Below are 121,531 nucleotides of genomic sequence, written 5' to 3' on the forward strand. Positions count from 1 at the left end.
CGCCACTGCTGCTCTTAATCCTGTTGGAGGCACTTTTTGGAGTGCCTCGAATGGATTAATTGGATTTACATTGATTTCTATGGGAAATGGTGCCTTGGTTTTCGTCGATTTCAGTTTTCGATGATTCCTTTCGGACGAAATAGACAAAAACCAAGGTACCACTGTACTAGAGTCCTGTGTTGCCCACTCACTGAACTGGGAACGTCTCTGTGGAACTGCCAGCCTCTTAACATCAATGGTTGCTGCTTTCTTAGCATTTGTAGAGCATGTGGATTGTCAAGCAAAGAGATGGAGGGGGCCTTTTGTACAGAGAGCAGGTTCAACCTCTCAGAATTGGTTCTTTAAAGGAGTAAATTAGTATATATAAAATACCACTCAATCCAGACTTGGTTAAGGCCTTAAATGTGAATAAGCCCTCCCACTCTTAGCTCAGTCTAATCCTAATTAAAATGATTTATGTAATAAAACATAAAGTTTTAATGACACCATATTGTAAGTGTCCAGAAATTAGCCTTGGTGTACGCAGTTATAACAGATGCATTGAAATCCAAGTTCTGTTCATAAAAATTACATTTATTAATTCTTCATAGCCTGGTTTTCTCTTTTTAAACCTTTCAAACACCAGCTGGAATCCAGAGCCCTGCATCCATATGGAATATTTCCTGTTATCGAAATCCCCCTGGCTAATCTAAAAAGCAGGGAAAGATCTGGTTGTATCAGTAAGGCTGCATCGTTGGAACAGTCAACATCACAGAAAGGGTGAGAGCAGTTTTCATTTCAACTTCATTTCAGGTATTTCTTGAGGGTTGCAGGGAGCCACATTTGCAAACTACAGTTTTAAGAGCACCAGTATTTTGTCATCATCTTTACGTCTCACTAAGCACAGTTACAATTAATACAGAAAGTCATGTTACATTGTACATGATGATTAATCAATTCAGGTTTAAAAAGTTTAATACACTAATGCTAGCACAGTTGAATCACATGTATTCACAGTGGGTCTGTAAGCTACCACAGCATTCTGTGGTACAGAACAAGTATAGAACAGTCCGTTTGTGGTCCCTGCTGGAAAAGCTCTTTCCAGAACCAAGTTTATATATAGCTAAATACAACCCTCACTCCAACAATGTGACACACAGCACAGTGGTTACAGTATCAGGCTGGTGAAATCAAACCCCAGTCCTAACAGAACTGGCAGATAAATAGGGTTCCCAACTGCCCAGAAACAATGGGCAATCATCCAACGATTGATTCATCTGCTTGCCAACACTCAACTGGGAAGAAAGCCAGGGGAAGAAAGGGGGCACAATCAGAATCCCCTGCATGATGACATCACTTACAGTTTATGCAGAAGAACCAACATCACACAGAGGGACGCTTCTTGTACTCTCCCCCAAAACTCTAAGGAAACCATAGTTTTTTCACGAGTGCCAGCACATCTACATAAACTGGAAGTGATGTCATCATATAGGTGGTACCAATTGTGGCCCCACAACCCTCCTGCTTAAACCTCCCACTAGTTGCCAAGAGGGACCTAGCAACCTTACAGACAAAACATTGATGAATTGATTAACTCTAGTCACTCTAAAGACAGACTGAGCACCAGTTTTGCTGACCATTTTCTTTTTCTTGACTCTGCGCTTTTGAGAACTATCCTTACATTAAAAGGGAGTCATCAAGGTTATTTTAAAGAACATTCATCATATCTACTTTGGTTTACATTCTACTTGGACCATGACAAATCTATTGCACTACAGAGTGGTCTACACTTTGGCAAGTTAAAATAATCAAACAATACTTGATGATTTGCATAAAGAATATCAAGAGCAACCCACATAAGACACTTGGGTAATTAACTATGATTACTCAAAATTACATTTGGACAATAAAAATGTAGTCTAAAAATACAAATTGAGATTTTTCTTTAAAAAAGAGTAAATATATTTACATTAAGTTTCACATTGTAATTACTGCAATATGCTGGATGAGCAACACTGGCAGAATTTAGATACACCTTTATGCTATTTAAAAATGTTATTTTATTACTTTGACATTCACAGATGCCCTAATTACAAAAAAAGTTGCTTTCAAAACTTGTGAAGCAGCAAAATTAGTATTTCAGTAAAAGCACCTAATCCACATTGTAAATGGCATTTGGAAAGATACAACAGGACGACAAACACAAACAGAGCTTGTAAAAGGAATTGGAAGACAATGCCCAGTATTTCTCAACTGCTTTTAGGAAGGCACATAAAACACACCAAGGAAAATGGAGCATACGCCACCACGGGAATGGAAGATAAACAATTCTCAAAAAACAATTCCATTATATAGTAGGCCAACAGGATGTAAAGGATGTACAGAGCAAAATTCCTCAATGAAAAATGCAAAGGTTCCCATATATGGAGTGCCAAAGTTCAGATTCATATTAACGTGGCACAAATGTGTGCAGTTGTAAAGTTAAAAAAAAAGAAATAAGGGCTTTCTTCAGTTATCTGTGATCCAAAACAACTGCATTTAGCTTTATGAAAATGTACACATTTAAGCAAACACTCCTCCCCCTTGTTATGACTTGCGACTATCATAATCAGTGACCATCCGTTTGATGTGCGATAGTTTGCTCTTCAGCATCTTGCAGTGCACCTTTCGATTCTTATAGTCGGCTGACTAGAGAAAAAAATGTAATGAAAGGTTACTAAAAAGAGGGGGAAGAAAACATCTTCATAACTGAGAATGCTAGATTAAGTAACACAGAATGGCTCTTATGTTAGTCAAAAGGATCCATATCAGTATTTATGCAAAAGAAACACAAATGACCTGTAGAGCCAGAGCTAGGATTTTGCAAGTGTCTGTCACAACTCAGTTTTAAAAGGGTTAACTGTTTGTATGTGAACAACTTGCTGAAATCACTGTTTATGACCAGAGCTACTGATTGGCTATTGGTCAGTCAGATAGCCATTGCTTACATGTTAGTGAGCACATACATCTGAAGTTATAAAGTTAACTCTGTTTCTTTGTTTGAGCAGACAGAGAGGAGACATGAGGTAGACGTCATCATGTGAGACAGCAGAGAAGTACCAAGATGAAACCAAACGTACAGTAATGTAGATGTGTAACAGAAAATAAAGGATTTCTTATTTTATCTCCATGTAACCTTACAGTTAGTTAACTCATTTACAACTGTTCTTGTTTTTATACAGAATATTCTGTTTTACACACACACACCCATATACACACCCAACACTTCCCTTTCCATAAAAGTTGTCACTGTCAAGGTAACAAGCCTCAATGCAATTTTAAAGCCCTTTCACCTCTTAAACAGAAGAAACTGCTGTGGTAAAATATACAATGCAGAGCTGTATGCTTGGATTACTATTTCAGCAAGTGTGTTGCAGCAAGAGCACTTAACACACCAAATATAGGCCAAGGCATTATATAGAGGTGTTCAAAGGCTGTCCTGTCTATTAATCACCAAATGTGCCAACAAAAACAGGCTTTCAAATTTCAAATATTGGGAGACAGTGTAAGTGAAACTTCATAAATAATATTATTCTTCATCCAGGCCTTTAAAAAATGTAGTGACTCAGAAGACACTGATGAGAAAAGTTAATACATCTCATTCGGGCATGGAATTATTGAGGATGTACCTGCTAGACTATTCGATTTTGATGTCACATTTTACTGCTTTGGCATAGTACATAATCTCTGGAGGCATTAAGAGCAGAATTTCAGAGACATTGACATTTTGAGTCATTTACTGGACTAAAAGATAAGGGAGGGGAGAGAGGGAGACATTTTTCCAGCCTGTTGCTGGGTCTCCAGAATATCCAATAGCAGAAGATTTCATAAGTTTTACTTTTTACATTTCCACCCCAACAATATAAAGAAAAGTTAATCATAGTTTTTAACCATTCAACTGCAGTATTTTAGTCTCAAAACTACCATTCTAGGAAGGTTTGACTGAGTAATAGTAGCTTGCCCCAGACTATCCGTTTGATTTGGGAGCTAAGCAGAAACATGACACTGTTTCCCACATACAGTCTTAACACTTAACCACTAATGCCCTAACATTTAGTGGAGATTTATCCTTAAAACATTTGGCGAATTACATGTGCCATTAACAACTAGTATTGAACTAATTCTGCCTCAAGGGGCAAAGCCCATTCCAATTAAAAGACTCCTAAGGCATTTCAAAGGTATTAACCATCTTGGCTAGTCACAGTCAGATTTTTCTGAATGGATTAGTCAAAAGTAAAACCTGAGGTAAATATTGTTAAACACTGGCCTACAAATCTTGTGGGGATTACTTTAATACACCTTAGACAATTTTATCTCGATCATAATGTCTACACATAAAGAAGGCTGAATATGACCTGATAGAGTAGAAGCTTTAAAAATGTTATGAAGTCAGGACTATAATGTAATTGTGGGATACTGAAGTAACTGCTATATTTCTAAAAAGCAGAAACTCTTTAAAATTATAAGCTTGTGTTCAATAGAGACAAGGATTATTACTATACACTCTGTCCTGAGAATAAGTCAATTTAATACAACTGGATTGACTTCTAAGTATGTATAACAGTTGTATAAAGTTAGGCAACTCAAATTGACACTGCAGATCTGTGAAAATGAAGTAATTAAATTATGCCTATTCTAGGTTGGCACACTACTGGCACAGGAGAAATCCCTGTTTAAATTTACATTTCAAGCAAGAATTTGGCAAACTTACTGCTTTGATTTCCTTCAATCTGTTGTATTCTTCAGCAGCAGTCTGACAGGGGGAAAAAGGCTCAAATTAGACAAACACACCTGCCAAAACCTAATATAATATGAGGAAGTTAAATCATTGAAGCAGAAAAATCATAGAGGCTTTTTATTAATATTTTTGAAGCAGAAAAATGAAGCAGAAATATATATAATACTATATATAAAATATATAATTTATAATATATTTTAAGAAGAAAAACAGTAGTGTACACATGAAAGAAGCCTGTCCTGTTTTCACATGAATAAGGATTAGACATGTTATCAAAGGTGAAGAGAGTTCAGTGGCAGTGCACATATTTTCCCAATAGATAGTTCACTTCCGGGCACCTCCAGTTAAAAATAATTTTGTGTTAATAAGCTTGAGAAATATCTTTGCCTGAGCAAGTACCACTGCCTCACTGCCAGCTATGTAAACCAAAAGAGAGTAGATGGGATTTGATGGAAGACAAGCAGTACTGAAACAGAAATAAAGGTCTTGATCCAAGCTGAAATGAGTAACTGGAAGGTTCAGTGCTTGACTGTTGATGTGGGCAGAACATCCACAGGCTAATGAATCTGCCTGTGGGAGTGGCATTGGTGTGAAGACAGATTATGCTCCTTACTATTGCTCTTAATATTATACTTTGTGGGTTTTTCTCATATGTAACTGCTATGTATGGTTCTCTTCAGATTGCTTGAAGATACAATAAATAACTGTAGATTGTGCTATTCCCACCCTGTCCTCTCCCCCTCCCTCCAAACCCTGTTCACCATCCAGCCCACAAACTCAGGGGAACTTGGGGGCTCCAGGAAAGTCTCCTGGAGCCAGGATTCCACATCACTAAGAACTGTAGAAAAAGTCTCCTACCTACTATATTATCAGCATAGAATTTGGAAAGCTCATTCTTAGAAGATCTGATGACTCAACCATACATGGTAAGAAAGAGCTCTGAAATTTTGGAGTTACACACCCAGAGCTTCCTCAACCGAGATCATAAACAGCAACAAACTCTGTCCTCATTGTTAACTCCCACTCAACCATCTTATTGAGCATACTAGATAAGGAAATTCCTTCATTAATTATGTCACTTCCTTCATAACTGCAGGTGCTTAAATCTTTGGTGGCACAAGGAATTTCCAACTGCTTTCAGGCTACAGCGTAGGTTTGTTTGTCCTATCAAAGTGCAGCATCTTTTCTTCATTAATACAGAACTTCTCACAACCACATAACCTAAAAGATAGAGGTGGGATCCAGCAGGTTCTCACAGGTTCCTGAGAGTAGGTTACTAATTATTTGTGTGTGCCAAGAGGGGGTTACTACTTGGTGATTTTGCCACGTGATTTTTGCCTTAGTTACGCCCAGGGACGTAGGTATAGATTTTTATGGGGGTGGGGCCACACCCCTACCCGCCCCTAGGGCATGGCCACGCCTCCCCAAGCCCCGCCCCTCGCCTAGCGCTTATAAAAGCAGCTCTCCGAGGTCGGGGATGGCAGATTCTCCTGCCCTGCCCTGCCCCTCCCCTCTGGGCAGAGGCATAGAGGGAAAATGGAGACTGGTGTAAAATCTGAGTACTCCCCCCCGCCCCCGGGCAGCTGCTGTGATGCTGGAATCCACCCCTAAACAGCATCACTTTCAATGGTGTTTAAACTAGAGAGCCCAAATTCTCCTTTTAAATCCACCTTAAAGGGAGAATCTGGGGTCCCTGAGGTTAACACAACGTTGAAGTGATGCTGTTTTGGGGGGTGGGATTAGTCCCCCCCACCCTGAAACAGCATCACTTTCAATGTGGCGTAGTGGTTAAGAGCAGGTGCATTCTAATCTGGAGGAACCGGGTTTGATTCCCTGCTCTGCCACTTGAGCTGTGGAGGCTTATCTGGGGAATTCAGATTAGCCTGTGCACTCCCACACACGCCAGCTGGGTGACTTTGGGCTAGTCACAGCTTTTTGGAGCTCTCTCAGCCCCACCCATCTCACAGGGTGTTTGTTGTGAGGGAGCAAGGGCAAGGAGATTTTAAGCCCCTTTGAGTCTCCTACAGGAGAGAAAGGGAGGATATAAATCCAGACTCGTCTTCTTCTTCTAAACTGAGGACCTCAGATTCTCCCTTTAAATCCATGCCGAAGGGGGTGGATTTAAAAGGAGAATCTGCAACTTATCCCTGAAATCCCTAATATGTAACTTATCCCTGAAATCTGCCTCCATCCCTGAAGACTGGAAGATGGCCAATGTCACACCAATCTTTAAGAAAGGGTCTAGGGGAGACCCGGGAAATTACAGGCCAGTCAGTTTGACATCTGTTCCTGGTAAATTAGTAGAATCTATCATTAAAGATGAAATTATTAAACATGTAGAAAAGCAAGACCTGCTGAGGAAGAGTCAGCATGGCTTTTGTAGAGGCAAATCCTGTCTTACAAACTTACTAGAGTTCTTTGAGGGTGTAAACAGACATGTGGATGAGGGGGAACCGGTGGACATTGTCTACTTGGATTTCCAAAAGGCTTTTGACAAAGTTCCTCACCAGAGACTGTTGAGAAAACTCAGCAATGAAGGAATAAGAGGGGAAGTCCTCCTATGGATTAAAAACTGGTTGAGGAACAGGAAACAAAGAGTGGGTGTAAATGGGAAATTCTCACAATGGAGAGATGTAGGGAGTGGTGTCCTCCTAGGATCCTCAGTATTGGGACCAGTGCTCTTTTAACCTATTCATAAAATGACCTGGAAGTAGGGGTGCAGGTAGCGTGGTGGCCAAGTTTGCAGATGATACCAAATTATGCAGGGTGGTGGAGAACCACAAGAAGGATTGCTTGAAGAGCTCCAAGCGGACCTTTGATAAATTAGGTGAGTGGGCTCAGAAATGGCAAATGCAGTTCAATGTAGCAAAATGTAAAGTGATGATGCACACAGGGGCAAAAAAATCCAAACTTCACATACACGCTTACAGGGGGTCAGTGCTATCAGTCACAAGACCAGGAAAGGGATTTGAAGGCCTTAGTTGATAGTTCCATGGGGATGTCAACTCAATGCATGGCAGCTTTCGTGAAAAGGCAAACTCTAGTGCTGGGGATACAATTAGGGAAAGGAGTTAATATTTAATAAAACTGCAAAGATTGTCATGCCCTTATATCACACTGCGGGTGCTGCACTCCACACTTGAGTAACTGTGTTCAGTTCTGGTCAGCCACATCTCAAAAAAAAAAGGATATCTAAGAGATAGAAAAGTGCAGAGAAGGGCAACGAGGATGATTGAGGGGACTGGAGCACCTTCCCTAAGTGAGGAGAGGCTGCAGTGTTTGGGACCTCTTTAGTTTGGAGAGGAGAGGCGCCTGAGGGGGGGGATATGATTGAAGTCTATAAAATTATGCATGGGGTAGAAATGATGACAGAGAGAAATTTTTCTCTCTTTCTCACAATACTAGAACCAGGGGGCATTCATTGAAAATGCTGGGGGGAAGAATTAGGACTAATAAAAGGAAACACTTCTTCACACAACATGTCATTGGTGTTTGGAATATGCTGCCACAGGAGGTGGTGATGGCCACTAACCTGGATAGCTTTAAAAAGGGCTTGGACAGATTTATGGAGAAGAAGTCGATCTATGGCTACCAATCTTGATCCTCCTTGATCTCAGATTGCAAATGCCTTAGCAGACCAGGTGCTCAGGAGCAGCAGCAGCAGCAGGCCATTGCTTTCACATCCTGCATGTGAGTTCCCAAAGGCACCTGGTGGGCCACTGTGAGTAGCAGAATGCTGGACTAGATGGACTCTGGTCTGATCCAGCAGGCTAGTTCTTATGTTAATCTGGGGAAATTTGGGGGGTGCCTGCTGCCAGGGGTGCAATTATTAAGCTAGAAGCACCAAACTTTCAGGGTATCTTTAGGAGTCTCTCCAAATGATACCACCCAGGTTTGGTGAAGTTTGGTTCAGGGGGTCCAAAGTTATGGACTCTCAAAGGTGTAGCCCCCATCTCCTATTCGCTCCCATTGGAAACAATGGGGGATGGGGGAACCTCCTTTGGGAGTCCATAGCTTTGGACCCCCTAGACCAAACTTCACAAAACCTAGGTGGTATCAATAAGAGACTCTCCTAATAGTACATCCCAGGTTTGGTGAAGTTTGGTTCAGGATGTCCAAAGTTATGGACCTTCAAAGATGTAGCCTTCATCTTCTATTAGCTCCCATTGGAAACAATGGAGGATGGGGCACCCCCTTTGGGAGTCCATAACTTTGGATCCCCTGAACCAAACGTCACCAAACCTGGGTAGTATCATCAGGAGAGGCCCCCAAACAATCCCTGAAAGTTTGGTGCTGTTAGCCCAAACAATGCGCCCCCTGCAGGCAAAAAACTGAAAAAGCACTAAAATGTTTTTAAAACGCACGAACGGAGGGGCAGAGCTTCGGACATGAACGGGGGGGTTCAAACCCGAGAACCCCCCCTTACCTACATCCATGGTTACGCCCCTCCTCTCAGCAGTAGCGCGCAGAACTTAAATCAGTCTAGCAGGAGGTGCACCGGCGTGCGTGGCAGCCTGCGCCTGCGTGCATTCGTTTCCTGCCGAAGGACTGGCTCAGCAGCTGCGTCCTTACCACAGCCCCGCCCAGGAATGCCCCGCCCCCAGAATGCCCGGCAACACCCCCGTCGTGCCCCACCCAGCCCCACTGGCGCTACGCCACTGTTTGAATCCCACCACCATGGGAACCTGTTACTAAAATTTTTGGATCCCACCAATGCTAAGAGACAGTTATGGTTAGAGAAGTTATTGCAATTAAGATGCTATATTTCTAGTTATTAGTTTCAACAACAACAACAAAAAGTACCTTCCGACCCTCAGTCCTTGTTTTAAATGTTTTAAAGAGATGCCTATACAAGAAGGATCACCTCAATCATAACCATTTCCCTCTTATACCAATTCATTTTGCATTTACATATAGCCAGTTCTCTCAACATGTTAAGTGGTCTTCCTAGTCCAAGTCAGGCTATTGGTCTATTTGACATAATTTATTTTGGGATGTTATCAGCAGATGGCCAGATCTTCTCTCCTTTGCTAAAAGTTTTTTAATTGGAGATGCTGGAGTTTGAATCCAGGACTTTCTGTATGAAAAACAGAAACAAAAGGCCTTTTTTGCAGGAAGAAGCCTGGTTTTAAAAAGCAGATGAATAAAACTAACACATCTTCTTAAAACCAGGATTTAATACCACCACACAGCCAAACAATAATCAGTAAGAAGAATTATTTCTGTCAATTCAAGATTCCTCAGATTTATGGTGAAATAGTTTAAATCAACAGAACTACCTTATATTCCTCACTGTCTTCACTGTAGTCATCTAATTCTTTATCAAGACGAGAAAGTTCTTTACTTATTTGATCAAGCTCTGCTTGCAAACGCTTATATTCTTGCAGCCCTGCATCAAAGTCTTGCTTGTATGTTTGTCTCTGATTGTCTGATGATATAGCAGGATATTCCCTGGGTAAAGCAAAATGTAAAATGTAACTTATACATGTTCTTTAGCTTAAAGGTTTCAAGAAATAAATTACAATAAATAAAATAATCTGAGGCAACAACTTCTGCTGAGGTGACTTTCACTTCACATTAATCCATTCTCTTACTCCTATACATCTCTGAGGCCATATTAGGATTTGAGTCCATTTCTAGTCTAGTCTTTTCAATTTTGCTACCTGTGTCTTTGGGGAGTTCTCCACTTTACATAATACTAGGCTGTTAACATCATCAAACCACCTTCTCATTGTAAGTCTAGTACAGACAGCCCGCCCCCTCTCTCAGTTCAGCACAGAATCTTCACAGTCACTCTCCAGTGACCACCAATCACTTCACTCTCTCATCCCCCTTTTCACCCCCTTCCTTCTACAACTTACCTCTCATTTTGAAGAAACCCACATACATTTTAAATCATTACACACACATTAGAACATTTTAAATCATTACACACACATTAGAAATACTAGTATGAGTTTGGTTTCAGGTCTGTAAATAAAAAAGAATAAAAAGATACTGGAAAAACTGCTCAGCAATCTAATTATGGATGTGCATGGTGTCCTGCACTTAAAATAACTGCCATTGATAACATTAGATCCGTGGCCACTGAAGATTAGATCAAGCCAACATGGACATTGAACTCCCCCAACACTATAAGTTTGGGAAACCTCAATGCCCACCTGGCAGACCTCCAGGAGCCTTGGCAGGCTTTCAGTCAGTGCGCTAGATGACCAGTACACCAACAAGACAGCCAGTCTGTCCTCCAAGTCCCAAAGGAGGCCTAAATACTCTATACCAGTGATTGGTGGGACAGGGGTCACTCGAAAGGGGATCTAGTGTCATCCATGGCAACGCTAGTCTCTCCCTTCTGAACATCAAGGCCTCACTCACCAAGGAGGCCACAGTCTGGATTTGATCTTTGGGGCAGGTGTGGATGTGGTCCTATCCACTATAGATAGAATGCCATGGTCCAACCACTTCGCTCTTAAGGTCTTGATGGAAATCGATATGCCTCACTGTTTAGATGATGGGCATATTTGGGCCAGCCTATAGAGACTTATGGACCTCACTGGGGTCTTGCGGGAGTCACCACCTGCTGGCAACTCTCAGAAAGAGCTGATAGGGAGCTGGGAAACCAAGTTCTCTGAAGTGATCAAGATCGTTGCACTATGGCAGGGGTAGGGAACCTGCGGCTCTCCAGATGTTCAGGAACTACAATTCCCATCAGCCTCTGTCAGCATGGCCAATTGGCCATGCTGGTGAACTGATGAAACTCTGAACATCTGACTCCCATTCTATATCATGGCTCCTCTCTGGTCCCTCGGGTCCAAATCGGCCCCTTGGTATACTGAGGAGCTAAGGAGGACTAAACAGGAACTGAGATGAGTGGAGCGAGTGTGGCAGCGTATTCGCAACGAGGAATCGAGATGCTCATTTAGGATGCTTATGAAAGCCTACGAAGGACTACCACTGAGAGCTCACAGCCAGCACAATTGTTTAGGGTAATTCGGACACTTATGACCTTGAATACAGGTCCCAGATCTCAGGAACTGGCATTTAGCTGTGAGGCTTTTGTGAACTTTTTTGCATAAAAAAATTCATCTCTCCACCATGACCTTCCTGCCACAATTAATACAATAAATGAACCAGAGGCCCCTTGCCTGTCATCTGGTCCTTGTTTAGACCAATTCAGACTGCTTGACCAAACTGATGTTGACAGGATTCTGGCTGCTACTCAATGCACTACTTGTCCCCTTGACCCGTGGCCATCCTGGCTGATGAAGGTCAATGATGAAGTGCTACAGGACCCCCTGTTGAAAATTATCAACTTTTCCTTTGAGCAAGGAGTATTTCCAGGGTGGTTAAAAAAGGCAGTAGCCCACCCACTCTTTAAAAGACCATCTTTAGATCCTTTGGAGCTGGCCAATTACTGCCCAGTTTGAATGTATTGTTCCTGGGTAAGGTAATTAAGAGAGCAGTTGCGAAACAGCTACAGAGTTTCCTAGATGATGCAAAGGTGTTGGATCCCTTCCAGTCCAGTTTCTGTGTTGGTCATGGGACAGAGATATCTCCCCTGAGCCTCCTGTGGGAGAAACAATATGTCTCGCCATCTGGGGTTTTTAGCTGGATTGTTTTAAATGGTTTTTTGATTGTTTTTATTGGTTGTTATTTATAGGAATTTTATGGATATTTTAGGCTTTATGGCATTGTATGCGCCTAAGTACTTGTGTGGTAGGGCTGGGTATGAAACTAACGAATCAAAAACAAAACAAACGTGAGTGAGTAAGTAAGTAAAGGAAGCGTAAAACCCTAGATCACTGGTATTTTTTTAGAAGTTCATTTCCCCAACAACATGGCTCAGGGCAATAAAGGGACTTTCTCAGAAAAAAAAAATCTTCTGACAAAAAATCACTCCAGTCAGACCACAGTTGCAAAGTTTTTTACACCCTCTAGGAGTGCAGACCTGGGCATTATAAGGCCCTCATGCTGAGGCATTATCTGGCCCTCTGGCCAGATGACCCTGACCCGACCCCTGCCTTGCTGGGGAGCACAGGCGTTTTTGCCTAGGGACAGTACCTCTTGTCCCCGGTATCCATTTTGGTCGCGTGAAGCCAAAAGCGATCCCCGCACGCATGCTGATTCAGTAGCGACCTTAGCAAGGCCTGCACTGAGCAGCGACTGTTGCCGAGTGCCTGTTGTAGCCCGCCCTGCGGTGGCCTGGAGTGTCAGGGGAGAAATCCGCTCCCAGAGGCAGGACTGGGGAGGCTCATACACTCCCTCTGACCCAGTGTGCCTTATTCTCCCTTACTCACAAAGCCTTCTCAGCAGACTGGCTCCCATAGGCACAGGAGAAGGGGAAGCTGAGCTGGATCCCAGCAGCAACAGAACTGATGATGATGCTGGCATTTGTTTGAAGTAAACCTTCAGATGGGGTGATTTGCGAGAGATTTTTTTGCTTAAGTTAATTCCCCTTGCACTGGCTTGGAGCTGTTTCTCAGGCCAGCCTACCTCACAGGGTTGGTGTAAGGACAAAATTAGGAAAAGAGAGTTGGTGGGGAGAGCCATGTATGTTTTGCTGGGGTGGGGTGATCTGTGAAGATATTGCTGACATTTGTTTGGTAAATCTTCTGATGGGGGGTGATTTGTGAGAGATTTACATGCTTAAAAGTTAATTTTCCCTTGAACTGGCTTGGAGCTGTTTCTGATTTGCTGGGGAGTGAGGCGCCTTTGAAAGCCCCGCAGAAGCTGGTTGCCTTGGCTGCCGGCTTCTGCGAGAGAACTCACCAGCGCTACCTTTACTGAAGGCGAGGTGTCTTTGAAAGCCCCGCAGAAGCCGGTTGCCTTGAAACGCGACTGCGAGGCTTTCAAAACCTAACCCACAACTGCTGAGGAACGCTGAAAGCCACAGAAGCTGGTTGCCTTGGCTGCGGCTTCTGCGGAGAACTTTCAAAGCCGCCCCTGGCTTGCTTTTGAGTGGCCTTTAGCTCATGAAGCTGGTTGCCTTGGCTGCCAGCTTCTGCGGGGCTTTCAAAAGCGCCTACGCTGCTGAGGCCGGTGTCTTTTAAGCCCGCGAAGCCGGTTGCCTTGGCTGCTGGCTTCTGTGGGCTTTCAAAACCACCTCGCCCCCCCTGCGTTTTGGCCCGGCCCTCCACAATATTTTCTGTTTCTTATGCGGCCCCATGGAAAAAATAATTGCCCACCCCTGGCTTATGGTGTTTTGATTTCTTGTTGCAAGCATCCATACTAGCCAGTAACATCAGAGAAACTAGATACAGACTGAAACTAGAAACATCAGAGAAACTAGATACTAGCCAGGACCATCAGATAAACTAGATACAGATTGAACAAATTAACAGTGCATTCACAGCTCTGCCTTGTTCAATGGGTTTATATTTGTGTATATTTGATCATGTGAAAAAAGACTTGTATTTTGGTTTAAATATGACAGAAGGGGTAACAGTGCTTCCTCATCACCAAAACACTAGGTACCAAGGGGAAATCTGAGTGTCTTTTAGATGTTTATGCCAATGAGAAACTGAGCATGAGGTCAATAGGGACTAGATTCCAATGCTTATCCTTGCTGGTCTCTTCTTATTCCTCTCACACAGACATTCACATCCTGGCAATCCACAACCAACCCAGCCTGAACCAGGATTGTTCAAAATGATTTTACAAGTCAGACCACACATTACTGTGTGCCAACACCCAGCCTTAGGGAGATGACCATACCTGTCCCAGTTCTCTTCCAGTTCATCACAGGATTCCCCTCCAGTGGTATAATCTGCATCATAATTGTCAGTGTTGATTCTTTTCTGTCTTCCTGATTTTCTTTTTTGTGCTGGATCCTTAGTTGCCTTATTGTAACAGTTAGTATTGGCATACTGAGACTGTTTTGTTAAGGGATCGACAGTTCCAAGCATCCTATTGCAAGATTAGAATAATTAGTTTACAGTTTGAATAAAAAAATCAACAGCACACTAAAGAATTATTAAGTGATAGACTAGAGTCTCTTAAGGCGTTAGTGCCAAATTCCTTCTCTGAAAGGGATGTATCCAAAGGAAAAGATTTGTATCCCTCAAACATTCAGAAAGATATTAACACATAGGAGTGGTGGTAAGGGATTGGACAAAATGAAGAAATTACAACCCAGAAGAAACACAGTGGCAGGAGTGGCAGGCATTGACACAAGCCTCTCATTTTGGAATCGTTAGGCAATTGTTTATATTGAAAAGCTATTCAGTCAATTCAATTCAGTCAAGTGACCTTTAATTGCATTAAAACAGTTTTGATTCGCTACTGACAACAAGCAAATCAAAGTGACCCAGCTTAATGAATTGTTGCAAAGATGAATTAAATAAAGATTTGAGAAGTATTTGCATATTAGAAATACTGGAACAGAGAGTCAGTAGTCAATAGTGGAGGAATCCCACATCCCTGACTGTACTGGCATCTACAAATCTGACACATAATATGTTGGAGCACATAAGAGTGCAGTTCTATAATACAGCCATCTAAGGCTTAGAACTGGATGGCCCAGGCTAGGTCTCATCAAATCTCCAAAGCCAAGCAGGGGCAGCCCTGGTTAGGACTTGGGTGAAAGACCACCAAGGAGGTCCGGGATTGTTATGCAGAGGCAAGCAATGGAAATCTACCTCTGTTCATCACTTGCCTTGAAAACGCCACAGTGTGCTCAGGAGCAGCAGCAGCAGCAAAAGGCAATTGCTTTCACATCCTGCATGTGAGCTCCCAAAGTGGTGGGCCACTGTGAGTAGCAGAGTGCTGGACTAAATGGACTCTGGTCTGATCCAGCAGGCTCTTTCTTATGTTCTTATGTTGCTAAAAGTTTGCTATGATTTGATGGTAATTTCCACCTCCAATGTTTAGGAACAACTTTAGTATATGTGAGCCCTGAATATACAAAGGATTAGATCCTATGGCTGCATTCTGGTCTCCTGCTGAGCAAGAATCTTTCTACAAACATAAGAAACTCTTCCACCCCCACAAGACTCCCTTTGACAGAGGAAAGCATTTCCATTGTTTGAAAGTTTGAAACCCAAGTTACTGATAAATGTTTCCATTATTAATATTGCTAACAAAGAAAAAGCTTGGCAGAGGTCCAGGGCAAAGCTGCACCCACTGGCATATCTGCCTGTTCTGGCTGGGAAGCAAAATTAAATTTGTGCTAGAAGTTGTCTCAGTTGTCGCAGGGAGAATAGAAAGTGAAAGTGAAGCTTGAGGAACTATGCCCATACAATAAATCTTGAGACAACGCACATTTGCCCCCTTAGCACAGCAGATGCCTTGTGTGTAATCTGCCTTGAGTTCCTGTGAGAAAGGCAGACTATAAAGAACATAACCAAATAAATAATAAAATTAGATATTGGAAAACTAAGAATGAAAGGTTAACTGGCTTACTAAACCACTGAGCCAGACAACTGTTGCAATGACAGAAACCTGAAATGCATAACTGAAGCATATTATGGGTTGGATTCAGACCAAGTTTTCCAACAACAGCATATAGTTTTCCTACCTCTCCTGTTTCACAGCAGCCAGCTGATTTCCACATAACACTGCTTCAGTCTGTCTGGCACTCCAGTTCCCCCCCTCACGAGGCCTAAATCACAATGAAAATAGCAATCAACACAAAGGTTGACTGTTAGGCCTGATCACAGTTTCTGTTTAACCAAGAATCTGAAACTATCCTTGCTTCAGATCCTAGGACAAGCAGAAATCTGGCTGCTACTTTGCCATAGGTAACAGTTATGTCAACAATAGCGTTACAGTTTATGTTATATCCTAAACAGAAGGCAAGGCATCAAAATAAGAAGGCAGAACAGTTTAGTAAATCAGGGTGTGTGTGTTTTGTGTGTGTGTAGGGCTGCAGTAATGACTTTCATTTTTCACTGTTCTTGCACACTCCAAGTCCTGGAATGGACTTGGGCAGTCTAAAACACTGGCCCGGATGAAAGAAACAGAGTTATTACAAACACCACAGTAGTGATGGAACAAATGCATGATCTGAAAAGGAAGGACAATATTATCCCAAAGTCTAATCACAATCAATCAACTTCTCATAGTGGCTGCCAGAATCGAACAATTAATAATATTTCAAAAAATTACTAGCCTTCTGATACAGCCCAAGAGAAAAAACAACAGGAAGCATTTACTTACAGAGTAGACCTGTCATTACTTTCAGGATAGATACGATGTGCAGGACTATCAGAAGCTGAGTAAGCCATTGAACTAGCAACTCTGTCGGGGTAGTCAGTTACAGGTATGGGTAATGAAGGTTCCACATTTACATTTTTCACCTAGAAAACAGACAACAATATTTTAAAAAGAGCAGCAGCTTCTGGGCTGGCAGGAATTGGCAGTAGCTTCCAAAGGTAGTTACAGGGAATTTAAACCCCTTGGTCAGTTGTTTAACTTTGCAGATTTTTCTGCCTGATTTTTCTGCAAAAAAAAAAACCCTGCTGGGGGTCAGTGTGCCCCATATTTGCTGATTTAGATATCCACAGGCAAGGGGAATACTTCAATAATTAGATATATAGATACCAAGAATGCAACCATTTACCATTTTTGCACAGTGAATATTTATTTGGTACATTTTTATCTTTCCTGCAAGGTTTTCGAGACATTATACATTGTTCTCCTCTCCATTTACCCTCACGAACTAGCATGTCAGGTTAGCCTGAGATAGAATGGCCAGTTCATGGTAGCTCAGTAAGTAATTCGAACAAGAGTCCTACACTCTAGACCAGGGGTAGGGAACCTGCGGCTCTCCAGATGTTCAGGAACTACAATTCCCATCAGCCCCTACCAGCATGGCCAATTGGCCATGCTGACAGAGGCTGATGGGAATTGTAGTTCCTGAACATCTGGAGAGCCGCAGGTTCCCTACCCCTGCTCTAGACATTTAGCATACTGGCTCTTCTCAACATTTTGTCTCAGTCTTCCCCCATATGAAGAGGCCTGAGAACAGAATGCCATCACAGACCTCTTCATATGCAGTCACAGCCAAAGATGTGCCAGATACACATCATAAGTCTTATTGAATTAACTTTTGCATTTATCAATTCCGTGTCTTGTACCCAGATAGGAAGAACTCTCTCAGACTACTCCCCCCCAGCCCCCCTCAACAGGCACTAATTTTAAAAAATACAGTTTATTTCATTCTGGTGTTTAACTGCATCTGCTGCCGTAAAAGGGCACACGCTATTGAGCATAATTAAAAACAGCTGAACAGCATTTAACTACTGAAATAAAAACAAACTCTGTGGTCCATCAGCAAAGACATCACAACTGTATAATTGGCCAATTAAAAGCTTACACAAACTAAAGCACAAGCCAAATCAGTCAATGAAAATGCCCTCAAACACAGTCATGTTTTCATCATGTTTTATTTTTCAGCAAAAGGCCAGGAAAACAACAAGTCAAATCAGTCCAGTAAATACACACCACAGGGGAAGCACAACCACACAAACAATCCCATCTCTTCACTAACAGGAGCTAACAAGTGGGATACAGAGATGAACTTCCTCATTCTATATGTTTAGAAAGGAATATGTAGGAGTTGATTGGGCCAAATTGTTTAGGGCTTTGAACTGGGCTCATAGTACAAATAAATGAAGAACCATATCAAAAATCCAAGAATTTGGTATAACTATCATAACAAAGGATTGCTTTGTTTACAAATGACTCCTAATCTTCAGTGTTACGGGTTATAGCCTTGACTTCATAATTGTGTCTCTTCCTGCAAAACTTCTCAGATAAGAAAAAAGAAAAGCATAACTGGTTTTTCAAGCTTTACGTTATTATTTACAGAAGTAGTTTCCACGGGAGACAAAGGATAAGAGTTTTTTAAAAAATTCTGTCACAGTTTACTTTATGTTGCACTAGTGTGTCTTAAATATCTTCAGATGTTAGGTATACAGTTGCTGATAGCTTACATCTCTCCATAATCTTTGTGCAACTTGTTAATGTAGGTTCTCAGTACACAGCAACGGAAACTGATACTACCCTGTTTCCCCGAATATAAGACATCCTCAAAAAATCAGACATAGTAGAGGTTTTGCTGAAGTGCAAAATATAAGGCATCCCCCGAAAGTAAGACATAGCAAAGTTTTTGTTTGGAAGTATGCCCGACGAACAGAACATAGAAAAATAAGACATCCCCTGAAAATAAGACGTAGCGCAGCTTTGGGAGCAAAAATTAATATAAGACACTGTCTTATATTCGGGGAAACACGGTACAATAAAGCATGTCACTTTTAGGCCTCCAGCAGCTTGACTAATTCCAGAGGGTTAGTTGTGTTAGTATGTGGCAGCAACATAAAATAGGAACCCAGTAGCACCATCAATATTAACAATTAATATCCCAGTGTGAGCTTTTGTGATAAACTCACTGCATCAGATACCATATAATCAGTATTATACCGACCCATCCGGAGCCTCTTGGGGATGGGGTGGTATAAAAATCTAAATAAAAAATAAAAATACCAAGCAACGATTGAGGAATTATGTAACTTCTAGGCTGAAGAAATTGAAATTGTTAAAAGATTTTCTATTCCTTGGTTCAGTCACAATACTAGAACCAGGGGGCATTCATTGAAAATGCTGGGGGGAAGAATTAGAACTAATAAAAGGAAACACTTCTTCACGCAACGTGTGATTGGTGTTTGGAATATGCTGCCACAGGAGGTGGTGATGGCCACTAACCTGGATAGCTTTAAAAGGGGCTTGGAAGTAGAATTTATGGAGGAGAAGTCGATTTATGGCTACCAATCTTGATCCTCTTTGATCTGAGATTGCAAATGCCTTAACAGTCCAGGTGCTCGGGAGCAACAGCCACAGAAGGCCATTGCTTTCACATCCTACATGTGAACTCCCAAAGGCACCTGGTGGGCCACTGCGAGTAGCAGAGAGCTGGACTAGATGGACTCTGGTCTGATCCAGCTGGCTTGTTCTTATGTTCTTATGTTCTTAGTCTTCAACCAAAAGGAAGATAAAGATTGGAAAGGGCAGCAGTGAATGAGCTAGAAAAGTTTCTTAAGCATAAGGATCCGTCACAGGCAACCAACATCAAGATAATTCATGCCAAATATTCCCAATTGCTATGTATGGATGTGGAAGTTGGACAATGCAAATGCTGACAGGAAGAAAGGTAATTCATTTGAAATATGGCCTTGGGTGGCAGTTTTATGGATTCTGTGGACTACCAAAAAAGTAAATAAGTGGGTTGCAGAACAAATAAAGCCTGGATTCTTCCTAGAAATTCAGATAACCAAACTACGGTTATCATACTGTGATCACATTATGAGAAGACAAGACTCACTGGGAAAGACAATAATGCTAAGTTGAAGACAGCCTGAAAAGAGGACACCCAGACTATTCCTTAAAATGCAAGCAGCACCATTCTCGGGGGGGGGGGGGGGGCCCACTAGTGTGCCATAAGAAAAGGCTGATGCATACTTCAAAAATAATTATGTCAGCTTCCTGGTTTCTTACACCATTTTGCCAGCAACTGGTGTAATTCTTGAATTTGTATTTTGAAAGCAGCCTAATTTAGATGCCATCTTATGATGGTGTATTATTGTATAAAGTACTTTATTTTGTCTGTGTGAATCTACTGCCTATCACCATGCCAGATTAACTGGATAGTGTTAAAGGAAGATACCGTTCCATTCTTTAGGATCTGATAAAGAATATGAATTTTTAAAATCTGAATGCAAGAATGCTGTACACCTCCATTTCCTCCTGTGCTAACACTGACCTAGGCATCAGGTAATGGGAAAGGGCTGTGTGTGTAGTGAGAGATGTTGAAAGAGTGAAGGGAAAAGGGGGATGCAATTGCACTGTCCCCAAAGAAGAAAAAAAGGGGGAGGAGTTTGGATGTATACCCCACCTTTCTTTCCTGTAAGGAGACTCATGGTGACTTACAAGCTTCTTTCCCTTCTTCTCCCCACAACAGACACCTTGTGAGGTAGGTGGGGCTGAGAGAGTTCTGAAGAACTGTGACTAGCCCAAGGTCACCCAGCAGGAATGTAGGAGTGCAGAAACACATCTGGTTCACCAGATAAGCCTCAGCCACTCAGGGGGAGGAGTGGGGAATCAAACCCGGTTCTCCAGATTAGAATCCACCTGCCTTAACCACTACACAATGCTGGAGTTTCGAGGTGCCACAACTTTCCATCTCAATTTTTCCAGCAGAATGAACTACTTTGCTCTTATTTTGCAGATTCCAATTAGTTAACAAAACTGAATAAAGCACAGTATTAACTTGTTTTCTCAGTCATATTCTTGTCAGCCTCACCACACCCCTTTCTCTTTTTTTTGCTCTCTTTCTTCTTTCTTGCTAGCTTTAAGTCCTGACAGCTATCGCTTGCCTGAATACACTAAACTTGTGTTCTACAAATTAATTTAAGCTAAAAAAGCAGTAGATTTCCCCTGTGTCAGGAACCTGCATAACTTTACCACATGTGTGTATAGCAGCTAGTGTTGGGCTAGGATCTTGGAAAACTTCGAATGCCTGCTTTGCTGGGTAACCTTGGATAAAATGGAGAAGAACAATGTATGCCTCGCTGGTTCTCCATTAGTGAGAAAGATATGTATAAATGAATAATAAATAAAATAGATAAACATTCACAAAATGTGAAGTTTGTCTCAGAGTAGGATTTTTGGAGTGCTGGCATATAATGGAGGAGCTTCACTACAGGCAAAAATATATGGTGAATACTTAGGGCTAAGTAAGTGTATTGTACAAACTATTCTGGATAGTTAAGACTGTGGGCGCTTCCTAAAGCAAAAAAAAAATAGGCTGGTTCACGCACAGGTCTGGCATTTTCATCCAATTAGACACACTGAAAAGCTTCCCCATGGGCAAAAATACGTGGTGAATACTTAGGGCTAAGTAAATGTATTAACAAGACTGCATTTAGAATCAGATGCTGCCATTAGATTATGACTGAGCAGTAACATGATTTGCTCCTATGCTTGTGTGAACCACATGCTCGTCCACCTCCCCTCCCTGTAGTGCATAGAGCTTGAATTAACACATCCCACCTTCCTTGAGCTCCTGTTCAATGTTGTCTTAATGAAAGCACATTAGTGAACAGGAGTTTATTTCCTCTGTAGAAGCCAATAGTCTACAGACAGATTTAACCCCCAGATTAGAATACACAGTGTATTCAATCAATCTCTGTGTGCTAGAGTCTATACCAGTGATGGCGAACCTCTGGCACCCGTGGCAGTCAGAGCCCTCTCTGTGGGCACGCACGAACAGAGTGCCCTCTCACACACACACACATCTAGGCTGGCCTGAGTCGCTGGGCTCGATTATTAGCATTAAACCTAAGACCTAGTTTTGGGGAAGTAGTGTAGGTAACCCTGTTAAGCACTGTTAAACTAAAGTGTGATCCTTTACCTGAGAGTAAGCTCGGTTACTGGAAATGGGGCTTGCTTCTGAGTAAACCCTCCTAGGGTCGTGATTCACCCATTGGAAGAGTTGCACGGTTGCTTCAAAGCAAAGCCATTGACTACCACCAAACTTACTCCTGAGTAATGCACACCTTGAAGCCAACCGTTTTTTCTAAACAAAAACCTCAGTATTCAGGTTAAATTACCATGTTGGCACTTTGCAATAAATAAGTGGGTTTTGAGTTGCAATTTGGGCACTCGGTCTCGAAAAGGTTCACCATCGCTGGTCTATACCAAACTGAGGTTAAACTAAAGCTTGTTATAATGACAAATGTTATTCCTTTTTTGTTCATTCTTCATTCTTGGAGGTGCAAGCTGTCTTGGCAAATAACACTTTTAGGTCTATTCCGTACACCATGTAATAAACCTCATCTCCCTAACCTGACTACTGTGCAATATATGATTCAGCAAAAATAACTCTTTATTACAGTCTGTAGGAAGAGTTGATACAGGCAGTTTCAAGGACATTCAGAAAGCAACATAAATCCTCTGCCCTCAGCCTGACTCAAAAATTACTTTAATCGTCCACATGTTGTAACAAGCTGAGCTTAGCAAGTACTCTTTAAATTGGCTCTTTCAAGGCTGCATATGGATATATCTTTATAAGTTACAATGGGTTTACTTTGAGTACACCTGAAAGTACTCTAAGATGTAAGAATAAAAACACAGATCATATGAAAATTACAAACTCTCTGTAGTGTAAACAGCAGAAATGTCTCTCAAAGAATTAACAAATGCGTTTCCTCACTTAAAGCCAGCATAGGCATCAAAAGTTAGATATGTTTCTACACCAGGTGCATACTTCAGGACAGCCACTGAGGCATAACCAAACAGCCACTGATACAGTTTCTTCACCAGGATTTTTTGTTTGTTTGAACAAGAGGCCCTGACTTGCTCCTTTCCTACCTGAGTGAAACATGAGTAAACAATTTCATTAGCCAGCAATGAACACGCCCCGAAACTGTCTCACCGAAACATTTACCTCATATCGTCTAAAGCACTGTATGAAGTAGTCAAGAGTCTCTTTATGCCAAGCCATCAGATAAAGGTCAAAACAGCTAACATCACATGAGAATCATTTTAAAAGTCCAGTGTATATTGGATACTATGTATACACTACACAAGGTCACAAAAACATAAACAGATATTGAAGTTAGGTAGTTAAACAGGCATCTTCAGCTTAAATAAGGTAGGCAGCTTTTTACTTGAGGGCAAGATTTGTAAATGCTCATCTTTACATTAGCACAGTTACCTCAAAAGAAATTGCTTAAGATTGGAATGTGAAAACTAAAAATAAATCCCCCAAAGTATTTTAAGTTTCACAAACAGCAACATAAGGGATAATTCATTCAGATGCTCTCCCTATAGCTAGAGCTTCTCTCTCTCTATCTCTGCCTAGACTGCAATGCTCATGGTGACCATCTGATCTTGCTTTCTTGGAGAGCAAATTGAAACTCAACTATGACAACCTATTTACCAAAAACATGATGCAATACAAGCCATAACAAGTGCACCTGCCCTGGCTCCTAGAATCAGTTACCCCAACAAATTCTACATCAACAGATACTCTGAAGGAAGTGGTTTTCAAGCAGGGACGTAGGTATAGATTTTTTTATGGGGGGATTCGGGGTTGGGGCCACATCCCCACCCACCCCTAGGGCATGGCCACGCCTCCACAAGCCCCACCCCTGGCTCAGCTGTAAGGGAGGAAGGGCAAGGAGATTGTAAGCTCCTTTGAGTCTTCTACAGGAGAGAAAGGGGGGATATAAATCCAAACTCTTCTTCTTCTTCTAAACTGAAGACCTCAGATTCTCCCTTTAAAACCATGCCGAAGGGGGTGGATTTAAAAGGAGAATCTGGGGAATTTTGGGGGGTGCCTGCAGTCAGGGTGCAATTGTTAAGCTAGCAGCACCAAAATTGTAGGGTATCTTTAGGAGACTCTCCTAATGATACCACCCAGATTTGGTGAAGTTTGGTTCAGGTGGTCCAAAGTTATGGACCCTCAAATGTGTAGCCCCCATCTTCTATTAGCTCCCATTGGAAACAATGGTGGATGGGGGCACCCCCTTTGTGAGTCCATAACCTTTCAGGACCCTGAACCTGAAACTCTCACCAAACTGGAGGTAGATATCATCAGAGAGAAGTCCCTCAGAACAATCCCCACAGAGAGAAGTTTGAGATTGCTGCCTAATGCGCTGAAACAGTGCGCCCCCTGCAGGCCAAAAACTAAAAAAACACTAAAAATGTTTTAAAAACCCACAAACAGGTGGGCGGAGCTTCGGACATGAGTGGGAGGGTTTGAACCCGAGAACCCCCCCCCTTACCCACGTCCTTGTTTTCAAGCATTACACAGGATCTGTACCAAAGAAAAAGTCCAATTTTGTAGAAATTACAGATTAATTATACCACAACATATGGCAAAGGTTCCAAAAACAAATTAACTCACCCATTCTTCTACATTGGGAGCTTCTTCATAATCTTTTGTATGATCCCATAGGATATTTATTTTACCATGGGTTCTTATCTTATTCCGTGTCTTCACCGCAAAGAATATTATTATGATTAAAGCTACAACAATCAGGAATCCTAAGACAATTGCGATAGCCTAGGAAAAGAACAGATACTAATGTTTTACTCCATTTTAAATTCACCAAGACACAGATAATATTCTTAAATAGGTTTACTCTAAACTAAAAATACAAGAGAAGGCAATGAATGTATCTCAAGAATTAGAACTGAGATCTTATTTCAGCCACAGTAGCTTTGCTAGCTGCCTCCTAGATGCAGTTCTCACTAACAGTAATGCTTCACAAAATTGTTGAAAAGATTAAGGGGCCACTAGATCTTTATTTAATTTTTTTAAATTCATAAAGTATTTATATACAAAGTACTGTAGGCTTCAACCAGCACCTCAGTACAGGTATAAATGTCTCCAGCATAGACAATTTCCTCAAGTCATCCCAAAACTTGTCAGTTTGAATTTCAAGAAATCAAGTGCTGAGAGAGATAACACATTAAAAGCTGAGCATGAGTTGTTCTCCTAATAATTAAGCAACTGTATTTAACTCCCAGTGTCAATTAGCCATTAACTGAACTCAACTACTTCAGAAAATAAGGCACCCTACGGCAACTTACATATGTTTTACTGGCAAAAGTCAACACCTGTAGACCATTCAGAAAACAATGAGATTTTTGAACTTTGCTTACTCTGAAAGAAGTTTATCAGTGCAAACAGCAATTTAAAAATAGTCCTGAAACATCTCCAGGAAAGCCAGTACCTATGTAACTACAGATGTCTTGCTTGCTTAGTTCCTTTCCTTTGATCACTGAAATAGTCCTACAGACAAGGCCAGTCTATTTCAGACCTATGTTGCACATCATTTAAAGAGCAGAACCAATAAAGGGGCCATTTTCATCACATTCTCCTTGGCAAATTTCCCCCTTCCAAGACAAATGTCCCAAATTCTTAGGCAATTTACAATGCAAAGTTAAGCAGATCTACAGCCTTTTAAGTTAATAGACTTATAAAGGTGTTAATAGCTTCAGATGGCACAGTAATATAAAAGGCAAATGAGACTTATTTATGAATAAATATGCTTAAAATGGGAAGAGAATATGTGTGCCTGTTAAAGCTCACAGAGAATTTAAGCATGGCTTCCTATGCTTCACCCTTAACTTGTTCAAAGAGTAGGCACTTGGAGTCACCAAAACATAGTTACAGTAGTTTAGCATTTTTACAGGATTCCCGGACTTTTACAACAACTGTGTCAGTCTTACCATTAAGACTTATCCATTAAGCCCTACCCCAGATATAGTTTTAAGATATGGCCAAGTTAATTCAGTGCAAGTAATTCAGTCAATGTCCATAACAGATAAATCAGGTTATTCAGGGAAAGATCTGGGGGGCTGGGCTTGATGGTCCTTGGGGTCTCTTCAATCTCTATGATTGTAACTGACAAGCACCTAACACAAAAGCTAGAAGTACTGGGAATCCAGCTTCTTCATAGGAAGCATTTTAGAAGCTCAAATAGAAGGTTAATTAGACCAGACAAATGGGAGCAGAAGAATTCTGATTGGTAAAGAGATCCAGCCATCTGCTCTTTTTAAGTACAAGTTTCCATCTCATAATTTAATATATCTAAAAATGGTGATAATTTTCTAGAGTACAACTCATGGAAGTGAAATTCAAGACCTCTCCATCTTGTTCATTTTTCCAGTCAAATAGGAGAGTGCTGCAAAAGCTTTAAAAGGGCTACTAGAAGATGTCAGCCAAATAATTGTTTGGTTACAATAATAGCTTTAGTTTTCTAGGATAGTTATCTGACAGTAGCCAATCCAGGGTTCAAATACAACTAGAATCAGTAGCGTAGCGCCAAGGGAACAGGGGGGCGCAATGCATCGAGCACGCGCCCCTGTGGGGGTGTGAAAAGGGCACTCTGGGGGTGGGGCGTTCTGGGACAGGGTAGGGGCGTCGGGCGCATATGTGCCCCAGACGCAGTTCCCCAACATTTCGCCCCAACTAGAGGTTTCACTTTCGGAAAAGCTTCAACAATTAAGTAAAGTGTATACATACCTCCTGAGGTTCCACCACACAATAGTGATACAAATATTGATTCACAAAGAGTGCAGCACTTGTAGGAGCATAATATTGGCTACACAGGGCATAAATTTGATTGTAGAACATCGATCCTGAAGCTTGTGCAGTTGGGTTGACTGCCATGACATATACTATGGTAGCAATGAACATCAAGAACAGCAAGACAGCACTTCCTATGATGATTATGAGATAATACTTCGTTGACTTGGCTATACTATTCTTGGTAACACTTGTGACAAAAACCACCAGTCCAGCAATAAAGCAGATAGCTGACATTGCAAGTATAAAGCCTTTTGCTGCCCGAGGTTCGATATAATTTCCTCCAAGGCCATAAGCACTGCCTCCATAACCATAACTTCCATAGGCATAACCATAGCCACCTCCAAAACCAGATCCTCCGTAGCTAGGATATGCCATACCAGTCCCCAGAGAACTTCCATACATGTCTAGGTCCCAAGCTAGTGTGGAAGCAACACAAGCAAAGACACCAACACACATCACTATTATGAGAATTGACATGATCTTGATGATTCCCGGAGGGGACGTCCATTTGTAGAAGCGTTGCACTTCTTCTTCTGGATAGTAGGAATATGCTGGCTGGGAGAACATGGGCTGGGAATGGAATTCACCACCGTATGTATTATTACTTGGTGCATATTGTGAAGGTTTGCTACAAAGACAAAAGCATTACCATCAGCTACGAACAGCTGTTCACCTCTTATGGAATTATCATAAAATACAAAGGTCATTTCTGTAGATTCTTTCAAAAACAATGCTTTAAAATTTGCTATGAAATCTATATTTAGTTTCAGCAGGTAGCTGTGTTAGTCTGAAGTAGAAGAGCTAGATTCGAATCCAGTAGCACTGTACAGACCGAAAAGGTTTTCAGGGTACGAGCTGTTAGGAATCAAAGCTCTGGCGAAGGGGTCTCTAAGGTGCACTGAATTCAAATCTACCTGATTTATGGTATGTGAATGTTAACATCAGTGGTGGGGTTCAAATAATTTAACAACTGGTTCCTGTGATGGGATTCAAATAATTTAACAACTGGTTGTACACAAGCACCATTTTAACAACCGGTTCTGCCGAAGTAATGCGAACCTGGTGAATCCCAGGTTAACATCAACATGCGAACCTCGTGAATCACTGGTTAACATCAACATACAGCAAGGAACTGAAAGATCAGCACTAGTTACAATACTAGCTGGGTTGGCCGGAGTCTTGATGTACACATCAGTTATCTTAGTGACCCTAAAGCTTCCTTGCCTCTGATAGGACCCAAGGGGAAAGTCAGTGTATACAACAGCCTTTTCTTGAAAGAAATCCAGATGGGCAGACACGTTGGACTGTAGCAACAGAATAAAACATAAGTCTCATGGCATCTTAAAGGCCAACAAATTTTATTCCTTCATAAAGTTTTGCTAGTCAGAGCTCACTTGATTAAATGCATAAGGCATCTATCAGGTTGATTTAGATACACAACAGAAGGGCAATGATGGACTCTTCCTTTACTCTGAATTGTAAAATGCTTTGGAAAGCTATCTAGCTAAAATGCAAGGTACGCATGTGTGTATAAACAACAAGGGAGAAATTTATCTCTTGAGGTAAACAGATTTCACATCAAGGCATCTCTAGAACAAGAAATAAAAGTGATTTTCCCTTTGAATGCATAGCACAGAGACAAAGACTTCCCACCACTACTGTAATGAATTTTAAAAGGGAAAGCTACACAACTGTGCCTTCATAAGTACATACATATTTCCCCATGGACCTCATTGTGTGATGCTAAATCTTGCAGTCATTCCAGAAGTTCTTACAAGACAATTCATTTTAAAAAATGCATATTATATCCTAACCTTCAATCTTTTGGCAAGGTGTTGCATTTTAAAAATGAAGAGCACAAATACTATTCAAAGGAATAACACAAAATTTATTGGGATGGATCCAAAGTTTCAATTCTCCTAACAGCGGGGCATTTCTGGACACACAGAACATGCTTTTTCTGCCAGGGCAAGGCTTCTTGCAATGGAGGACAGACTCCTTCTATAAAAGGATGACTCCACCATTAGCAGAACAAAAACCTTAGCTCCAACCCTAAGGATAGTATTTCAGCATACGCGAATATCCTTGAGAAAACAGTTTTAAGATAATAAGCTTTGCAGCTTCCTTCATGCTTATCAATATTTCACAGAGAGTATCAAAGACAAGACCGTCCAGATGTTCTAGGAGGTGGGAACACCACAGAATAGGTCACAGAAAAAGACAGAAGCAATGCATGTCTTCCAAAAGCAAAGGAGAAGCTGACCCTCGGAAGCGCTAAATAGTGGAGCAAAATAATCAACATCACTGTGCCTTGAATCTCAAAGACCAAATCATCTATACCAAATACAGAGGACTGGTTCCAAAGGTCCACTAATTTCAAAGTCTTCTCCTGGTGCAAGAAGCCACTCTATCAGAAAAGGTACGTTCTATCAAAAGAAGGCTTCTTGCTCTGAAGGATGCCTGTATCCACCATGAATACTATGTGTTTGTAGATCCAGAAGGATATATCTTCTTTGCAATCAGCAAACAAGTCCACATTTAAGAACGGGTGGTTTAAGCAACATGCTATCTATATCAAATGGGAGAGCAACACATTGCACGTATAGTAATGCACAAATACAAAACTGTGTTGAGGCTAGCAAATCAATTGGGAAACATTTCCTCATATGGTATAATTAAAATGCATGTTCTTTATGAGGAAATGTTTCCCAATTGATTTGCCTGCCTCAACACAGTTTTGTATTTGTGCATTACTATACGTGCAATATGTTGCTCTCCCATTTGATATAGATGGTATGTTGCTTAAGATTTTGATCAGTGTATGGTATAATTAAAATGCATGTTCTTTATGAGGAAGTGTTTCCCAATTGATTTGCCAGCCTCAACGTGGTTTTGTTTTTGTGTATCCAGCAAAATAACAGCAGAGATATCCATACAATTTATACTGTTGGCAAAGCTGCACAAATTCATATCTCTAACAGTGTGCACAACTTATCTGCAATAGTTTGAACTAACAAGAAAAAAAGAAAAGTAGATATTTACAATTCGTCGGGTCGATAAGGCGGCGGACTTTCAAAAGGTCTGGACGACATAGCGGAAGCTCTGAAACATTAAATGGAAAGATTTATGTCTATGATGAAAAATAAAAATAATAACCATTAGTTCCATAAGCATAGCCATGTTAGTTTGCTTCAGCAAAACAGACCAAGAGGCCAGTGGCAACTTCAAAACTAACAAAATGTATTTTAGCAGAATCTTTGAGTCACAGCTCAATTTATCAGATGCATCAACAAAATATTATTCTGTAATAAATGTCATAAAATATTACTTAGTCTCTGATCTAATAAGTAAACATCAGTATTTATATACCAATTGAAAAATCTAGTTTAAAAAACCATATTGTGAACTCTTAGCCTGATTAGAGACATTGGACTACAGAGCCCTGTATTATCAGAGACACTGAAGATAAAAGATCACTTCTTTGTACTTTATAGAGAGCTCACTAAATTAAGTATGTACCAAAATCTCACCCTAAAGATTTCCATGATAAGCTTTCTTGTAAAACTATTGAAACCAACCTGGTCTCATACTCCTTCAACCTAATTCAGCCTTTTTTAAAAGACAAGGCAGCAGAAGCAACGTGAGGCATACCCCTCCCCTGTGAGGCACCCATTCTAATTGAGACAACAGATCTGTGTATGCATTCTTCTGGGCACATAAATCAGGGGTTACTCATGTTCCACAAATATTCCCAAATGCACTAATTTTGTGCAGTATTGTTTTGCATTAGAAAATTTTTCTCCTTCTCTTTGTCATCACTCAACAGAATTGAAGGACTCCCAAATTTCCACTTTTTAAACATATACAATTTTAGCATTCATACAGGTGTGAACTCAAAAGTACAATGACTGCACACATACACAAGCAACTCCTGAATCTCATATGTTGTAAACCTATTTTAGGCCTTTGTAAGGATCTTCTCAAACGATTTTATATATTCATATACTGGGATAATTTGGAACTGTTAAAGGTAACAGGATGACCAGTTGTGTTCCAGCAGTTGTGATAGTCGTGATATTTGTGAGGTAAACTGAAGTGCCATCCTAATTGCTTTCTGACAGCCTAGTTTACCATGCCTGCAGCCAACCACAGCCCTCCAAAGCACTATATAAACCCCAGCCAAGATGCTCATAATTAAGATAGAGCACTTGGCATGAGACTATCTCTTTATGACCTCGTGGGGAGGAGGTGCTTTGGTAATCGAAATCTATATTTCAGGAGAGTGGGGAAGGTCCTTGCCTGACACAGCTTGTGAATGGCAAGTCGATCGCTTCTTGAAACAGCCACCACTGGAGGAACAGGAAAGCTAAGAACATTTCTGAGGGGTAGGGTGCATGCCAGATGATGGCAATAAACATGGCTGTTTTCATTGGTAACTGCAAACACAGGTCTTCATGAGCCACAGAGTTATTACCACCATTCTAGGAATTTCCCTATCTCTAAAGTAAAAACTGTCCCTCCCCATTTTTCTCTCACCACTAAAAGGACTGGCAACTGAGGGTGGGAAGATGCCCACTGTCACTAGGAAAACGGCAACAGGTGAGTAAGTTTGGTAGCATGAGAAGTAGAATGCTTGCAGAAAGGGGGGGGGGTGAAGGGGCACCAGGAAAGGCACATGGATACACCACAATGCCTCTGTAAGAAGCCCTGGGTATTAACAGCTGCCCCACCTTGGGATAAGCTGATGCCAGTCATGCCCTCTGTTTACTCCCTTGTTGTGTGTTGGCTTTCTTAGTCTGATTGTCATGGGAGTATCAGCAACATATTACTCCAAAATTGGTGGCTTGCAGAGGGGTTACTGTGAGCTCCAGTACAATTGTTTTCTACACCTTGTTGTAGTTGTCTGTCACATATTCTCTTTCTGCAGCCAGTAATCCCAACAGCATGCTAACATCAGGTTCTGAGGATCTGACTGTCCATTATAGGCAGCTAAAATATACAAACTAATTGCAACCCCTGTATTCTAAACAAAGTTGCTCTTTTAGTAATTTGCTGAACATGAATATGGTGACAAGTAACCCCTTGAACAAAACTCATATTGTTAATTGAAACATATTTGCGATAGTCTTGCAATACAAAGATTAAAATGAACAATCAGAGAGAAAAAAATGTAGTTGCATCACACCATTCACAGTAGCTGTGGTTTCAATGCATTCTACCAGGCCACGCTTACCTATGCGTTCATGCATTTGACCAGGCCATGCTTACCTATGCTATTGTTTAGTTCTATAGCAGGTCTACTGATAAAACTTGTTCCCAGACTTTGAGGAAACCTTGCTTCTAGGATCTCCTTTCCAATCTCAGCCATTCTTGGCCCTTAAGGCAAACTTCCAGTCTTCTACAGCTTTCTACTGTATAATTTACAACATATAGTACCTGCAGGACTCCTCCAACACACTAGAAGTTCTGAATCACTGTACTCAGCAATCAGAACCATTAAGTTCTCAAATGGTTTTCAACACTGAATTAGGATCCTTAACATAAAAGTCTTAGCATAAAAAGGGTCATTAATACTAAAAACAGATGAAAAAAACCAAGTGACTCAAAGACAGCTCATAATCACAGTGTCTCAATCAGAGATCTCTTGTAAAGGCCTTTTCCTCATCATTGATGTATTGGGTTGGAACCAGGCCTGATTCTATAAATGAAGTGATCCACAGAAATGAAGTGATCCACAGAATATTATGGCGGCTAGCACTACTCCTTGAAATAAGAATTCGGCCAGAATTTCTAAATGCCTTTTGCAAGGCAAGCAAAATGGGGACCAAATTTGTGTGAGAGAAAGTAATCTTGAAGGAAGCCCTATAGAGATACATAGATTTGAGGCACCAAAGACGTAAGGGGAATTATGTCTTCCAAGGACAGCAGTGTGTAGGGAGAGGGGTAAACTACCACCACCACTGACTGGAGCAGAGAAGGAGGCTACTCACAGATCAAGACAGAAGCATTCTAGAGACTGTAAATATAGTCAGTTGTATTGTCGAAGGCCAAACAGCCCGGAAAACCCACCACAGTCAGTTGCTTCCAGTGGTGGGATTCAAATAATTTAACAACTGGTTGTTTACAAGCACCATTTTAACAACCGGTTCTGCTGAAGTGGTGCGAACCTGATGAATCCCACCACTGGTTGCTTCCTATTGATTAATGCAGCTTAAGCAACTGCATCCTTGGGTAAGCGACACTAAAATGTGTGCTTGTAAAGTAATATCAGACAAAGTGACATAGTGGCAGAACAATTTTACAGGAGGCTGGCACTTTTTTCTAAAATCTTCAAGTACTAAAGACTACCGCTTATCCACCAGATACTAAAGATCCTCTCAGATCAGTAACCAGAAGCAGAGCTCTGGTTACAACCAGTCTCTCAAAGATCACAACCCAAAGAGAGAGAGAAAAACATTTTCCAAAATTATCAAAAGAAACCGAATGAGAAAAGCCCAATTATTTACTAAAGAACGGGCTCCCCATTTGCGTTGGATTTAGCAGTCAGCAAATCCAGGCCATCGACGCTGAAAACACTTCTAATTGAAAACTCTTCTAATTGTTTAAGATAAATCAGAGTTCGAGGAATAGTTGTTTCAAAAGCAAGTCAAACCTCGTCCAATACCGATTCACTCGGGATATATGGAAGCCAAAAAGAGTTGCTTCCTTCCTTCCTTCGTCCGGCCAGCGGACCACGCGCGACGGCACTCAATTACAACCCGCCTCCGAGAATAATAACTAAACAAATTCGTTTCAACCAGCTTGAAACTTAAGCGGCTGAAACGCAACCCGCAGGCAGCCCGACTGGGCTTGGGCATCGCGAAGGGAAGGGAAGGGAAGCCAGCCCGGGAAGTCTCCCTCGCGACGAAACCTACCTTTCGACAGGTGCGAGAGTTCTCTCCCAACCTCCTCAGTCGCTCTTAAAGAACTGCCCTCGCCAAGGCGCACACGCCACACCCAGGCAGAGGGCATGCGCACTGCCTCGCTCGCATACCTGGGGGAGAGGAGGGGGTGGGAGAGGCGACTGTGCGCCCAGACCCACCCAGGCTGTCCATGGGAGCTTGGAATGCGCGGAGGAGTGGGAGGCGCAACGCGCGCCCCTCCAGTGAATGCAGCGCGCCTCCCGCCAGCCCCAGGCCTGGGTGGACCCCAGCGGGGCACTCCCTCTCGCTGCCTCTCCGCCTGTGTGACCCGCTCACCTGAAACTCGCCCGGAGGGAGCAAACTGGTTGTACTGGCCCTTTCCCCAGGGCGAGAGCGCGCGCTTAAAGCGGCAAGGACCTGTTTGGAGGAGCCGGAGAGCCCCGCTGGCTCTGGCCACGCTTCACCAGTTCAATGCAACTGTAAACAAGGACGGTAGATAATTTATTTTTTCCAAAATAACGCAGGCACCGTCGAGCCTCAAAGCTTTTTCCACCGAGTCAGGGCGCTTTTCAAGCAGGTGTACATCGGTGGGACAACCTACGAGTTTACTCTTCAAGCATCTAATCGCGAACCGCTCTGACTCACGAACACTTGGGTAACTTTTGTTTCTGGAAGCTACTGCTGGGTTTTTGTTTTCCCTTACGTGCTGTAGACTGACATGGCTGACTATCCTTCTGGAAGGATGAGATGTTCTTCAAGTCAAGAATCCATGTGGGGGGACAGGGGTGATGTTTTCCCCACTGGATTTTTTCAGTCGGTTCTCTACAACTTTGAATTTCCTGAATGAGGGCATCTTTCTTCAATATAAAAATGCATATTTACACTGCTATTAAAAAAACATATTAATATAATGAATGTTAATACTAAATGTTAATGAAACAACACTTCTGTCCTAAAATATGAGTTGAAAAGCAGAACATGGATTTGAATCAGGGCATGAACTCTCAATTATTCCCTACCACAAACATCTAGGATTGCCAGGTCTCCCCAGCCACTGGCAGGAGATGTGGGGTAGGGTAGCCAGATTCAGGTTAGGAAACTTCTGGAGGTTTGGGGGTGGAGTCTGGGGACCTCTGAGGGAGTACAGTGCCCTAGATTACAGCCTCCAAAGCATCAGTTTTCTGGAGATGAGTTGTAATTCCAGGGAATCCCCAGGTCCCACCTGGAAGCTGACACCCCTATGGAACACATAACATTATCAGAGAAGGCAGCATCTCAGAACATGTGCAGAGAGTCTTCTATTACTCCTGACTGGCCTCCGCCTTGGCATCTGAAATTGTTAATCATCATCAATTGTTTTGACTGCCAGCTTAGTATAAGGTGCTCTGTTGAATAAACCAGGAGAATGAAGTATTTTCCATTGATCCTCGCACTACTAGGATCCGTCCACTGGTCTGCCAAACCCTCCAGATCTTGTCTGTGATTAGTCAAAGCTCACCAGGATTCATCTGCATGATCTCCAAAAACAAGTCTGGCTTCTGACGGGTCAAACCTGCACCCAGGTTTTTGTTTCAATTGCCAACTAGCCACCCTGTCAGCTCATGTTTCAGAAAACTAATTGAAAGCGCTTGGACTTGTGAATAAAATGCTTTTGTCCTGACACTGTTACAATTCCATACAACCTTCCAAATGTGGTTGTGATTTGCCTCACCACATTAATGTCTCCCAATGTCTCAGGGACAGGACACGCCATTTAAGCAAGCACAGTAAGCACTGCTACACCCCTCCCTAAAGTTGCTTTTTGCTTGTCCGGCGTAACTCATTTGCCAAAGAAAAATTCTTCCTAGTTTCCATTCCTGTGTAGAGGCTGTGCAGGGGTTTTTTTGCAACCACTTGAAATAATGCTACGTATTAATCATTGCATGGATTGCTGACATGTTGCTGTTACCTATAGGCCAATTGACAGGTCCAGGCACAAACCTAGGACAGCTGTGCATAGACATTAACTCAGCCATATTTATGCTGTACAGGGCCTTGAAACAGAGGTGCATCCTAAGCACAATTGCATCCTTTTTAATCAGTAGGGTTTAATTGGTGTAACTTTGCTGAGGATAGAACTACAAGTCACTTATGCAGTAGTCCATGGGAGTAAGCCATATCATATGTACCTATTGTTAGTCTCTAGAAGGGTGGGGGGAAAGTTTGGGGGCAGAAATTACATCACATGTTCAGCTGAAAGCCAGGATATGACATAAGCACACCCTGGTTATCCCCAAAATACTTGTTTTGGAATTTGGGGAATGACCAGAGCATTACCGAACACCCTTACATCGTATCTGGGTTTTGGACAGATTGTGGTAGCCTGCTACATCATTTCCACTCCTTGCCCTGCCCAGCTTCCAGGGATGCATCCCTACTCAGTACCCATTTGGCAAAGGTTAGTGAAAACCTTACCACTGAAGCGTGGAGCTTTCTGGCCCAAGTAGCCTTCCTAGCAGAAGAGCCACCAAAGGATACTTCCACATTTGGCTGGGCAGAGTGATAGGATACAATCCAGTAAATTATTTGCCTGTGTGGGCCTCCCACAAAGTTGACAGGGAGCAGTGTAGGATCAAACCAGACTGCAAGGCTAGCTTCCTGATTTTAGCACACCAACAAAACTTGTTCTTTGTGGGTCACTTCTCACGTGACAGCACAAGCCAAGGGTGTGGATGGATTGCTGACATGATAAACTTGACAGAAGATTGACATAATTATCAATGAGATTGAGAAGAGATAGAAGGAGCGGAAGTGTTTAGATATAATTATCAGTTAAAATGCTCCTATGTAATGAATAGATTGAATATCTTCCACCTTTAGAAAACACCAATGAATATCAAAATTCTTTTGTGACCATGGAGCTAACAGTGTGTTGATGAGTCAGTCACTTCAATGAATGGGTGCAGAGGGCTAAACTGAACCCAAATAGCAATTTTTACACCAAGATTTTATCTACCACTTTAACTGAGGTAGTCCAAATGCTTACATTTTTAGAATGGTTCTTATGATAACTGTGCTAAAGACCGAAACATGTCAAATAGAATAGATTGTACTGTAATGGATAAATAGGTGCCATTAGGAAATAATCCAGAATATTTTGTTAATAATTGATACACATGCAGTGGCAGACAGTGGGTAATGAAGGTGATAATTAAAATGAAAATTTAATTTTATTTATATATTTGTACCCCACCATTACGTATAAATATATTCATTAGATTTTGGGTGCTGTGTGGTTTCCGGGCTGTATGGCCGTGTTCTAGCAGCATTCTCTCCTGACGTTTTGCCTGCATCTGTGGCTGGCATCTTCAGAGGATTAAGATGATCCTCTGAAGATGCCAGCCACAGATGCAGGCGAAACATCAGGAGAGAATGCTGCTAGAACACGGCCATACAGCCCGGAAACCACACAGCACCCAAGTGATTCCGGCCGTGAAAGCCTTCGACAATACATTCATTAGATTATTTATAACACCACACTAAAACCAAAATTTAAAGTAAAACTATAAAAAGTATAACCAACAGGTTAAGTCCTTAAACACAAAACCAAAAGGGCCTTTAAATTCACAGCTTCAAAACAACTGACTTGCTTAAACCAGCAGCACAGGGTTCTGGGAATCCAGTTCTGCAGTCAGTTTTTCTTCGGATTTTGCCCTGAATTTTTCCAAGAACAATTCTGATGAGATCTGTCTAGGACTGCTCACTAAGAAGCACTAGAATAAAAATTAGTGTTAAAAGTTTTAAAAACATTTTAACAGATATTTTAAAACTACAAGAAATTACAAATATTACATTCTTGAACATTAGAAAAAGTCGGATAACATCTCAATATTGTCTTCCTTGTTTTCACATATTAAACTTGTAACCATGTGTCTGTTCCTCTACTTTGTGTCTTAATGTTTGTGTTTTAATGTTATGTTCAAAATGTAATATAAATGAATTTAAAATAAAATAGGCACTTACGTAGTTAAAAGGTGCACCTCAAAAGGTACACAGAGCACATTCAAAAGGTACACAGAGCTGTGAAATCTTTTTTTTAATGGGTTCAAACAGCGGTGATACAGTACTACATACATGCATCTATTCATTATAAAATGCTTCCAGTGCAATCCAAAATAAAGTTACTGGTACTTCAGTCGAAGTCCATTGACTTAAATCGGCTTAGACTGGAGTACTCTGTTCTGGATTGCACTGGTATTCTATTTAAGTGTACGTGCAGCCAAGTAGAATTTCAAAATCAAAACATCTAATTCAAATAGAAGTATGTTGGGGAAGGAGCCAGCACTTTTGTTTAGACTGCACTTACCTCATACTGAGCACAGAAAAACAAAGCAAAATACAGGGATAAAAACATTCTTCTTTCGTAGTAAGCTGGTTCACTGATTTTGACAATACTGAGACAATATTCTTGGCAACATTTAGTATCAGATGCAATTTCTGTTTATCTAGTTGTTTACATTAAATTATTAATGTTTGAATAACATGGGTCCTTGTCTAGATGTAGATGTAAGTTTCCCAGTTTTCTTTCTACCAACCCCTGCCATTTTAACAGCAGCTGGGGCGGGGGCGGCGGGGTGTTTACTGCTAAAAACAACACTTGCAGGATACTGCAGCTCAAGGTACTATAAAAATACAGAGCAAATCAGAACCTTTTTTCCCCATTTTCATACACTGACACTTGTTCAGTAGTTGTGACACGTGTCACAATTTTTCTCTTAAATATGAAAGATCCAGATTTGAACACAACTTTGTGTCCTCTGGCTTCAAAGGTCCATTATCTGCCGGAATGCCACATTTTCCTGCTCTTTAACAGCAGCTACTGCGAAGGCAGTGAGCAAGTTAAGATTTCTCCATTTTCTCCCTACAAAATATAAACTGATGCTGCTTGATGCCAGTGGTTGTTAAAAACACAGGAATTACAAAAAAGTTGGTGCTTTACTTTTGGGTATCCTGAACAGCTTGTACTTTTAACTCTCTGCTTGTTCCTCTGTCCAACTAATTTTCCAGTAATTTCTTTTTCTACTGGAACCATGTGAGGTTTTAATTCTCGCAAAACTGATCTGTTACTTTCTGAATAACTGAGAGCATCCATGAAAATGCCAAGTACCAGTTCAATTATCCTAGATTCTTAATGGATTTCATCTGCTTAGCAATAAGAGAGATAATGGGAGAGGGCATAGGGGGAGTTTGGATCCCACTGTACATGTGCAACTTTAATGGAGCATCATGGACACTACACAGCAAGCTTGGATCCAGCTACATAATAATTGTTTCTGCCATCAGCTGGAGTATTTCTTACATGATACAATTAGGCTGCTGCAGATCTGTCCGATAATTTCTGTTTGTGAATGTATATATGTATGAAGGAATCCCTTTCTTGCTTCAGAAGAGAATTTGGCAAAATCCCATTCCTTGAAAGGCTAGCAAATTTTCTTGTTTCAGAATCCTTGGTAGATTAATTGATCAGATGGCATACAGGTGGGGTAACACATTTCTCTCAGACTGAAAGGGTTATGCTATGGGCAGCTGTGAATTTGTTGATGGCCCTTTTTTGTCATATAATTATTTTAACTTGATCCCTTAAGGTAAAAGCCTTTGCTTTAGTTTCACATTTCACCAGTTGGTTGCTGGTTGTGACTGGTTAGCTCATAAGGCCTTGCTTATGAGCTAATAAAGTTCTGTTCTGTTTTGGTACTGATTGCTGTGGAGTTATTACAGAAAGATGCTATTGCTAAGAATACACAAAAGCAAAATAAGGGAAACTGCAGGTGGGATATACAAATTATTGGAAATTAATAAAAACACACTTTCTGGCTAGCTTAAAATAAGAAGATATCTGTAGTGATTACTCTTACACTTAAAGGCAGATCAGATCATTCATATAGAACTGACAAAAATGGGTTCTGATTACAAACTCTCCCTTCCATCCCAAATGTCAAGAATATTCTGGCAAGGAGGGTTAATCAGACTTTGATCTTGGGCCAATCAGAAAGTGTGGTGAGGTGTCCAAATGTTCCCTGGGGAAAAAAAGGCATTTTCCAAAGGATCATCCTTTTTTTTTTACTCAGACCTTTAAGAGATAAGTACAGAGCAGCTGTTAAAGGTGTCAATGGTGATTTATGCATTAGTGAGCTGCCTTGCATTAAGTGCACATTTCCTCCAAGCTGGATTCTCGATTATGCACTCATTTTGGCCACTTCAGAAGGCTCAGTGATCTCAGATCAGAGAAGCTCCACAATTTCCAAAACTGGGCAAAGTGTGATATTTCCGTCCCTTTACAGGGAAGGCAAAGGGGATTAGGGTGCATTACATTTCCTTTGGGTTTTCCAGATCTTCCCTGCATTCTCCTGCCTGCACAACAGCTCTTCTGGCCAGGATCGAAAGGGCTGTTTTGTTTTGCTTTTTAATTTTTGTGCTGCTGTAGAGCAATAGACCCATTACATTGAAATAGTCTATTGCATTATTGGTCTAAATTGACATGTTCTATTGCATTATTGATAGATCCAAGGCGACACTCCCCCCCCCCCCAAAAAAAAAGGTGGCAGGCAACCTCTCCAGAGGGAGGTTGCATAGAAATAAAAAGTAAACAAGCAAAATGGCTTATTGGATCAGCATGGCTGGGATGCTTCACAACAGGAGATTTGCCCTGCAAACAGAATACTGCAGGAAAACCACCTGGCCAAATAAACTGCTGCACCACAACCAGTAAGTGCACAAAAGGCCAATGTTAGACTGGAGCAAACTTTCCTTTGATTCTCCCTTGGGGTGACAGTTGACAGGCCATTGTGTGTCAACTAGGGTTGCCAAGTCTCCTCTGACCACCAATGGAGGATAAGAGGTAAGGTCTCCAGATAGGAGTGTAATGAGGGTGGGGCAAGTCAGGGCTCTTGCCCTGGGTGCCCGTTGCCTGGGGGCACACTGGCTACCACCCCCACTACCCCTGCCATGGCAGAAGACTGCTCTAATTCTCTTTAACCTAGTTCCAGGAAAGCAGCCAGGAAGAGATGGGGGTGGGCACAAGGCCAGGGAAGGGCACCCTCTCTGGTCTTGTCACTGCTCCCATTCTCTTCCTGGTCCCGACCACTTGCCCGGAACTGTCAAAGATAATTACATTTAAAGCAACCTCCAGGCTTCTCCTTCGGCAGTGGCGGGGTGGTGGTGGCTAGAAAAGTAGGCCAATTCTCCCCACCCCCACAATCGCTGCACCACCAAAGAATAAGAAACCCAAATGTTGCTTTAAGTTTAATTCTCTTTAACCTAGTGCCAGGCGAGCGGCCCAGAGGAGACTGGGCCGTTAGGCAGCCAGGCTGTTTGTGTTCCCCCGCTTCTCTGAGGCAGCTATGGCTTTGGGTGCAGGCCCACTGGAAGCTTCCCCTCATTCTCTTCTGCTTCCCCATATGGCTCCACCTCTGCCTGAAGCTGGGTATGCAGATGGAGAGAGAGACTGCTTCATGTGTCTTACAGGCCTTGTGTCTGATGAAGCAGAAGGAGATAAATTGTTAGGTTACCAATAGAGAGAAAAATGGTAATGACAAAAGACAAAAGTATAGGAGGGGGAACAAGGGCAAAAAGATTTATGTCACCATCTGGGTAGCTGCCTGGTGAAGGCAGCAGGAAGGTTCTGGCCAGGGAAGCATAAACACAGTTCCCAGAAGAGTCCAGATGGTCCGAAGTCAAAAACATGTACAAGGCAATCAGAGTCCAGGCAGAGTCCGAAAGAATGGTTCATGAGAACAGTCTGAAGGTTAGGGTCTGAGGCAAGGTCCAAGAGCAAGGGTCCCAAGTGCAGAAGCAGGTCTGGGGCAGAGTAACAGCAAGACCAACAACAGGTTTTGCTTCTGTAGAGGACAAACAGCTGTTAGCAATTGCCCTGTATGTCCTGCTGGAGGCAAGCAGCTGCAATCAGTTGAGTCGCTACCATCAATTCTGTGGGTGACTTACATCAACTGAGCATCCAATCTGGTGGACTTCCTGCATTTTACTAACTCTGAACTGGCACCTCTGTTCCATCGGAGGAGGGGAGATGAGGGGGCTGCATGCTGCTGGTGCTAGTGAAGTCCTCAGAGCTGCTTCAGGATCACTGCTAGCCAAGCAAGGCAGTCCTGGGATGAGACACTCGGTGCTGTCAGAGACTTCCGGGTATGTCTGTGGCACAGGTTCAGAATGCCAGTCACCCATTGTTGGGGCTGTGGGGCTTGTCCTGTTGCCCTCGCTGTCAGCTGGCTCCTCCTCACAGCTCTCGAATGCGGTGTGCTCCTTATCACTGCTGTCGCTCCCAGTCTCAGGGTGGTGCGGAGGCAGACCATGAGTTTCGAACAATAAAATAAAAGCAAGGTGGTGTCAAAGAGAGATGACACAGAAAGGATATCTGTGTCAAAAACTTTGATCACATCCTAGACCAATTTAAATTAGCAAAAGCAAGGAATATGAAGATATAAAAAGATAGGGAGTTTTACTTGTATTTTTGAGCTAATGTTTTTGTCTAGTTTTCTAAAAGGTAGCTGTTGGATTGGGCGGCGGGGTGTGTGTGCAATTTCACTGCTTGCCCCAAGTCCCATTTTTCTGTACATACACCCCTATTTCCAGATCCAGTCTAGCAAACTCTAGGAGATTTGGAGCTGGAGCCTAGAAATGTCAGGGACCTCAGTGAGATATAATACCATAGAGTCCAGCCTCCAAATCATCCATTTTCTCCAGGAGAACTGATCTCAAATCTGCAGATGAGCTGTAACTCCAGGGGATCCCTAGGACCCATCTGTAAACTGGCATCCATAGTGTCAAGTCTATAAGACAGAGTACCCATACTGAGTCAACAAAACTCCATTCTGAGTCAGCCTTCAGACTGAGTCTACAGCCACCCATTGTACTTAGCTCACTAACACAGTAATAACAATTCATTTGAATAGATGAGACACAGAGACTTTTATGAAGATGCCTTTGTAGTAGAACAAATGCTGCAAGAATAAGTGTGATTTCCTGGAGAATATTCTTGCTATTTCTTAAAGACAGCTGTATTTTTATTGCCAGTGTTTCAAAAGCTATTTGTTAATACTTTTTATTGAATGAAATCAAAGATGACAGATAGAGGGGTAAGTTGGGCTAAAGGCTAAGTTGTTGACATGGAGAAGAGAGGTCAATTGTTTTTACCACACCTTTTTCATGGTTCAGTCTTCTGATCAGCCTCCATTCATTTTCCCTGCTCATCATTTTAGCTGTTCTTCAGTAGTTGTTAGGGTGGGGTGGGGAGTATTTCCAAGTTAGAGCCAGGCATTACACCTATTTCCAACTTCTCGGCATGATTGTTCTAGTCTAGAGAGTGTTGCCATCATGCCCATAAACACTCTAAGAGTGGTTCTCAATCTTCCTAATGCCGCGACAACAGTTCCTCATGTTGTGGTGACCCCCAACCCTAACATTTATCCATTTTACAGACGGAGAACACTGATGCAGAGAACCTTGGGCGACCCCTGTGAAAGGGTCATTCGACCCCCAAAGGGGTCACGACCCACAGGTTGAGAACCGCTGAGAAAACCATACACAATGCAAATGTCTAGTGCCATATTGATTCTGTCACCTCTGCAATTTTTACACCTTTCTCAGTCCTGTTAATCTTAGACAACAATCATATGCTTTTAATGGTGTTGCCTTAATAAATATTTTACAAATGCCATTTCTGCTCAGACAAAAATATTTATTTATCAATGTATTTATTTATATGTTTATTTATTACTAGACTCAAGTCTAGTCATTTTACAAAGTCAATTATATGCATTTATATTCACACCCTTATTTCTTCACAATTTGCTAATAGCACCCTTTCATAAATATTTATGAAATAAATATTTCGGTCAGCTACAAGTGAGAGACAAGTGCAATATGTATGCTTCCACCAAGCCAAAAACTTGAAGTAAGCTGGGACATGAAGACCAAACACTCCCACCAACAAATGTGCAGCTATTAGAATAGGCTCTATCATGCTTCATATAGGGATTATCCATTCATCTTGGTTTTACATGTTATCTTTGTATGCGTATATGTGTGTATATGAGCATGCGCGCGCACACACACACACACCACTTAATTATAAAAGACATCAACTCTATCTACTTGAGAGAATTAACTACCTGAACCAGAAGTACAGTTATTCAAAGACCTATTTGCAGCTTAGGGAACTGTATACATTCAATTTGGAAAGTATTTTGAGATGAGAATGTTGGTAGAGTGGATATGGATATTGGATGATTACCTATTATTTTATATTAAATTACTCCGTAAACTTCTGCTTGCTTTTGACTAAAACCATCTGAACGTGCTTTATCTCAATGAGAGAGTTTTGTAGGGAAATAACGACCATCCTCCACAGGGATGATAATTAGGGACAATCTCCCTTTAGAATCTTGCACTAGAATTATATATGCTTCTTTCTTTACAGTGTTATGACTGAGAATATTTCCTAAGTGAATACATAAAAGTGTACATTTGGCAGTCAGACGATTATGTCATCCTTCCCATGGTTCATATGTAAAAAAAAACCCAAAAGAAGTAATTGAAGAGGATGATGCATCCTTATAATTATACAGGGATCAGTTCAGCAGAGGTAAAAGTTGCAACACATATTCAGTCATTCAACAGGTGAGAAAGATGAAAGAAACGCCTGAAGTGCAGGTAAAAAGTTTCAAAAATGTGTTCCAAGGCATACTTTTGTTTCTCTTCCTCCAAGGAGCTCAGGGTGTTCATAAAAACTAGCAAGTCAAGAATAAGAGCGGCTCAGAAGGATTAAATGTTGCCACATGCTGGAAGCCAAGCAAAGGTACTTGGTGCCCCAGGTTATAAACTTCAAGTCAGTGCCATGGGGGGCAAAACCAGAAGTCTTGTGCCCCTGAATTTAGTGTAGATGTTAAAATACAAACATTTTGGAACAGCTGTCCCCTTCTAACTTTGCATGCAGCTCAGAATAGGATCAGCCTGCTACATAAACATATGTTTATTATATTAGTAACAGCTTGCAACATACTAAAATGATGTCTTATGCTATGTTGAATATTTACCCCTCGGTCACAGGCAGCCCAATCTGGTGTGTGTGTGTATGCTAAAGTGGCTCCTGAAACCGGTGTGGAGCTGTGCCAGTGCGTTTGCCCACAGAAAAGCCAGCCACCTGAAGAACTGCACCAGCCTAAAGGGGACTTTGCCTCGCGGGGGGGGGGGGTGTTGGGATGTTCCTAGGGATGGAGCCAACCTTAGTTGGCTTCCATTGGGCTTTTGAGCCAGGAATGCCCCCTGGCACAGGCCTCTGAGTTACGCCACCTGTCCATTTTGCCCTGTGGAGGGTTTTCAGGCAGCAGGGGATTGTCCAGCGTTTGCTGCCTTCCTCCACCTCCTGGAAGATGTTTGAATTGGGCTGTAAAAGTCCCATGAACATTCCCAATGAGGATTTTTTAAAACAAGTCACTGTTGAACAGCAGAATCCTTCACACCCACACCATTATACACATATTATAAAGGAAAAAATGGCAGGTGGACCAAGCTCAATTCTGTTCTGCCAGAAGACTGTAAAGGTAGTTTTTTTATTTTTCTGCATTTTGTGCAATATACTCATTAGTTATAAAATGTTATTTTGTATATTTTCTTTATTTAAATTTCTCTTTCAAGCCAACTAATTAGAATCTCCTAAACATTAAAACTATACCACCATGAATAGCATATATCATCAGTTAGATGCACAAAGTATTCTACTGATACTAATTTAGTTTTATGCTTATGTAATACCATTTTCTGCATGTTTAACAGCATTTAATACTATATGCTTGAAGACTGCAATAATTCCTAGTCTCATGACTGTATTTATACTGTGCATTCTACCTTTACTTACAGCCAACCTTTCTCACCGAGAGTCCAGCAGAATAAAATAATAAATACAATATACTATGTGTTATTAGTTTATTCATTTTTATTCTTAACGTTTTCAGTGGTCATAATGAATGGATCAATAGAAGTGATCTGGCTGTTCTAGATTCTAGAATGTATAACTTATTCAATATTAAACTGAAAGTAAAAAAGAAAAAGAAACTTTCAGTTATCAAAAAACTGTAAAATACCACAACAAGTCAAAACTGATTGCCCCAGGCTACAAGACTCTCTTTAAAATGTTTGTGTGCAAAATTATGATGCAGTGTAGACAGGCACATACTGTTCATCAACAAGACTTTCCCTAAAGAAGCATAAATTTCAGGGGATTTCTAATTAGGCACCTGAGTTCTGCAGCAGCAGTCAACACACAGAAACAGTTTTTTTGCTTGAAGATCTGCCGTTGAAGTACAAAGCAAGATATTTGCTGGGGTGGGGGTGGGGGAAACTATCATTCAACCCATCTTCCCCATCAGAGATTACAGTATTACCAGAACTGATAGCATTGCAATCTATTTAGTGGTGCATATAGTACAGAACAGATATCTCCTTCTGTAGCATCACTATATGTGCGCAAGATCAGAAAATAATACTCTTGAAGATAAATGTCTCTCCAATTCTCAGGCAGACTGGTAACAACAGGATGGCAATTTCCCCCACTAAATTTAAACAGAACACATCTGCAGCATCCAAGGTACAGCACAATAGTGATCTAGTAGTTTCAAAACACCATGCTAAATATGCAGCTGTTGTGAAGGAATGAAGGCATTTTATAAAATTCAGTAACGTAAAAATAGTTGGACATTTAATCAGCCAGCTTCTTTACTATTCTAGATTGTAATGTGTATACAGAAGAACCCTTCTTTTTGAAAATCCCACGGACAAGAATTTCCTTCCTCCATTATAGACTGTAATGCATATATAGGCACAAGCTTCTTTTTGTCAATCTCATGTACAAAATTTCCTTTCTTCATTATTCCAGGAGTTTCTAGCACTCAGCATTGCACACTCAGGTTTTTCCCCACTTCATTGAAAAGTGTCTACAGACCCAAATGAACAATAACTCTTCATTTTCACTTTGCCTGATTTGGTAAATCCAGGTATTGTTTTCTTCAAAGGATGAAGACTTTCACATCTCTCCAAAAATATAATGAGCCTTATCAAAGCTGGCAGCACAATCTTTTCGATGGCTAAGCATGCACAGTTATGTGTACTCAGCAATGTCCAGTCAACATGTGCATTTACAGAGAAGGGTGTGGAGCTGATATATAGATTGTTCATATTAAATTCATTATTTCAACTATAATTATACAAAACAATTCACAATAGTATATCCAAATATGGAAATGAAAATATTTAAAGCAATAAGAGAAGGAAGGGATAAGAACTAAATTTATCCATATAAGATTGAAAGAGCATCATGATAAAAAGTACAAAAATACATAAAAGTAGTAAGAAAATCTTATTTACACTACATTCAATATAACAATGGAAAGGTAGTCAATAGAAGACTTAGAGCCCCATCCAAAGCAGGGGCCCCAAATTCGCTGTGGGAACGGCGCACCAGCTATGTTGGCAGATTCGCCCTCCCTGGGGCACTTACCCTGGCAGAAGAACGATTTTGCTGGCACACAGCTTCCACTGCACGCCCCTGGTGCTGGGCCACAGCACCAACTGTGGCGCCAGTGTTCCAGTACCTGCCCTGCCTCCATTGGTGCAGTGGGGGTTGTCGGGGAGTGTGGTTGGGGGAGGGGCCGACTTCAACTCTCTCCCAGCTATTTGCCACTGTATGCCGGCAGTGTCCAGTGCAGACTGAAGCCACTGAAAATGGTGGCTTAAGTCTGAACAGCCCCAAAGAGGCTGCTTGGTGGCAGGGAGGCTTTTGCATTTTTGCAGCCTCCTAATGCTGCCAGGAAGCCCTTTTGGGAGAGGCGTGGTGGTGTAGCTGCAGCACTACAGCTGGGCACCTGGCTTGTGGATGGAGCTGCCCAGCAGAAGATTGTGACCAATAAGTACTTGAGCTCACAGAACAAAAATATGTACAGCAGTGGCAATAAATAATTTTTTTTAAGACAGAAACCTGTGCTTGTCAAGTTATGGTCCCACTAGCTATTCCAATTCATAATTTTGTCATATTCCTGAATTTTTTGTTTTATGTGTGAAAGCTTGTTCTTTAAGTATTCACAACGTTCTTTTTTCTCCAGAAAGGTAGGATCCTGCAAAACAAAATAAATCAATATTGTTTTGTGCTGGACTGTAGAACCTCAAGTTGCTAGTTATACAAGGGTGGGAAAATGAATGAGATTATTTGTTATTTTGTTTTACTAGGGATCTTTAGCTTTCATTATCCATCCTGAGTCTTTGGAGTGGGAAGACAAGTGGAAATGATAAATCTAAACACAAGGATAATGAAAATTAAGACCTAGGCAAGCCTTTTCCTCTTGCCTTAAGAGAGGTTTCCTTTTTCAACATTTGGTTATGACATAAGATTTTATACAGTCAAGATATCAGTTGCACGATGAACTCTTTTGCTTCAAAAAGCATTCATGCGTAAGAGTAATGAAATCAAATTCATACTGAATCAAATCTAAACAGCCTTTTTAAAAGGTAGAAACACTAGGGTGGATGCTAGGCCCATCCCCCAACTCTGAGAGTTGGAAGCCCTCCCGCAGCCTATGGAGCTTTCTTTAAGTGGCTCTTCCTTAGGTGGAAAAGTCAAGCAAGTTGGAGGAAGGCCCCTTAGGGCTCAAAGATGGTTGGATCCACCCTGCTCACTAGAGATGTAAAATGGAAGTGAAATGCAAAGTAAACACTAATACAAGGTGGAGGAGACCTATAATTAGGATCACCTGCAGGATCTGTGACTGGGATCTCCTATAGCAGAGTCAGAAGCAGCCATGTGCATGTACAGTGTATGCATGTTAAATTGGATCCATGGTGCTGGTTTCTTAACTGTTTCTCTAAGCACACCACTCTAGACTTTTCATCAAAGAATGGGTGCTTCACAATGTACAAATTAGTTTTGTGAATGCTGGTTAATTTTTATTATGCATTGGAATGAAAAAGTCATAAGACATATCCTTTTGCTTTTTATGATCTATTGTAAACACCATCCTTTTCTTTTTTTCACTTCTTTCCTTCCTTTTGTTTTATCAAATTATGATGTTGCAAAATGTATGTAATAATTATAATAAAAAACTGAAATGGAAAGGAGAAAACCCAAAAACAATCTGAGTACTCCAGATAAATTATACTGTCCTTTGCCTCGCAATCAATACATTACAGGCCAGATATTTCTTGATATGGTCGCCAACTTTGATATGCCCTATTCAAATGGATGTAAATATTAACCTTTTTAAAGTCAGTACATTTTAAAAGTGTTTATATATTGTTGAGTGGTATTATATAAACCAATAGGTATTTTGCAACACTCACGTTCTTTTTCTTTTGATACTCTTGCAATACTTTTGAAATTCTATCATGTTCCTGTAAAGAAAAAAACAAGCATTTTAAAATGTATCTCTATTTCTCTGTAGTCTGATTTCTGTCTCCTAAAACCTTATTTTGACTGTACTACTACAGTTCGGAATATTAGAAGAGTAGAAGAAGAAGAGTTTTGATTTATACCCTGCCTTTCTTTCCTGTAAGGAGATTCAAGACAGCTTACAAACTACTTTTCCTTCCTCTCCCCACAACAGACACCTTGTGAGACACCTTCTGAGAGAACTGTGATTAGCCCAGGGTCATCCAGCAGGAGTGGACAAACAAATCTGATTCTCCAGATAAGACTCCACCACTCATGTGGAGGTATGGGACTCAAACCTGGTTCTCTAGATTAGAGTCCACCTGCACTTAACACCATGCTGGCTCCTAAAAGAGTCACTGAGTTGTCAGACAAAGGATGGCAGGGTCTAGGCAGCTGCAAAGTTCTATTACAGTCTGCCAGGCTCTACCATATCAAATTGAATAAAGGCGTATGATTATCACTAGCTCCAGTAATGTCCATTCGGGGCAACTGTTTGTCAACTACCACATATTTTTCTGCTTCTACCCTGAAAAGCAGTGGTCTCTTGGTCAATAGGATGGGATACCCAATAAACAGGGCTTAAAATGCAGAAATCTGAAAAGAAGCAGAAACTTAAGACAGTGCTGAAATAAAGCATAAGTCGTTTAAATATGACATGTTAAATGATGAGGAAATTACATAGTAGGAGCACAGATGTAGTAATACACTTCTCTGGTTCTCAAGAAACACCCCCCAAAAGACCAAATTTGTTTATAAACAAAATGCTTGTTCATTTTGGTACTTACGAGGGTGTTTCCGGGTTGCTGAGGAAGCTTCCTCATCAGCGCATCTAGCTCATCAAATTTCTTTAAGACTGCATGAACCTCAGCAGACAGTTCTTTATATTCAGCAAACTGATCATTAAAGACAGCTTTATAGCGGTCTCTTTCCTCATCTCTACGAATTATTGGGTATTTTCTGTAATCAATATAATAATGACAAGTCATAATTTTAACTGTGAACAAGATGCAAAGATACGCTGTTTTTATGAAAATATCTTGTTTAGGATAAAACGGAAAATTGCTAAGTAGAGGAATATGCATCAATAAGGATTCAGTCCCTGTACCATTTTTACCATCTTCAGCAAAAAATAACAAGGCTCATTTGGTCATCTGAAACATTTTCCAGATTTCCCCTTTGTCGTTTTTATTCTGTCCTCCTTCCAATTTTAATCCCAAAATAGCCCTTCGAGGTAGGTGAGATTAAAACAGAAAAGGAAACTTAATGGTGCAAGGTGACCAAGAAGCTTCAGAAATAAGTGGGAATCTAAATAAGGTCTCCCAATCCTAGTCCAACACTATCCCCTGCTTCATACTGGCTCTCAATCAATTGAAGTCATTTATGCACCATATACATTTTAGTTTGGATCTTCTTACAGCATGAATGGTTTTGATCTGAGCTAACGAGCACAGGTTTTAGAACACAGTGATGGACAATATCTGGTTAATTTCAGCCAATTCTGCTGTTCTTTTGCACTTCTCTGATACCAGCTGATTCAGTCAGAAAGGGTATATTTTCGTGATAAATACAAATATCCATATAGCAACTTGCCTTCTACGGTACTGAACTTCTAAAACAAACTCACTATAAAAAGCAAACAAAACATTCTTTTAAACTGATAACTACCGGTATATTAACTTTGCAAACTAAAACTATTCACCCTAAATTATAAGTGTGTGTCAATATAACTTAGTGACAAATTAATCAATATGAGACATCAGTATCTTAGTATACTTCTAAGATGGAAAGAGCATGGAAAATATCCCACTCTCAGAGTAAACTTCATAAGGAATGTTAAAGAGGCACTCACGCTAAGTAATCTGGCATCACTATAGGCTTGGGAATATGTCCTGCTGGTATATGGCCATTGAGCAGTTCAGGTTCAATTTCCAAAGGTTTATTTTTCTTTTGATATTTTACTTGTTTGGGACTATCACCTTCATCTTCATTCTAAATAAAAACAATATCAAGATTAGTTATAACACATGTTTTTAAAAATTAAAAGAGCTTTGCCCGGCATAGTGAATGGCAGACATTCACTTATAATTTCCAGATCACGGATCTCCAAAATCAACCTTTTAAGACAAGAATGGATTAAATATACAATTCCAAGATGGTGAAATTACCAACTTCAGCCTTATGCAAGAATACCAACTTTGTCTATTAACAGTATATTAATCTTCCACAATTTAGGTGGCTGTTGACTATTTGCTGTTTCATGTCAATACATAAGAGACATGCAGAGCGGCTTCTACCAATTACAAAATAGTGCTTGACAAATCACCATTAGAAATGTATGGATGGAAAAGGGAAGACACTATTTAACTCCCCCTCCCCAACACACATTTTATACATTCTCATTTCCTTGAGCAGGTTGATTTTGCCATCTTTTATGGAGCATTTTCAGTCCTCATCAAGCCACTGGGGGAGTGTTTAGATGCCTATCTGAGGATTCCCAAAGCATGTAGACACCCTCACACTGTTTGTAGGAGACCCTATGCTGGTCTCATTATCCACACAGGTCAGCCACTTTACTAAAATGATTGGCATACTTAATACTTCTGCAGTAATGATAATTTGATGGTATGCAAGACACAGAAGCAATGGAATCTTTGTACAGATGATACAGTCTAAGCAGAATACAAGCAAAAGCTTTTTTGAAAGAGTAACAATCACAGTGGTGGAAGAGATCGGGGGTTAGATCCTGCAGAAGACTTTAGGAGTAAAATTGGCAGAGCAGAGCCTTCTTTCAACATGCCAATATGCACCTTGAAGGTCTTCTCTGAGAGTCAGAAGACCATTCTGAACAAATCAGATCACAGCATGGAGAAGTGCAGTAAGCAGGGGAGATTGGGTGAAATCACTCCATGTCTTCAACAAGCTTTCCTGCTGAATCTATCCCCATGAGGGTAAATGCAGAATTTTTTCAGTTGACACTTGAATTATGGATCCCATAATGGACCCTCAAAAAACATTCTCTGTACACACATTTAAGGAATATCCAATGGCTACACTACAGGATTATCAGGTTGCTGCCAAAGCCTGAGCAATAACTTTTACAATGCTAAAGTTAAACAATTTACACCTGCAAAGATGACAAAGTCCAACATATAAAGCTAAACTGGATGACACCACTCTCTTTTATGTAAGAGTTCTTCTGGAGATAAAAAAGAAAAGGGGAAAAATACACATTCCAGAATAACTTTTAACAACTTTCTGCATATACTGCTCATCATACCAGAATGAGGCACATGTGCTACAGTTCACTGGGGTAGATCAAACCATCCTCTAAGTATCCCTTCTCAAACCGAAGAGCTACTTAAGTTGGAGGAAGGCTCCTTATACTGGAGGAAGACTTCAAACTTGAGTAAAAAGGAAAGGCTGGGGCATAAATATTTTAATAAATAAATGAGTAAACTTTGCTCAGTGGAACAGTGGGATTTGAAAATTGGCTACCAGATGAAAGCAGACAATGAGTTGTGGAACAGAATTCAATAAATCCATTTGCCTGTTCAACATGCCTCTCCACCATCTCAGCCCTGTGCATGCACCCCGGCTTGTTCTAGATGCCCAGTGCAAAGAACCCCTTCCCACTAGGACATTTGCTGGAAATGTCTGTAAATTTTGCATTTTTATATTTGCATATATATTTATAAATATATATAGAACAAAACACACATGTTATTCTTACCATTCTTTTTGGTTGAAAAGATTGTGTCTTCATCTAATAAAAACAAAAGATCAACACTAAGCATTTAAAGTGCAAAAGTAAAAGTCCTTGAAATGCAATATACATGTGATTGCAATTCTAAAAAGCCAGCTCACTATTTGAATTGAATTAATAAGATGAGAAATACAATAACTACTAGTACTGATTAATAAAGCTTTGGAATAACCACCCCTCAGAGGTTTGCCAGACTCCTACCCTTTGTCGGGTGCCTGCCCTTTATGGGTTTAGGTGCTTGGCAAAGACTCTCCTCTTCACCCAGTCATCTGGTTAGCCTTCCTGGGTGCTCACTCTATGATGTGATGCTGCTGGGGGCTGGGGGGTGAGGATTATGTGAGGATTCAACTGTTGTATGTTGTAGTGTTTTAAAGGAATGGTTTTATGTATCGGGATATTTTAATGTCGCAGCTGCCTAGAATAAATTTAATAAATAAATAGATAGATAAATAAATAAATCCTGATATGTGCATAACATAAATCTGAATTTTAGTGTTGGATCCTAAAGAGTCTTTCAAAATCCTGAAAACCTCTTTCACTTTTTAAAAAGTAGTATAGCATTTTAGATGTTACAGTACTGTTCAACAAAACCTTGAACTTGCATATTCCCGTACCAAAGAATCTACAGTAATTTTACAAATATTTATGGCAGCGAACAACAATTGCTAGGGTATGCCAAGGCAATCCAGCAGGGATTAGCCCTGGAAAGTGGCTTCATCCCCTCATCTGATGGAGGGCCAATGCTTTCATCTTTCCCCAGAAGAAGTTCAGTGGGAGCTCCATCAATAGGGCCAATGAGCAAGAGGCGAAGAGGCAGGGCACCAAGCCAATTGTCTCTGCCCTGTTGGGTCCCTACTGCCTCTTCAGCATGTCTGACCACACTGCCCTCCTGAAAAGGGTGGGGTTCAGCACAGACACCCCCCGCCGCCCACTAGGGTTTAATGGTCCATCCACATGTATGATCTAGATGGCATTGCCGCAGCCCTGATTTGCTACTCACACATGACAACAGTTACTACTGCTAGAAGCTGAATAATGATGTGGCACAAAACTTAAGACTTACCATACATAATTAGAAAGAAAAACAGCAAGTTAAAAATGATATCACATAATGAAGGAAAGTTCAGTCACAACAGAATAAGACTAGCTCAATCAAACATTTCAATTTAACAGAAACCCTTTGTAATGTAAATGCAAGTAAGGATCAAACATATTGACATCTACCAAAACAATATATCATCATAGTTGCATTGGGCCTGCAAGATAACTCTGGAATTAAGTCTGTTACATAAAGAGAAAACCCCCATATTTGGTTGACAGCACAGAAATGTGTGTCCACTAAATGGAAGAGAATATATGATGCTCACTTAACTACAGTAATCACTACAAGTATACTAGGCAACACCTACAATCAGGAGTATAAATAATCAAACACCAGCAAATACACCAATGTTATTTGATATTATATATGGAACTGAAATCATATGATATGAGTTTATTATTTGGAGAGAGAGATCCAAGACAAGAAATGAATGAATGGCACTTCAGTAATTTTCAAACTGACAAATGAGATGCCCTCCAAAAGATGACTTACCTCTTGTTCCAAAAATTCCCTGTGCCTTCGTGCACTTTCGTGCCTCCACAATTTTAGGCAAATAATTGCACCAATAAGATAAATAATTGTTGTTACAAACAAGAAGATCATTCCTGCTGTCTGTCCTCCTTCTATACGGCAAAATGATGCACTCAATGGTGAGTTAAATAATGGGTAGTAGCATAGTCCTCCTCTATTAGCATCATTTACGTAGACTATAGCAGCTGACATGTACAAAATGAACAAAGCAACATTGATCCCAAATTCAGTTAAAGGCCACCAGTGGGAATCTAGGAGAATGGTCCTATAGTACATTGACATGCCAAGTGCCAGAAGGATAATAGTCACAATCCAAGCAAGTCCTGCTACCACAAGAACAAAGGGTGTTTTAGGTCCACTGTAATAGTAGCCTCCATACATGCTGCTTGACCCATAGCTATATGGTTGCGAATAGCCATATGCATTGTACCATTCATTGTCTTTGTGAATATAAGCTGTGACACAGGCAAACACACCTGCCCCTAAAAGTAGTTCAACAATACCCAGGATCCTAAGCAGCCCTGCCCATGATTTCATGTAAGAGTATCTCTGATTATAAGCTTCTACTTTCTCACTGTAAGCCAGAGCCGTTTGAGTTTGCTGCTCCAAAGACCCATAAGGATCAGGTGGAATCATGGCTTCAGCTTCTTTGCGTGAATTGTAGGTTCCTCCTGATCCTCCATATGGATCTTGGTAAGAGCTGGGAACTGAAGTTTGTTCTGATCGCTTCGGAGTAAGAGTAGGTGATGAGGGTGGAGAGCATTCAACACCATCAGAAATTGCAGATACTGGTTTATTCCATTCAAGATCATTTTTCTTCCCTTTGAAGAAGTTCTTCCATGAGTCTGGAACAAATTTTCTTACTGGCTTGAGATCAGAGACCTCAGCTGGTTCTTCACTGTCACTGGGATAAAATTCAGGCCCAAAGGGTGGTTGTAATGGTAGAGGAGGTGGTGGAAAGGACGCACCATTCAGTATTTCCTCATTATCCTGAAAATCAGTTTCAGCATTGTCTTGTGAAAGAGAATCAATGTGCACTTCATCATAATGAACAGATCTACCAGGCTGCCTTGGTCTGTGTTCTGCTGGTGCGTTCCTTGAAGACATTTGAAACCTCTCCCCCTGTTTCAGAAATTAAAATAAAGTGTAAGATATAAAAAACTACTTTCCTTGTTTTGTTTCTGCCAAATGGTGGGCGAGTGGGGTGGGGGAACAACTTCCAAGTGTACTTGCCATGAAGAAAAACAAGGTTTCTGTCCCAAGCTTAAAAAATTTAAATCCTTTTTTCAAATTTGTACAGTCCAATTTTTTTTTTACAGGACTCTCGGAGCTCACCAAAGCTTAACCACTAAACCAATGAAAGAATTTTGTCCGGGACATTAAAAAGCAACAACAAATAGAGTCAAGCGTTTAAAGCCTTCTCCTCACTAACCAGTAATTTTCAGTTTGTCCTCACATATTCCCAGGATCGGAGATTGATGTTTCCCAGTCGTCACAGTTCTTCCTTTCGACACTGGTCAGTATTCAGACATGAAAAGAAAAGCGAGCCTCCAAACACATGGATTAAGAGACTGCGAACAAACCATGCCCACTTCCTCATCACCCTGACCTTTTCCCCCATCCAAGTTGGGAACTTTGGCTCAAACCCACTTCTCTGCTAAGAAAAAGAAACTCCAAAATACCTCACGGAAACTTGGGGTCGCAGCCTACAAATCTCGGGCCTTTTGAAGGCGGAGTGCCAAGATTTCCCCTTCCTTGGCTTTCTTCCCGCTTCTCTTCCCCTCGCCCGGCCAGGCACCTCCCTCAGGAAGCGGAGACAGGGAGCCACACCTCGCCTGCTCCGGGGCCGCTCCCACCTGAAGGGGGCACGATTCACCCTCCGCCAGGTCAAAGGCTGGATCAGGCCGAAGCCTTCCTGTCCGTCAGTCCCAGCTCAGCTCAGGAAATGGGGAGGGCTAAACAAAAGCCAAAACAAAAAAACAAAAAAACAAATCCCTGGAATGGCGGCAGGAAAAGGGCTCCACGGCGCAGAGGCAGTCCCCCAGACGCGACTCTTTGCTGCCTGCGGCAAATGTCTCTTTCCATCTCGCCCATCCGCCCATTACAGGTAGAGACTCACCTGTCGGACCGCCCCCTCCAGGTGAAGACGTCACTGCTCTCGCTCGAGACTTTCCCCGCTGAAAGTTCCTCCACCCCACCTTGGAAATTTATGAGCGTAATTTTTTTTCAACCGTACTGGTGCTGCAGGCAGTTTACTAACTATGGCGATGTCAGTGTAAACAACAGTTGGAAACTGAATAGTTGTAACGAAGGGTTAGGAATGGCACGCTGGAAATTTTAAGAATTTCAGGTGTGGTGTTGAAGGCCAGTACCTGCTAAGACAAAAGAGAGCCTAAAATGGTGTCGAGAAAGGCTCATACCCAGATCACACACCTGATGGAAGACCACAGGGTCAGCTGAAGGAAGCTGCCTTGCGCTCCATATCACAGGTGTCACAAGAGTTGGGCAGGTGAGACAAAGTCAGGCACTAGCCAGCCTAGTACTGTGGTCAAAGTTTCAGATTAGGATCTGGAAAACCCAAGTCCGAATCCCCACTCATGCCATGGAAGTTTGCTGGTGGCCTTGGACCAGTCACACACTTCAGCCAAACCTACCTCACAGGGCTGTTGTGAGAATAAAATAGAGAATATAAGCAGCTTTAGGTCCCCATTGGGGAGAAAGGCAGATTTTAAATACATAAGTAAATAAAAATACTAATGTGCCCATGCTTCTCACAAGATGAAGCTAGACAACACAATTCCTCTATACCTCAGAGAGAAGTCCGACTGTGTTGTGCCTATGCTATTTGTTTTGCAAGGGCTGACTTGGATAAACCTATGAGGAATAACATGGACCTGGCAGCAGCTGGCTTGGTGAGGAAGAGCATGCACATGTGGCTTCGCTGTGCTGGCCTAGTCATCACTTATGAGCACAGGGATGATGCAGCTGGCTTGGCCCTGCAAAGTCTGGGTGTGGTGCCACCAGCGTGGATAATTGTGCACCTTTCTGTTCAGCTGGCTCTGTGGCTCTATCAGATAGGCTGTTTTGGCCACCCAATCCTTGCTGGGGGTATGCATGCAGTTTTTAAAAAGTAGGACAATTTCATCACATGTTCCTAGAAAAACCATTGGCCTCCCTAAATCCACACTGCTTCTGATAGGAATACTGTATGGTTCAGAACATTATTAGGGCAAGTTTTGTTTTAGTGACATGATTATCTCTTACAGCAAGAGTTTGGTGCAGATGTTTAAAATATCGATTACCTCTTTTCATGTTAATCATCTAATAAGCTGGAGTTAAAGCTTTAGAATTCTGTATAGCTGATCTGTTAGAAGCATTTATATCTTATTATTTGCAAACAATTAGATACCATTCAAAGACTTACGGTACTTTAATTCTTCTGGATAAATTAGCAAAACATTAAAAAAGACTAATTATGTAAAATGCTGTACATGTTTTTGTTTATAAACAACTGTAAATGCATACAGTACTATTTATTAACAAATTGAACACATAGGTGTCTATTTACATCTTAAATAATACACAATCCAGAAATTAAATTATTTGTTACTTCACATAAGGGTTATATGAAATCGTAACAGAACTATTGACAATATTTCCCAAATACCTGCTGGACAGAAATCCAGTGCCAAACTTATTTCTTGAACTAAATTTAACATAGTTAGGGCTTTCCATAATTGACTCAAATAAAATCACAGAAGTGCAACAACCCGATAGATGCCATAGTGTGACTATATGAAGAATAAATAGGAAATCATAGCAAAGCAGTAATGGCTTGCTAAAGTAATATTAACTTTTCAAGAGTTTTCACAGACTTTTTGTAGATGAGAATTCTTATAAAATATTCAGCTAAAGTTATAATAGTATTGGTGTTGCCATTTTGCATTGTTCAGTCACTATCATATTCCTCTATGTTTAGCTCATCGTCCTCCATGATGGCTTGTACTGTCACAGGCTGAGGTTGGCTGCATGACAGTTCACTTCCAAGACCCTGACTGGCAGAAGGAAGACATTCATCTTTCCCATTCCTTTCACTAATATTGTCTTTTTCCAGTTGGATCATTGTATTTCTGGACTGCATCCCAGCAAAATCACTTTCATCATCACTGTCCAAGACTTGAATGGCAGAATCTTTATCAGTAAGAATTTCAAGCTTTAGCCTATGAAACAGCAACAACAATATATTGAAGAAACATAATATCTTTTGTGTACAGACAGGCAGCCCAGTCCAAAAGGGGGGGACGGTAGATCCACAGTGGCTAGGGACAGCACAACTATGGCATAGGTGGCACTGTCTCCTAATGGGTTTTAGGCAGCACAGGGAACTCAAGAAAACTTCCCCTATTGCTGCCCAATGGGCTACACCACACTAAACTGTGGAATAAGTCCCTGGGCAGGAAGGACATTCACACGCTGAAAGCCCTGTGGAACATGACTATGGTTGGCTGCACTCCCAGGAACGCCCCCAAATTGTCCCCATTCACGCCGGCTCCTGCGGTAGAGGGGCACCAATGCACACAGCAGCTTCCGGATTTGAGTGTCATATAGTTGTGCAGCGCCCCGCCACCAGCATATTTGCCCCTTGTGCTAGCAGAGTAGGAACCTGTGTTGATGCAAACCTGCACCATTTCCAGGGTCTATTCGCTCGTAGAATTTCTAAGGCAACAATAAGATACACTATTCAAATATATCAGTTCTTCCTCCTCAACGTTTACAATAGGCAAAAACTTAATTCTTCATCATTTAGTGTTCTGACAACTTTTATTATGATGGGTCTAGGAAACGTGATTTTTTTTAATGAACAGAAAAAACCGAGAGCTATAGCTGGGTGCTGAGCAACATTCACCCTTCTCACCCCAATTTTGATAACACATAATTGGTTACTAACTTCCCTGTCTTTGCTCTCTCATTGATTTCTAGGGTTAGAATAGTAGAACGCTGTTTCTAAAATTGGGAGGAAGGGGCAGGTATGTCTTTCCTAAGTGTTAGGTAAGGCGCTATGGAGAAAAGGAAACAAATACTATATACCTAATTCTCTGCAGAGAATATAACTAAGATTTAGCAGTACAGTGCATTTGTGCATGTAATGGAAGTGTATTGCAATCCTACTGGACCTGTTGAAGACCTATCCAGCTTAACGAGGAGATAAATGATACAGACCATCTAGAAAGCTTGGAAGGGGTTGAGAAAGACCCATGATATCTTGTACACTGCAGAAAGACAAAGTCTACAGTTTTTATGCTGAACTGCAATTTGACACAGTGAGATAGCTAAATGTTATTGATAGCTACCTTCAGCCTTCAAATGTGTTTTTGGCTAAATAAGAGTTTACACTTGTTCAGTGAACCCAATATTTATGCAAAATACACAGCAACCTTAATATGAGTGGTCATATTGAGTTTTATGAAAGCATATTCTGATAGTAAAGACAGACAGCTGCAGTTTTGCGAGACAGGCTTAACTGTTCTTTTTTCTTTTCGTAGAACTTTTTGAGATGGTTACCTTTCAAAGTATTTCTTTAAAGGAAGCCTTCCAACATCTTGAATAAAAGTAATCTGAGCTGAGAAAGGAAACACAAAAATTGTTCTTGAGTGTCATTTTATATCTATTTTGCTTAGAGCAAGACACACATCTTACTGGGACATGTCTCTGAAGATGCAAGCAAAATGTTAGGAGCAAAAACTACCAGACCATGGCCATACCACCCAGAAAACCAACAACAGGCAATTGATTCTGGCTGCGAAAACCTCTGATAATACAAGTCACGCTTTTGCTATGTTTTTCATTCTAATTTAATGCAAAAAATTTGAGTGTATATAGAAAGGAAATGATGCATAACTCATGCTAGTATATATAGGCCACAGGAATATCCTTAGAATTGAAGAATATGTAGTGTTTCATTTTTAAATCAGAGGGTTGACAAAGTAGCACATCTTTCTCAAAAATCACAAAATAAAATGTAGTTTCTTCTACATAAAATATAGTGAGGTTATTCATAAGAAGCACTGATGGTACAAGTGCTCCTAATAATGCAATACTTGTAGGAGCCACATTGTTGGTTTGGGCAAAGGTGTAAATGCACAGTTAAGGTATGTAAATAAATATTAATAGATTTGTTACGATATGTTGATTGCATAATATCAATAATAAAAGAGTAGGATGATAGGGATTTTTTTCTCTTTAGGCAAAGGATTTAATATGTTAAACAAGAAAAAGGATAGACAAGATTTAGCACTTAAGCAAGCATGTTTTTGTAATACATTCATCCTGTGGGTGTACTGCCTTGAGCTCAAAGGAACCCTGTGATCTAGATTGAGAAGCAGCAGTTTTCCCCCAGGCCAACTGGGAATTAACTTGGGTTTGCCACATTCACAACTGATCTCAAGACTGTAAAGTACAAAGCATTTTACAGTCACAAATCTTCTTGGTAGCATGTTAACTATTTTTCTGGCCATTCTTTCTCTCTTGCTAGCACCAGCATTACTACTGAGATCATATGAGTAGCATAGTTGCACAAAGGTCTACAACATACTGGGTACTTCTGTGAACATTACAGGTGTCATGAAATAGTCCTCAAAACAGTATAAGTTTTGGCCTATTTGAAAAGATTCTTTCTTAAATGTAAAAACAAATTCCTGAAAGAGTACTTTTTGGCTCAAAAAGGTTTTTCCTGTAAGCAATATTCAAACTTCCTTCCATTCCACCACTCCACCACCACCACCACCACCCCCCACCATCAATTTAGGAATAACTGCTGCAAAATCGGGCTTAGGGTACACTAGCCACTGCCATTCAGTATACGGGTATGCAGTGGCAGAAAGTTAACTTTGAAGCAATACTGCAACGCATCACAAGTAGGTATGCTGGCACAAGTGTTCAGGAGAGTAGGCATTTTTGACTTTGCCATGAATATCAGACTCAATGGTTTGGTTCAAATGTAATGGCAAACTGCCATTTGCTGCCATGTGAATAAACATCCTCTCACCCGTGTTCTGCCTCCTCCCGATACACCACCAGCTAATTAGGAACTTCACAGCAAGGCATAGTTTGCTTTTACATCCAAGTCAAACTATGGTTTGCAGTTTGCCTACAGACCAAGTTTAATTTACATCTTGGATATTCCAGTTTTGCAGGGAACACAAAAAGCATGGTTTAGGAACTTGCTGCAAAAAACACCATGTGTTAACAGAGATGGGAGGGAACAGTATTTTATTTTGCTTGATGAATGTGCAAGCTCAAGGAATCACCAATCCTATTTAGGCAGCAGCACGACAGTTTGCCATTATAGATAAATCGTGTTAGTATTAACACTGGAATTTAAAAAAATGTTACCACTTTAGCTTTTATTTATTTCATTTCCAATCATATTCAGGACAGAAGTTTAACATTTTAAGCGTACCTTGGTTTCTCATTGGATTTGTCAGAAGGGCAAGATAAGGTAATAGCTGGGTCTGAAGGCACAATGGTGGTAAGCAGAAACTTGAGAAGAGGGATTTTGCAGCAATGCAGTTTTCATGATACTAATAAGGAGAAGGAACAAACAAGTATTGTATTCAAAATGTTTATTCATTCATAAAACACAATCTGAATTCGAAAAAGCCCTGGCCCTGGCTCATACCAGCTGGACATTCTTTCATAGATGATATCATAGGAAGACAGAATAGATAAATTCAAATGCTGGAGTGTTCCTTCTGGAATAGATGCTGCTGATGTGGTAGTTTAAAAATATATTACTTCTTGGATGTACTATGATACTGTGGGGATTACTCCTCCAGAATATTTTCTTTTGCTTGATGAGACAAGACAATCCTTACTGAGAACAATCTGATTTAGTAATTAAATTATCACATATATTTCACACATCTGATCAAAGTGGCACTGCACAATTTGATTCTTTTTTAAATAATAGTATTGGGACACATCTCAATTTGAATACTTACAAGCACATCTTCTCAAGTTACAAAATAATTACCTTCTTATTAATTAGGAACCACTGTGGTTTATGAAGGGGTCGAAAGCCCATCCCTCCTTTGTTGTGGGCAAAAGCTCTAGATCTGTTTGAATGCATAATGCCTCTTGTGACCACAGATGTACCGTACTCCTGGAGTATAGGTCGTGCCTATCGGACATAGTTACATTTAATAGTTAAAAACAAGATCAACCTAAAGAGATTCAAATGCATGACACAGTGTATTAGCACTTGTAGCATTACTATGCACTACACCTGTAAATGTAGTTTATAAAAGTGTGTCAGTAATGTATTTTATAGAAGTATGCCAATAAAGGTATTTCAAGTTCAAGTATTTTATAGATACAAAATTTCAATATCTTTTTCAATTCATTGAAGTGCAGAAAAAAAACACAGTGGAAGTAAGGATTTTGGTTTGTTTTTCACTTAAACTTTTGTAGATACACAATACCAGCAAGATCTCAAAACTTACATTCAAAACTACCACAAATAACATTTCTTGTCCATAGCAGTGACAAAATCTGAATATTTAGGCACAATGTGACAAGAAGCAAAGAAAGCAGCAATAGCATATGAATGGAATAGCCTGGAAAGGCGTACCTGAAGTGAGGTGTGAACACACAAAAGCTTTTCTCATAGGTACTGCTGGAATCCTGTTTTGCATGACTTCTCAGGACATATCACTCACATGCTCTGTACAAATCAATTTCTAGACCCACCAGTTTTAGAATCCTACATTGCAAGCCTTTACCTTGCGGCAGGATCATTGCCAGTCTCTAAAATATGAGCCAAAACCTGACAGCTGACTACATCAATCATATACTTTTTACCAATATCTGAATACTAGAGTGTAATATTACAAGCACCATGTTTATTTTGACAAAGGAAAGCTATGAAATAATTCCTTCACTTAATTGATCTATATTAATAACAACATGTATATACACATTGTGACACCTTGGATTTATTATAACATATAAAGCAGCCTTTTAAATTAAAATCCATTTGTAGCGTTGTCTATGAGCAAATTTGAAAGCAATATTTACCATATGAAACTCCTTTTATTGTGCTGAAAATGAACGTGGAAACCAGCCTATAGTCAGACAGGACCTAAAATGATTCAGGAGGTACTTTCTAACACTCAATGTGTTAGAAGAGCAAATATTGATGTTATATAAAAACACCACGCAAGAATAAGAAAACAAGAATAAGAAAACAATATCAAGGCATTCTATGAATTAGAAGCGACTCACACCTATTGTAAAAAGCAAAAGATGTTCATTTTCAGCTCCATGAGATTTACTTTTGAGTGTTCATAAATTAAGAGTATAACGAACTGAATTAAAATCTTTAAAGACTTACATCCCAGTTACTGCAAAGCAAGTCAGCAGTACTCAGATATTCACTAGCTCTCACAAGATCCTCCATATCAGAGAAAAAGTCTACATAGTTTTGATGAAGGTATAAATTAAATAAGTCCCCAGGCATGTGTGATTTTTCTATGACATCCTAATAAAAAAAATACACAGAATTAGTGTAGCATGTCACTGCGGGGGGACTTCATTGTTTCATCTCACACACCCAGGCACTACCGTAATAGTAACAGGCTTTTACCTCAGGTTGAACAAGCAAAGGGCTTCGCTCGTGTTTTGATAAATGAACTGGTAGGAAAGGAAAGCCCGACTCCATTATTTGCTCCCCTATAAAAGAGCAACACATTATGGTTCAATATAAACAGCTTGGCCTCAACGTTATTAAATGTCTGAAGGATGTCTAGTTTGCTTATGGAAGGAGAGACAGCGGACAGAGGTAGGGGATCTGCCTGCAACTGGTTTTGCAGGAAGTTTTTACACAATTCCATTTTCAAGTATTTTTAACTGCTTACCAGCTTTAGAGATGGGACTTTTACATTTCTTTAATTTGGGAGAAGTGGATCATTACATATTCCCTTGTCACTAAATACGATGCAACTAAATATGATGCAACTAAATACGATGCAACTAAATTCCCTTGTCACTAAATACGATGCAAACAATGTGGAAATCAGAAATGACTCATTTCACTGCTGTGCAATGAATTAATCCCCCCAACTCCATAAAATGGCCAGGATAAAACTAGACAGAAAATTTGGGTTTTATGAGAGGAGCTGAAGAAATTGATATTTATCTGGGAGTCCTGACCTTGATAGCTCAGGCTGCTAGCCCAATCTCATCAGAAGCTAAGCAGGGTCAGCCCTAGTTACTATTTGGATGAGACACAACTAAGGAAGTTCAGGAGTGCTATACAGAGGTACGCAATAGCAAACAGCCTGGGTTAGTCTCTTGCCTTGATAACCCCTACAGGGGTCACTGTAAACTGACTTGACGGCCCTTTCCACCATTCCTCTGGAAATAACAGAAAAACAAAACAGAACTACTCAATGACAGACAAGCAGCTAGATTTGAATGTTAGGGTCCAACAAGATTTTGGGGATAACCCTTTCAAGAGTCAAAGCTCTCTTCTTCAGATATAAACTGGAATGGAGAACTCTGAATCCTACCAGTAGTCAGAGTTTCTCCATTCCAGCTCTTATATGACAAAAGGAGCTTTCACTCTCGAAAGCTCATACCCCCAAAATCTTGTCTGTCTCTAATAAGGTGCTACTGGACTCTAATCTAGCTGTTCTACTGCAGACAAACACTCTGCCCTTGGAAATCATCTATATGACAAGTGAGTGGAACATGTAGTGTAATTTCTAAAAATAAAAAAGCTATAAACTGATTGAGACTATAGAAAATGATAAAGTCCAACTTCAAATAAATAAAAATATTTTCTTATGCAAATTCTAGAAAACATAAATGTAACCATTCAGATTAGGAGAAACAACTGATACTGACAAAATGATGATATCTTTATGTTATATTCCTGTAGTCAATGCAGCAAGTTAATTCAGTTGCAAGCAGAGGCAGAAATGATTAAGAACTAATTACATGAAGATTTTTTTCTTCCACATAAACATGTAATACAGTAAGTCAGTTTTCTTACTTTTGCAGTAAAGTATTTTTCCCAAAGCATGGAAAAGGAAGATGGATGCATCTTTGCCACCGACAGCTTGTATCTCCTGGCCTTTTAAAGAGTTAGCACATTTCTTTTTCACTTTAGACAATAAATCACATTTTAATGTAGAACTCCCTTTTCTCTGTGACCATAAGTTGTTCTCCAATGAGGACTCTAGAAATAAAAAAAAATCAGCAATTTGGTGGAATTAGATAGCACTTGCTTAAACAGAAAATAAAACATGGCATTCTTATTAGGCCAATAATTAGCAACAAAGAACTTCAGTCCTCTGATTTGCATTTACTATGTCCTATAATGTGGGGAAATATATGTAAATCTTAAGAATATAAAAAAGAATGTCAGAAAACAGTAATATTGCAAACCTAATTTTTATTGGTTGTGGGTTTTCCAGGCTGTGTGGCCGTGGTCTGGTAGATCTTGTTCCTAACGTTTTGCCTGCATCTGTGGCTGGTATCTTCAGATGTGTATCACAGAGAGAAGTCTGTTACATACTGTGTCCATGCTTGGAAGAATCCAATCATCTAGACCTATTTCAATCTGGGTTCAGGCCCAGTCATGGAACTGAAACAGACTTGGTCACTCTGAAGGATGACCTTTTTCAGGAGACAGACAGGGGCAATGTGACCCTGTTGGTCCTCCTGAATCTCTCAACGGCTTTTGGTACTATTGACCACAGCATCCGTCTGGAAAGGCTACGGACCTTGAGAGTTTGGAGTACTGCTTTGAGATGGTTCCACTCATACTTCCAAGGCCAGTACCAGACAGCAGTCATGGGACACTCTTGCTTGAACACTTGTGGGTTCCCTCAGACGTCAATTTTGTCTCTCATGCTTTTTAACATCTACATGAAGCTGGGGGAGGTTATCAGAAGATTTGGAGCAAGGTTCCATCAGTATGCTGATGACACTCAGCCCTATGTCTCCACACCATATGAATCAGGAGAGGCAGTCGATGTTCTTGACAGATGCTTGGAGGCAGTAATGGGCTGCATGAGGACCAATAAATTGAGGCTGAATCCAAGCAAGAGGGTGGTGCTGTATGTCAGTGAATCTCAGGTCCATGAAGTGGGGAGACATCCTGTACTTGAGGGGGCTGTATTGCCCTTGAAGAGGCAATGCAAAGGGTGGGGATACTCCTTGGCTCTACTAAGACACTTGAAGCTCAGTGGCCAGGAGTACCTATTCCCAGCTCCAGCTGGTTTGCCGGTTATGGCCCCTTCTGGACCGAGACAATCTGGCTACAATTATCCATGCTCTGGTAACCTCCAGATTGAACTACTGCAATGCTTTTTACATGGGGCTGCCCTTGAAGATGGTTCGGAAGCTGCTAGTGCAGAATGCAGCAGCAAGATAGCTAATGGGTACTGCTGGTTGGGTGCACGCCATATTGATCTTAGAAGAACTGCACTGCCTGCCAATTAACTACTGAGTCCAAGTCAAGGTATCACCTCTGACTTACAAAGTCCTAAATGGCTTGGGCCCCAAATATATAAAGGAACGCCTTCTCCCATATCAACTTGTGTATCCTAGGATCAGGAAATGAAGCCCTTCTAATGGGTTTGGTGGTTAAAAAAAATGTGGAGACCCAAGATAGGACTTTTTCAGCGGTGGCCCCAAGACTATGGAAAGATCGCCTCCCTGAGGTGCATCAAGCACAGTGGTGGAGTGCCAAGGGATGAAGGGGTGCGCACGATACACTGGGCGCACGCCAGTGTGGGGGTGTGGCATTCCAGGGCATGGCGGGGATGTTCTGGGGCAGGTGGGGGCATGGCAGGGGTGCGGGGCACCCGTATGCCCCAGGCACAGTTCCCCCTTGCTCTGGCCCTGATCAGCATCTTCTTTATATGAATTTAGAAAATTAGTAAAGACACACCTATTTTCCCTCGTGTTTGGCTGAAGGGATGGTTTCTTCCTTTGGTAATTTCATGAATTTTTAAACAAGTTTTATTAATTTTAATAAATTTTATGAATTTTAATATTTTACAGGTTATAATTGTTTTTAGATTATATTGGCTTTTAAAAGTCTTATGTTGCAATCTGCTCTGAAACTTCTGGGCACAGGGCAGGACAACAATACATAGAAATAAATAAAATGAATACAAATATGGTATAAAAGGCAGCAATAATTTAGGGAGAATACTGGTGGATATAACCCAGATATTGAAAGCAGAATTCCACAGTGAAGACACTGTGAAGATTAAATAATAATACTGTTAAGAGTAAAAGAACAAACTGTCTTTCTAGATTCTAAAAAAAAAGAATTTACTTATGAGTCAAGAGAATTTAGTCTTGTTTCCACAATTACTTTTGGGACCTCAACTAACTAGCATAAAGAAAGTATATGGAAAAACACACTAATACCAAACTCTCTCTGGTGCTATATCAAGCTAGTGAGATAATTCTGTGAGTAGAAAGAGTTTTGCATCCCAAATGTGGTAATACTCCTGCATTCTATGTGAACACTGCTGATGTTTCCATCAGTTCTGATGATCTGGTTGAGGGAAAGGGGTAAGTTCCAGGAGAAGAAATTGATCTAGGAGCATTAACGTGAGCGTGCAGTTCATCTTGCACTTTTTGAAACTTGGATCATAACTCCAGTACATTAAACTCAATGTAATAACAAGTCAGCATAACAGTAAGTGGAGGGAAGGCAGAATGATAAAATTTAATCTCAACAGCTTATGGAAACTAAAATGGGTCAATACTTGGAAGGGAGACATCCAATGAAAACTCTGCAGAGGTGGGTAATGGCAAACCACCTCCCCTTCTCACTTGCTTTGAAAATCTATTGCTGAGGTGACCAGAACACTTGACAACACTAAACACACATCATACCGGTAGTAAGATACTGGAATGAAATAACATCTGCAAGAGGACTCAACCAGTGTTAGAACAAAACTGTCATCAGAGAGGGCAGACATACTTCAGCTGAAAAATTCTGCATTTACCTTTCAAAGAAGAAAACTGAAGACTGTGTATTGCATTTCTAATATCTCCTGAACATCCTTTGCAAATCAGTTCCATTGAGGATTTGTCTGGAACATCAAACTTTTCTCCATTCTACAAGGAAAACATTTAGTTTGCATAATCATCAAAACTGTACTATTGGCCAAGACTGAGAACACTTAGTTTGTGAAGAGTCAAACTTTATCACTATCTGTGAGTCTTCATGTGATTTTATCAACTTAAAGTATTAAGGATATGAGCTTTCCAAAAAGCTAGACCTCTGGTAGTTCTCCACTTAAATGAAGACTGAATCTATATACACACTGGACTCCAAGTCCACACAAAGACTTCCTTCTGCAATAGTATTTCACAATTCCATATACATTCCCACAGACCACACACAGCAGCCCTGACAGCAAAATATTTATGAAGGCTGTATATATACATCAAATCATCCACAGATTTCTGCATCACAGCCTGAATGTCAGCAAGCCCAACTGATATTTTATTTCAGCCAGTTTTGGAAGGAGTAGAATCATAACTTTTCCAGTTCAAATATGAACTTTCCTCAAATTTTCACACTATCACCACAACAGAGTTTTAAATTTTATCTTACCTTACTTGCCTCTATCGTAGTTATTCGGTTGAGAACTTTCAGCATGATTGTTGGGGCCACTGGGTTAAAACTAAGAATAGGTAAGAAAAGATTGTCAAAATTAATTTCTTAGTAAAATCTTTGATTATGACAAATGCAGTTAATGAAATATTTACCTAATATTAGTTATATGCAATTCTTTGTGAATCTCTTTTGGAAACAGAAACCTTTGGCTGCTGGTTGTGCTTGCACCATCAGACATTATAAACACAAGAGGACATCTGCCTGTCTGCACAAAGGTCCTAGGATGGAAAACAAAAAAGTTATAGAGTTGCAAACTGGGCTCTGCAGGCTAATGGCTACTCCACAACAGAAATCAGAAGAGCTTTAAGACCAAGAGAAACCCAGAGGACTGAGGAGAAACAGCCCACCACAGGAAAAATATTTCTACCATACATCAAGGGAATCACAGCTCAAATAGGGAAACTGATGAAAAAGCATTACCTACAAACCATTTTCAAACCCACCAGGAAAATACAGCAGATGCTACGCTTAGCAAAGGACAAGAGAGACCCTCTCACTTCTGCAGGAGTATATCGCATACCCTGTAGCTGTGGAAAGGTCTACATAGGAACCACAAAACGCAGCATTCAGACCCGTATTAAGGAACACAAAAGACACTGTCGGCTTAACCATCCTGAAAAATCTGCAGTTGCAGAACATGTGTTAAACAAAACTGGACATAACATTTTATTTGAGAACAATTCAGAAGCCCAACCTACTATGTCAGACTGCACAGGGGAGGCCATTTGAAATTCTGAAACACCAGGACAGATTCAATAAGAAAGAAGGGGCTTAGAAGATTAGCTTGGGGCCTGGCTCCCAGTACTTAAAAAAAAACAAAAAAAAAAAAAAAAAAAAAAAATGGACTGTCTTACACCATGCAATACAATGCACTCAACCACACCTTTGCATAGCAAGTCCCACCCAAACAGTTAATGATTGGTTCCCCACCCTCAGACATGGACAATATACCACACTAAACTTTCCCTTCTCACTTAAGACACAGTGAGAAACAGACTTTTCTCTGTGATACACCTCTGAAGATGCCAGCCACAGATGCAGGCGAAACGTTAGGAACAAAATCCACCAGACCACAGCCCGGAAAACCCTCCAGAACCAGTAATATTTCAGAGCCTGAACAATAGGACATCAGTAACTGGAGAGCCCTTGAGTCAAATCCTTCTACTACCAAGTGGTATGAATTGCTGCTGTAGCAAAAAGTTACCAGCTCAAAAGCAGAAAACTGGATGAGTAGCCTTGGATAGCAGACTATTCTGGAAACAGAGGACTGAAATTTTACAGTGCAGTCCTTTGCAGAGATACACTCTTAAATTCACTGAAGTCAGTGGACTTTAGGAAGGTATACCCTGTTTGGGACCGTACTGTCAATCTACCTCCCATTCCCATGCTTTCAATATGAGCAGCTTTATACTTACCTCAGAATTTCATGTAAACTGCTAGGATCACGATAAAAATGATTCGGCACATCCTATTGAAAAACAATATAATACAGTTATTTTAGTAAGCATTAGTATTGTGGCCAATCTTCTTTCTGAAGAGTCTAGTAAAATTACCATTTGTCATATATTCATTGTATTTTACACCAATGTAAAATTGCTGCTCCAGAGACTAGGACCAGGAGTAATGGGTTCAAGGGGAAGGAAAAGAGATTTCACCTAAACATCAGGAAAAACTTCCAGACAGTAAGGGCTGTTTGACAATGGAATGCACTACCTCGGAGTATGGTGGAGTCTCCTTCTTTGGAGGTTTTTAAACAGAGGCTGGATGGCCATCTGGCAGGAGTGCTTTGATTATGTGTCCCTGCATTACAGGGGTTGGACTTGATGGCCCTTGGGAACTCTTCCAACTTTATGATTCTATGATTTGAGTCCTGGCCATGGTGACTAGACACAGGGCAGATCAGTCAAATTCATTTCAGTCAAATTGTCATGAAGCTCTGTCCAGTGAAATGAACCCAGGAGTTTCATATACACCATTAGACAAGGATCTGACATTTTCAAGGTGAAATTAAGCTGATTTTTAAAAGTCAGTTTATGGTGGAAAGTGAGTGAAGTTTAAAATATTCAGCCTTGAGAATAAAGGTGTGAGGGAGGCCTTGTCAGCAATTAGATTATAGAAACTAAATATTATTGAAGAAATGTGAATATTTAAAAGCAAAAACTTCATCAGTTTCAGTAGTATTTAAAATGAGAAAAGGAAAGAGGATAGGATTTAAATAATTAAAGAGAGGTACATTCTTGGCTGAGGTCATCCAAATCTACTTACTTCTACAAGAATAAGTCTTTTGTCAGTTTTCACGTCACCAACTAGCTCAAGCTTAGTATATTTGCTTGCTCTTAGCAGAAACTCTTGAAAGAGAACTGTTTGGCTTTGATAGGGAAGTACCTGAAAATCTGATTAAAACAGGTTAGTTTTTTTCTGTGCTGCTACTTTCATCTTTGCATCTTGTATCCAACTGTTAATGGAAGTTTACAATTGAGGCAAACCTTCTTTGGCACTTAAAAGCAAGAAATGACAAAACATAATAATTTAATACTTTTAAATTGCTTAATAATTGAGCCCTGTTGTCTGAGTCAAGCACGTAGGCAAGGGGGGGGCGTTTCTCGGGTTTGAAACCCCCCCCATTCATGTCCGAAGCTCCGCCCACCCGTTTGTGGGTTTTAAAAACATTTTTAGTGTTTTTCGGTTTTTGGCCTGCAGGGGGCGCATTGTTTGGGCTAGCAGCACTAAACTTTCATGGATTGTTTGGTGGACTCTCCTGATGATACTACCCAGGTTTGGTGAGTTTTGGTTCAGGGAGTACAAAGTTATGGACTCCCAGAGGGGGTGCCCCCATCCTCCATTGTTTCCAATGGGAGCTAATAGAAGATGGGGGCTACACCTTTGAGGGTCCATAACTTTGGACACCCTGAACTAAATTTCACCCCCCCCCCCACCCCCCCCCCCCCCACCCCCCCCCCCCCCCCCCCCCCCCCCCCCCCCCCCCCCCCCCCCCCCCAACCCCCCCCCCCCTTTCCCCCCCCCCCCCCAACCCCCCCCCCCCCCCCCCCCCCCCCCCCCCCACCCCCCCCCCCCCCCCCCCCCCCCCCCCCCCCAAACCCCCCCCCCCCCCCACCCCACCCCCCTCCCACCCCCCCCCCCCCCCACCCCCCCCCCCCCCCACCCCCCCCCCCCCCCACCCCCCCCCCCCCCCACCCCCCCCCCCCCCCACCCCCCCCCCCCCCCACCCCCCCCCCCCCCCACCCCCCCCCCCCCCCACCCCCCCCCCCCCCCACCCCCCCCCCCCCCCACCCCCCCCCCCCCCCACCCCCCCCCCCCCCCACCCCCCCCCCCCCCCACCCCCCCCCCCCCCCACCCCCCCCCCCCCCCACCCCCCCCCCCCCCCACCCCCCCCCCCCCCCACCCCCCCCCCCCCCCACCCCCCCCCCCCCCCACCCCCCCCCCCCCCCACCCCCCCCCCCCCCCACCCCCCCCCCCCCCCACCCCCCCCCCCCCCCACCCCCCCCCCCCCCCACCCCCCCCCCCCCCCACCCCCCCCCCCCCCCACCCCCCCCCCCCCCCACCCCCCCCCCCCCCCACCCCCCCCCCCCCCCACCCCCCCCCCCCCCCACCCCCCCCCCCCCCCACCCCCCCCCCCCCCCACCCCCCCCCCCCCCCACCCCCCCCCCCCCCCACCCCCCCCCCCCCCCACCCCCCCCCCCCCCCACCCCCCCCCCCCCCCACCCCCCCCCCCCCCCACCCCCCCCCCCCCCCACCCCCCCCCCCCCCCACCCCCCCCCCCCCCCACCCCCCCCCCCCCCCACCCCCCCCCCCCCCCACCCCCCCCCCCCCCCACCCCCCCCCCCCCCCACCCCCCCCCCCCCCCACCCCCCCCCCCCCCCACCCCCCCCCCCCCCCACCCCCCCCCCCCCCCACCCCCCCCCCCCCCCACCCCCCCCCCCCCCCACCCCCCCCCCCCCCCACCCCCCCCCCCCCCCACCCCCCCCCCCCCCCACCCCCCCCCCCCCCCACCCCCCCCCCCCCCCACCCCCCCCCCCCCCCACCCCCCCCCCCCCCCACCCCCCCCCCCCCCCACCCCCCCCCCCCCCCACCCCCCCCCCCCCCCACCCCCCCCCCCCCCCACCCCCCCCCCCCCCCACCCCCCCCCCCCCCCACCCCCCCCCCCCCCCACCCCCCCCCCCCCCCACCCCCCCCCCCCCCCACCCCCCCCCCCCCCCACCCCCCCCCCCCCCCACCCCCCCCCCCCCCCACCCCCCCCCCCCCCCACCCCCCCCCCCCCCCACCCCCCCCCCCCCCCACCCCCCCCCCCCCCCACCCCCCCCCCCCCCCACCCCCCCCCCCCCCCACCCCCCCCCCCCCCCACCCCCCCCCCCCCCCACCCCCCCCCCCCCCCACCCCCCCCCCCCCCCACCCCCCCCCCCCCCCACCCCCCCCCCCCCCCACCCCCCCCCCCCCCCACCCCCCCCCCCCCCCACCCCCCCCCCCCCCCACCCCCCCCCCCCCCCACCCCCCCCCCCCCCCACCCCCCCCCCCCCCCACCCCCCCCCCCCCCCACCCCCCCCCCCCCCCACCCCCCCCCCCCCCCACCCCCCCCCCCCCCCACCCCCCCCCCCCCCCACCCCCCCCCCCCCCCACCCCCCCCCCCCCCCACCCCCCCCCCCCCCCACCCCCCCCCCCCCCCACCCCCCCCCCCCCCCACCCCCCCCCCCCCCCACCCCCCCCCCCCCCCACCCCCCCCCCCCCCCACCCCCCCCCCCCCCCACCCCCCCCCCCCCCCACCCCCCCCCCCCCCCACCCCCCCCCCCCCCCACCCCCCCCCCCCCCCACCCCCCCCCCCCCCCACCCCCCCCCCCCCCCACCCCCCCCCCCCCCCACCCCCCCCCCCCCCCACCCCCCCCCCCCCCCACCCCCCCCCCCCCCCACCCCCCCCCCCCCCCACCCCCCCCCCCCCCCACCCCCCCCCCCCCCCACCCCCCCCCCCCCCCACCCCCCCCCCCCCCCACCCCCCCCCCCCCCCACCCCCCCCCCCCCCCACCCCCCCCCCCCCCCACCCCCCCCCCCCCCCACCCCCCCCCCCCCCCACCCCCCCCCCCCCCCACCCCCCCCCCCCCCCACCCCCCCCCCCCCCCACCCCCCCCCCCCCCCACCCCCCCCCCCCCCCACCCCCCCCCCCCCCCACCCCCCCCCCCCCCCACCCCCCCCCCCCCCCACCCCCCCCCCCCCCCACCCCCCCCCCCCCCCACCCCCCCCCCCCCCCACCCCCCCCCCCCCCCACCCCCCCCCCCCCCCACCCCCCCCCCCCCCCACCCCCCCCCCCCCCCACCCCCCCCCCCCCCCACCCCCCCCCCCCCCCACCCCCCCCCCCCCCCACCCCCCCCCCCCCCCACCCCCCCCCCCCCCCACCCCCCCCCCCCCCCACCCCCCCCCCCCCCCACCCCCCCCCCCCCCCACCCCCCCCCCCCCCCACCCCCCCCCCCCCCCACCCCCCCCCCCCCCCACCCCCCCCCCCCCCCACCCCCCCCCCCCCCCACCCCCCCCCCCCCCCACCCCCCCCCCCCCCCACCCCCCCCCCCCCCCACCCCCCCCCCCCCCCACCCCCCCCCCCCCCCACCCCCCCCCCCCCCCACCCCCCCCCCCCCCCACCCCCCCCCCCCCCCACCCCCCCCCCCCCCCACCCCCCCCCCCCCCCACCCCCCCCCCCCCCCACCCCCCCCCCCCCCCACCCCCCCCCCCCCCCACCCCCCCCCCCCCCCACCCCCCCCCCCCCCCACCCCCCCCCCCCCCCACCCCCCCCCCCCCCCACCCCCCCCCCCCCCCACCCCCCCCCCCCCCCACCCCCCCCCCCCCCCACCCCCCCCCCCCCCCACCCCCCCCCCCCCCCACCCCCCCCCCCCCCCACCCCCCCCCCCCCCCACCCCCCCCCCCCCCCACCCCCCCCCCCCCCCACCCCCCCCCCCCCCCACCCCCCCCCCCCCCCACCCCCCCCCCCCCCCACCCCCCCCCCCCCCCACCCCCCCCCCCCCCCACCCCCCCCCCCCCCCACCCCCCCCCCCCCCCACCCCCCCCCCCCCCCACCCCCCCCCCCCCCCACCCCCCCCCCCCCCCACCCCCCCCCCCCCCCACCCCCCCCCCCCCCCACCCCCCCCCCCCCCCACCCCCCCCCCCCCCCACCCCCCCCCCCCCCCACCCCCCCCCCCCCCCACCCCCCCCCCCCCCCACCCCCCCCCCCCCCCACCCCCCCCCCCCCCCACCCCCCCCCCCCCCCACCCCCCCCCCCCCCCACCCCCCCCCCCCCCCACCCCCCCCCCCCCCCACCCCCCCCCCCCCCCACCCCCCCCCCCCCCCACCCCCCCCCCCCCCCACCCCCCCCCCCCCCCACCCCCCCCCCCCCCCACCCCCCCCCCCCCCCACCCCCCCCCCCCCCCACCCCCCCCCCCCCCCACCCCCCCCCCCCCCCACCCCCCCCCCCCCCCACCCCCCCCCCCCCCCACCCCCCCCCCCCCCCACCCCCCCCCCCCCCCACCCCCCCCCCCCCCCACCCCCCCCCCCCCCCACCCCCCCCCCCCCCCACCCCCCCCCCCCCCCACCCCCCCCCCCCCCCACCCCCCCCCCCCCCCACCCCCCCCCCCCCCCACCCCCCCCCCCCCCCACCCCCCCCCCCCCCCACCCCCCCCCCCCCCCACCCCCCCCCCCCCCCACCCCCCCCCCCCCCCACCCCCCCCCCCCCCCACCCCCCCCCCCCCCCACCCCCCCCCCCCCCCACCCCCCCCCCCCCCCACCCCCCCCCCCCCCCACCCCCCCCCCCCCCCACCCCCCCCCCCCCCCACCCCCCCCCCCCCCCACCCCCCCCCCCCCCCACCCCCCCCCCCCCCCACCCCCCCCCCCCCCCACCCCCCCCCCCCCCCACCCCCCCCCCCCCCCACCCCCCCCCCCCCCCACCCCCCCCCCCCCCCACCCCCCCCCCCCCCCACCCCCCCCCCCCCCCACCCCCCCCCCCCCCCACCCCCCCCCCCCCCCACCCCCCCCCCCCCCCACCCCCCCCCCCCCCCACCCCCCCCCCCCCCCACCCCCCCCCCCCCCCACCCCCCCCCCCCCCCACCCCCCCCCCCCCCCACCCCCCCCCCCCCCCACCCCCCCCCCCCCCCACCCCCCCCCCCCCCCACCCCCCCCCCCCCCCACCCCCCCCCCCCCCCACCCCCCCCCCCCCCCACCCCCCCCCCCCCCCACCCCCCCCCCCCCCCACCCCCCCCCCCCCCCACCCCCCCCCCCCCCCACCCCCCCCCCCCCCCACCCCCCCCCCCCCCCACCCCCCCCCCCCCCCACCCCCCCCCCCCCCCACCCCCCCCCCCCCCCACCCCCCCCCCCCCCCACCCCCCCCCCCCCCCACCCCCCCCCCCCCCCACCCCCCCCCCCCCCCACCCCCCCCCCCCCCCACCCCCCCCCCCCCCCACCCCCCCCCCCCCCCACCCCCCCCCCCCCCCACCCCCCCCCCCCCCCACCCCCCCCCCCCCCCACCCCCCCCCCCCCCCACCCCCCCCCCCCCCCACCCCCCCCCCCCCCCACCCCCCCCCCCCCCCACCCCCCCCCCCCCCCACCCCCCCCCCCCCCCACCCCCCCCCCCCCCCACCCCCCCCCCCCCCCACCCCCCCCCCCCCCCACCCCCCCCCCCCCCCACCCCCCCCCCCCCCCACCCCCCCCCCCCCCCACCCCCCCCCCCCCCCACCCCCCCCCCCCCCCACCCCCCCCCCCCCCCACCCCCCCCCCCCCCCACCCCCCCCCCCCCCCACCCCCCCCCCCCCCCACCCCCCCCCCCCCCCACCCCCCCCCCCCCCCACCCCCCCCCCCCCCCACCCCCCCCCCCCCCCACCCCCCCCCCCCCCCACCCCCCCCCCCCCCCACCCCCCCCCCCCCCCACCCCCCCCCCCCCCCACCCCCCCCCCCCCCCACCCCCCCCCCCCCCCACCCCCCCCCCCCCCCACCCCCCCCCCCCCCCACCCCCCCCCCCCCCCACCCCCCCCCCCCCCCACCCCCCCCCCCCCCCACCCCCCCCCCCCCCCACCCCCCCCCCCCCCCACCCCCCCCCCCCCCCACCCCCCCCCCCCCCCACCCCCCCCCCCCCCCACCCCCCCCCCCCCCCACCCCCCCCCCCCCCCACCCCCCCCCCCCCCCACCCCCCCCCCCCCCCACCCCCCCCCCCCCCCACCCCCCCCCCCCCCCACCCCCCCCCCCCCCCACCCCCCCCCCCCCCCACCCCCCCCCCCCCCCACCCCCCCCCCCCCCCACCCCCCCCCCCCCCCACCCCCCCCCCCCCCCACCCCCCCCCCCCCCCACCCCCCCCCCCCCCCACCCCCCCCCCCCCCCACCCCCCCCCCCCCCCACCCCCCCCCCCCCCCACCCCCCCCCCCCCCCACCCCCCCCCCCCCCCACCCCCCCCCCCCCCCACCCCCCCCCCCCCCCACCCCCCCCCCCCCCCACCCCCCCCCCCCCCCACCCCCCCCCCCCCCCACCCCCCCCCCCCCCCACCCCCCCCCCCCCCCACCCCCCCCCCCCCCCACCCCCCCCCCCCCCCACCCCCCCCCCCCCCCACCCCCCCCCCCCCCCACCCCCCCCCCCCCCCACCCCCCCCCCCCCCCACCCCCCCCCCCCCCCACCCCCCCCCCCCCCCACCCCCCCCCCCCCCCACCCCCCCCCCCCCCCACCCCCCCCCCCCCCCACCCCCCCCCCCCCCCACCCCCCCCCCCCCCCACCCCCCCCCCCCCCCACCCCCCCCCCCCCCCACCCCCCCCCCCCCCCACCCCCCCCCCCCCCCACCCCCCCCCCCCCCCACCCCCCCCCCCCCCCACCCCCCCCCCCCCCCACCCCCCCCCCCCCCCACCCCCCCCCCCCCCCACCCCCCCCCCCCCCCACCCCCCCCCCCCCCCACCCCCCCCCCCCCCCACCCCCCCCCCCCCCCACCCCCCCCCCCCCCCACCCCCCCCCCCCCCCACCCCCCCCCCCCCCCACCCCCCCCCCCCCCCACCCCCCCCCCCCCCCACCCCCCCCCCCCCCCACCCCCCCCCCCCCCCACCCCCCCCCCCCCCCACCCCCCCCCCCCCCCACCCCCCCCCCCCCCCACCCCCCCCCCCCCCCACCCCCCCCCCCCCCCACCCCCCCCCCCCCCCACCCCCCCCCCCCCCCACCCCCCCCCCCCCCCACCCCCCCCCCCCCCCACCCCCCCCCCCCCCCACCCCCCCCCCCCCCCACCCCCCCCCCCCCCCACCCCCCCCCCCCCCCACCCCCCCCCCCCCCCACCCCCCCCCCCCCCCACCCCCCCCCCCCCCCACCCCCCCCCCCCCCCACCCCCCCCCCCCCCCACCCCCCCCCCCCCCCACCCCCCCCCCCCCCCACCCCCCCCCCCCCCCACCCCCCCCCCCCCCCACCCCCCCCCCCCCCCACCCCCCCCCCCCCCCACCCCCCCCCCCCCCCACCCCCCCCCCCCCCCACCCCCCCCCCCCCCCACCCCCCCCCCCCCCCACCCCCCCCCCCCCCCACCCCCCCCCCCCCCCACCCCCCCCCCCCCCCACCCCCCCCCCCCCCCACCCCCCCCCCCCCCCACCCCCCCCCCCCCCCACCCCCCCCCCCCCCCACCCCCCCCCCCCCCCACCCCCCCCCCCCCCCACCCCCCCCCCCCCCCACCCCCCCCCCCCCCCACCCCCCCCCCCCCCCACCCCCCCCCCCCCCCACCCCCCCCCCCCCCCACCCCCCCCCCCCCCCACCCCCCCCCCCCCCCACCCCCCCCCCCCCCCACCCCCCCCCCCCCCCACCCCCCCCCCCCCCCACCCCCCCCCCCCCCCACCCCCCCCCCCCCCCACCCCCCCCCCCCCCCACCCCCCCCCCCCCCCACCCCCCCCCCCCCCCACCCCCCCCCCCCCCCACCCCCCCCCCCCCCCACCCCCCCCCCCCCCCACCCCCCCCCCCCCCCACCCCCCCCCCCCCCCACCCCCCCCCCCCCCCACCCCCCCCCCCCCCCACCCCCCCCCCCCCCCACCCCCCCCCCCCCCCACCCCCCCCCCCCCCCACCCCCCCCCCCCCCCACCCCCCCCCCCCCCCACCCCCCCCCCCCCCCACCCCCCCCCCCCCCCACCCCCCCCCCCCCCCACCCCCCCCCCCCCCCACCCCCCCCCCCCCCCACCCCCCCCCCCCCCCACCCCCCCCCCCCCCCACCCCCCCCCCCCCCCACCCCCCCCCCCCCCCACCCCCCCCCCCCCCCACCCCCCCCCCCCCCCACCCCCCCCCCCCCCCACCCCCCCCCCCCCCCACCCCCCCCCCCCCCCACCCCCCCCCCCCCCCACCCCCCCCCCCCCCCACCCCCCCCCCCCCCCACCCCCCCCCCCCCCCACCCCCCCCCCCCCCCACCCCCCCCCCCCCCCACCCCCCCCCCCCCCCACCCCCCCCCCCCCCCACCCCCCCCCCCCCCCACCCCCCCCCCCCCCCACCCCCCCCCCCCCCCACCCCCCCCCCCCCCCACCCCCCCCCCCCCCCACCCCCCCCCCCCCCCACCCCCCCCCCCCCCCACCCCCCCCCCCCCCCACCCCCCCCCCCCCCCACCCCCCCCCCCCCCCACCCCCCCCCCCCCCCACCCCCCCCCCCCCCCACCCCCCCCCCCCCCCACCCCCCCCCCCCCCCACCCCCCCCCCCCCCCACCCCCCCCCCCCCCCACCCCCCCCCCCCCCCACCCCCCCCCCCCCCCACCCCCCCCCCCCCCCACCCCCCCCCCCCCCCACCCCCCCCCCCCCCCACCCCCCCCCCCCCCCACCCCCCCCCCCCCCCACCCCCCCCCCCCCCCACCCCCCCCCCCCCCCACCCCCCCCCCCCCCCACCCCCCCCCCCCCCCACCCCCCCCCCCCCCCACCCCCCCCCCCCCCCACCCCCCCCCCCCCCCACCCCCCCCCCCCCCCACCCCCCCCCCCCCCCACCCCCCCCCCCCCCCACCCCCCCCCCCCCCCACCCCCCCCCCCCCCCACCCCCCCCCCCCCCCACCCCCCCCCCCCCCCACCCCCCCCCCCCCCCACCCCCCCCCCCCCCCACCCCCCCCCCCCCCCACCCCCCCCCCCCCCCACCCCCCCCCCCCCCCACCCCCCCCCCCCCCCACCCCCCCCCCCCCCCACCCCCCCCCCCCCCCACCCCCCCCCCCCCCCACCCCCCCCCCCCCCCACCCCCCCCCCCCCCCACCCCCCCCCCCCCCCACCCCCCCCCCCCCCCACCCCCCCCCCCCCCCACCCCCCCCCCCCCCCACCCCCCCCCCCCCCCACCCCCCCCCCCCCCCACCCCCCCCCCCCCCCACCCCCCCCCCCCCCCACCCCCCCCCCCCCCCACCCCCCCCCCCCCCCACCCCCCCCCCCCCCCACCCCCCCCCCCCCCCACCCCCCCCCCCCCCCACCCCCCCCCCCCCCCACCCCCCCCCCCCCCCACCCCCCCCCCCCCCCACCCCCCCCCCCCCCCACCCCCCCCCCCCCCCACCCCCCCCCCCCCCCACCCCCCCCCCCCCCCACCCCCCCCCCCCCCCACCCCCCCCCCCCCCCACCCCCCCCCCCCCCCACCCCCCCCCCCCCCCACCCCCCCCCCCCCCCACCCCCCCCCCCCCCCACCCCCCCCCCCCCCCACCCCCCCCCCCCCCCACCCCCCCCCCCCCCCACCCCCCCCCCCCCCCACCCCCCCCCCCCCCCACCCCCCCCCCCCCCCACCCCCCCCCCCCCCCACCCCCCCCCCCCCCCACCCCCCCCCCCCCCCACCCCCCCCCCCCCCCACCCCCCCCCCCCCCCACCCCCCCCCCCCCCCACCCCCCCCCCCCCCCACCCCCCCCCCCCCCCACCCCCCCCCCCCCCCACCCCCCCCCCCCCCCACCCCCCCCCCCCCCCACCCCCCCCCCCCCCCACCCCCCCCCCCCCCCACCCCCCCCCCCCCCCACCCCCCCCCCCCCCCACCCCCCCCCCCCCCCACCCCCCCCCCCCCCCACCCCCCCCCCCCCCCACCCCCCCCCCCCCCCACCCCCCCCCCCCCCCACCCCCCCCCCCCCCCACCCCCCCCCCCCCCCACCCCCCCCCCCCCCCACCCCCCCCCCCCCCCACCCCCCCCCCCCCCCACCCCCCCCCCCCCCCACCCCCCCCCCCCCCCACCCCCCCCCCCCCCCACCCCCCCCCCCCCCCACCCCCCCCCCCCCCCACCCCCCCCCCCCCCCACCCCCCCCCCCCCCCACCCCCCCCCCCCCCCACCCCCCCCCCCCCCCACCCCCCCCCCCCCCCACCCCCCCCCCCCCCCACCCCCCCCCCCCCCCACCCCCCCCCCCCCCCACCCCCCCCCCCCCCCACCCCCCCCCCCCCCCACCCCCCCCCCCCCCCACCCCCCCCCCCCCCCACCCCCCCCCCCCCCCACCCCCCCCCCCCCCCACCCCCCCCCCCCCCCACCCCCCCCCCCCCCCACCCCCCCCCCCCCCCACCCCCCCCCCCCCCCACCCCCCCCCCCCCCCACCCCCCCCCCCCCCCACCCCCCCCCCCCCCCACCCCCCCCCCCCCCCACCCCCCCCCCCCCCCACCCCCCCCCCCCCCCACCCCCCCCCCCCCCCACCCCCCCCCCCCCCCACCCCCCCCCCCCCCCACCCCCCCCCCCCCCCACCCCCCCCCCCCCCCACCCCCCCCCCCCCCCACCCCCCCCCCCCCCCACCCCCCCCCCCCCCCACCCCCCCCCCCCCCCACCCCCCCCCCCCCCCACCCCCCCCCCCCCCCACCCCCCCCCCCCCCCACCCCCCCCCCCCCCCACCCCCCCCCCCCCCCACCCCCCCCCCCCCCCACCCCCCCCCCCCCCCACCCCCCCCCCCCCCCACCCCCCCCCCCCCCCACCCCCCCCCCCCCCCACCCCCCCCCCCCCCCACCCCCCCCCCCCCCCACCCCCCCCCCCCCCCACCCCCCCCCCCCCCCACCCCCCCCCCCCCCCACCCCCCCCCCCCCCCACCCCCCCCCCCCCCCACCCCCCCCCCCCCCCACCCCCCCCCCCCCCCACCCCCCCCCCCCCCCACCCCCCCCCCCCCCCACCCCCCCCCCCCCCCACCCCCCCCCCCCCCCACCCCCCCCCCCCCCCACCCCCCCCCCCCCCCACCCCCCCCCCCCCCCACCCCCCCCCCCCCCCACCCCCCCCCCCCCCCACCCCCCCCCCCCCCCACCCCCCCCCCCCCCCACCCCCCCCCCCCCCCACCCCCCCCCCCCCCCACCCCCCCCCCCCCCCACCCCCCCCCCCCCCCACCCCCCCCCCCCCCCACCCCCCCCCCCCCCCACCCCCCCCCCCCCCCACCCCCCCCCCCCCCCACCCCCCCCCCCCCCCACCCCCCCCCCCCCCCACCCCCCCCCCCCCCCACCCCCCCCCCCCCCCACCCCCCCCCCCCCCCACCCCCCCCCCCCCCCACCCCCCCCCCCCCCCACCCCCCCCCCCCCCCACCCCCCCCCCCCCCCACCCCCCCCCCCCCCCACCCCCCCCCCCCCCCACCCCCCCCCCCCCCCACCCCCCCCCCCCCCCACCCCCCCCCCCCCCCACCCCCCCCCCCCCCCACCCCCCCCCCCCCCCACCCCCCCCCCCCCCCACCCCCCCCCCCCCCCACCCCCCCCCCCCCCCACCCCCCCCCCCCCCCACCCCCCCCCCCCCCCACCCCCCCCCCCCCCCACCCCCCCCCCCCCCCACCCCCCCCCCCCCCCACCCCCCCCCCCCCCCACCCCCCCCCCCCCCCACCCCCCCCCCCCCCCACCCCCCCCCCCCCCCACCCCCCCCCCCCCCCACCCCCCCCCCCCCCCACCCCCCCCCCCCCCCACCCCCCCCCCCCCCCACCCCCCCCCCCCCCCACCCCCCCCCCCCCCCACCCCCCCCCCCCCCCACCCCCCCCCCCCCCCACCCCCCCCCCCCCCCACCCCCCCCCCCCCCCACCCCCCCCCCCCCCCACCCCCCCCCCCCCCCACCCCCCCCCCCCCCCACCCCCCCCCCCCCCCACCCCCCCCCCCCCCCACCCCCCCCCCCCCCCACCCCCCCCCCCCCCCACCCCCCCCCCCCCCCACCCCCCCCCCCCCCCACCCCCCCCCCCCCCCACCCCCCCCCCCCCCCACCCCCCCCCCCCCCCACCCCCCCCCCCCCCCACCCCCCCCCCCCCCCACCCCCCCCCCCCCCCACCCCCCCCCCCCCCCACCCCCCCCCCCCCCCACCCCCCCCCCCCCCCACCCCCCCCCCCCCCCACCCCCCCCCCCCCCCACCCCCCCCCCCCCCCACCCCCCCCCCCCCCCACCCCCCCCCCCCCCCACCCCCCCCCCCCCCCACCCCCCCCCCCCCCCACCCCCCCCCCCCCCCACCCCCCCCCCCCCCCACCCCCCCCCCCCCCCACCCCCCCCCCCCCCCACCCCCCCCCCCCCCCACCCCCCCCCCCCCCCACCCCCCCCCCCCCCCACCCCCCCCCCCCCCCACCCCCCCCCCCCCCCACCCCCCCCCCCCCCCACCCCCCCCCCCCCCCACCCCCCCCCCCCCCCACCCCCCCCCCCCCCCACCCCCCCCCCCCCCCACCCCCCCCCCCCCCCACCCCCCCCCCCCCCCACCCCCCCCCCCCCCCACCCCCCCCCCCCCCCACCCCCCCCCCCCCCCACCCCCCCCCCCCCCCACCCCCCCCCCCCCCCACCCCCCCCCCCCCCCACCCCCCCCCCCCCCCACCCCCCCCCCCCCCCACCCCCCCCCCCCCCCACCCCCCCCCCCCCCCACCCCCCCCCCCCCCCACCCCCCCCCCCCCCCACCCCCCCCCCCCCCCACCCCCCCCCCCCCCCACCCCCCCCCCCCCCCACCCCCCCCCCCCCCCACCCCCCCCCCCCCCCACCCCCCCCCCCCCCCACCCCCCCCCCCCCCCACCCCCCCCCCCCCCCACCCCCCCCCCCCCCCACCCCCCCCCCCCCCCACCCCCCCCCCCCCCCACCCCCCCCCCCCCCCACCCCCCCCCCCCCCCACCCCCCCCCCCCCCCACCCCCCCCCCCCCCCACCCCCCCCCCCCCCCACCCCCCCCCCCCCCCACCCCCCCCCCCCCCCACCCCCCCCCCCCCCCACCCCCCCCCCCCCCCACCCCCCCCCCCCCCCACCCCCCCCCCCCCCCACCCCCCCCCCCCCCCACCCCCCCCCCCCCCCACCCCCCCCCCCCCCCACCCCCCCCCCCCCCCACCCCCCCCCCCCCCCACCCCCCCCCCCCCCCACCCCCCCCCCCCCCCACCCCCCCCCCCCCCCACCCCCCCCCCCCCCCACCCCCCCCCCCCCCCACCCCCCCCCCCCCCCACCCCCCCCCCCCCCCACCCCCCCCCCCCCCCACCCCCCCCCCCCCCCACCCCCCCCCCCCCCCACCCCCCCCCCCCCCCACCCCCCCCCCCCCCCACCCCCCCCCCCCCCCACCCCCCCCCCCCCCCACCCCCCCCCCCCCCCACCCCCCCCCCCCCCCACCCCCCCCCCCCCCCACCCCCCCCCCCCCCCACCCCCCCCCCCCCCCACCCCCCCCCCCCCCCACCCCCCCCCCCCCCCACCCCCCCCCCCCCCCACCCCCCCCCCCCCCCACCCCCCCCCCCCCCCACCCCCCCCCCCCCCCACCCCCCCCCCCCCCCACCCCCCCCCCCCCCCACCCCCCCCCCCCCCCACCCCCCCCCCCCCCCACCCCCCCCCCCCCCCACCCCCCCCCCCCCCCACCCCCCCCCCCCCCCACCCCCCCCCCCCCCCACCCCCCCCCCCCCCCACCCCCCCCCCCCCCCACCCCCCCCCCCCCCCACCCCCCCCCCCCCCCACCCCCCCCCCCCCCCACCCCCCCCCCCCCCCACCCCCCCCCCCCCCCACCCCCCCCCCCCCCCACCCCCCCCCCCCCCCACCCCCCCCCCCCCCCACCCCCCCCCCCCCCCACCCCCCCCCCCCCCCACCCCCCCCCCCCCCCACCCCCCCCCCCCCCCACCCCCCCCCCCCCCCACCCCCCCCCCCCCCCACCCCCCCCCCCCCCCACCCCCCCCCCCCCCCACCCCCCCCCCCCCCCACCCCCCCCCCCCCCCACCCCCCCCCCCCCCCACCCCCCCCCCCCCCCACCCCCCCCCCCCCCCACCCCCCCCCCCCCCCACCCCCCCCCCCCCCCACCCCCCCCCCCCCCCACCCCCCCCCCCCCCCACCCCCCCCCCCCCCCACCCCCCCCCCCCCCCACCCCCCCCCCCCCCCACCCCCCCCCCCCCCCACCCCCCCCCCCCCCCACCCCCCCCCCCCCCCACCCCCCCCCCCCCCCACCCCCCCCCCCCCCCACCCCCCCCCCCCCCCACCCCCCCCCCCCCCCACCCCCCCCCCCCCCCACCCCCCCCCCCCCCCACCCCCCCCCCCCCCCACCCCCCCCCCCCCCCACCCCCCCCCCCCCCCACCCCCCCCCCCCCCCACCCCCCCCCCCCCCCACCCCCCCCCCCCCCCACCCCCCCCCCCCCCCACCCCCCCCCCCCCCCACCCCCCCCCCCCCCCACCCCCCCCCCCCCCCACCCCCCCCCCCCCCCACCCCCCCCCCCCCCCACCCCCCCCCCCCCCCACCCCCCCCCCCCCCCACCCCCCCCCCCCCCCACCCCCCCCCCCCCCCACCCCCCCCCCCCCCCACCCCCCCCCCCCCCCACCCCCCCCCCCCCCCACCCCCCCCCCCCCCCACCCCCCCCCCCCCCCACCCCCCCCCCCCCCCACCCCCCCCCCCCCCCACCCCCCCCCCCCCCCACCCCCCCCCCCCCCCACCCCCCCCCCCCCCCACCCCCCCCCCCCCCCACCCCCCCCCCCCCCCACCCCCCCCCCCCCCCACCCCCCCCCCCCCCCACCCCCCCCCCCCCCCACCCCCCCCCCCCCCCACCCCCCCCCCCCCCCACCCCCCCCCCCCCCCACCCCCCCCCCCCCCCACCCCCCCCCCCCCCCACCCCCCCCCCCCCCCACCCCCCCCCCCCCCCACCCCCCCCCCCCCCCACCCCCCCCCCCCCCCACCCCCCCCCCCCCCCACCCCCCCCCCCCCCCACCCCCCCCCCCCCCCACCCCCCCCCCCCCCCACCCCCCCCCCCCCCCACCCCCCCCCCCCCCCACCCCCCCCCCCCCCCACCCCCCCCCCCCCCCACCCCCCCCCCCCCCCACCCCCCCCCCCCCCCACCCCCCCCCCCCCCCACCCCCCCCCCCCCCCACCCCCCCCCCCCCCCACCCCCCCCCCCCCCCACCCCCCCCCCCCCCCACCCCCCCCCCCCCCCACCCCCCCCCCCCCCCACCCCCCCCCCCCCCCACCCCCCCCCCCCCCCACCCCCCCCCCCCCCCACCCCCCCCCCCCCCCACCCCCCCCCCCCCCCACCCCCCCCCCCCCCCACCCCCCCCCCCCCCCACCCCCCCCCCCCCCCACCCCCCCCCCCCCCCACCCCCCCCCCCCCCCACCCCCCCCCCCCCCCACCCCCCCCCCCCCCCACCCCCCCCCCCCCCCACCCCCCCCCCCCCCCACCCCCCCCCCCCCCCACCCCCCCCCCCCCCCACCCCCCCCCCCCCCCACCCCCCCCCCCCCCCACCCCCCCCCCCCCCCACCCCCCCCCCCCCCCACCCCCCCCCCCCCCCACCCCCCCCCCCCCCCACCCCCCCCCCCCCCCACCCCCCCCCCCCCCCACCCCCCCCCCCCCCCACCCCCCCCCCCCCCCACCCCCCCCCCCCCCCACCCCCCCCCCCCCCCACCCCCCCCCCCCCCCACCCCCCCCCCCCCCCACCCCCCCCCCCCCCCACCCCCCCCCCCCCCCACCCCCCCCCCCCCCCACCCCCCCCCCCCCCCACCCCCCCCCCCCCCCACCCCCCCCCCCCCCCACCCCCCCCCCCCCCCACCCCCCCCCCCCCCCCCCCCCCCCCCCCGGTCACCCCCCCCCCCCCCACCTTTAAAGGGTTGTTGTTTAGGGTGGCTTGACGCCGCCCTGGGGGGAGGGAAGAGGCGTCAGGTCGCTGCTGCTGCGTTGCAGCAGCGGCGCCTGTGCAAACGGCGGCCTGGGGGCGCCTTTTTTGGCGCCCCCAGGCCGTCGTAAACGGGCCGTGCAGATACGGCCTGGGCCACACTGGCCTCCACAGGTGGATCCATCCCTACGCTGGGGCGAGTGCCCCATGGAAGGCAAATCTACCAGTGTAGACCTACACTGCCTCCAATGATAGGTTAGGGCCTCCCCCGCTTTGGATGGGGCCATGAATCCTATTTAACTCAGTTGGATTCACTTTTGAGTAAAATGAATAGGACAGGGCTGCTTGGAGAGTTGTGAACATATTCTATCTGAAAAAGTTGTTGATACAAACCTGTTTTTGTGGTTTCATAATGATAGTCCCTGACTTTTTCTTCATGCAGGACAATTATATGAAGGCTATGATGAGGAATACGAATGCCCAGTGCTGGATGAAGATCGGGTGAGTTCATGTCCAACATTAAGCACAGTTGTAAGTTTTATTTTAGTTGCAAAATAACTGTTTTTAGAATTTCTTTATTTGATTCTCTCTCTCTAGGTAATAGATGAACTAGAAGACAAGATGACTGATGGCGGTATTATAGTTGATTATCACAGCTGTGATTTCTTTCCCGAACGCTGGTTTAATATAGTATTTGTGCTTCGTACTGAAAACTCTTTCCTGTATGACAGATTGGAAAGCAGGTAAATTTGTTTAGTAAATAGAATTCTGTGCTGTGATTAAGCTTAAGACTCTCAGATATGATTTCTTATGTTACAGCCAATGTTCAAGGTTATCGTATAAAGCATTGGTCTCAAGAAGTTATAGATTTCTATTCAGCTTCCAAATATATGGTTATTAAACTACTGGCAGAAGGTACACCCTGACAGTGATTCTAGATTCATCTTGGATATAGCATAGCATTGTTCTAGATAGATGTATGTAAAACATTTAACACTGATTAACTTGAACATAAAAATGCTGATAGTTTAATTCCATGCAGATTTTTTCATGAGGCAGCTTACTGTAGGTACACAAGGTGAGGACCTTCAGTTTTGAAAGAGCTATATTTAATGGAGATCTCTCATAAGTTTTAACAGTTCACTTCAAATCTGTCTCTACAATTGCTTAGTTGACTTATTTAACTGGGCTTACATTTTTATAAACTCCAAGGATTTTACAGGATTACATGTATCAGTATATTCTTGGATAAATCCACTATATTTAGGTGTATACTGTGTTAACCCATTTTTGTTGCTTTTAATCATGACAATGTATCAGGAATAATGATTATAGATTCTGCATGTGTCTGTTGATCAATCAACTATACATTTTAATAATTCCTTTATTCTATTCTTGATCAGATATGTACTTATTATTTTTCTGGCACTCCTACCTGGACTGTGTTCAATTAATGTATTCCTTGCATCTGTTGATATAAACCAAATCAGTCTCTAAGTTGCTACCTCAAGGTTGTACTGATTTAATTTTTGTTGAGCATATTTAAGTATTTACAGAGACCTTCTGTTCCTTAATTGTGATCTACAGAAACGTTCAGTTGATGTTACCAGCCAGGCACAATAATTGCTGTTTTATATTTTTAGTTAGATATGTGACACCTACTAAAATATTTCCAAAACTCTGTTAGATAATTTTGTTAATTCTTTCATATTTTTTTCTAGGGGATATAGAGGGAAAAAACTTCAGGGCAACCTTCAGTGTGAGATATTTCAGACTATTTATGAAGAAGCCATGTCTTCTTACAAGGAAGATATTGTACACCAGTTGCCCAGCAACAGTCCAGAAGATATGGAGCAGAATTTAGATCAGATTATGCAGTGGATTGAACAATGGATAAAAGACAACAACTGAAAATTATTAGGATAGTTATCTAAAGAGTTTCATGAAATGTGTTTTTGTGTAGGTAAATTAACTGATGCTTCAGTCACTAGGGAAACCATAATAGCTATCTGCAGAAGAAAATGATGGACATTTGAGAGCCAACGGACTTGTGCTACATTTCTTTGGGACTCATAATTATAGTACTTTGAAAGTCAAACTTCATAATAGAATCCTATAAAAAGTTATTGAGATCTAAGCCACATTATTTTAATAGGCTTAGGCTGGAGTAAACTGCACAAGATTGCACTGTTAGCTATTGGTTAAGAATGTGATGCTTTTGAAGTTTTCTTTGAAAAAATACTTGGTCAGGTTTCTAAATACCTTGTTTGAAGATGGTTTTGATGTTTTGGAAAAAAACATGAATTAAAGAAAACCTGACTCCCTGAACTATAAGCTGCCAAAATTTCTGTCTACACATTCTTTTTAAAGATGGATTGTTTATCAGCAGGCTTAAAATAGTGGGATCACAGGATTTAAATTTGTGAAAGTTATCCTGATTTAATTTGTTGATGAACAGTGGGGTTTTCAAGGCAAGAGACATTCAGAGGTGGCTTGTTATTGCACGCCTCTGATCACAACACTGGTATTCCTAGCCATTCTGTATGGAGTAATAGTTTATCTGTTTTATGCTTTAAGAAACCCAGTTCAAGTGCAGCTCCTACAGAATATATGTGTAGCAAAATACAAGTATGTGTATATATAAATACAAATATGTGTTTATATTGGATTTGTAGAATTTCTTACACAGAAGTGATGTATGTATGTCATTTGTAGTCTTGTAAAAATTAACTACACACTTATGAAAAATTCAGGATACATTCTAAATAATTTTTGGCAAAAACTTTATAGTAGTCTAGTTTCTTCATATGAATAATATTTACATTCTTGTGTGTATGTTTTGAAGTGCCTCTCATTGCTTTTCATTTAGGAAAACTTAGTTTGTATTAATCTTAAAGATTATGAAATAATATTTTAATGAGATTCAAAATGTAGTTCCCTGCTAGACTCTAGTCAGGATTACTTACATTATCATTCCAAGCAGGTCTACTTGGAAGTGAGTCTCATTTGGTGGGGCTTACTCCTAGGAAAATGTTTTTTAGAATTGCATCCTTAATGTAGGATCATATATTGTCTTGCACTTCTTACCACCCTGCATTTATTCACCATCAAGGTAGATAAAAAGTATGCTTTTGAAAGTGTACTTATGTGTGAAAATGGCTTTTAATTTCTGTACAGAAAGCCATTTTTTAGACAAGCAGTTTCTTCAAGTTTCTAATGAAGTGCCTTTGCTATTCTTTATCAATATTCATTAGCAGACCTTAAAGCAAGGAAGAAACAGAGGTGTTTATTAGTCTTTTTAAACTCTAATGCTAGTGTCTGTGTGAACATTCTGGAAGAAATGCCTAATCTTTTTTGAGTGCCTTTGTTCATTATGCAATACATATCGCTTACAATGTAGGAAGGAAATAATTAACTCACTCAAAAGTTGGTCTTCCAGGGCTTGCTTTACCTCTCCAAGAGAATTGTGTTAAAATAGTGAGATAGTAGAATGGACTTGACTACTTCAGTCTGCATGTGAAAGGATCATATTTTAGAACATTCTCTGTGTTAAATCAGCAAATAGAAAATAAACATACTGCATATAGAGAAAGAATAGATGCATTTTTCCCTGTTAATTTTCTGTTTGAAGTCATGCCAGCTGTAGGTTGGGAAGATCATGGAGATTTGGCAGTACAGTAGGCTTGCCAAATCTGTTGTAAGATTGTTGCAGGCTTGGGGGTGGAGCATGGCAATGTGGTGCCCATTATTTCTTTACCAAATATCAAGCCAATAGAAGAGAGTTTTAAGTAGCTTTATTTGCAAAGAAAGGGGATCCATCCCCACATGGGCAGACTTCGCTGAAACAGTATATCCACAGCACGTTCATCCCCTTCTCCCGAATTCACCACACCTTCTCTGTTTCCCCATTGGCTAAGAGTACTTAGAGTCACAACTGTCCGGTCCACCTATTTGCATGTTACTCCTTGACATGTTGCTCCCTCCCATATTCTTCCTGTATATTCATTATAATACAGTTTTTCATAAGAGCAGGAGAAGTTAATATGTATTAGCCTATTAAGCATGCTCAATACGTGCAATCTGATACAAGCCTTGCCCTTCAGCCTAGTCATCCTATAGTCTTAACTTGTCCTGCCACAAGAATCCTCCCTTATGACTCATCACCTCATACCTAGTAGAAAACACATTTCTCCTTTATCACAGTGAGACCAGGGGTGGGGAATGGGAGGAATCTCCAGGAGGTATATTGCCATAGAGTCCCATCTTCAACACAGACATTTTATCCAGGGGAACTGATCTGACATCTGGAGATCAGTTGTAATTCTTGGAGATCACCGGGCTCCACCTGGAGGTTAGCACCCATTCAGAATGGGAATTTATAGTCTGAGGTGGTGTAGTCTCTCCTACCACCTTGTAATTCCCTTGCCCCTTTGGAAGAGAAAATCACTAAGTAAGAAATGGGCCTACACATAAAGGACTTCATTTTTATACCACACAAAACTTCCTCAACTGCAACACTGACTGTAATTTATAGTAAACAAATCAGTTTGGGACACTGGCGTAATGCCCATTGGACAAGGTGGGCAGCTGCCCAGGGCATTACCTTGTGGGGGGCATCAAAATGCTGGGTTCGTTTTTGGGTATTTTAGTGGTTTTCCATTTTTGGCCTGCAGGGGGCGCAGGTTTTAGGCTAGCGGCACCAAAGTTTCAGGGTCTCATCAGGAGACTGTCCTTATGCTACCCCCCGAGTTTGGTGAGGTTTGGTTCAGGGAGTCCAAGGTTATGGACTCCCAAAGGGGGTGCCCCTATCCCCCATTGTTTCCAATGGGAGCTAATAGGAGATGGGGCTACAGTTTTGAGGATCCATAACTTTGGCCCCCCTGAACCAAACTGCACCAAACTTGGGGGGTAGCATCAGGGCAGTCTCTTGATGAGACCCTGAAAGGTTCAAGATTGTGCCTTCAGAAATGTGCCCCCCACAGCCTGCAACCCCCATTGACAGCAATGCAGAAAACTCAATGAAGAACAAAGATTCTTGGGCAAATTTCTAGGATGTTCCTGCAGGGGGTACAGTATCGGCACCAAAATTTCAGAGTATCATCTGGAGATGATGGCACCCCCCCAAGTTTGGTGCAGTTTGGTTCAGGGGGTCCAAAGTTATGGACCCTCAAAGGGTAGCCCCCATCTTCTTAGCAAAGAATGGGGGATGGAGCACCCCCTTTGAGGGTCCATAACTTTGGACCCCCTAAACCAAACTGCACCAAAATTTGGGTGTACCATAAGAAAAGTTTCCAGATGATACCCTGAAATTTTGGTGCCGATACATCAAAAAATGCACCCCCTGCAGGAACATCCCAGAAATTTGCCCAAGAATCTTTGTTCTGCATTGAGTTTTCTGTATTGCTGTCCATGGGGGTTGCTGGCTGGGGGGGGGACATTTCTGAAGGCACAGTCTCAAAGCTTTCAGGGTCTCATCATGAGACTTCCCTGATAATACCCCCCAGGTTTGGTGCAGTTTGGTTCAGGGGGGCCAAAGTTATGGACCCTCAAAACCGTAGCCCCCATCTCCTATTAGCTCCCATTTGAAACAATGGGGGATGGGGCACCCCCTTTGGGAGTCCATAACTTTGGACTCCTTGAACCAAACCTCACCAAAATTGGGGAGTAGCTAAAGGACAGTCTCCTGATGATATGCCGAAATTATCGTGCTGATATGTCTAAAAAGGCACCCCCTGCAGGCACCAATGTCCTGGTGCAAAAAAAATTTGGTTGTGGTGAAGTGGCCGCCCGGGGAGGGGGGGGGGCATCCAACTCAGGTTTTGCCCAGGGCTACAGTTTGCCCAGGGCTGCCTCGTTACACCCCTGGTTTGGGAGACTCGAGGCCAAAAGCTCACATTTGTGTTGAAGCTTAGTGGATGGCTTGGTAGTTTCTTCAAGTTACTTCATAGGGTTGTTATTGATATGAGAATATAATGTAGGGGAGAATCCTATGTATCACCAAGAATTTCCTGAGAGAAGAAAGCTATAAAGATATACGAAATCTCTCTTACCCCAGGAAGTTTAAGCCTCACCACATCTATTAACAGAAGACCAGTTGATACTGCAAAGCTGCGGGGGGCGGGGCGGACGTTAAATGTGAAAAGGAGCTACGTGGAGAAAAGCAGTTTTATATTGTGTGCTCCCCGTTGTATGTACATGAACTATTGTGAATAGTCTGTTAAGTCAGGCGGACCATCCCCAGGAGCAATACAGAAAGCGCTTGACTTTGTCATTTAGTGGCCGCTCTTTAGAATAATAATTAAAAAGCGATCTATCTTTTAAGATCATTTTTGGCTCGTCATTCCTCCGCCTTTTCCCTGACTCGGGCTGATTGTAAGAGCTTTGAAGCGGAGACACGATTAGGTGAATGCATGTTTTTACTACCTCTGCTTTTACTACCTCTGGATGGTGCGGGGTGGTGGTGGTGGTTTGAACTCGTTGAAGAACAGCAGATGGCCGGGTAAATAGCTGCTTTGATTCTTTTGAGCAGCTACGGAAAAGGGGGGACTGAGGAACATGCAAATAGGCGCAAGGGTGAAGTCCTGCCCTCGAGGGAGGGACTCGAACAGGTTAAGCAAACAGGAGCTGGACTAGTGAAAGAGGAAGCAGTGGCAGGAGGAGGAGGAGGGAAAAAGTCCTTTGGCAGACGTGGCTCCTGAGAACAGACAGGTAGACCGGGAATGCTGCCCAAAGGGGAACCCGGGTTGAGGGGCAGGCAGAAGGGACTGAGCTATGAAAACCATGTGTATAGTTAGAAAAAGTCTGGGAAGTCTCTGTGGGTCGGGGAAGTTGTCTGCGGGAGTTGTGCATCCTGTACGCCCTCTGATAGGCGTTTGGGTAGGGCCTTCCTTGCTGGCACCTTCCTTTTGACCTGCTTGCAATGCCTTTAAATGCGCAGAATCCATATCTATAAGATGGTGATTCCTGTGTTGGGTTAAAATTGAACCTTGTTAAAATTGAACCAGGCAGGGGAATCCATAGTATTTTTGTCTGGCGGTAAGGAGAGCTTGTAATAACGTATGGTCTACCATCAAATGCTGTGTACTTATGCTGCCTTACACCCAAGTAAAAAGGATTTCATCGAGGATGTTTAAAAATGACAATATATTGTTCTAATGAGCAATACGTAGCTGGTAAAAAGGTTTGTGCTAATAACTCTGTGCAACTTTCTGTTTGCTTTGCTGCCCCTTTCACTTTATAAGCCTCTATGGTAGGTATGCCTAATTTTGTATGCAGTTAGTTGTAATTGTGGTGTGGAAAAATAACTTGTTAATGTTGATGTATATATTCAGTAGTTTGTTATTCATTCCCTTGATTCCCATATACTGATGCTTGCATGAATAGGGGGAAAGGAATCTGTTTCCCTTGCTTATCAGAGGGTGAATTCTATTAACTTCCCATTGTTTGGAGGACTGGATAGTTGGTGAAAGAAGCTACCAGGTGGATAGGAGATTGTATCCTTCCTTTTACAACCAGAAGGAAGAAATTGAAAGGAAGAGTTATCTATTTTTACCTTGCCCAGTAAATGGATCCTTTCTGGAATTAAGCCACCCTTGTTTTGAAAAATAATACTGTTTCCTGAGAAAAACTGTTGATTAACTTTTCAGTGTTTTTGCACTTAGTGAAGTTTTTCAGCATCAACTAAACATGTCTTTCATACAGAGGTAATGCATGTAAGGCACTGTAACATGTCTGACCATGGTTTATCAAGGTTGAGCAAATATAAATATTGCACAATTAATATTTGTACAAAAGTTATTTAACTTTCTTGTTGAATAATCTAAAGTTTCTGAATTAATTTCACTTACCTAAAGCTAACTATTAACCATATAATGGTCTTTAGAAAACTCTGTTGTGTATGTTTGTATATTATAGCTGCTTATACATGGAAATTGGACATTCTCTGTTCCCAAAAGTCTGTCATAAAATATTTTTAAACGATTAAGAGCTAAGAAGTTACAACATTCATGTTCTGTTTCCTACTGCAAACATATCTATATTTTGCATGATGGACTGATATGTCTTAGAAGTACAGTTGCTATTCCTTCAGCAAATAACAACCATTGCAGGAGTTACCTTTGAAATATAAGTGTTAAATACACTTAGAAATGAGTGTACTGATAATCTCTGAAATCATGTTCTTTCTTAAGTTACACTAAAACTAATGAAGTGAATGCTTGCACTAGCTGCTGTTGAAGATTTGGGAAATTATTTTTTTCTGATTCTAAATGGCTTGAATGTTAGTAGTTTGTATTAATTGCTTCCACTTCTTGCAATACCAGTCACAGTGTTGCTGATGTGTAAACATCAGGGCATTATTAATGATATAATTCTGTTAAGAAAACTTAGAAACCTATAATGTATGAACGACTTGCATCTGGCCTATATTTGACAGAGATCTTGACAAAACAAATGGACTGTTTATTTGTTAACATTTAAAGTAAGCATTGTGTTTCTTCTAACAAGGCACAAGATTGCACTGATATTCTTGTATAGTCTTGGAATCTTACTTTGCAATGAATTTTATTTTCTATTAATTTGAAACACTTGAAACAATTAATTTAATTTTGGGTTCGTTTTACTAATAGTTGTTTCACATACCTAGATAATCTTGTTGATGAAAAGCTTGCATTATTTAAACAAAGGTGGTTACCAGATTGCTCATCCACAAATACGAAATGAGGTATCTACTGCTGTCTCAGGAGTATTTAGAAATGCTATAGTTTATTTATCTTTATTTTAATTATTATGACTTTGTTGTTCAGCAACATTTTATCTCATGACATTATTTTTGGGAAATAGGCATATTCATCTGAAAATAAGAAGCTTTTTGCATTGCCAATGAGTGAAGCAGTCTTATTACGGAACCATTCAGGAGAGGCTTCAGAAGATGATGATGATGATGACATGGCATGTGGAGACCTGGGAAATGGACTCGTTAGAAGACCAAATGATATTTATGAACAAGAAGGTTTAAATGCACACCCAGTTAGGCCCAGAAAGGGATCAGCAAGAAAAAGAGTCAGTTTTTTAATGCTGCTGAACAAAGGGGAAGAACATGATGCCACAGTTTTTCGTTGTTCAAGATGTAATTGTTTGAATGACGTATCAGCTGAAAAGTTTGGAGTGAGGGGATTTGCAGCCTGCAGCCGACAAAACAGCTCTGGTAAGATTTAATGTTGGGAAATTCCTGGAGACTTGAGTCTGCCCTCCAAAGATGTCATTAGAACATAGTGCTCAAATCAACGTTGAATTAACAGTCATCATGAAAACAGCAGCCTTTTACAGGCAGTTACTTCCTTTACCTGCCTTTTTCAGTGTACTTTTCTGATGTAATTAATTGTGAGTACAGAAAAGTTTTAATTGAGGCAAATCTTAGATATTCTGCCACTTTAAGTTTTGGAAGGCTTTTCAGTGGGATTCCATATAGTGAAAGCAGTGATGGAGGGGGAAGAGTGCCCGGGGCATGAGCTGCCCGTGCTCCCCCTCCCGCCCCCACTCCACCCCACCTTGCCCCCCAAACACCCCCGACATGCCCCGGCCCCAGCACATGACAGTAATGGCGGCGCCCGGGACAAGCCACCCCAGATGTCCCCAGTGTCGCTATTCTTCTGAGTGAAATTGTCTTGCTGTTGTGACAGTCTGTCCAGTGAAGATTTGTCTCATGTCACATTCTGGTGTGCATGATCTGAGAACCATTATATTCTGTTTCCCAAGAAGGTTTGGTCAAGATAAACTGGCATTACTACTGGCAGACTGAGATAAATTCTTTTCTTCCCAAATAGCTAAGTTTGTTGCCACCATCATAAAGATAAAGATTTATTTATTTATTTATCAATTCTTTACTACATCTTATACAAAGGTCTCTAGGTGGTTCACAATAAAATCAGAATAATAAGGCATACCAATAAATACATCATAAATAAAGCAATAACAATAAAATTGGACAACAAAAGCATCCCAAAATTAAATCCAAATCCACCCTCCAGACCCATAGCTGTAGAGAGGCTTCTAGAAAAGCCAAATGCCAGGGTGAAGATGAAAATCTTTGCATGCACCTAAACCCATAAAGGGTAGGCACCCAGTGAATCTCCAAGGGGAGACTATTCTAAAGTTTGGGGACAGTCATGGAGAAAGCCCTCCCCACCTTGATGAGGGGAGGTGCCACCAGGAGTGCTTCCCTCTGTGGCTTCATTGCCCAGGCAGGTACATATGGGCACAGGAGCCACTTCAGGTAGGTAGGGCCAAAGCCGTTTAGGACTTTGTATGTTAGGGTCAGAACCTTGAATTCAGTCTGGGAGCCAGTGCAATTCCTTAAGGACCAGTGTGATGTGCATCCAACCAGATGTACCAACTAACAGTCTAGTTGCTGCATGCTGCACCAGCTCCAGCTTCCAGACAAACAGCAGCCTCATGTAGAGTGTGTTACGGTAGTCCAATCAAGAGGTTAGCAGAACATGTAACACTGTGCCCTGGTCCCCATTGTCCAAAAATGGGCAGGACTGGCAAACCAGAAGGAGCTGTGCTTGTGGCCATTGCTGCCACCTGAACTTCAAAGGACAACAATGAATCCAGGAGCACCCCCAGGTCTCAAACCTGGCCCTTCTGGGGCAATACAGCCCCATTCAAAATCAGGTGTTCTATGATTTCATGAACTCAAGGGCCTGGGACATAGAGTCTGTCTGGGTTCAGCCATTAACTGCTTCCAGTACAGTACAGTAAACCTTTATTAGGCATAAATATTGCTTACATGGAGCACCTCTTGTGACTCATATGAAATGGAGAGATAGAACTCTCCAAAGACATCTATGACATTTTACTAAGATCTTGCTCTTTTTGTTATAAATTACAGAGTCAAACTCTGAGGAGTCAAATGATGAATTAAGACAGCATCTTCAAGAAGCTGTAGAAGTAGGTGCCTTCAGAATCTTATTTCTCTCAGTAAGAAAAACATACGTGTGTAATTAAAAATTTAAATGGACATTTTACCTTTGAGTGTTGTTAAGTGGAAATGTGGAGGCCAAGTTGATTTGATGTTCATAGTTAAATCATAAACAAAATATTGGGTTTTTTGGAATCTGGAATATTCAATAACAGTGTGGTGGGCTGATGTTTTCAGCAAGCTTTTTATTTTAATATTGTAAACAATGATCCCAGAATGGAGTCGTGTATAGGGTTTTAAAAGGGGGGAATATATACTTGTTGGGATTCCATAATTTTTTCCTATCAGCCGCATTCAAAGGGCAGGGGCAAAAGTGCGCTCCAGGGAACAGCGTAGCCTTGTGCTGAAACATTTGCCTTCCCTGGGGCACTTGCCCTGGTGGAGGGGGCAGACACACCCATCTCTCAGCACACCACCACAAAAACCAGGAGTCTGGGTTGTGGTGGGGTTGTGCTGATGCCCCAATTTGATACCAACATGAGGGGTGGGGTGGGCCAGGGCACTCCTGGGAGCAGGTCCCGGGACTGAGAACTTTGCACATGTACTGAAGTTAGCTAGTATGTTTTGCTTGCAAGTATTTATTTATATTATTTTCTTAGTTTAACTGAACTTCTCCTTGATTTGAGTTTCACTGTTATTTTTTAATCCTGTGTTTTATTACATTTCTTTAATAGAAATTGAAAAATATATTTTGGTGTTTGGAGTTCTGGTTCAGAGCCCATGGCTCAGTGTTGCTACCACCCCAAAGGCTGGGTTAGGTCTTTGACACCACACCACAGGGAAGCCTCCTTGGAAGTGGCAGGCCAATGTGGCTGTGGCACTGCAGCTGATTGGCTGGCCCATTGGATGGGGCTGTTTTCAATCATGGGCTAAATGGGAATGTATTAAATAAAAGCTGCTATGAGCTGTTAATGCTGACAAGGTAGATACTTGGTTTTCAAAAAAGCCTGCTGCATTAATTTCATCTTTTAAGGACATAATCTGACAAGACTTTAAAAACAGCTTGTGTGCTGAACTGATCTTGTGAGGAATTCAACCTCACACTGCTGATCTACAAATGCCTTGTGCCCAAACTTTGCTGACAGCCCCCATGAGTTTAATGGGCCATGTCCTAATGGTTCTAGTTAAATTTGGCCCCTCTTTTCCTTTCTTCCACAGTGGGATGTGACGGAGCATAGGGATTCTATGTGTATCGCTGAGGTTTTTTAAAGTATCTTTGTTAACTCATCTTTAATTTCTTTATTCCTAGGAAGTAGAAATTTTAAGAGTTGAATTGGAAGCTTCTCAAAGACAACTTGAAGGCAAAGAGCAAGCATTAAAAATTCTACAGAGCATGGTAATTTAAATCCATTTATTTTCAACTATGGTATTATTAGAATTTTTATTGTTCATAATACAAAATTTAAAAATGCTACATAAAATATCACAGATAACTCTGTTAGGAGTCAGTCATTGTTATAGGTTTGTGACATAGTTTGAGAAATGCTAGACCTTTTTTATTCAGTGTTGACTACTTCAAAAATCAGTGCAATGTATACAGTTAACTAAAACATCTTAGAATTACTTTTTTAAACCAGTAAAACATGCAGCAAACCTGTCTTGAAAAATGTATGTTCCATTTCTTTCTACTTACATGGTAAAGTCCTTTTTAAAGCAATCATGTGAGGCTAAAGAATGATATTTTTAGTTATGCGTTAACTGAAATAGTTTACCATCTTGAGTAAGATTTTTAAAAACAATGTTCATGTATTTCTGTTTATGTCATTCCCATCCAGTTATTGAGTAAAAACACAATGTTAGAAGAAGGAACGGCTGAAGAGGCTAGTCCATTTGGTGGGAATTGTACTTTGTATGTGCAGACACCATTTATCTGCCAGCCCCAGTGAGACTCTTAATAATCAGCAGGATTTCAAGCAGTCCCTGTGGAGTTATGTTAAAAATCAATATAATAAGTACTTAATTGATCAAAATCCTTGCAATCCCCTGTAAAATTAAACATCAATTTCTAAAAAAAATTATTTATTGCATGCTTAGCCTATGGTTCCAGTTACAGTAATTTGGGTGCAGAAATGTTCTCTTGAGGTTGTTTCACAACTGTCCTCTCTTTCATAGAGGCAGTGTGCGCCAGTAATCCAGCGTTCTGTTGGATACACGGATAATGCTGATATATATCATGTGGTTGGCTATTTTTTACGGGTTTCACTGGAAATAGTTCAGCCAGTTGTAGTGGGATGGGGTGGGTTGTGTTGTGTGTTTTAGTAACATCCTGTTGCTGCCCTTTGACACTAGTTTTTTTTCTTAATTAAAAGTTAGAATTGTTTTTCTGTGTGAATGAGTCTTATGATGCAGATAGTGTTTCTTGGATGAAAACCACCCATTTTTACCTTCTCTTCTCTCACAAATTGCCGTCATTCTATTATTTTATCTCATCCCATTAAGTAGTTTATAAAACTGTCCTTTAAAATTTGTTCCTGCTTTGTTGGCATTTCTGGCTATTATATTTTGATTCCTTGTCGCATATGTATACTTATAATAGGCATATTGTTGTACTACAACTTCCTGTTACTGTAGTACTGCAACTTCCTGTTGGTTAATTGATACATCGGTTGATATAATTTTACAACTTTGTGACATTCAATATTTCCGGGTTTTGTTAATATATTTCTCAGGCAGTGTTGGATAGAGCCACTAGTCATACTAAAGCAATGTTTAAGAAAAGTGAGCAGCAAAAGAGAACTCTAGAAAAGGTAAGTGTTTCCCTGACTTTTCATTCAAGTGTGACACACAAAGCTGTTCTTCTGGACCACAGTGCAAAGTTAAATCCAAGTCCATTGGTTTGCATGGAAATCCAAAGGTTTTATTTGTGTTAATAGATATAATGGCCCGCTGTGCCTCTTACAGTAATGTGAAGATGAGCTTCAGAACAATTTTCTGTACATGTCTTTCTTAAACAACATGTGTTTGGATGGATGATAACTGCAAATCACTCACAAAGTTAATAGATTTCATTAACGTTTCAGTTTGTTACCTAATTACCATGTTTCCCCGAAAATAAGACAGTGTCTTATATTAATTTTTGCTCCCAAAGATGCGCTATGTCTTATTTTCAGGGGATGTCTTATTTTTCTGTGTTCTGTTCGTCAGGCATGCTTCCAAACAAAAACTTTGCTATGTCTTACTTTCGGGGGATGCCTTATATTTCTCACTTCAGCAAAACCTCTACTACGTCTTATTTTCTGGGGATGTCTTATATTCAGGGAAACAGGGTATGTCCATTAATTGCACATGGAATTTTGTACAATTGTTTTGTTCAGTTTTAGTTTCTGAATCTAGCAGAAATGTAGATACTTCAGCTTATGCTTGTATAACCTACTTATCCTTGGCCTCATCAATCTCCATTGGAGACTTAGGAAATAATATATGACAGCACCCTGTGGCTTGGCAAACAAATATGAAATTGCTTGAACAAATTAACAAATCTTTAATTTAAACACAACTTTTTATCATTTAAGGATAAATAATAGTGAACATATATACACACACACACACACAGCACAACTCAATTGTACAAAATATTCAGTGTTTTTTAAGTTCATAGGCAAAAGAACAGTTTATCATTTTTGTTCAGCCTGAGGGATACGGAGCACTTGAGCTTAAGGATTTCAGAGGTTCATTTTCATTATGAATGAACCATGGTTCATTATTTTATTCTTTTATAGGAAATCAATGTTCTGCAGTGGGAAATCAGGATTAATCAGGAGAGATGTAAAAATATTGAGGAGACCTGGGCAGAAAAGTACGATAGGTAAGGTATAGCTATTGTTTATTGAAACAATCTCTCTTTTTCAAAATTGTCTTTGCAAGACTCTTGTTTAAATCATGCATTTTCCTGTTCAGAATATATTGTGAAAATGCTGCACTTAAGGAAGCACTGAAATTGAAAACAGAGGAAGTTAAAACCTTGAAATCTGAAAATGAAAGTAAGTTATCTCTGTTTTCTTCATTTTTTGGAAAAAGTAGTACAATTCATTCTGCAAAGTTCAAAGATTGGTTTCTATTGCCACATAAGTTTAAATGCAGCTTCAGGAACAACTACAGGGTTCATTTTAAAGAGGAGAGTCAAGGATGCCCAGTGGAATGGCATTTAGGTAACTGGGTTAGTGGTTGCAGTCACACACCTATATTTCAGAAGCCATCCTCACTGCTCTGGCACGAGGGCATGCCTCAAGAAGTGTCCTGGGGGCCATGGACTACCCTGTGTACAGCTGGTTAGAATTAATGGTGTGGTTGTTGGCCTAAAACTTTGAACAAAAGACATTAGTGGGTGTTCTGGAAATCCAGCAGAGGAAAAGGCCCAGCCAGCTCCACAATTATGTGTGTGAGGGGGTGCTTTCAAGGTAGGGATATAACTTATAGGCAAACTTGACTTGTAATAGTCTCACTTCAGTATACATAAAGGCCAGTCCAGGTGATACTGCATGTGTAGTTATCCAGTTGGAAAATAACATTTGAACTGAGAATTGTGAACAGGAAACGCTAATCAGAAACAGCAAAGCCTTCCCAATATTGAATTTTACAGTTTTGGATCAACAACGCTTGGAATTGCTTGCAATGCTTGATGTAAAACAGCAGAAGATTGTTCAGGAAAACATGTCTCTAAGTAAGAGTGACTTCACGGAGACTACAGGACTTGAAGTAAGTGTTTAAAAGCTGTCTTGTTTGTTTCTTTTACTGATCTGTTTCTCATTTAACAGTCCTATTAGGCTATACAAGGAAGAACAGACAAAATGCTAGGACTTTCAGACACTTGTTGATTTCTTTTGCCGTTATTTTTTACAGTATAATTTATTGTTTTTCTTAAAACATAACAAAGTAAGAACATAAAAACTCCACAAGAAACAGAATAATAGTATACAAACACATAACAGATGAATATGCATAAATTTATCAAAAATACTGAAAGAATTCAGAAAGCAACTTAAAATAGGAATAATATTTTTGCTTTAGAAAATAACAAATCTTTCCTGCAATCTTGTAATTACTAATTTAAACTTATTTATCAATATTAGTAACTATTAACTGTTAAGAAGATATGCTTACATTTGTACAGTTATATATTAAAATAATAACTGCTTTCAACATTGAATAATACTTTATTCATTATAATATTTAGAATAAGACTCCCATTTTTCTTTAAATTCATGTACTAGTCTTCTGTTTACAAAGTTGGTTAGTTTTGCCGTACAGTAGTACTCTTATGTGTCTTTATACATATTCCAAATAAACCTTTCATTATTACAAGTTTCTCTCAAATACAGCTTTTCAGGCCATATATAATTATGTATACCTGCCCTCAAATTTTCCATCTCTAATTTAATTATTCTTTGTCTTGGGTGTTTAATCCAATCTGTAATCAAGATTCTCAAGATTAGCTAAACTATACTGTAGTTCACTAAGATGCAGTGTTACTGTATTGTAGATGGACTCACAGAAAGAGCAAGTTTAAAAAGTGTAGGTCTATCTGAAGGCCATGTCAGAGTGGAGAATAAGCTTCCTAGAAACCAGCGAAGCGCCTGACTGGATGTTCTACCCTGCACTCTGATTGCAGTAACAACTGCATAGCTCTCTGGCAAAACAACTTTGAATATGCTTTTGGATCTGGATTCCTTTGAATGAACATCTTACTGCCTTTAACTGTTCTAGACTCTGTTCCACAGAACAATGTAGTAGATTCTATATTCGTCCACCACAGAACAAAACATGCCGGACCTTCTTTGTTGTAAAATGCTCTGGCTGGGTCCTAATGCCAGCGTAGTGCTGCTTCCCCCATCTGTCTGAAAGTTTGAAAATAAAAATACATTTTTTCACAAATGTGCTTATATCAATGTAGTCGTGACCGCGAGGTCAGCGCAAGAACGAGACGAGACGCGGTGATAACATCTGGTGGAGAGTGCCAGCAGCGGGAGCGCGGGTGTCCGTGTTCCTAGCGACTCTGCCGCGTGCTGGTTCCTGGCACCTTTTATTATGATTCTAGCGGGGGCGTGTAGAAGGGCAGAACGGGGGAAATTCCAGGAGAGCGGGAGAGCGGGAGATTGAGAGATCATCATGTGATGCATGATCTCACCTGGCTGCTAACGATGTGAGGAGAGGAGCATCAGCGTCTGGGGCCTAATCCTCACCTGGGGAGGCAAGACCATTGTCCCTTTGTCAGGACACCCCGGTGGTTGTGAAGCCAGGTAGTTCATGACCTGTGACTCATCGGGGATGAGGTGGGAAGCCCGATGCGACCAGAAGCCCGTAGCAGCGCCGGTCTGCCCGCGCTCCACTTACGCTGCTGCTGGGTCAGCACTGCATCCCTACATCTCCCCCTTTTTACATTTAGAGGAGGCCGATATGTTGGGGTGATTTAAAGGGGCGCTCTTCTCCTCCGCCATTTGGCCAAGCTGGCCGAGCTGCTTGTGCAACATTAGAACTTAGTTTGCGATGTAAGGGGAAAGTCGAGGGTTTCTTACACATGTTACAGGCAATACTAGATATACATTGAATGAAACAAAGATCCGTGATGAGGCACACAATCAAGCCAATGCAGAGCTGTACAATAGCACTTAACCATCCCCGGTAGCCAGCTCCAGAGGGGCTGACCACCAGTGGGGTAAAGCGTCATACTTCAGATTAGATGCAACATCTTGCAGTTCCACGCACTTTCATATGAATCAAATGGGAATTATCAGAAGATTAAAACAACACATATCATGTACATTCTCACAACCTTGGTGATACAATAACAACAAATAATCAATGGCGGCACGATTATCTAAAATTAAGCGGCGAAGTTCATGCTGCTCCGGAGGCCAGAGCATCAGAGCAATGGAGGTGGAGTTGATGGACTTAGCGAGGGCACAGGCCAGCTAACCCGGCCAATGGTCTTAAGCGTTGTAAGCGGAGATCCGGGGACTCCCACTAAAAGTGTGAGAGCGAACTCGGCCGGAGAGCGTAGCTCCGGCAGAAGGGTCGAGGGCAGAGTGGGCGGCGAAATCCGGGCTCCTGGGGTGGAGCCTGAGGCAGGGCGATGGTGAAGCGGCTAAGGCAGCAAGAGAGTCCCGGCAGAAAGCCGAGCAGGGATGTAGTTGAAAGTTCTCTCCCGCAAGTCCAGAACCAACCCGCCAGGGGAGCAAGACATTTCCATACGGGGGGAATGTCCTCCGTCTTGTGATGGATTCAATTAGCGAGCGGTGGTAGGCCCGGGTCGGTCTCTCGTCTTGCCGCCCGGCAATGTAGAAACAAGTATTGGACTGTGATTGGCGACAGTCTTGGTGACAAGGGAGAGCGCCCGGCGGAGGGTTTTGGGCAGCCGGGTCCCCAGTCAGCTCATCAGTACTTGATGGATGAAGCATTCATAAAGGGGCTTAAACTAGACTCGCTAGGAAGTCTCAGGGGGGGGGGCTAAGCGGGGAGCAGGCAGGGCTTAGCAGGCTCCCGACTCCCTAGGTACTGGCCCAGGCAGAAAAGGGCGAAGCGTTGGCAGCGGCAGCAGAATTGCTTCCAGATGTTGGTTTGGTCAAAGCTTCGTCAGGGTGGCCGACTGCCACTGGCAGGAGGCAGCAGAGCAGGCAAAGGATGGTGGCGCCCGGTTGGCAGTGATGATTGCAAGAGAGGCACAGGGTTCCGAGGCGTCTCGGGAGTGGCCTTGCTGGCGCCCAGCAGCTCTTGAGCTTGGCTGGCGGTTGCTTTGACATTCCCCAGGTCATCGGTCTTTGGACCTGCGTCGGAGGCGTCGGTGGCTGGCGTTTCCGTTAAAGGCAGCTGGTAGGATCCTCCAAGAGATTCATTCCATCTCCCGGGATGATTTGGATTTCCTCCCTGGCGCCATTCCATGGGCTGGCCTGTCATGGCGAGTCGGGATCCACGGAGATCTGTAGGAAGGACTGAAACACCTTCCCCAGGTTATAGGAGGGCGGGGTCCTGCCAGGCTTGGAGAGCGATGGCGGGGAGAGTCAAAATCAAGTTTTGTTGGATTTAGTGTTTGATATAAAGGCGATGCTATATACGAAGGCTTATCTTGCAGCCTCGTAAGGGTTGCTTCTAATGCAGTCTACTGAGGGCGCCCTCCTCTTTCTTTAAATTGTTTTGACAGGAAGGGCAGAGGGTAGGCGATCCTGATGGAAGCTGGCTTCAGGCGTCATCAGGAGTGCGTCAAGCGAGGAGTCGAGCCACCGAGGAAGAGGCAAAAGCGGACCCTGAGGGAATTGAGGTATGCATGCTAATTTGCAACATAAAAAGGGCTTGGATGCGCTTTTGGGTGGTGGATGCATCCAGGAGACAAAGCAATCAGGCGGTTAGGGTAAACTCCACACACAAAAAAAGGGAGGGCCTTTCTTTGCAGGAAAATGTACTTACCGTGACCTTGGTGGTTAATGCGAAGGCTGGAAATGGTGCTGAATTTGTGTCCGAATTATCTTGGGGAGATGCTGCCGCTTGGGCCCGGCTCCTTAGGGGTGGCCCGATTGGCGCCAGGAGCCTGCATGCTGAATCCATACAGCTGCCCCTCTCGCGGCTTTGGCAACCACCACCCACCCAGATCATGAGTGGATCTGTGTCTGCAGCACCCCCCCTTATAACTAAGGGCCTGTCCCTGGCAGTGCTGCTGCAGTACCAGGATGGGCCCAGATTTTTTAATCCAGGGAGGGCCAGTCCAGCCAATTGGCCCTCCCGCTTTGCTACTAGATTGAAAAATAGAGGGGAAGAGAAAAGGAGAAAGAAAAAGGGGGAGTAGTTTCCTTGCCGGAAGTTGAAAAAATGAGTTCAGAGAAGGCACAATTAGGATCAGCATAACTGCCGTGTGATGGGTTTATCCATCCCAGACTAGAAGTCGCTTTGACCTGGCTCATGAGGGTCCCTTCCCCAAGGAGATTGACATGGATGTCCAGAATGATGGGAAGCGGACTGTGAGCTGCCGCTTCCGAGCCCTGGAGCCTATGGACCCGTGAGCCAGGCCCGGATGCTCGATCTCGCCGGTTTGGTTTTCCCCACCCCCCCAGATGTGCTAGCGTGACCCAGGCCTCGGTTGGCCACTGGTCGAGGTTTGCCACCGGCTGCTCTGATAGCGGTCACATCAGCGCCGGTGTCCACCAGGTTCCCCTTGAACAGACACCCCTCCATGGTGAGCTCCAGATACGGGCGGGAGCTTCCGATGGGTGTTTCCACCGCTGTGATGGTGGTACTGGCTGCGCCCTGATGGCTGCCGGGGCACCATCGTTGGGCCTTTATTGCGTCGATGGTGGGCAGCGAAGCGCCAGAACTGGGGCAAAGGATCAGCTTTGTCTTTGCGCAGCTGAGTTCCGCTGGGCAACTCCTCGCTTGGGATGCCTTAGGTCCAGACTTGGGAGATGGATGGAGTCCCTGGTGCGTGGAGTCAATTACTCTCAGCGGGGCGATGGAACAATCCCTGTTCAGCCAGGCCCGGAGGCGCTTTGGCAGCACCAGCCCAATGAGTCCCGGTAGGGATAGAGGAATTACCATACTGGGTTGGGGCCGGCGCAGGACCCTCATGGGGAACTTGAAGGAGATGGAGCTGGGTGCCGCGTGGCCGAAGAGCCGGTGATGTCCCGCGAGGGGGGTAGGTTTGGGTGTGGGTCTTGGTGTTTGGGCCTGTTCATGGTACTCTCCTCACTTGGTCCCTGGGCTGGGGAGATGCCGGTATTGAGTTTCCCGGCGGGCGATGTCGCTTCTCCAGTGGAAGCCTTTCTGGCACCAGGGGCATGTCGGGTTTTAGGCGTGCCTGAGGGCCTTAGGCTCTCTTAGGGGAGGACTCCTCCTCCATGTCCGGGATTGTGGTAGGCCCCCCGCCCAGGGCTGCCTACACTCCCTCGAAGTGTCCTGACCCTGCCGCAGTGAAAGCAATCATCCTGGGGCTGTCCCCTGGCAGTGGAGAGTGCTACTTGGCCCAGGGAGGCTATGCAGTGGGTGTATGGAGGATCCCCGATGTCCTGGCAAGCCTTAAGCATGTCGGCCAGTTCAGGATCCTTGCCCTGGAGCCGTGATTGCTCTCGCGGCACTCAGTGCGGAGAAGCGTTCTCCTTGGCGAGAAGCGCATGAGGAGCTTCGTTTGGGCCTCCTAAGCTATCTACCTGCCTCTTGAGAGCCTCCTGGAGCCTGTTCACAAATTCAGCCGTAGAGGCTCTTGGGAGTTTTGCCGGATGGCGGAGAAATCTTTGGGTTGGCTGGTCAGCATTGGGAACCTTGATAAGCGCCTTGTAGAAGGCATTCAGAGTAAGCGACCGTAGAAGGGTGGCCTCTGGCAGGTTTTAATCTGATCATTGGGGTTGGCCGACGGCACTCCCGAAGCCACGTATGTAAGTGTAGCAGCGATTGAAGAGGCGCAGCCTGAAGCAACTCCCCTAGCGAAAACATTGCTGGCGGAACTCGCATTTCCCAGATCACATATTGTGCAGGGCTCAAAAGCATCGCGAAGGTGGTCTTCCAGTCATCCTACGGAACCATTAGGGTGATTCCTTGCGACTGCCTTCCCAGCCATGCCTCTCACATAGGGGCTGGTGACTCCCTACGTCCCACTTGCATCGGCTTTCTGCGGAGCTTTCGGTGAGGATGTGTTATAGCCTAAAGGGCGGTAATACTTTCGACAACCCGCCCGAATAACGCCACCCTCCCTCACGGTATCCGTGGAAATTAGTGAAGCGGGGCATAGAGGCTGGAGGATATCGGCATCGTCTTTCCGTCAGGAGTTTTCCTTTTCGCCCAGGTCATTGGCTAATACGTTCTCGCGAGGGGTTTTCGAAACCAGCCGCTTCTACGATGGCCCAGCCCGGAGGTGCTACGGCTTCTAAGAAAATATGAGGCGGAGCAGGAGGGGAGAGCCGGCAATTACGGCGAGAATTTGAAGGGGCAGGGGAGCAAAGGGGGGGGGCAGAAGGAGGACAAGGCTACGCCCAATTTAGAGGATAGAGAAAATTCCGGGGGGTGAAACTACTGGAAGCTGAAGGGTCGGAAGGAGGGCGTGATGTACAGCAAAGGGGAGCCATAGACCTGCAGGCTGATGGCTGACGCAACACCTGTCTCCCGCATCGTCAGTAGCGAGTGACATCGGCGCCCGAGGCTCATGATGCGAGAAAGAAGTGCGCTTCCGATGTTTTCCCCAATCCTTAAGATTCCAATGTCCCCCCTACTCCGGGTACCATGGACATTGAGCTTCAATCTCCTCAACCAATTCGCGCAGCTCCCCTCTCTTTTTTATGGGGACCTCTGTCGGCTGTTTAAATGCTTAGCTTTTGCAAGCTCCCATACTTACCGGTGTTCCGTCCCGGATCTGAGAGAGTGTCCTAGGACTCGGTCCCTGGATCTGCTTGATCCAGCCCGGCCAGGGCTGATACCGAAGAGTGGAGTCCCTGGATCGCGCCGATCCAGCCTGTGGATCGTCGGTACGAAGCCCCTTTCCCCGAAGCGACGGTAAGCGAGGGTGGGAGGTTCGAGGATTCCGGGTTTGGCGCACCAGCTAATGTAGTCGTGACCGCTTCAAAGCGCCAGAACGCAGAAGGGCAGACGTGCGGTGATAACATCTGGTGGAGAGTGCCAGCAGCGGGGCCTTGGCGGGTGTCCGATGTTCCTAAGCGACTCTGCCGGTAATGCTGGTTCCTGGCACCTTTTATTATGATTCTAAGCGGGGGGCGGTAGAGAGGAGCGGAACGCGGAAATTCGGAGGAGGCGGGAGAGCGGGAGATTGAAGAGATCATCATGTGATGCATGATCTCCACCTGGCTGCCCTACGTCGCGGAGAGGAGCATCAGCTGTCTGGGCCTCATCGTCACCTGGGGGCAAGACCATTGTCCCTTTGTCCGGGACACCCGGTGGTTGTGAGCCAGGTAGTTCATGACCTGTGACTCATCGGGGGATGAGGGTGGGGGAGCGGTGCGACCAGAAGGCCGTAGGAGCGCCGGTGTGCCAGCGCTCTACTTACGGTGCTGCTGGGTCAGCAGTGCATCCCTACATATCAAAGTACCATATTCAATAATGCACAGAATAATAATGGTTTTACAGGCAGTGCACAAAAATAAATGATAATTTTCATATTTGTTTGGGACTATATTCTAATGCGGACTCATACAACTTTTCAACCACTGAACCTCAACTGACTGAGTTAATATGTTTCTGTGGAACTGAGTATAAACATATCTTCTCTAAGAGCATAGTTCAGTCAGTGTGGAATATCTAACTAATTCTACTGGTGTTAACTTGAGCTGAGAGCAAAATTATACCCAGACAAGAGAACTTTCTACAGGGAGCCATAATAAATAAACCAGAGAGGAACAGATCTTCTAAAGAAAAAAGAAGAATTCCTGGGACCAGTTAGTCTGGAGTATTGGGTTTTTGCAGCTCAGTTCCTGGAAAATAGGCGGAAAATCTGACAAAGCTGGTCAGAGAGTGGTTAGCCTGTCTCAAAAAGTTGAGAAGGTGAGGGGGTCCATCTTAGTTATACAGGATGTTTCAAGACTGATACCACTGCCAGGGAGCTGACAATTTCCAGACTTCATACCGGCATATATTTTATCATAGATAATAGAATACACAGCTTGTAAATATCACATCTTTCCAAGCTGAACTTCTATACATCTGAGCTGCCGTGAGGGGTAAAAATGACATATGTGCATTACTGCCTATTGTTTGTTTTCTGCCAGTGGTGTAGGCAGAAGGGAAGACAGCAGCTGCAACTTTTTTCATTCTCTTCCCCACCTCCTGGCCCCACTGATTTTTGCTACTGATATTGCTTCTCATCCTCTAGTAGTTGAGCTTCTCATTACTGATGCTAACTGCAATATCCCTTGAAAATGTAAAAGCCTTTCACCTTCTCTACCACGAGCTGCCTTCTTTTGAGTTACAAAATGGAAAAATTAATAGCAACTTCTAATGGAATTCGTATTGCCTTGTCAAAGTAGCAACTAATAATTTCAATAAATCTTTAATGTGCTCCATTATATGGCAGGCCTAACTGCTGTTATTCATTTAGTTAAATTTCCAATTTATCATTTTTCAAAGACCTAGAATTACTCATAGAATACATTTGAATTTGCAGCTGGCAGTACTTGGAGCTTGTACGTGCAATGATCTAGAGGGGGGACCATGCTCCTGTGCCAAAAAGTCAGCAGCAACTCGAAAACAACTTCTTCAGCTCAAACAAGAGGTATTTTAACTTGGGTTGAAAGTAGTGTTGATGCCAGCTTTAATTTTTATTTTGGAAATATCAGCCATGCGAAGAATCAGTTCAAATATCATTATCTTAACAATGCAGTGGTTAGGCAGCTGACTCCTTTTTATGCTGATTGATAACTTATTGCTAGAATATGTGTATAAATCATGGTAAGACATGTAAAAAAGTCCATTGTAAACTTTGAAATTTTAGACAAGGCTATATACTGAAAACTTAATATTAGTACTTGTTCATCTAGAATACTTTTTGTATCAGTTCTTTCATTTTAATTTGTGAAACATATCCATATGATTTCAGTTTCTGTTGTATTCAGCAATATAGAGAACAGACTTAAGGTATGAGGTCTGCAAATTCTGTATTCTGGTAGCCAGTGAGCCTGTGTTTTCTTACTTCCTACTCCACACAGAAAAGTTACTTGCGTCCCTTCTGTACTTGGTAGCCCCACAAGAAGGTGTGGTTGATGTGTCAATGACTGTAGCACCTCTCTAAGTGATGCTGAAGTAAAGACCCAACTCAGCACAATAGTGAAGGACTCTGTGTCTCTGTTGTTCCAAGCACTTTTAAACATAAATATTCTTGTGTTGGAATGTACTGCTGAATTCCTTTGTTAGAGTTAATTTTATAGTTCCCACTAGAGACCTGTTTGTGGATCCTTACTTGAGAGGAGGCAATTGATACTTGGCACAGTACTTACAAACAAACCAACCCTGGAATTCATCCTGTTTCTCTTTTTCTAACAAACACCTAAATGTTTTCTTGCTGAACAGTTTGAAATTCTGAAAAAGAGTAAAGAAGAAGCTTACACCATGGCAGATGCCTTCAGAATTGCATTTGAGCAGCAGCTGATGCGGACGAAGGACCAGACTCTGAGACTTGCACAAGTGAATAATATCTGCAAAAAAGAAACAAAATTATTAAACTGGAAAAGCACAAAAGAGAATGGTAATTTTTGTCCATGCAACATGATTTTCAATGGAATTGGAAATAAGCTAGAATCTATATTGTGTCACAGGAAATAATTTGACATGACCTACTTCTGAGCTGAACAATTTATGGTAGATCTTACTAATTGATGTATCCTTAATCTTGACTGTCTACTGGATAGTGCACAGGACAACCTAGTGCCAGCCCCTGCCCAGAGTACTTGTTGGTTCAGGCATAGATGTTCATCATTAGATTTCTGCAACTTCTAATTTTGACTGATGGTTATCTTGAGCCATCACAGCTATAACAAGGAAAACTTTAGTGATTTCTTAGATCATAATGATACTCAGTGGTGTTTTCACACATTCACATGCAAACAATAATCATGTGTACCATAATTGTGATGCAGATGGATGTTTGAACCAGTCCTGTGCCTACACAAGGTACATGGCATGGATATAAATGTAAGGATATAATATAAGTAATGGGCACAGAGCATGGAATCAGTCCTAAGGAGCAGCAGCAGTCCTAAGGAGTAGCAGTGGCATAGTGGTTAAGAGCAGGTGCATTCTAATCTGGAGGAACCAGGTCTGATTACCCGCTCTGCTGCTTGAGCTGTGGAGGCTTATCTGGAGATTTCAGATTAGCCTGTGCACTCCAACATATGCCAGCTGGGTGACCTTGAACTAGTCACAGCTTTTCGGAGCTCTCTCAGCCCCACCCACCTCACAGGGTGTTTGTTGTGAGGGGGGAAGGGCAAGGAGCTTGTAAGCCCCTTTGAGTCTCCTGCAGGAGAGAAAGGGGGGATATAAATCCAAACTCTTCTTCTCCTCCTCCTCCTCCTCCTCCTCTAAGGTGAGTCTTGATTCAAGAAAGGCTGAACTAAGGAAGTTAATCAATGTAGAAAGAATGTTAAATCCATCCAGGTAGCTTGATAATAGAACAAGGGGAGCAGAGAGGATAGATAACTGTTCCTAATGGATTAGTTGAAATAGTTCTGCAATTGTATTTTCTGTTTTAATATAAACTGACCACTTTGTAATCATGATAAGGCTGTTTCACTTGAATTAAGCCCATTAATCTTTTCAACCTAATTTATTATCTGTAAAAAAACTGTGTGCAGGGATATAGTTATAGAAAGTTACATACAGATCTCTCCAGAGCGAAAAAGGATATTTAAAGATGTGCTGTATTAGATTAAGATCAGATAAGAGTACAGTAAATTTAAAGGTAGGTTAAATTTAAAGGTAGTGCAAGCAACAGGTCATTACTGACCCATAACATTATAATGTATACTGGGCAGACTATGTTTATGGGGTAGTTTGCCATCACTTTCCCCAGTTGTCAACACTTGACCCCCAGCAAGCTGGATATTTCTTTTGCTGACCTTAAATGGATGGAAGGCAGAATCTACCTTGAGCCGTCTATCTGAACTCAGATATTGAGCTCAGGTTGTGAGCAGAGTTTCAACTGCAGTACTGCAGATTACCACTCTGTGCTCAGTCCTACAAAATTAAAGGTGCAATTTATAGGTGGTACTTTTGATAGGGTGAGGCCCCCAGCATGATGCCCTTGGGGTGCCATGGTGAATCCCAATACCATTCTTGGGGCCTGCCACGTGTTTTTAGAAAGTGGGTGGGGTCAGGTGGGGCTTTTGCCTAACAAGGCCATCAGAGATGTGATTGGCTGTGCACAGCTTTTAAAAGTTGCTTCAGTAACAGCACCATCTCAGCCCAAGGATCTTCACAGACAGTCCCTTCCACAAGTGGGGAACACAGCCACCGCTCCCAAAGAGACTTCTCGGCGGTGTGGGGAGGCTTGCAAAGTGCAACAGCCTCCCCACCCTCGAGAAGACTCAGTGGGCCACAATGCACTTAATGCCTGCCAAAAGGCTAGCTTAAATCTGGACTGTGACCCGCTGGCACAGCACAGGCAAAGGCCAGGAAAGAGCCAACTAATGTTGGGTCCTCCCTTGGTCACCTCCACTATGATGGCATTGTGTTTGATGCCATGTTCCAGCACCAGGAGGGGGGCAGTAGCCTGAACACCTTATCTTCATCCCTAGCTGGCCCAGTTTATTTACTAATTGCTTCTTAACTGCAAAATCTTTTGCACTGTCCTTTGAATTGTTTTTTCCCCATAATGGATTAGAACTTTGAAAGTTAACAGTATCAGGAACCACCAAATCAAAATTATTTTTAAAAGTTTTATAATACAGCACATGCTATTTGTTGCCCTTGCCATAAGATAAAAAAGACAAGTATTTTATATCAGTCTTAACTTTGCAGTAGGAATAGTTATTCTATGCTTAGCTTTATTTGATTTTTTTTTACCTGTGTGATTGCATTTCTAGTTATCTCATTACAAAGTCACAAATACCAGGGCTTAAAAATATATATTATATTTCATCCTTAGATATTTTCATGTTTAAAGGGAACAAGAGAAGCTTAAGACAAAAATTGAGAAGCATGATTTCTTCCGGCACTGGTAGTGAGAAAATGGAAGAACTCGATAATCCTCAGGAATTTATTAGGCTGCTCATAGATTTGGTTGGTATCCCTTTTACAGTCTTCATACGAATGTTGGTTTATCTCTTTTCTGATATTTATACATAGATTGTCTTTACAAAACACTTAATCTGTAGTATAATTTTTCCTCCTAATTTTATTTTATTTAACTATATAGTTGAACGATACAGAAGAGGCCTTGGCTCATCAAAGAAAAGTTAGTTATATGCTCGCTCGTTCTTTGGAAGAGAAAGAAGATAATTTACAGCGGAATGAAGGAAATAAACTTTCTGAAGGGCAGTTTGCTCTTAAGATCAGGGGAAGTAAAAAAGATCCAAATCCTCAAGCATCAGTTGTTCCTGCATGTTCTTATTGCCAAACTTGTATGGCTCAGGACTGCCCCAATTCCATTTCCAGCACCTGCACAGTTCAGCATTCTGATGGAACATCTGTGAATATGTGTTGTCAAAAAATGTGTGTGAATAAAACAGAAGAAACATCTGGTGTGAGCTGAAGATATGGACTACTCCATGGGAGGTAATAGGGCGAACCTAAAGGGGGGGATGGTATAGGTATTGTTTAGCATTATTAATATTTAAAGCTATAATTTAGCTTCTTGTATGGTTGGGCTTCCCCACTGGCTTCAGGGATAAGTCTGTGTGCACAGCAGCTGTTCATGCACAAGCAGCTGACTGTTAACATGGGAAGTCAGTAGAAAAGCTTTTTTACACATGGGAGAATGGCATAAATTAGATTACTGGGTGTATGAAGAACTCCAGAATTGGACAGTAGTTCCAAGTAGTTCAGAAAAATAGAAAGTGCATTTTAGGTGTATTCCACATTTCAGCTTCAGTTAACTAACTGCAAAAATTACCTCATTGCTGCTTTTATTGTGGACACTTGTTAAATGCTTATAGTTCAATTTTACTCATCTTTATGTTTTCTGCTATCTGATAGCTAGCTACAGAATTTTTTGGAACCATTATTTCATAATAAGATGAATGGTGTGTTTGTATTAAGAAGAATATTTAGAGTTTGCCCAGTAAGTTTATCTGTAATTTGGCCCTATTCAACAAGTAGGCTTGGTATCTTGTGAACTTATGAATTGTGTATACAAAAAACGTTGAATATGTTGCTGGATTTGTTCATCCAGGAATTTACAACATAGCTCCTTTACTTGGACTTAAAAACTATGCTCAGTACACATAATCAGTGCTGTCAGCTCCAGCTGCTTATTTAAGGAATAGGGTAGTAGGATTATTACCCTATCCCCACCCCCACTAATTGGCATTCTAAAAATTGGGAGTAGAATCTAAAAGGCATCTATTGTATATTGGAGCAATCAGACCCATGTGATATTGTGTCACATGTTAAACTGCAAAATGTAGAAATCTTCTGATCACTTAAGAACCACATTTCCAGCAATTGTGAAAGCAGTTTCACAACAGCAAAGGACTCTCCAGACTGAAATCTAGTGAATTATTAATGCCTAGTCTTTGAAAACCAGAACTGTGTTTTGTTGGAAGTAATGATGATCACTTTTAGTGTATTTTGCAGTCTTTCACAGAACTCATACAATCATAGAACCTTAGAGTTGGAAGAGACCATAAAGGCCATGTAGTCCAACCTCCTAACATGCAGGAGCATACAGAGGCTCGATGGCCATCTGTCAAGAGTACTTTGATTGTGTGTTCCTGCATTGCTGGGGGTTGGACTTGGTGGCCCTTGGGATCTCTTCCAACTCTTATGATTTTATGAATTAAAGCACTCCTGACAGATGGCCATCTAGTCTCTGTTTAAAAATCTCTAAAGAAGTAGATCCCACTACCCTCTGAGGTAGCATAGTGAAATGTTGGTCAGTCCTTACTGTTAGGAAGTTCTTCCTAATGTTTAGGTAGAATCTTTTCTCATGGTTTGAACCCATTACTTCGTGTCCTGGTCTCTGGAGCAGCAGAAAACAAGCTGCTCACACCTCAACATGACATCCCTTCACATTTTTAAATATGGTTATCATGTCATCCCTTAACCTTATCTTCTCCAGACTAAACATATCCAGCTCCCTACGACTCTCCTCATAGGGCATGGATTCCAGACTTTTTACCATTTGGTCTCCTTTCTCTGGACACACTCCAGCTTGTCAATATCCTTCTTGAATTGTGGTGCCCAGAACTGGACACAGTATTCCAGGTAAGGTCTGACCAAAGCAGAATAGAGTGGTACTATTACTTCCCTTGATCTAAACACTAAAACTCATTGATGCAGCCAGAATTGCATTGGCTTTCTTAACTGCTATTCCATGAAATAGGCCACTATTATACCATAACTCCTCTGTCCCCCTAATTCAAGGATTTTAAAAAATTCCAAAAAGCCCTCCCAGAGCCAAATCATTACTTTGTATGCAGACATCTTTGTAAAAACAGCTCACAGACTCCCTGCAGAGCAGTTTTAAATGGTTTTCATATATGACTAGTTCCCCACATGTCAGAAATGTCCAGATTTCTTTAAAGCCCCCAAAATGATTATGTGAACCGACTCTGAAAATACAGAGTACTAGTAAAAGAATAACATAATGCCACTCTCCATTATGGTAGCTACTAAATGTTGTTCAGCAGCAAAAAATTTTAAAAACTGTGCTGCTGTTTGTCTCAGTTAATGATTCTTTACCATTGTTTTTCATGTTATTGAGTGATACTTAGAAACTATTTTAACTGCCTTTGTTAATGCCCCTATCCTTTGGAACAGATAGGGATAGTAGCTTTTTCTGTGTTGACCATGAGCTTATAGAAGTGTTTCCTAGTGTTTTTTTTTAAGAACTGAGTTATAGTTTATCTAACTTTTATGATGTGTCAATACCATATCATAACAAATGTGCCCCCCCCCCCGATATTGTTGGACAGATGGTTGTAAAATGCATTATCCATAGCTTCAGAGGAGCTTTAAATAACTACCCACAGTGTTCCCAGCTTATGTGCTATTTTAACATGATTAATTTTTCATTATATATTTAAATTCTGAGACTTGCACTCCCATTAAAAATAACCAGGAAGCAAGATAAATTTAAATGTGGTGGAACATATAAATGCTTTTTATGTGTGTATTACAGATTATTACAGTATTACAGTTATTACAGAAATAAGTCAATTTTTCATTTTCACTAAAGAGATCCTGGCAGACTCACCAGGTTTGATAAGGTGATTTTTAAAATCTGGTTAATGTTAATATTGGTTAACAGTGATGTTGTAATAACACCAAACTATAGATAAGGGATGACACCAAGAGAAAAGACTAACATGTTTTACACGGCCTATTCAAATTCTCTTAGTGGTGGTTAGGGAATAGGATACATTACATCTGGGCCAACTGTATTTTGAAGGTTCATAGAGCTCTTCAGTGTATTGGTTCTCTAATGTTATTACCTTGTATCCAATACAGATCTATTTTTCAAAACAGTTCCTTATAATGTTTTAGGTTATATATGCTGGGTTCCACGGTACATCATGGATATTCAAATCATTGGGCATGTCCAATGGAGTTTTATAAACTTTTTTTTTTAAGTTTGAGCACCAGATCCCATGTGGGCTGAAATTCTCCTCTATATTAGGAAAAGTTTGACATGGGGGTATTCTTCAAGGATAACAAACCACCCTTGGGCATGCAGAAGTAGGTAGTGAATTCCTTCTGGAATTATCCACTGTATAATTTTTGAGGAGGATTAATTTTGGATCAGTACATTATCTTTTTTATTTTAATGCGTTAAATTGTGCTGCTTTAGAAAAATTAGGGCCCGTCTATAAGGACTACATGATCGTTCTGCTTGCAGGGCTGAAGATGAAACTGCTACAGAAAATTGTTGCAAGTTTTTGTGTGCTAGTAGTAAGCTTCTTTTTTTGTACAAAATTCCAGATCTTGAAGGCCAGTTTCATAATTATCAGTATGTCTGGCTTGAATCAGTATATTGATAAGAGAATCACGCAGGTTACTAAATGAATTAAGCTGTTTCAAAAACTTGATTTCATAAATTATTTGAATTTCCTTTTTGTTATAATAGTTTCCCAGTGCCCTTTTTGATATATGTTACTTATTTATGTGAAGTACAGTAATTAAAAATTGCTGAATGTGTTTCTCAGTGGTGTAATGCAAATATTATAGTCATTTATTGTTCTACTTTTTTACTTCCTGGAATAAGATCGGTTTTCAAGACCTTTGTGCCAATATATATCCATGGATTATGACAATTTTGAATAATGACATTTGCAGAAATAAACTATTTTAAATCTGAGACTGAAAATAGTCATCTGTAACACAGCGTGGAATATTGACTCTGTTACTACCTCTACAAAAACACATACAGCGATGTTTTGGATGTTATTGAAGTTTTTGTATAGTTATCCAATTCTTAGGATTGTTGTGAAGAAAATGATTGGGGAACCATGTATGTTCCTAGGAGAAAAAAATGGGATTAAAAATACATTGAATAAACAAACAACTAAATGCATCTATTTTCTGTGTGCTTAAGATGCCCTGGCTGCCTAGGGGTATGACCTCATGTGAGTAGCATAATCTGTATCAGGCAATCTCAGAAGTGTTCTGTGGCAGTTGGCAAATCCTTGTGTCCATTGCAATGACAGAAATCTGTAATTACCCAGTTAACACATTATTTCATAATCCTTCTGAATGGGTAGAACTGCTTATATGTAGTTCAGTTAGCCACAGCAGTTTCTTAAAGCATGCTCCTTTACTTGGTCAGTGTCATACTTCAGGGGCCCCAAGATAGCAGAATCTATAGCACTTTAGCTGAAACTGTGTAATGATGAGACTTCCTTTCCCAGCAGAGGCGTAGCTGGGCCAGAGTGTGCCCAGTGCGCACTCTGGATTTTTCATGCCCCCCCCCCGCGGTGCCCCCCTTGCTTTACAAACCTGCCTGTTCTGGTGGGAACTACATTTCCCAGGGTTTCCTGGGAAATGTAGTTCCCACCAGGTCCTTTGCAGCCTGGAAGGGAACAGGCAGGCCTGTTCTCCAGCCTGCTCGGTTTGCTAAAGTAAGTGGGGGGGGGGGCGCCGCGGGGGGGAAATCACGCCCGCCCCCCACTTACTTTAGCAAACTGAACAGACTGGAGAACAGGCCTGCCTGTGTGGGAACTACATTTCCCAGGAGACCCTGGGAAATGTAGTTTCCACCAGAACAGGCAGGCCTGTTCTCCAGCCTGCTCGGTTTGATAAGTAAGTGTGGGGGGGGGGCGCCACAGGGGGTGTGCGGGGGGAGGGGTTGGGGGAATTTTCCGCCCCCATGTGACTCAAAGCTGTGCGCCCGGTGCATGGCGCACACCTCCGTCCCCTTGTAGCTCCGCCACTGTTTCCCAGTTCAACAGTGGTCCACATTTGATGCGGGCCAAGAAATTTGGGGAAATAAAAAATTCTACTATCAATAAATCTGATACTGGATGGGATGAGCCAAGTTTTAGCAGTACCCCAGCAAGGGTTCACTAAAGAGAGATGCTTAAAAACTGGTGACTAGATGCTGGCATAAGGTTTGTGTAGCTGAATGACTCTGTTAGGGCAAATACAACTGGGAAGCAGTTGAACTGGTAGTGTGGAAGGGAAAAGTGCAGACATGTTGGCTACCTGGACAATATATTAAGACTGGTCTAAATTATGGTGACTGAAGGAAGCAAACATTGCACAAAGAAGTCCCCTATCTATGAAAGTATTTGTCTTGACAAAAAGATTGTACCAACTAGACTTTTCATATTTTGAAATCTTTACTTGTCCAGCGGTAGAATACTGCAAAAGAAATACACCCCCCCCCCCCGACACACAAATCGCAAAAATAAATAAATGTTGAGATAAGATTAGACAGCTGCAGATTTCGGTCTAGGATTAGAAGTGTTGCAATGCAAACAAAGCTGAGCACCAAAATCTAAGAGACAAATCCAACTCAACTGCTTATTTTCAAATTATCCCCTACCCCATCTTCAAATAGTTTTCTATCTGACAACTTTCCTCCAAAGGCTGGTATGGCATTCGTGTTGCCCTTAGCGTTTATCAAATATGCAAGGTCTCTTTCACTCCTGTTGTGTATTATATCAGTGTCAGGGCACAATTTCTTAAAAAGCAAACTTCTCAGAAAATAGCTCTTGGGGTTATAATTCCTTCTTTCCAGAACTAGGAATTGGGGAGTGATGGTGTAGTAGAGTACAACTGCTAACTTACACATGTTTACAGGCATTTTTCTGTATGGTTACCAGCTTCCTGATGGTTTCTGGAGATACCCCAGAATTACAATTGATCTCCAGACTACAGAGATGGTTTTCCTGGAGAAAATGGATGCAAATCCCACCTTCCCCAGGTTCCCTCTGCTATATTCCCAGGAATTTCCCAATCTAGTGTTGACAACCCTAATACCTGTATGTCTACAGCTGATCCTAGAACTTAAAACAGGTCTTAGCCTCTGAGTTATCCCAAACTAAGATTTGATCCATGCATGGGACTGTCAGACTGTGCGTTTCAGGCTCCATGTCAAATCACAAATGTTAAATGTTTGCTAGCAAGAAAAGATTGGGCATTGACCTTGAACTACTGCAAAGTGTTTGTATTACAACGAAGTTATCCACTGCGGAAGACTGCA

General features: G+C 47.7%; 5 protein-coding genes across 9 annotated transcripts; 2 read left to right on the plus strand and 3 right to left on the minus strand.

The window, feature by feature from the left end:
- Positions 1-552: 552 nt before the first annotated feature.
- Positions 553-34,007, minus strand: OCLN (occludin). Of its 3 annotated transcripts, none has more exons than XM_048504591.1 (10): positions 33,767-34,004; positions 29,895-29,954; positions 26,787-27,480; positions 24,660-24,818; positions 16,910-17,049; positions 16,269-16,352; positions 14,468-14,659; positions 10,036-10,207; positions 4,730-4,771; positions 553-2,667 (listed from the first exon to the last, which is right to left on the minus strand). In XM_048504591.1, exons 2-10 carry the CDS (start codon positions 29,942-29,944, stop codon positions 2,566-2,568), a joined length of 1,635 nt encoding a protein of 544 aa, XP_048360548.1. In that variant the 5' UTR covers positions 29,945-29,954; positions 33,767-34,004; the 3' UTR covers positions 553-2,565. The 3 variants fall into 3 exon arrangements, with proteins under 3 accessions (XP_048360548.1, XP_048360549.1, XP_048360550.1); XM_048504592.1 differs by lacking the exon at positions 33,767-34,004 and adding an exon at positions 32,121-32,251; XM_048504593.1 differs by lacking the exon at positions 16,269-16,352 and having other exon boundaries at positions 33,767-34,007.
- An 11,718-nt stretch (positions 34,008-45,725) lies between these two features.
- Positions 45,726-56,709, minus strand: MARVELD2 (MARVEL domain containing 2). 2 transcript variants are annotated; one of them, XM_048504556.1, is made up of 7 exons: positions 56,302-56,709; positions 54,581-55,741; positions 52,954-52,986; positions 51,073-51,212; positions 50,009-50,180; positions 49,133-49,183; positions 45,726-47,913 (listed from the first exon to the last, which is right to left on the minus strand). In XM_048504556.1, the coding sequence occupies exons 2-7, from the start codon at positions 55,724-55,726 to the stop codon at positions 47,803-47,805; spliced, it is 1,653 nt and encodes a 550-aa protein (XP_048360513.1). In that variant the 5' UTR covers positions 55,727-55,741; positions 56,302-56,709; the 3' UTR covers positions 45,726-47,802. The 2 variants fall into 2 exon arrangements, with proteins under 2 accessions (XP_048360513.1, XP_048360514.1); XM_048504557.1 differs by lacking the exon at positions 54,581-55,741.
- Positions 56,710-58,025: 1,316 nt separating this feature from the next.
- Positions 58,026-72,022, minus strand: RAD17 (RAD17 checkpoint clamp loader component). 2 transcript variants are annotated; one of them, XM_048504509.1, is made up of 12 exons: positions 71,595-72,021; positions 70,745-70,797; positions 69,422-69,547; positions 69,267-69,336; positions 68,653-68,764; positions 65,673-65,858; positions 64,263-64,348; positions 64,011-64,157; positions 62,652-62,798; positions 62,079-62,199; positions 60,182-60,239; positions 58,026-58,839 (listed from the first exon to the last, which is right to left on the minus strand). In XM_048504509.1, exons 3-12 carry the CDS (start codon positions 69,505-69,507, stop codon positions 58,569-58,571), a joined length of 1,284 nt encoding a protein of 427 aa, XP_048360466.1. In that variant the 5' UTR covers positions 69,508-69,547; positions 70,745-70,797; positions 71,595-72,021; the 3' UTR covers positions 58,026-58,568. The 2 variants fall into 2 exon arrangements, with proteins under 2 accessions (XP_048360466.1, XP_048360467.1); XM_048504510.1 differs by lacking the exon at positions 64,011-64,157 and having other exon boundaries at positions 71,595-72,022.
- A 15,688-nt stretch (positions 72,023-87,710) lies between these two features.
- On the plus strand, positions 87,711-90,863 carry AK6 (adenylate kinase 6; the record flags this gene model as incomplete). The annotated part of the gene is made up of 3 exons (XM_048504353.1): positions 87,711-87,776; positions 87,873-88,018; positions 88,997-90,863. Coding segments are annotated over 3 exons (402 nt in total), but the record flags the coding sequence as incomplete, so codon positions are not given.
- A 2,903-nt stretch (positions 90,864-93,766) lies between these two features.
- Positions 93,767-116,890, plus strand: CCDC125 (coiled-coil domain containing 125). Its single transcript, XM_048504354.1, has 13 exons — positions 93,767-93,774; positions 93,917-93,983; positions 96,117-96,480; positions 98,167-98,225; positions 99,506-99,592; positions 100,926-101,003; positions 101,976-102,061; positions 102,154-102,236; positions 102,836-102,951; positions 111,341-111,448; positions 112,243-112,417; positions 114,815-114,948; positions 115,085-116,890. The coding sequence occupies exons 1-13, from the start codon at positions 93,767-93,769 to the stop codon at positions 115,418-115,420; spliced, it is 1,701 nt and encodes a 566-aa protein (XP_048360311.1). The 3' UTR covers positions 115,421-116,890.
- The last annotated feature ends 4,641 nt before the right edge of the window (positions 116,891-121,531 follow it).

The sequence above is a fragment of the Sphaerodactylus townsendi genome, linkage group LG07 (assembly GCF_021028975.2).
Source record: "Sphaerodactylus townsendi isolate TG3544 linkage group LG07, MPM_Stown_v2.3, whole genome shotgun sequence".
NCBI classification, from domain to species: Eukaryota; Metazoa; Chordata; class Lepidosauria; order Squamata; family Sphaerodactylidae; genus Sphaerodactylus; species Sphaerodactylus townsendi.

Excerpts from the sequence above, each read along its gene's own strand:
- RAD17 (XM_048504509.1), bottom strand. The coding sequence starts at position 69,507 with ATGTCTGATGGTGCAAGCACAACCAGCAGCCAAAGGTTTCTGTTTCCA. Across the intron at positions 64,349-65,672 it reads AAAAATACTTTACTGCAAAA|GGGAGCAAATAATGGAGTCG; the intron begins GTAAGAAAACTG and ends GCTCTTTTATAG. Across the intron at positions 62,200-62,651 it reads GGTTCCTAATTAATAAGAAG|TATCATGAAAACTGCATTGC; the intron begins GTAATTATTTTG and ends TCTCCTTATTAG.
- MARVELD2 (XM_048504556.1), bottom strand. The coding sequence starts at position 55,726 with ATGTCTTCAAGGAACGCACCAGCAGAACACAGACCAAGGCAGCCTGGT. Across the intron at positions 52,987-54,580 it reads GGGAATTTTTGGAACAAGAG|ATGAAGACACAATCTTTTCA; the intron begins GTAAGTCATCTT and ends TGTTTTTATTAG. Across the intron at positions 49,184-50,008 it reads AGCAACCCGGAAACACCCTC|GAACATGATAGAATTTCAAA; the intron begins GTAAGTACCAAA and ends TTTTCTTTACAG.
- OCLN (XM_048504591.1), bottom strand. The coding sequence starts at position 29,944 with ATGTCGTCCAGACCTTTTGAAAGTCCGCCGCCTTATCGACCCGACGAA. Across the intron at positions 27,481-29,894 it reads CCTTATCGACCCGACGAATT|CAAACCTTCACAATATGCAC; the intron begins GTAAATATCTAC and ends TTGTCTTTGTAG. Across the intron at positions 10,208-14,467 it reads CTGGAAGAGAACTGGGACAG|GGAATATCCTGCTATATCAT; the intron begins GTATGGTCATCT and ends TGCTTTACCCAG.
- CCDC125 (XM_048504354.1), top strand. Across the intron at positions 96,481-98,166 it reads CAGCCGACAAAACAGCTCTG|AGTCAAACTCTGAGGAGTCA; the intron begins GTAAGATTTAAT and ends TATAAATTACAG. Across the intron at positions 114,949-115,084 it reads TTAGGCTGCTCATAGATTTG|TTGAACGATACAGAAGAGGC; the intron begins GTTGGTATCCCT and ends TTAACTATATAG.